Here is a 144,179-nt window from a genome sequence, read left to right on the forward strand (position 1 = left end):
GTGGACAGTGTGGTAAGTCATTTAGCCTAAAGTATGGCCTCATTCAACATCAGTTAATCCACAGTGGAGCTAGGCCTTTTGAGTGTGACCAGTGTGGAAAATCTTTTAGCCAAAGAGCCACCCTCAATAAACACCACAAGGTGCATACTGCAGAAAAGCCTTATGAGTGTGGGGAATGTGGGAAAGCCTTTATGTTCAAATCCAAACTCATTCGGCACCAGAGGACTCACACTGGAGAAAGACCTTTTGAGTGCGGTGAATGTGGGAAGTTCTTTAGACAGAGCTACACCCTTGTTGAACACCAGAAAATTCACACCGGCTTGAGGCCCTATGAATGTGGTCAGTGTGGAAAATCCTTTATCCAGAAGTCTGGCCTCATTCAGCACCAGGTGGTTCACACTGGAGAAAGACCATATGAGTGCGGCAAATGTGGGAAATCTTTTACACAGCACTCTGGCCTCATTCTTCATCGAAAATCTCACACCATGGAGAGGCCTCACAAAAGCAACAAATGTGAGGAAGCCTTCAGCCCAAGGTTTAACATCACTTAGCTCCTGAAAGTCCACACTTGAGAAAGGCCTTATACCTGCAGGAATTGTGCTATTTCTTTGGTCAGTATTAGGCCCTATGAGGGAACTGCCTGCCTGAAGTTGAACATCATACTTCCTAACACCCACACTGGGGTGAGAGTCCCACTCATTCAGGGACAGGTAAAGCTTACAGGAGCCTTTGTCAGAGTTAAATCACTGCCAGAAGGCATCTTCTACCACCTAACACAGTGTTCACTGGTCATCTGAGCTTGTAAAAGAAGGTACATGTTTGCTTATGACCAGGAGAAATTCTTGAACAACCTGGGCCTTCAAGGACAATTCTTTCTGCTTTCTGACTGATTAAAACATATATCTGACCTATTTTTTAACCAGGAGGAGCTGATCTGCAGTCTGCTAGAGTCTTCTAGGAATGGCTTACCTTACCTTCATGGAAAAGTTTTATCGGTCTCCCATTCACCAACATGAAATTTTCTTCATACTGTTCTAGCTTATGCATTAATAAATGCTTTATTATTTAATCTACCTATAGTCTTTGTGGTTCTATTCACAGTTTCTGATGAGAGGAGACAAAATTGAGCTCTGTGTGAATGATCAGTAGTTTTACAGAGCCCCCATTTTTAATATCTTAATACAGATATTATGAGTAAAAGTAATTATTATTTCTTACTCTAATTTGCTTTGCTGCCCAGGACCTAGAAAAACCTGCAGAACTGTATATAGTCTTATGTGTAGCCTTCATGTCTCTGTTTTTGGTGAAAACAGATCACTATGAAGAGGGGTATCATGAATTTCTTCAGTTCCCATAGACTCTCACATAGTGCCCAACACTGTTGAAGGGAAGCCTTTTTTAGGTTCTACAAGGGTAATGTGCCCTTGTGTTTATAATTCCATAGTGTCAGTCAACCCTATGGGAGCCAGGTATGCACCATAACTCGTACAGAAATAGTAGGTGAAATTAATTGGAACTGGAAGATCCGACAGCAGAACAAGTGGACTGACACTTGTAAAAGTGCATACATACTCTTTCATTTCATGACATGCACACACAGTCACGTGATCTCTGTGTATTAAGCTTGACAGTGCATTCACAGTTTAGCTTGGATAGAACAACCCCACATCCTGTAGGCATAATAAAGAACTGATACCTGTCAGAGCCTGGGGCTGAGTGCACACCTTGGCACAACCTGATGACTTAATGAGGGTTCCACATGAGTGCAGAACAGGCTAGGACAGATAATCTGAAGGATCTTGGGTTGAAGAAGACTCAAATGACATTCCCCACCAGAGGCCTTTTTTCTCAGGCACAATCATCCTGAAATGCTGTCCACGTGACTTGGCCCTCAGAAGTCCTGGCTCTCTGCAACTTTCTAAGTGACAGTGACAGATTCTAATGTCCAATAGCCCAAAGCCAACTTCCTACCTCTGACTTGCCAGACATAGTACCTTTCAAGGAAGTGACCATGACCTTCACCTGGTAGAAATTTGAACCTGGCCCAGAAGATGGTGTATCAGTGTGTGAGGCTTTTGGAAATACACACACTTAATACACAATGATTAATAGTTCTAGAGGATGTGCTTTAACTTGGGAAGAAAAAGGCAGTGGGAGGAGCATTGTAAAAGCTTACGTATTTATCCGAATTCCCCAGAGAAACAGAACCAATGGCATGTGAGCCTCTGTGCATGTGTGTGGAAGTTGAATTATTTATTTATTATAAGGAATTGACTCATGCAACTATGGAGGGTGACAAATCCAAATATCTGCCATCTGCAAGCAAACCATTGGGGGTGGTTTCATAGTAATAGAAACCATAGAGCCATAGCAACCAAATGATACTGTGTATTGTATTGACATTAAAATTCACAAAGAGAATAGTACAGAATAGAAGACACAGATTCAAAACTGCACAATTCAGTCATCCAACTCTTTGACAAAGGTGCCACAAACATACATTGGAAAAAGGACAGACTTTTTAAACAAATGATTCTGGGGAAACTGGTCATTCATACATAGAAGAATGGGACTAGATGATTATCTCTCAATCTGCACAAAAGTCAACACAAAGTGGACCAAAGACCTAAGAATTTTAACAGAAACAATGAAACTGCTAGAAGAAAACATAGGGTTTACACTTCACCAAAGAGGTGCAAGAAACAACTTCCTAAATAGGACCCTAGACACAGGAAATAATTGTAAGAGTTAATAAATGCATTGGCATCAAATTTAAAAGCTTCTGCACAGCAAAGGAAGCAATTAAGAATGAGAACAGAGAGCCTACAAAATGAAAAAAAAATCTTTCCTTGCTACTCTTCTGACAGAATTAATGCCTAGAATATACAAAGAAGTCAAAAAACTTAATACCAAAAATTCAAATAACCCAATTAATAAATGGAAAAATGATTTCAACAGACATTGCTCAAAAGAAGAAATACAAATGGACAATACATATATGAAAAAATGTTCAATGTCATTAGCTACTAGAGAAATGCAAATTAAAATACACTGAGATTACGTCTAACTCCAATTAGAACGGCAGCCACGAAGAATACAAACAATAATAATTGTTGGAGAGGATGTGATGAAAAGGGAAATCTTTACACTGTTGGAAGGATTGTAAATGAGTATGATACCATGGAAATCAGCCTGGAAGTTCCTCAAAAGACTAAACATGGAAACCACCATATGACCAGCTATACCACTCTTTGGTATTTATCCTGAAAAGCTAAAGTCATTCGACTACAGTGAAACATGCATAGCCATGTTTGAAGTAGGATGATTCACAATAGCCAAACTATGGAACCAGCCTAGGTGTCCATCAATGAATGGATAAAGAAAATGTGGAATACATTTTCCAATACACAATGGAGTTCTAATTGTACAATATAAATTTTTCAGTAATAAAGAGGAATGAAATTATGTCATTTTCAGGAAATGGGGATGGAACTTGAGTGCATTATATTAAGTTAAAGTAAGCTGAAGTCAGAAAGTCAAGGGTGATGTTTTCTCTCATATGTGGAAGCTAGAGAGAATAAAGGGAAAGAAAGGTATACGTTAGGGGTGGGGAATCTAGTGAAAATTGAACAGAGGTCACAGAAAAGGGACCAAGGGGGAGAGGGGATGGGGGAAAGAGGAAATACTAGGAAATGGCATTGTCCAATTTATATGGTTATATTGTGTGTGTGTGAATGTGTAACAAATTCCATTATATATAACTATGACAATAAAAATATGTTTTAAAAAATGGGCTGGGAATATGGCTCAGTTGGTAGAGTGCTTGCTTTGCATGCATAAAGCCTTGGATTTGAATCGCAGCATGACACACACACACACACACACAAAAGTGACCAGTTTGGAGTCATAATATCCTATAAATGGAATAATTGATCATTGCTGTGTCTCCTATGGAGACATTTCTCCCTTTCAGATAAAGACCACTAGGCCAGCAGAATGTAAAGTTGCAGGAAGGGGAAGCAAAACATTTATTTGCTTACGAATCACTAAGGTTCTAGAGAGTGGTGTCACCTTCATTTGCACCTCTCAATTCCTGGGTTTGTGAGCCCCAGTTATGGGGGAAACCATGTTATGTATCAGATACTGAATCTGAGCATGTAGAGTTTTTGGAACACTTGTAAGGTGTTTCCAACTAGCCAGTGCCTTTCAAAAGGCCATTCCACCATTCTTTCAGTACAGTTACATCAGGCTGATGAGAAACATGGGAAGATAAGTGAATTCCATGCACATCAAACCACTGCCATGTATTACTTGCTGTGATGTAGTGAATAGATAGGACAGACAGAGAGTGAAACAGGCAGTTAGGGCAATGGGCACCATAAAAGCTTCTCTAAATGTAAAGGCCACTCCATGAAATTAACCTTTAGAAACTTTCCAAACACTCCAGCCAACTCCTTTGTGCTGCAGCATGGAAAAGAGGAAGCAGGGTGGACCTGAGTGAAGGCTGCAGACTCAAGGGCTAAAGGGGCGCATAACCAATCAGAAGGTCACAGGCCAAACCAATAGCCTTGGCATTTTTCCAATACCTGATTAACACAGATATTGATAAATGTCCCTATGCATTATCTCTATTAACCACTAGACTAGTACACGTCGTAGGTGGCAAACTACTGTTTCTTTTCATTGCACTTGAATAAATCCTACTCTTTACTCTTCACTGTGGATTTCATTCTTCAAATTTGCGAGACAAGAACCTGAAAATAAGTCGCTGAGTATGGCTGGGGTATTCTGCAACAATTAGATCCTGCTCACCTCTGCCAAAGAATCTGATCCCGATATTGAGACCAGCACTAAGGCTGGTAGGCACCCCTTGATGTAAAAAGCTGCCAGTGAGGTAGAAGGGTATACCTCTTCCAGTAACTGCAGCAGCAGAAGTGGAGAATCTGACCGTCTATAAATTTAGTTTCAGTGGTTTTCTTGATCAGAAGCAATGCTGTGCAGAATTCCTTGACCATCAACAAGACATTCTGTATGTTCCCAGGTGATAGTATATCATCACATGCAGAGAAGGCACGCTATATTCAAAATATGTATTACAGTAAAAACAATGCTGCTTCTTCCATGATTGAATAAGTACAGCGTAATCATGGCAATCAACCTGCCATCAGGTAGTTGGCTGATCAACCGTGGATCCAGTGTTGGTATCTGCCTTTAGTGACTGGGTACTCAGTGGGCCTTGCTGGCTGGAATCTGTGCTGCTGAAGCCATGCATGACTTCTAACTTGGCCACCTTAGCACTTTCTTCATAGTCTTATAGGGTAGTGTCAGGGTGACTGGAGCCAGAGTTTGACTCATATTCACAAAGCAGGTCACCCTCTCTTCCTCATTATTAAAGTCCTTCTATGCCATTCAGGCAGGATTCACTCCTATTCAACAACTTATCCCCAAATGCTTTTGTCACCACTTTTTTTTATCATCTGTTTTCCAAGCCCCTACTTTTGATCCAAACTATTAAGCACAATGATAAGTTCTCTCTTCCTCTCTTTCTGTGTCTCTGCAGTATTAAAGATGGAACTCAGCGCCTTCCCCATGCTAACCAAGTGCTCTATTGACTTATGATATATATCCTATTAAATTTTGAGATTTGGTGAGAGGTGTGAGCTGGCAAACGGCTTGAGATACTCACTTTGAAATTGTTTTTCAGACTGCAATTTTGAAGGGAATTTTTGGAGAAGATCATTAACTCACTTAGTTAAAACAGAAGTTTGGTACTATTGGGAATGTGAAAATTTTATTAAATACATTTTTCAAGATCTCATCTGTTGTGGTTGAATCTGGAATGCTCCCCAAATCTCAAGTGCTGAAAGTGTATTCCTCAGTGTATCACATTTCAGATGTGGAGCTTTTAGGCAATGATTTGATCATGAGGGCTCTGAACTCAACAATGGATTAATCCATTTTTTAAATGGATGGATTGGTGCATCTTAGCTGGATGGACTCCTAAGAGGTGAAACCTAGTTGGATGAAGTAGGTCACTGACCACATATTCTAGAAGGGTTTGTATTTTCTCTGGTCCTTTTTTGCTATCCAACTGCATTAGCTGAGGAAATTTCCTACATCACTCTTTTCTGCCATAAATTTCTGTTTCACCTTAGGCCAGAGCAATGAGGTAGCTAAACATGGCTCATGGATAAACCAGGAGCCCAAATAAATGATTTCTCCTCTAAGTTGTTCTTGATAGTTTTTTTTTTTATCACAGTGATGACAAGATAACTAACATCAGCATTGTGCATATCGAAAGGGAATTGTGTGTCTTGATTCTTACATCATTGAATCCAAAGCTAATGAGCACTGTCCTGAAAGGGCTTTGTTTTCTGGCTCTATTATACGTGGGGGTGTATAGGATATGGGCGTCTGTGGGAGGCCCATGTCAGGAGCCCAGCGTTTTTCCTCTCCTGATTGGATGAGGCACTGTGGGTCATCCTGCCAATGATCTGGCTACTCTTAAGTTGCTAAAGACGGTAGTCTTGATATTAAGGGAAGAAATAAGGCAACCAAATGTGTCTTCATGTGTAGGCTTGCCTTCCTGCAGCCCCATGGGTCCAGCTACGCTCACCTGTTTCTTTGTGATATTAACCCCTTGCCCTACTGGGGATAGAATGTTCCATGGAAACTCCCTTCTCTTACTCTGCCTTTGGGTGTGGCCTTCCTAGATGTCAGTCAACCTGCTGACAGCAGACATCATGAAGCTAGACTCAGCCCCTTGAAACCTGACACCTTACCTCATTTGAATGGCTTCTCCTCAATAAAAGCGGTCAGCATGTTCTCTCTCTCTCTCTCTCTCTCTCTCTCTCTCTCTCTCTCTCTCTGGGTGTCTGTGAGGCAGGAGATGTCCAAAGTCCTTCAACTAGAGGAGGAAACCTTTAATGCAGGGGCCTAATCTTTTATAGTACATGCAAAGATGGAAGCATTTGTAGTCAAGGCATTCAGTGTTAACATGTTAACAGTGTTCTCCAGTCTGGCTGTGATACCACTTGGCACCCGGGCTCATAACCAGATTGAGAATGTGCTCTACTGCAGTTTTCATCCACTATTAATCTGTTACTCTGACTTACCCCCCCATTTGTTTATGATTGCCTGCAGATGGATTTTGTCCTTCTCAGGGATATTCTGACCAAGGGATAGAAAGCTACAACATTTCAGAGAGCTCCATCATGTTTGTAGATAATCTGTATAATCCATGAGCCTGCAGTGCTATTCATCAGTGAATCCCAGGGTTTCATCTGGGACCTGTGGGGTACAAAGGAGGGGTGACCCTCACTACCATGGCATCTCACAAGGGACTCAAGTGAGGCCACACTTTCCTACAGTTAGATTATTATGACAGAGCTCTTGTTTGTCTTCATCTTGTTTGAGAAGCTGCTATAAAGAGTCATAGGCTAAAGTTCCATGAGAACGTATATCTTCAAGAGATTCCAATAGGCAGTCAGTCATTTTTTTTTTTTTTTGTGTGTGTGTGTGTGTGTGTTACTAGGGATTGAATGCAGGGTCACTCTAGAACTGGGCTACATTGCCAGTGAAGAATTATTATTACTATTATTATTATTATTATTTTGGCACTGAAGAGTGAACATAGGGGACAAGGTAACTCAGCCACACCCTCAAGTCCTTTTATATATATATATATATATATATATATATATATATATATATATATATGTGTGTGTGTGTGTGTGTGTGTGTGTGTGTGTGTGTGTGTGTATTCTGGTTCCATAGATATATGATTTTAAGATGGGGTCTCACTAACTTACTTAGGGCCTACCTAAATTGCTGAGGCTGGCCTTGAACTTCCAATCCTCCTGCCTCAGCCTCACAAGTCACTGGGATTAAAGGAGTGTACCACCACACTCAGCTCCATGGTTTATTTATTATTTTTCATTCTTGAGATAGCATGTTTATAAGTTGCCCAGGCTGGCCTTGAACGTGCAGTCCTTCTGCCTCACACTCTCAAGTAGCTAGGATCACAGGAAGGCTTCAGTGCCCCAGCCCATTTGTTGTTTTAATGAATAACACAGCAGTGAGAAGGGCAGCTTCCTGCCTCTGAGCCGTTGGATGTCTTGTCACCTAGGTGGTCCAGAGATTCAGGAGGCATGAGAAGAGACTCCCAAACTTCTATGCTGAAGGAGTTTCCAAGATTATTAATGGAAGTGCATATTGATTAATTTTGGTGATGAATTTGGTAAATGAACTGGCAAATGGGAAATACACTGCCTCATGAACACTGTGAGACTTAACTGGGTATTGGGTATTGGACCTATTGATCTTCACGTACTCACAGCTTGTTCATTTTCCTTAACACACACACTGCTGTCAGAACCATTTATCTCTGGCAATGGCATTGCTTGTGCTTTGCAGAGATGGCATTTGTGAACCTGGTTTCATCAGATTCTGAGAGACCTTGAAGACATGATGCACCAACAGAATCAAACCCATCTAAGGACTGAACCAAAGCTCCTCAATACCATCCTGCAATAAGAGGTAGCAAAATTCTGTGGGGAACAAAGGGCTGATTCCTGATCAGAGTAAGGACCTTACAAGATGCCTCTGTAAGGTCTATATTTTGTTTGTTTTGCTCCAGAGGAAGTGCTAAGGAAAATGGTGACATGATCAAACACAAAGAAACCAACTGGGAGAAAATCACTGACTTATCTGGAGAAACGTGATCATCAGAGTAAATAAGAGAAATGCAATTACACCAAATTGGACATTTAAAAGTTCACAAATCCACATCAATAGAATGATGAAATGTATAAGGCCCCAAATGGAAACTGATAGGATGGAAAAGTCTACCTCATGGTACACTGTCCACTCATGAATGTGGGCTGAGGTCAGAAATCATCGTGGTGGCTAAAAGTGTGGGAGTAACACTGGTATGGACCAGGATCTTTACACAGTTCAAAATATCACCAACTATTCCCTAAATACAAAGGAAAACTAGTAAGCATCAAGTCCAGACATGAAAGGTTAACCTGAGCAGAAATCACATAACCACTATTCTCATACACAGGTGTCCCATTGCTCCTGCTAGAGTGCCACAAGAGGTCACATCACTTTAAAAAACAATTGTGTCTGTAGGGAATGTGTACACAGGTTTTTCTTGGCATGTTTCCCTAAGCAGTAAGTACAGCAAGTATTGCATAGCATTTATTGCATTGGGTATTATGAATAATATAGGGGTGATTCCAAATATACATCATGTTGCATTTAGGATATATGTAAGTGTTACACCATTTTGTATTTGGGACTTGGAGCATCTGTCCATTTTGGTATCCACAGTGGTCTAGGAACTGAAGCCCTAACAGTACTGAGGGATGACTCTGTACACGGATAAATAGCAAAAATACTTTCCTATTAAGTTCAGTTGTTCAGATAATATATTCATATATAATTGTATATGATAATTACATATTATAGTCACATAATACATGTTCTATAGTAATATAATATCACCTTTATAATGGATATAAACAAACTAAGAGTAGAAAATACCTCCCTTAAATTGCTAATAAGTCTCACTAAAGGGATTACGTGTTCTTAAGAAGGGCTTGCTTGTGAGGGGAGTGTTAGTCCTTTTGTCCTTCTTCCGTCTGCCATGTAAGGGTACAGCGATCTTCCCCTCCAGAAGACACAGCATCCAAGGAACCAACTTGGAAGCAGAGTGCAGCCCTCACCAGAAAACAGAACTTCTGACCACCTGACCTTAAACTTTAGTGTTTCAGAATTGTGAGAAGCAAATTTCTGTTCTTTAAAAATCACCTCGTCAGTAGCATTCTATTAAAGCATCACAAAATGGACTAAGACACGCGTGAAATATGCATTTATGTATATATCTGTGTACATATATTTCACAATAAATTAGAATACAGTAGAATGAAAAAAGTCTCACTAAAAGAAATAAAGAAAACCTATAATACATTGTTAAATTAGTTCATCTAAGTCAGGAATAAAGGAGGAATCATCATTTTCCATATTGTCCTTGAACATTAGACTGTAAGTGTGATCGTAGGAGCAAAGGTGACTCCATTTTTTTTTTATGACTCCATCCTGTAAAACAACCATGCCAAGTAGAAGAGTCATGACTGGAGCAAGATGTTCTTTTCCTTTTGCTATAGAAACCTTAAAGAACACGGAACTACCTAATGGGGCATTGTTTCTGTAACTAGGGTAACAGGGCTCTGTTTCTGTAACTGGGGTGACTGAGCTAACTGGGATTGGTTAGGCTTCCCTCCGCCTGACTGCACTGTCCCGCTTCTGTAACCTGGCTGGCTTGCATTGGCTGGACCCCCTGAACATCCCTATTGCGGTTTTCAGGCTTATAAGGAGGGCCCTTGCAATTGTTCGGGGCTGATCAGGGGAACAGCTTTATGTTCTGGTCAGCTGCCACTGGTGTGCTTCAATAAAGGCTTGATTTGATTATATGTGAGTGGTCTGGAAGTCAGTTTATGAAACCCTGGGACAAAGCTTTAACTATAACATTTGGGGGCTCGTCCAGGATCCATTTCTTCCCTACCCTCATTTCAAATTTGCCTCCAATGACGGGCCTTTGGACCTCGGCCCCGGAGTAGAGGGGAGCTCCTGAGAGACGTTCCTCAACCTCACTCTGAGGACGACTCCAATCCATCCTAGGACGCTCTGAAAAGCCTCCTGCCAGCTGTCAGTTCTGGTGAGTGGACTCTTCTGGGGGAAAAGGTCAGATTGGACTCAGTCGCTTACACCTTCCCCGGGACAGGACGAGACGTTGTCACTGTCTCCCTGGAGGTCTCCCTGTGTGACCTCATCTGTCTGTTTCTGGGGCCCACTGGAGGCCTCCCTGTGGGGCCTCATCTGTCTGGGGGCAAGAGGAGATGTGATCTCTGCCCCATTAGAGGTCTCCCTGTGTGATCGATTGTTGCTTGTCCTGTGTCTGTTCTGCTGTTTGTCGTTTCTCTAGCATCTTCTTACTGTTTGTCATCTGTCCTGTGTCTGCTGGCTGGCTGTTTGTCTTGTGTTTGTCTATCCGAGTGTTGTGCTGGGCCCTTTTCTTGTTCCCATAACCGCTATTCTTTCATCAGGACTCCTTTGCTCCACCAACATCAGAGACAAGGAAGTTCCACTGACCCCTTTAATTTGTTTTCTTAACACTTTTCAGGACTTTGTCTGTTGGTTTGTTTTTGTTTGTTCCCTTTGTGTTCTGTGTTAATTTCTACCTCAGTTTGTTTCTAATGGGAAAAAATGGTTAAAACGGTTTTAACTGTGCTCACTACAGCTTGCATTAAAATGTAAAGTGCTGCCAACAGGAATAAAAATTGTCAAAAGTAAAGGCTAAAGGTAAAAAGAAAAAGGCATTCTAGAGATTGTCTTCATTTAGAAACTGGGCCAGATGGCCAACTGGGTAAATCATGTCACTTCCTATAGAGGACACATTAAAACTAAAGTGTTTTATAAAATTATTATTCCTAAATTGTATAACAAAAAGCATAATTTTGTCTAGAAATTTGGCTTTTGTCTCTCAGTATTTGCAAGCATAAATAACTCCCAACTACTAAAAAATGGTCTAAAGATTTTTCAATGTCAGGCTAAAAGTTGGTGGCCCTTATCCAAGAAATGAGAAAAACCAGTTTAAAATGGGACCCCACCCTGGGGGACTCTCCCAAGGAGACCGATGAAGCTGCATCTCTGGGAAGTTCCTCCAGGGAAAAGTAAGCCCCCTTCGTTTGTCTATGTTCCCCCAACTCTTTTCAGCGTTCATGAACAGGACCACCTCAGGAAAAAGGTCAGAAAACTTTTAAAATTCTATATTTGTTAAACTCATAATTTTGATCCAACATGCCTAGGTTAATATGTTTTTCTGATGACACTCTGCTTTATTCTAAGGCCAATTTACAAGGGTTGACTCACAATCTAATAGGTTTTAAAAAATAAGCTACAAGGCTTTTGTGTGTCTGTTTGCTTTGTGTGGGTGCACCAGTGTACTGTCTGTCTACATGTATTGCCATGTCTACATATATTTGGTACAAAAACTTGACATATGAGCTCATAAATTAAAATTTTTAAAAAATAGATCCAAATACTTTTGGTTAATATAATTTAAAAGGTTCAATTTAAATTGGAAAAATAAATAAAAGTACAAATGTCTTTAAAGTTACTAATGCACAGTTTTGTTTCTAGATGGTTAAACAGCTGTTAAAATGTTAATGTCTATAAAGTGTCTGATATCCATTGTCTCTAGGATTTTTATTCAAAAAAAAAAGATTACTAATACTATTCAATGCACTTGTCTGATACCTTGTTTTTTTTTTTTAAAAAAAAAGATACATAAATTTTATCTAAACGTATATAAAATTAATCATGGATGTGTTTGTTAGAGACATCTAATTGGTACAAAGTTAAAAATGCTGACTGTTAAATATAATATCAAGTACTTTTAACTCCTTAAATTCCATAAGGTAAAATGCTTAAACAATGTTGGTTTTTTCACAAATTGGTAAACTAAAAAAGAAATTTGAAATTATTTTGTGTTATTATAAAAACAAGGTTACTCTAAATTACAAAGTCCCAACAGGTATAATTCTATATACAAGGAGTCAAGAGGTTTCAACTGTATTTCAATTAAAGTACTGTAAATAACAAATATTTCATCTTATTAAAATGGATTAATTTATCTAAACTCAAAAGTTTATAAGGGTTATTTCAAGGTACAAACAAAAAAAATCAATGGGTTAAAAAAATTATTAAAAAGTTCTAAATATAAAAATATATTTAATGAAAAACGTTTCCAGGTAAAAAGTCTTTATGTGATAAAGTATAATTATAATGCATTTAAGTAAACAACAAAAGGGTCTAATTAAGTAATATAAAGGTCTATAAATAAAAGACAAATATTAAAAGGTTTATATGTAACTAAGTTGGTTATATATGTAACACAAATATTTAAAACTATTCAAGGTTGTTCCCTAAGGACAAATAATAATGTATTGATATATTTATATGTTAAAATGACAAAAACTTCTAAAAATATTAATTACATTATGTCTGTTAAGGTTTATCCCCTGGAACAAGTAATCTTGGAGAAATTAAGGTTTATACATCTGTGGCTAAACAGCAAGTGTTATTTTAAAATACTGTCCTACATTACAAAGTCTAGATTTTCCTTTAAAAGCTAACCTTGGTTAATATAAAAACATCAATAAAAGTGTGGTACATTACTCTTCTTTACAGATTAAATATGTTCATATCTTTCAGGTATACAAGTCTTTAAGGAAAAAGGTTTAAAGAACATTTTATCAAGCGGGTATTCTCCAAACTAAACTTGTCTGTAATGGTAATTTAAACTTATAAAGATAATAGATTTTATTGGGGATTTATATTATTTGATGTTTAGTAATCAAATCTTATGTTACCTTTTATACTAAAATACAAAAAATTAAAGATATTTTAAAAAGTAATGAAAGCCTAATTTTTTAAAGGTTAAATAATATAAAACATTTTGCCACTTTTCCACATAAAAAAATGTTAAGGGCTCTCAGCCTTTCCTTAATTAATGTTTCAGATGTATGTCATATTGTACTACTAACATTCATGCAGAGTCAGAAAACAATATATGTAAACTTTATAAAATGATACTAAAAAAAGACAAAGATCAACTTTAGAACTAAAACACTTTACCTAAGATTGTGAAGAGCCCTGCCTTACCTGAGATAAGGTTCTGCCTCTCACCTTACAACTTGTCAGAATAACTTCAAAGTAGGCCAGATTTCAGTTAATTTAAAGTTATATTCAAAGATTAATTTTATTGGAAAGATTACTGTGATCTCAAATAAAAAATATAATGTATAACTCAGGCAAAGTTCAAAATTATATACAAGCAAAATATGTTTTTCTATTGTTAATTTCACTTGGTATTTTCATTATAACTAAAAAAAATGTGACCACTACACTTAGAGCAACCAAGAAAGAGACCTTTACTGTGACAATGTTGATTAACATGAGAGAGAGAGAGAGAGAGAGAGAGAGAGAGAGATGCAAAAGAAAGAGAGAGAATGGAAAATAGAGAGAGAAAGGAAAGTGCAAGAGAGGGGGGGAGAGAAGGAAAAAGAGAGGAAAAAAGTGAAAGGGAAATGAGAGACAGGGAAAGTGAGAGAAAAAGGAGAGAAAGAGGGGAGGACCTGGCAAGAGAGAGTTTTTATAGCCAAAAATCTAATGGGGTCTCTGGGTCTGCAAGCTGCCTTGTTGGCATACAATGATTGGATCACAGTAGATGCTAAGGTGTCATCTTCTGCCTTCAGGCAGGTCTTCAGCATTACATAAATTAATACATAAAATAAGGATATTGTGTTATGTAAAAATCAACTGTAAAGTTATAAACATTAAAGTTAAAGCCCAGCATTCTTACTTTAAACTCGTAAAACTGACTTGCTGGATGTTTAAGGCCAAATTTAAATATTAAGGTTAAAATAAAGGGGCCAAAGAAACCAATATTTGGCTCTTGCCCTCTGAGTCAGCCTGAACCCAGGACAGGGGGAAAGCTTTGCAACTCCAGGCCACATAACCTCCCGATAAGGGAGATTAATGAGACCCCTGGAGAACAGAAAGCCAATGAGTGTCCATGCTGCAAAAGAGGAGGGTCATTAAAAAGGGGAGACATGCCTGATGCTTCCATGGGAAGCCATATGGTCAGCAAGACCTTGACCCATTCTAATGCAGATGACACTAACAGAACTAAAATGCTGCTCACAAGTTCCCCAAGAATGTCCTCTGAGGAAACTCAGCTGACTCTTATCAATAGATAGGAATAAGTTCAGTTTTACCAGTTTGGTCTTAAACACTTAGCAAAAAACAGTTGAAACCAAAGCACAACCATTCCCGGACATTTAAAAAGAAACAACAGTTATTTTAATGTAACTTAAAATGTACACTAGTGTGAGCATCCTCAAAAATAAGTAAAACTGGAGGCAACAAAGAAAAATTCTAGACAAAAATGCCTGATAACTATCAATAAAAAACTGCCAGAAGGTTTTAGTCAGTTTAAAGCCTACAGATCTTCCTAACTTCCTACACAAGTAGATGTAATCAATGTTTATTAATATAATTATATAGCCCTAAGTAACAAAAGGATCTTTACTGAACACAGAGGTCATGCCAAAAAGGTATTTGTTTCAAAAATCAGATGACATTAACTAATTTAACTAAATGTTGTGTCTACATTCCTGATAATTCTTACAATGTTAAAAATTTACATTCCCTAAAAAGTGCCTTATTAGGCTTTGTTAGGCCTTGTTATGGGGACATTTTCTCAGGTCTTCCACCTCCTGGTAAACAAATATTAATTTCTGTCATTTTCATGATATTCATGGACAGGTTCCAGATGCTACAACTGCTATTTGTATTAATCTTACTTCAGCACTCATGTCTTTTTGTTTCTCTCATAGAAGTGCCCACCCCAGGTGAATTTATATCCTGTTCTTCCTGAACCAGATGTTTTACCATGGACTCCTTGACCCACTCAGTTTCTAAAAAAGGACTCCAAACTGCTTGCCCACTGCACATCGCTCCCTTTAAGCTGGAAGTAGCAAGAACGGTCATTGCCCTTTTCCCTTACGGCAGTTGGAAGTCCCTAATATTAGAGGAAAAATTAAGGTCAACATAGATGTTCACCAATATGTCTAGCTCAGGAAGATGTATCTGGGAAACTGCTCCCAAGATTACACTGGGCGATCTCCCATAAAGAGACACTTGCTTCCACAACCCAACTTATAAGTGGGACAACTCCCCGTTCACCAAAAATTGTGCTTCCTTGGTCCCACTTCAAACTCCTTGCCTATATCTCCAAACTGTCAATAACTCTGAACTATGTAACCTACTATTTTGATGGAATAAAAGGGAAAGAACACCTGGACTTATTAAAAGGCCAGAGCCCACTGATTTATCAACAGAGACTGGCTGCCCCCATTTTAGTTCCCCTCCTGGCTGGTTTGGGAAGTCCCTCAGCCATCAAATAGATATAGATTTAGAAAAAACTAGAAAGGTCAATCTCCAAACTAGAGGTTTCACTAGACTCTCTAACAGAAATAGTCTTACAAAACAGATGAGGACTAGATGGTCTCTTTCTGAAACAAGGAGGACTTTGTATGGCTCCAGGAGAAACCTGTTTCTCTGAAAACCATTCTGGGGTAATAAAGAACAGTTTGGCACTTGTGAGAAACAGGTTAAAGGAAAGAGATGAAGCACTAGAAACTTCAGGCAATTGGTTCCAAAACCTATTCTCATGGTCCCCTTGGTTGACTACCATCATTTCAGCCATAGTTGGGCCCCTAGTACTTCTCCTGATTGGGATTACTGTAGGACCCTCCCCCTTAAAAACCCTCCTAAACCATATACACAAGAATGTAGGTGAGGTCAGACTTATGGTCTTGCAAGCCCAGTATAGTCCCTTAGACACAGAAGGATGGAACAAAACCTGAGGCCTAATGATGTGCAAGATTGACATCAAACTACTAAAACCAGTGGGGAATGTGATAGTAGGAGCAAATGTGACTCCATTTTGTTTTATGACTTCATCCTGTAAAACAACCATGCCAGGTAGAAGAGTTGTGACTGGAGCAAGATGTTCTTTTCCTTTTGCTATAGAAACCTTAAAGAACACGGAACTACCTAATGGGGCATTGTTTCTGTAACTAGGGTAACAGGGCTCTGTTTCTGTAACTGGGGTGACTGAGCTAACTGGGATTGGTTAGGCTTCCCTCCACTTGACTGCACTGTCCCGCTTCTGTAACCTGGCTGGCTTGCATTGGCTGGACCCCCGAACATCCCTTTTGTGGTTTTCAGGCTTATAAGGAGTGCCCTTGCAGTTGTTCGGGGCTGATCAGGGGAACAGCTTTATGTTCTGGTCAGCTGCCACCGGTGTGTTTCAATAAAGGCTTGATTCGATTTTATGTGAGTGGTCTGGAAGTCAGTTTATGAAACCCTGGGATGAAGCTTTAACTATAATATAAGAAGTACTTTTTCAGTTATGACAAAAAAAAGGACCAAGAATGGGAATGGGAATGGAATCTTCCCTCTTCTCCTGAACTCACTAAGGCAACTCCTGTGACAGCACCATCACAATGGATCCCCCTGTGAGCATCCTGATCAGTGTGGGACCCACCCTCGAGCCCACCTACACAGCATGTAGTTTCTACCCTTCTCTCTCCGGTGGAACCACTGGATTCTGACAAGAGACTGTGCAACTTAATTACTGGGGTGCATGTGAGTAAGGAAAGCAGACAGAATGTGGGGACAAAGCTGTTGCAATGTCACCTGTGCTGATATATCCCAGTGCCCATAAAAGTGCCTGACCTACGTGGGTTAGGAAATAAATACTCTTGAAGCAGCAAATGAATAAGACCTTGAGGTACTCCCACCTATTTGAACCACTGTGGTTGCTTCTCCAAACTCACCACATGCTGCTTGATGTGAGTTTGGGTGTCCTAGGAGTTCTCAGGCATTAAGACAATCATACGATTGAAACTCACAGGGCTGCGTGCTCCACTCCTCACTTAGCAGGTCTCTGTGTTTTCTGCTCAGGCTCCCAGGGGGTCACTGCTTGTCCCAGGGTGAGGCCTGTCCCACTTGTTTCCGCCTCTCCTGAAGGGCTTCTCACCGGGACAGGCTTGCAGAGAAATGCACAGCCCCCAGGTGTGGGCCCAGGTGATCTCCAGTCCCCATGCTGGCACTGTCACTGCACTTGCAGGTGAAAGGACAAACACTTCCCAGCAAGGCGGTGAGGTCATGGAGTCCCTAAACTTTATCACCTGCCATGCCCAACCTGCAGGATGCTGCCTCAGAACCACTGCAGACAGCACACACAGTCAGGTAAGCAGGAATTTTTTCCTTCTTTGGACAGTTGTAAATTTTATGTGTATCTTGATGCTTCTAATCAGCCATAAAACTAATCCATGGCAATCTATCAGATTAGTCTTTTATTATTTTTTTCATCCTGAGGTTTTACATTGGTTAGAACTCTGGGTTCTCCATGTTGGAAGTTAGGGAACCCACTCAAGTCTGCTTTCCACACATCTTTTCCGTGCCAGCGCCTACTATTGCTCTGGGCCACCCTCAGCAGGTCCTCCATGCCTGTTGGGTAGGTCTGTGTTCTCTCATCTTGTCCACAGGAGTCTCTGAGCAGGAATATGTTCCTTGATAAGTGTCCCTTCTGTGGCACCAGTGTCCCCCACAAATGGACTCTCTGCTAAAGGGATGTCAGAGGAGACCCTGCAGAGCCTCTGAGGGGTCTTTTCCACTATGTCACTGGCACTCAGTCCCCGGGTCCCAGGTCCATGCTGCGGCCACCGTGCTTTCTCAGGTCAGCATGTGGAGCCCAAGGGAGTCTGCAGGAGTCCATTTAGAATTCTGTTCTGTTAGAGTCACATTAACATCCCTTAGGGAAAAGGCCTGATTGTGTTTTCCAGTTGGGGATAAAAAGGCTACTCAGCAAAAATGTGTGGCTCACCCTGATGAGGAAGAGAAACTGGAGGAAGGGAAAGAGAGCAAAAGGAAATGTGGGTGTCAGCTTCTCCAGTCTGGCTGTATCCCCCTTGGCACCCCGGCTTGTAAGCAGGTTGTGAATGTGCTGAACTGCTGTTCTCACCCACTATTAATCTGTTCTCTGACCTACCCACCCCCATTTGTTCATGAAGCAGAAGATGATATTTCTATTCTTGCCAGGGATACTGCAGATGGGCAGCACACGCCCTTCATGAGGGCTCAGGGCATCTATTTAGATCCCCTGTGTCTGCACACATCCTAGGGTTGTGGGAGACCCTTAGTCTCCTGGCTGTGAATGTCTGCAGTCGTGTCTCAGAACAGCCTCAATGTCCACAGGCTCTGGTTAGTGGGGCTGTGCTGATACACACCATGGAGATTCTCAGGGCGGGGAGGACTCACAGTCTCCCACAGTCCTAGGAAGGTGTGGAGCACAGGGTGAGCTAGGCAGACCTGGAGACTCCACTGCAGCCTGAGCCTGTCCTCTGGCTCATGTCAGGCTTGGTCTTCTGAAACATCCCTGTTCTCTCTGTCCCCTCTGTGTGGTCTACCTCACAGCTGTAGACCTATTGTCATCTTTAGTACGCCAGTGAGTTTCAAACTCCCTTTCCTATCTTGTAGATGCTTTCAAGTGGCCAATTGTGAAAATTCTGCAGGTACCACAGTGCCCAGGTGGACAGGGATATGTGCTCTGACCACACCTCCCTCTCAGCTGCCATCCCTATACTTACGTTTCTATGCATTTTTATAGAAAGAAATCATCTGCACATGTCTGTGTCTTGCCATTGCCCTGTAAAATGTATTTTTGAAACAACCTGAGTCAGGGCACAGGGCTCTTCCTCACGCTCACTTTCCCCTTGGAGGGGGCCACTGCAGCTTTGTGCAGCACAGGTCTCACGGTGAGTCTTTGAGTTTCTGGGCATGAAGTCTTGGTCTATTTTTCTGAGAGGGTTTAGTTTATGGTCAGTATTACATTGGGGGATGTATTGATGCCGACACACTTAATCTGATGGGTATATCTCTTCATCCCCTGCCCTAGGTACAAGCCGACCCTGCGAGTGCTGACGTGATCTGCTCAGCATGGATATGGGGATGGTTTTCCTCACTCAGACAGGAGTGGGATTCGTGGGAAACTTCTCCCTCCTTGGTCTCTATAATTTCACCTTGCTCACTGGACGTCACTTTAGACCCACAGACTTGATTCTCAATCAAGTGGTACTGGCCAATTCCATTGTTCTTTTTGCTAAAGGAGTCCCCCAGACTCTGGCAGCTCTGGGATGGAAACGCTTCCTGGATGACACGAGATGTAAACTTGTCTTCTATTTTTATAGAGTGAGCACTGGTGTCTCCTTCAGCACTTGGTGCCTGTTCAATGGCTTCCAGGCCCTAAAGCTAAACCCCAGAATTTGCAGGTGGATCACGCTCAAGATGAGATCACTACGATTTATCGGCTTCTGCTGTCTCCTCTGCTGGGCCCTGCATCTCTTGATAAATTCATTTCTGCCTTTAATAGTGAAAGGCCCATTGAATAAGAAAAATCTCAGTGTGGATGGGAATCATGGGTACTGTTTCTGGGTAGTGCCCCAGAGACACAGCACCTTAAACACTGTCCTGTACTTCTCGCCCGACTTGTTGAGTCTGGTCCTCATGGCCTGGGCCAGCGGCTCCATGGTCCTTGTCCTGCACAGACACAGGCAGCAGGTTCAGCACATCCACAGCCGCGTCCTCTACCCGCCACCTTCTCACGAGGCCAGAGCCACACGCACCATCCTGATCCTGGTGAGCTCCTTCATGGCCTTTTATTCCGTCTACACTGTTTTGACCATTTGGATGACTCTTGCCCCCAGGAGAGGCCAGTGGGTCATGAACAGCTCTGTGCTGGTGTCCTCATGTTTCCCAGCACTCAGCCCCTTTGTGCTCATCGTCAGTGACACCCGCATCTCTCAGGTCCTCTCTTACTGCAGAGCAAGGACACGTTGTGTCTCCTAATCCACCTGCCTGGCTAGTGGTCTGTTGTCTTGGATGTACTTGAATGTCCATGTCATCATCTGCTCATGTTTGAAGAGCCCTTATGTCATTACTGTCTGATACTATGGCAAATGAGGTGGCCATATCTTCTGTAGTGTCATTCTACACCAGACTGACCATGAACACTGTGCACATACTTCAACAAGAATTTATCATTCTAACCTTAGGTTTCTCAGTAAAGAATGTTCAGGATGTTTTATTTATTTTTTTCATTTATATGTTTTGTTTGTTCAGGATATTTTAAAAGAATGTAGTGGAGGAAATTTCTGAGTTTAATGTCCAGGAAAGTTTTTTATTTTCATTTTTTTTAGAAACTCACTGAAGGCTTTTTTCATGTTTCTCTCTGTTTTTTAATTAATTCATTTTAATTGACCAATATTTATTATGTGTATTTATGGGACTCAGTGGGATGTTCTGATCTATTTACACATTGTATAAAGATTAAATCACCTAGTTAACATGTCCAACATCTCACAAACTTATTTCTGGTGAGGATCTTTAAAAAATCTGTTATATTAGAAATTTTGAAATGCAAAGTACATTATTAACAACAGTGATCATAAATCATTTTCCCAATAATTTTTGAGCTCACTTTTTTGGCAGGGGAATGAACTGCATGAGCAGTGTGAGGAAGGCACTTCCAGCCTCAGGGGAGTGGGCTGAGACTCAGGTGCTTGGAGTGCAGACAGGTGGGGAGGTCAGCAGGAGAGGAGGGACAGGGAGGTCTCTGGGCAATCACTTAGGACAGCTGAGGAAATCTGAGTGGCTGTTTAAGATGATGGGCAGTGAAGGGATTCAGTTGAGAGACTGAAAATATCAGAAGTCCTCACTGCGTGGTACTGCTGTGCTGTGTGTGGAGGCACAGCCTGAAATCCCAGCTACTCTGGAGTCTGAGGCAGGAGTGTGGGTTCCAGGTCTACCTGGAGAACTTTGAGACCCTGTTTCAAAATGGAAAAAAAAGGTGGAGTGTCTTGGGAAGTAACTCAGTGATAAAGCACCCCTGCATTCAATCCCTAGTACCAAAATGTAAAGTATTCGATATTTAAGTAGTTTTATTTCTAAAAATAGCACTGTAAGTCTTTGATATTGTGGTTTCCGTCAAATGTATAGTATACTACTTAGCCCTCGATGAAGACACACCTTCAATTGCTAGTGGATAACATTAAGCATCTAAATTGCTTATAAAATGTGTCCCTTGCCTATTTTTACTAAAGTGAAAATTCTCAATGCACAAAATTTTATAGAATAAAATGTGACGTTTTAAACTCTATCTCCAGAAAATTGAGCATGCTTTTCTCTGCTTTAAAAATGTATTTAATTTTTTATTGTCTGAAATTCTAGCATCTTACTTGTGTTTTTTTGTTCATGAGCAAACATTTGCAATTATATAGTGAAATGCCAACCCTGATTTTATATCAAATTTATGAGTTTTTGTGTGTTGTAAAATTATCACAATCAATTTTATTTATCTCTTGTTTTTAAAATTAAAAACTCATATTTTGAAATTATTTTCTGTTTATTTTGAAGGAACATTGAATTAAATTTACCAGTCATGGTAGCTTTAATTTCACCAGATTAAACTCAGGAAATGCTTTATGGCTTTCTATCTCACTTTTATAAAGTATAAACCATGTATGGAAAGGTAATCTAATGGGAAACTCATATTGCCTGGGCTTTTTCTGTTGATCTTTCTTTTTTTTTTTCCAAATTCAACTTTCCTGAGCACTGTGTTGATATTTCAAAAGGGGTTCTATCTCTTGACTTACAAATAAAACACTTATCAATTTAAATTTTGTACATAATTTTTGAAAAGTATTTTTAAAGCTACATTAAAAAATTCTGTAACTTCAGTGATACTGCCTTTTTCAGTTGGTTTATGTTATTGTTAGAAAGCTTCAGGATTTATACCCGTGCTTACACAGTTGCAATTACTAACAGTGGGGTAGCGATGTCTTAAAGAGCTCCATTCACTCTTGTGCAGTTGGTTTTTCCTGTTCCTGCAATATTTTGTTGGTAAGTTGCAAGGTGAGCATTACAGCCTCACTTTAGCCTCTGACGTTGCACACCTCCATGTCTGAAAACCAGGGGGTCAGAGGAGATGCAGAAGAGGGAAGGGAAAGGTATGGTATGAGTAGACATGGAGGAGTGTTTTCCTCTCCCTGGGGGAGTAAGGGATTGACTGACCTAAGGGAGCTGCCTCCTGGGTAAAACAACGACCTATTCGTATTTTGTGGTGCTGGGGATGAATCCCAGATCTCCACATGCTCGGCATGTCTTCTACCACTAAGCTATATCTCCAGAACTTTACTTTTATTTTGATACAAGGGCTTAGGCTGGGCTCAAATCACAACCTTTCTGCTTCAGCCTCCCAAGTAGCTGGAATTACAGGTGTGTCACAGCACCTGGCTATGTTACATTTTTAATGACACAGATAGTATTAGCCTGCATCCTATTTTACTTTAGGACATGGGCAGAAAACACAGAAGATAAATTATATGCTAAGTACACAGCAAGCTCATAAACACCATAGAATTCCTCGCATCAGAGGGAGGCTAGCCCAGCTTCCCTTGATATCCAGGAAATCGTGCTAGTTCTTTCATATGGGACAGACATGATAGATGTATGGGGAGCTATTTGTGTAATCTGAGCTGTCAGTTTGAGGGGACAGGGAGCAAGGAGCAAATAAGGCACCATGAACGGTGTGTGGGGGGGTGAGGTTTTAAGAGTACCATGGAGAGAGACTGCATCTCAGAGCAGAGGGCAGGGAGGCATAGGAACAAAACATCTGGAGTTTGAGAGTGGAGTCTCTACACGCTGTCTCTAGCAGGGTCCCAGTCGTCAAGTCCCCACCGCTAGTGCAGAGGGGAGCCTCGCTTCCTTCTCCTGGGGATGTTGTGCTGCCTTAAGCTACAGAAGTGTAGGCCATGACTTGCTGCCCGCTGCCCGGTCTTGGGGCAGCACAGGTGGCTGGGATGGTGCCTGGCCATGGGCCAGGAGGCAGTGCTGTGGGTGGTGACGGAAAAAACAGAGCACCTCCAGGATAGGCCCAGGACTCTTCTGCCCTGTGGACAGCTCCTGCCTTCCCTTACAGACCACGGGATGGGTGTACACGGGAACTGGCTCCACCCTCTGACTTTTATCCTGATTGGCTCCTGCACATTATATTAGCTGTGTGTACTTCCTCAATAAAGGAGATCCTGCTTTGACTGGTCTCCCTGGCTTGCCTGATCGTCCTCTGGAGAGGGAGGGCTGGGTGCGGGCCAGGGAGGCCAGTGACCTCACGAGTTCTGGTAGACCTGACAGAGGTGTTCTCGGCCCTTGGGGGAAGTGACCATGACCATTTGCCTCTATGCTGGTGTTCTTTTTGTGTATTTTCCTCTCTTTTGAGGTTCTGGGGATATAACCCTGGGGTGCCCTACCACTGAACCATGTCCAGCTCACTTTATTTTTATTTTGAGACAGGAATCTTCCAGCCTCTACCACCCAAGTAGCTAGGATTACAGGCATGTTTCACGGCACCTGTGATTGTGCTCCTTCCAGTCCTTGAACCTGATCACGTTTAAAAAGTGTCCGAGCCAGGCTCCGTGGTGCTCGCCTGTAATCCCAGCAGCTTGGGAGGCAGAGGCAGGAGGATCACGGAATTCCAAGCCAGCCTCAGCGATTTAAGGAGGCACTGAGCAATTCAGTGAGACCCTGTCTCTAAAAATACAAAATAGGGCTGGGTATGGGGCCCAGTGGTCGTCTGCCCCTGAGTTCAATCCCCAGTACCCCTCATCCCCCCAAAAGTGACAAACCCAAGGTCAACCGTCAAGGATTAGGTTTACGTGAAGTGTTTGTTTGCAGCCTGTGAATAAGTTATGAAAGGTTGTCCCAGACATTGATATTACAGCATGCAAGTGTGTGGAAATGAGTTTGAAGCTATTTTAGAGAACCATAGTTTTCCTTTCTTATGAGAACTAAGAGCAGAGGTTCAGGAATCAGAAGTGGAATGACTCTCTTGGATTATAAGATGGCTATTTTGAAGGTGATTGAAATAGTGGGGTGTTTGGATGACAGGAGGAGGTGATGTGTCCCAGTTTTTATGAAGTTCTATGTGACTATAGCATGAAAAGCAGATTGTGTGGGGAAGATCAAGGAAGAAGCTTCTGCAACAGTACAGGTGCATGTTGATGGTAGCCACACCATGGTAGTGGCTGTAGAAGTGGGAAATGTGGGATTCTGGATCTGTTATCTTTTTTTTTAAGTAGAGCTGCCTGGATTTAAGATTTTTAAGGGCAAGAGAGGAAAAGTAGAGTTACATGTGTCCCCAAGAATTTTGGCCTTAGTGGAAGGATGGAAGTTCTATTAACTGAGATAGTAAAGTTCACAGTAGGGCTAACTGCTGGAGATGTCAGTTTTGTCTTTGGCCCTTGGGGGAAGTGACCATAACCATTTTAACAGTTTCAGGTGTTTCCAAGAATAATTAGAAACATCAAGTAGGCAGCTGGGCATACAAGATTTAAGATGCAGATATCCAAAAGTTGTGGCCAGTGTCTGCACCGTGGGCTCTGAGTCATAGGAGTAAGATTCCTAGTCATGAAAGTAGTGCCCAGAAAAGGGAAAACAACTTGGTCTTATGCTTGGGCACCTATGTGGGATAGGGAGCATCAGAAGCACAGGTGTGCACTTGTGACCATGAGAAGCATGTTGGGGAGAGGATGATTTGGTTGGTGGTCAAGGATGACAGTGGATAGGGCATGTGATATAGATGCTGATGTGTAAGTATAGTTGGGGCAAGATAACCCTTGTCCCAAGACTTGTGCTTATGCCCTGCCCTTTGGGCTGGTCAATTTTCTTGCAACCCTTTGTGTATCCAGGGCTTTCAATACGGTGGGTGGATTATGTTTAGGGCACAAGTGGTCATGGGGAGTGTCACTGGCCTGAGAAAGAGGACCACTGATGCTGTTATTTGAGTAAGAATTAGTGAGCAGAGAAAGTGACTAGCAAGAAGACATCAAGTGCAGCATAAGTGGAAAAGGAACAAGGGTGTCTGAGAGCCACAGGTGATTCTTGGTGACTGGGGTTGAAGCAAGGAACAGAGTCAGGCAGAGAGGTCTCCAAAGCAGGATGGGGGCTTCCTGTGGCACTGAAACTGGAAATGATCTGGAATAGTATTGCAGCATATTTGAGTTTTCCACATACTGTCCTCCGGCTTCTTTGCTGAGTAACATGTTTGGAAATCAGGGAGATTTCCATAGAGTGGACAAAGGATGGAAGTGGCTATGAATGTGTGTGGGCTATGTGAGAGAGGATTGGTAGGCCTGATAGAAGTTATGTGACATGATGTCCCCAGCCCCCTGCCATTGACGACATGAAGGTAAATGACAACCTTACATTTGGCTGTTTGTGAGAGGTATGATCTGGTGTCCTATGGAACAGCTTTGTGAGATGGGATGGGACCCTACCTGCCAGGCTCTGGGTTTGGATGGTGTATTCCCACCCATCTGCCTTTTGATTTGGAAGAATGTAGTGTTCAGTGAGTGCCAGTGATACTTGAGCTTGTTATGTCCTGTAAGATAAGGAGATGGAGGTGAGGGAGAGAGGGGGATGTGGTGATGAATGAGAGATGGACTCGAGGTACTGGGAGAGGAGTTGACCATAGATTGAACTTTCCCCATCTTGGCAGGACTATGTGATCCTTTAGGATGTGACCATTTGCTTCTCCCAGGAAGAGTGGGAGCTCCTTGATGGGGCTCAGAAGCTGCTCTACCTTGGTGTGAAGTTGGAGAATTTTTCACTTGTAACCTCAATGGGTAAGACCCTCACCCCCACCCCATTATTTTGAGCTGGACTCTATTTATCTACTTTGCCCCTAGAGGCAGCTCTGCCTTTTGCATCGCCTCTTTTGAGCTGTGCCATCCTCCCCACTGTCTTGGCACATGTGTAGGGAGGAGCTCTGTGCAATGCTACAAGAAGCCCGAAGTCCTTCTGTCCTGAAGTGTGTGGGGGCTTGAGGGGTCTGGGAGTCAGGTGTCTTTGAGTCAGCCCAACAGATCTCAATTTACTTTCTTCTCCCTCTTCGGGTCACTGTTCCCCAAGTTTTGCACCTTCTTTGGTGACATTTCCTGTGGCTGCCTATGTCAGGAATTGGGGCATTTTCCTGATCAATATTTACATGGACCATGGGATGTTACCAGAACCTCCTTCAAGGATCTTTGTAATCCTAACTTTCTTTCCTATGGTCTATAGCATGCTGTGTCTCTGGGCCAGTGCTATGAGATCACCTGTCCCCTTTCCCTTAGGACTTACTTCACACAGGTCCCATTTAGTGGTACAACTCAAGGTGCAGGGAGAACCCTGTTTGTCTCAGAGAACTCCTGGCCTTGATGTTTTCAAATTATATTAGGAACCTGTCCTGTGTCCTTTGTGTTTTGATGCAGATGTCACTGGACACACCTATTTTAATTTTTCCTGACTTGTCATCTTGTCTGTAATTTCTAGCCCCTAGACGACTCAATGTTTTTGATCTACATGTATCACTTTTTATCATCCAAGCTCCCACCCTTCCACACAGTTGTACAACACTGACCCACACCTAATGTGCTATTAGGTATGTAAATATCCTTAAATATTCCTGGATGCAAACAACCTTCTACATAGCAGGCACGATGTCTTAGTGAAGGCTGTGTAATGAGTTAGATTCAGTGCTGCTCCTTAGTGTCATGTCAATAGTTTTGGATCATGAGGTAGCAATATCTGAAGGCAGGTTGCAGAGGGATGAATTGGAGACTCTTGTCTTTTCTTCTTACACTGAAGTCTATCCTTGTGTCCTGCAGTTGGTGAGATATTCTGAACTCTGATATTTACAAATCAACCTGCCCCTACCTCCCATATCCTCAGAACAATCCTGTGGACTCTTGATATGTTTATCTACATGCATTTCATCATAATGTTTCTGATCTGAGGTTGTAGGTATGGAGAAAGGATTGAAGAGGCAACTACTGTGCAGAGAGTTTTTGTAGGAGTGTCACACTCCAGGACTCCAAAGTCAGTCCCATCCACCCAGAAGACTCACTCCTGTGACATCTGCACCTCAGGCTTGAAAGATATTCTGCTCCTGGCTGATTTACCTGTACAGAAGTTGTACTTGGTGAGGGCATATGCAAACCTTCATCAGCACCCGCAGCATTTCAGTGGACAGAAACCCTTGAAGAGTGATGTGGACAGAACCTCATTTGTGAAGAGCCACAGGTTCTGTATGTCAGGGAAGTCTTTCACTTTTAAGGAGGTTTGGAAGGATTTTCTTATCATATTGGGCCTTCTCCAGCCCTAAGGCCATTCTTCAAAATGAGAAGCCAAACAAACTCTCAGACTGTGCAGAAGTATTTCCTGTTGGAAAAAGGCATTACAAGTTAAGTGAATGTGGAAGAGACACAAGTCACAAACACACTGTTGTTGACCACCCAAGTGTCTTCACTGGAGAGAGCCTTTGTGAATGTGGCAAATGTGGGAAAACAATCCATGGTAAGTCCTCTCTTGTTCAGCACCAGAGAATTCTCCCTGGAGAAAAGCCTTATCACTGTGGCCAGTGTGATAGATCCTTTAGCCAAATATCTCACCTCATTATGCATAAGCGAGTTCACACTGGAGAGAGGCCTTACAAGTGTAATGAATGTGGAAAATGCTTTAAGCAAAAATGCGCCCTAATTGAACACCCAGTTATCTCACACTGGAGAAAGGCCTTACGAGTGTAAGGAATGTGAGAAAACCTTTAGGTGCAAATAAAATATTATTCATCACCAGAGAACTCACGCTGGAGAAAGACCATATCATTGTGAACAGTGTGGGAGATCCTTTAGCCAAAGAGCTCACGTCATTGCATGTGGGAGAGTTCGCATGGGAGAAAGACTTTTTCAGTGTGGAGAATGTGGGAAATCCTCTGGACAAAAGTGCAGCCTCATTGAACACAGCTAGTTCACACTGGAGAAAGGCCTTATAAGTGTGGAGAGTGTGGGAAGTCCTTTAGTCAAATGTAACCTCATGGAACACCAAGTGGTTCCTAGTGGAGAAAGACCTCATGAGTGTGAGGAATGTGGAAAGGTCTTTAGGTACAAATCTAATTTTATTCTGCATCAGAGAACTCACAATGGGGAAAAACCTTATCAGTTTGGCTAGTGCTATAGTTTAAAAATTTTTTCCAAAAATGGTGTTGAATTTAATTTCCATGTTACAGTATTGAAAGTTGGGGCCTGTTAGATATATTTAAGTCATGAAGGTTCTGCTCATGAATGGACTAATGCTTATCTTGTGGGAGTGAGGTTGTTTTTTTGTCAGAGTAGGTTGTTATAAAATTCCATTCTCCCTCGCCCCATCTTACAAGGTGCTCTTGATGCCTACTGCCATGTTACAGGGTAGTATAAAGTCCTTGGAGTTTTCACCTCTAGAAATATAAGGAATAAATGCCTTTTCCTTATAAGTTACCCAGTTTGTGGTACTCTGTTAAAGCAGTAGAAAATAAGCCAGTCACTGTGAGAAGTTCCTTAAGCTCAGATATACCTTCATGACATACCAAAGAATTTACCTTGGAAAAAAGGCCTTATAGGAGTGAAAAATATAATAAATTCTTTAGTCAGCACTTGAGCCTTATTGATCTCTGCAGAATTCATAATGGAAAAATGCCTATGAGTATGTCCAATGTGGAAAATCCTTTGGTGGAAAGTTGTAATCATAAAACAAGTTCATACTGTGTAAAGGCCCAATGAATGTAATATTTGAGAACTCCTGCAGCCAATGCTGTAGCATCCTTCAATACCAAAACTGGCACACCATGGAGAGGTCCTATAAAGGCAGAAAATGTGGGAAACCCTTCAGCCCTAGGTCTAAAGCTGTTTAGTGCCAGAAAGCTTCACTTAGACCTGAAGACATGTTCTGTTTCTTCAGTTTATTGGTACCAGAGTGACTTTGTGATGACTCCATCTACCTCAATTTGAACTTCATACTTTACTTCAAACATCCAGTTGGGTAAAAACCTGTATGAGTTCCAGGCATGTGTGTGGCTTAAAGGAGCTGCTATGCACATTCTAAACTACCTGGAACCTTGTCAAAATTGCATTACTGCCAATTTCTCTGGTGGATGCCATCTTCCTATACTACACTGCATGCAAAAAAGCATTTTTACTTAGATGTGCAATGACAAAGCAGTACATCTGTGTTTTTCACCCAAATGTTCAGTTTTATGTTCTCCCATTACCTAGAGGAAATCTTTATCAGTCTGAGCCTTTAGGGGGAATTTATTCCTTTTTTCTGACTGATAAAAATATGGTTTTAACCAAGTTTGGGCCAGGAGGACCTAGCCTAGATTTTCTAGAGGGACTCTGAGGTAGCCTGAGCCCTCAAGGCAACCTAATTCTCTTTTCTAGCTGATTATTCCATGGATATCATTCCAATGCTATTTTGGCCAAGAGGAATCAATCTGGGTTCAGTTAGAAGCTTGAGGGAAGACTAGAAATTGTTGGTCTCAAACAATACTTGGTGTTGATGCTCCTATCTTCCACATCACCATCTGGTAACTGCCTCAAGTTGCTCTGGAGTGCATTGAAAAAGTCCTTACTGTGGAATATGCCTTTAATTGTGGACATTCTGACCCTTTTGGGTGAGGTGAACATACAGTTTTGCTCTGCTTGTAAGAAGTGATAGATAACTTGTATCAGGCTCCCACTTTGGTGTGCCCCAATAGGGATGCTATTATAGCAAAGAATAGTTCTTATTTCAGTTTTTACCTACGTGCATCACTGCCAAAGATCTCTAGTGAAATAGTCTAGGGCTTTATGCTTCTACTTTGTAGCCTGGATGCTTCTCTATTTTGTGAGATGAGAGGTTACTCTGTGGACACATCAGGAATCTGTAGTGTGACAGTATTTCCCTAGCACATTAGCACAGCCTAGAAAAATTTCAGTCATTATGTGTCAAATAGAGTGGGAATGCCATTCTGTGTGAGGTGGTTTCTGTGGAGCACAGCCTGGTGAAAAATGCAGAAGATCCTGTGTGACAGAAATGTGAAACTGATGCAGCTCAACCAGCCTGGACATATACACCACGTCCACAACAGAAAACTAACATGGAGGACATGAGGCATAAAACTAGCATGGTGGACATGAGGCAGAAATCTAGCATGGTGGATGTTGGGAGTCGCCCCGGCTCCAAAGACTAACTTCCCCATCACCCAAGAAGAGCCGTCCAATGGTGAGCCCTGCTGGCTCACATGATCCTTACCCACCAATTAGAATAGCCCTGCTGGCTCACATGATCCTTATCCAACAATCAGAAAGCACCCCATGCCAACTGTCAAACCGTTCAACCATTAAACTGTCATAACTGTCAAACCACCCCCGGTTTTATAAATATGCAGAGCTGTTCCTCAATAAACTGGCATTTTCTCCAACGGCAAGCCTTGATCAGTCTTTCAAAATGAACATGTGTGCAAAGCACACAGGGCCTGTGAGACCTGAAGGGAAAGGCTAACACCACAGCACTGACACAGATTTATGTGCCAGGCATAACAAGGCAGAACCCCCAGACCTGACATGTAGGTCCCACATGTATGTACCAGGAGAGACTGAATATACAGAATATGGCCAGCCAAATATGAAAGTAGATCTATTTTTTAAGAATTTAAATATATATATATATATATTTAGTTTTTGGCGGACACAACATCTTTGTGTGTGGTGCTGAGGATCGAACCCGGACCGCACGCATGCCAGGCAAGCGCACTACCGCTTGAGCCATATCCCTAGCCCATGAAAATAGATCTTGACTCAGCTGTCAGCCATGAGAGCAGGACTTGGTAAGTAACTGCCAACTTCTTTAAAAATTGTCCCTGCTTTCAACTTAAGACCAACTGGAGGAAGCCCATAGGCTTCCTAAACCAATCACACTGGACACCCAGCTTCTACTTATCTCCCACTTTGCCATGCCAACTGCCTCCCACCTGGGCACACATGAAGCATTTCTACTCTCTTACTGCCTTGGAGTCTGCTGAATACAAGTAACAGTGCCTGAGTCCCTTGATATAGTATGCTCAGAATGCATAGCCTTTGCTTGTCTCATTTATTTGATCTTCATTCATTTCTACAACACAAATGCACAAAATGGTGGTTTTCCATGGACTGAGTGTGATAATACAGGCACAGCCTAATTTAAAGAACATGCAACTATTCTTTTCAGGGTTTATGACGTGCTGATGGTTAGAATTGGGAGGTGTGTTCATACCTTGAAACAACCTGAATCTCACAGTTTGATTGTGAGTTCAGGAGATGATAAGCAGCTGGAGTCTGGTAGTAAAAGCCTTGACTCAGAAATGGCTTCCCATATGGGAGACTTTTCTTTCAGCCTCAATTAAGTTACGTACAGAGGCTCATTCTGCCTTCTCTCTCTTTTCACAGTATTAGTGTTTGCACCCAGTTCCTAACCCATGGTAGGTAAGGGCTGTATCACTGAGTGGTTAATTTTTTATTTTAAGACAAAGTCTGAGTTTCCCAGGTTGGCCTTGAATTAGTGATCCTCCTTCCTCAGCCTCACGAATAGCTGTCACGGCAGGCATGCATCACCATACCCAGCCTTCTTGCCTCTCTCTTGAAGCAGACAATTCTTGGATATAGAGTGGTTCTCAGGTGTTCAATATGTAACCTTTGGGTGATTTAGGACAAGAGGAATCTTAGCTTCCTGTGTGACAGATTGATCAAGGAGCTGGTTATGGGTGTAGGTTCTGCATTGCTTATTTGGTATATGAAATGTTATTGTTAGATGTCCCCCCAAACCTCCTGTGTTAATGTAGGAATGTTAATGGGTAACTGATTAGATTATCAGAGCTGTGACATGATCATTAATTTATTTGATGGATTAATAATTTGATGGATTAATAATTTGAATAGATTGAGTGGTAAATACAGACATGTAGTATGTGGCTGATGGAAGTAGGTCACTGGTGGGATAACATGCGGGTTTATATGTTGTCCTAGGTATATTTGATTGCTCTCTGTGCTTGGTGGCATGCCTCTGCCATGCCCTTCTGGCATGATGTTCTGCTCTACCTTTAGCCCAGAGCCATTTGGGTGCTCGGCACAGAGATCCCACCCAGGAATCCCATCACAGCCCCACTAAGAACCAACCCCTCACTCTTGACCACCATGTCAAAAGCCCAGGATCCTGATGTGGTTTGATCCATGCCTCCTCCACACCCAGAATGCTCCACCTCTCTGGGAGGCTGCTAGACCAGTGGACATTCAGAAGGAGGGCTTCTGTTCAAATTATGTGCCCCGCGCAGGGCTTCCAGCCTCGTGTTTGTGGCACCATATCGGCAGTTACCTGTGGGTCCACAAGATGGATCTTTTGTCCAGCCAGAGGCGAAGAAAGGAAGAGGCCCTACCACAGTGGTCACTGCAGCTGCCTTTCCACGCCAAGTACTTGAGTCTAAAAGGGAGTAGTGTCATCCTCTTTCAGGTCCCTGTGTTCAAAACAGGGAGGACCTCGTGTTCCAGGTCTCCTTTGAACCCAAGTCTAATGTGTGGCAGAGTGTGACAGAGGCCAGTGTGTGTGATGTCTTGGTGACTGGATTTGGAGTATGCACACCAGGTGAGGCATTTTACCTTATTCTCAGGGCACCATAAACTGTGGTGTGTTGTGGACAGATTAGGCCCATGATGTAAGTTAGGCTTTTACAAGGTTTCCAAAAGTTGCTCACACAACAGCCTGAAACACAGATTAGGCACCAGGAAGTTGAATTCTTGTGCAGTGTCACACGCAGTAACAGCACTGAGGATTGAGGCTCAGCTAATTCTGTCATCGGAGCCTTCTGGCTTGAGGGTGGACTGTGCCCATGGGCAGAATGGCAGTATTCTCAGGGCAGGCTGAACAAGAGATTCCCGGAAGAGCTAGTGGGACTAGGAATATGGGTCTGTTGTGGCTGAAGACTTTTGCTTTCTACTGTTGACCCACATTGCACTGTGCCTCAGAGCCCATCTTGTTTTGTACTGTTCTGTTTGGTTTTTCTACAAACAGGGGATATCAGACAGCAATCAGTTTATTAAGTTTCCAAATGTGTGGTAGAGAAGTGGACCAGGGAACCCACTTTATTGATAGTAAACCTTTAAATTAGTAAGTCTACATAAGTGTATTTAATGCCTTCTCTCACTGAAGACAGGGATCTTCTGAGAGTCAGATTGTACCTGAAGTGTACCATGCAATTTTTGAAGGCACTGAGGGCCTGACTCATGGTGCCTGAGCCACTCGGACAGACTTGCTGCATTGAGCAGACTAAGACACCACAGGCATGGCTAGGGACTGCTCGAACTTGTCTGTCTTTCTCCTTGAACACTGCAGCCCCTGGTGCCTTTTCTTGAGTATATAGTGCAATATCCAGAGCCCCTTCTCAGATCTGGTCTAATTCTCTCTGCTTCCTTCTCAATGAAGATCCTAAAAACTCTACCTTTCTTTATTCTCTGCTTTTCATTACCATCAACTTCTCCATCTGTTGAGTGGTGTTTCTTTCCCCAAAATGGCCAATGGCATGGGAAGGAATGAGACTAAAAAACAAAATATATATTACCTGTTAACTAAGACCATTAAATAAAGAACAGTAATGAGATATAATAAAAAAGTTTTTTTAACCTGCCAAATTATCAAAATAACAATGATCTTTGGCCACAGAAATTAAAAACAAAAGTTGCCTCAGTCTAAGGTTGAACAGTTACCATACAGATGTCCTTACAGAAATCCTTTGCATTTGAAGTTATGGTGGCTTCTTTGCAAATTTGTGGTCTGGCACAGTCCTTTTTGATAGTCATCATCAGGCAATCATGTATAAGGACCCTTTCTTTGGACAGTTTCTTTATAAATCTCACTTCAAAGGGTCACTGTCTCTTCCTTAATTGTCTATGCATGACTGTTAATTTTTTCTTGTTTCTATCCTTATTTTAGTACATATGTTTTTGGTTGTGCTTCCCTGCTACTGTGAAGGTCATTCAAGACTTCTCATTCTTTTTCTGTGTTAGTTATGCCAGTTGTGGGAATGGATCCAGATATTCCTGACCACACGGCTTCCCTTGGAGGGACTGGGGACATTTCTGTTTCTGAAGATCCTCACCTCTGAAAACTGTTCATTGTTTGGCTACTGTTTCTAGGGTCCTCCTTATCCTCCTGGCTGGAGATGCAGTGATTCACTAGAGTTGCAGGGCCTTTTAGTTCCTGTCGTCTCCTAGGTCCTGGTTGACTATCCTCTCAGCCATTTAATGTTCCTTGGCTTTTGCCTCCATGTCTTAGATGTCGAACACCAGAAGGCCAGTTTCATCAATCTTGAAGTGAAAGTTGTGGGTCTCAATTCTAACATCTGTAATTTTCTTTAGCTTTTGGCAGTACCTTGGATATAAATTGAGACTGGAGGACGTAGCTCCTTCTTTTGAGTTTATTACTTTAAAAAAAACCTCTTATTCTGCTACATGTGGATTTCCAGTTTTGCCAGCACTATTTGTTTAATCGGCTATCTTTTCTCCAGTGAATGTTTTTGGCGCTCTTGTCTAGTGACAGATTCACTCCACAGCTGACTCTCAACCTCTGGTAACAATCGCAAAAATGTATAAGATTTCTCCTTTATAAACCTTCTATGACTTACTAAGACAACTTGTTTAAATCCTTAGTTTTTTCCTATCTTTATTTTTCCCAACTTGGAATAATCTAGTCATTTTTTATGGGAAAAAAACCTCATTTTTCCACAAAAAATTCTTTCTGATCCAAAAACATTCCCTTTTCCTTTTAACTTTCTTCACCAAAATATACCATCATGCTTATAACTTTTTTACATCTCTTTTTATTCACTAATTTCTATTTGTCTTAACATTTTAAAAATTTGCATTTTGATGCAATCCTTACAACATTTATGAATTCAAAAAATTACTTTTTTGTGGTTCTGGGGATTGAACCCAGGGTCTTGCACATGCGAGATAAGGGCTTTACTACTGAGATACATCCCAGCCCTAAATTACTCTTTTTCTAAATAGGATAAAAATACTTCAGACTTTTTACTTTTCTCATCAAAACACAGCTTAAATTCTTTGCATTATTGCTTAAGATTTAGCCTATAGTGTTAACAGTCCTCACACCCCAAATCTGCACTTCCAAAAGTGACTTTGTTGAAGCAAAGTAGAAAACTTATGTCTCAAAGACACAGAAGTTATCTAGAAACATCACCGAGAAGGGAGTAAGCAAAGGCCCAGTGAAAGCAGTAGGTTTAAAGATGATATGTGTTATGTAGTTTTAATATCGTTCCCTATTTTTCTAGTCAGCAGGAGTGTGGCCTGCTGTGAGTTACTCCATAATGTATAAAACATAAGCTAAATCTGAGTTACTCCATTTATAGAGCAGTTTTCCACAAGCCACCCCATTTTATGTGCTGAGGTGGAATGACTACACCTTGTTGGTACCAGTAAACAACCACCATCTGCCTGCCACCACCAAAGGCACAAACTGATAAATTAACTGTGACAGTAAAAATGACCACCCATGAACTTATCAAACTAATCAGAAGCACATAGGTGCATGGTATATCAAACCACACCAGAAAGACAAGTCCACAAGCTTATCAAGCATACCAGACCTCTGAATGAAGCCGCCCCTCACTTGGGGTCCATAAAAGGAGGAGTCCCTCGAGACTGGACATGACAGCACCCTAACCCTGTCACCTGGTCATTTTTCACAAGCCTCACTCAGGAAAATCACATTGAAGAACCTCTGAATCTCGTCCTTGGGCTTTAGCAGAGTGCAACGTCTCCTGCTCGTATTGACCGCACACAGTCCACTCCAAGCTGACACTGTGAATCTACCATCTGTCCAGACCTGGACCTAGAATAAGTTCCTGTTCTTTGACAGCCCTGAGCTCAGAGCACAAGTTCTTTGGTTTGTTCATAATCTTATCTGACTGAAACTGAATTCTTCACCTCTGCTGCTGTCGGCGCCAGTGGGCTGTAGCCCTCTGTGCCATGGCAGCTACTCACAGCAGGGGTTGCCCACTGGCATTAGTGACTGGTCTTAGCTGGCAGGACACAATTTGTTGGTGCTGCAGGAACAAGAAGGGTCTAACTTTGTTGTAACCCTCCAGAGCAGACAATTGCCTGTTTAGCGTTTCAGCAGACCCCAGCCACTTGCCAGTGACTTCTTTCTGGGTTCTTGCCTCACAGTTTAGAAGAATAAAATCCATGGACAATGGAGAGTGGAAATGAAAGAGTAGAAATTACTCAAAAAAAGAAACAGCGGTTTTCCACCCACTTGTACTATCTAGGGGATAATGCAGCTACTCTGTGGGGACACTGCTCACTAACTATGCTGATCAAGTATTGGGAAGTGCCAAGGCTATTGGTTTGGCCTGTGACCTTCTGATTGGCTGTTGTGCCTTTAGCCCTTGAGTCTGTAGCCTTCACTCAGAAAAGGAATTGGCTGGAATGTTTGGAATGTTTCTACAGGTTAATTTCGTGGATTGGCCTTTACATTTACAGAAGTCTTTAGGGTGCCCATTGGCCTAACGGCCTGTTTCACCATCTGTCTGTCCTATCTATTCATGACCACGACAGTGACTTTTTGCATTGGTATCTGCTAAGGCCTTTGCTCTCAGTTTAGCTTTCTGGACTCATGTGACTGCCTTAACCCTTCATTAGAAATTAAGATTGTGATTTCCTGGCTTATGACCACTCAGTGACACACAATTATTCTGTGAACTAACCAATGAAAATGGCGTCGTTTGTGACTTAATTGTCATTCAATAAATTATGACATTGTGGAAAGACACAAACATGCTCCTTCTACATTAATAGCTCACTCATGACAGGGAAATGGTCTTATAAATGAAAATTCTTGGCGTAGTAGATCAAGATGTTATACTTTGGAGAACTATCTGATTGATAAGTCCTTTTAATCGAATTTGGTTTTTTAATCAGATGTAGCATTCAGTTCAAGCGAAGTAAGGCAAACCGTATTTTTAATGTCCACAAAACCTGGAAGAGCTTCCCTTGACTTATGGTGTGTGTGTGTGTGTGTGTGTGAGAGAGAGAGAGAGAGAGAGAGAGAGAGAGAGAGAATATAAGTGGGAGATAAACTTGCAAACACACTTCTCACCCCGTGGGGAGTCAGGAGGAAACGAAGGAGGGACAGGCTAATAAAGGGCGGAATATTACGAGGCAGCTTCTTATCTCCAGCAGGTTTCAACAAGCCCACTAAAGAGGGACTTCTGACCTGCAAGGAGACTGTCCTCAACTCCAGCAGGACCAGGCGGGGTGGGAGGTCGGCCAGGGACCCGCTCTGCACACGACCAGAGCCGGGTAACATTTTGGGCTCGGCGGGGCTCAGGAGGGGACTCGCGCTGTGACCGCTCCGACCCCACGTGGCCTCACGGGGGGGAGGGGGGCTGGCGGCGCCCCGGTGCACATCGAGGACCCGGCCGGCCGGTGGGGACAACACGGGGACCCAGGGAGGCAGGACTAATGGACCCCAGTCCCGGTGCAAGGATCCCTCAGCACGGCTGCGGGGCCATGGAAACTACGTTACCCACAATGCCCGGGGCCGAGTGGCGGAGAGCTGAGCCAATGAGCGGCCGCTTCCTGTTTCGGGCAGGTCTCTGTCCGGGACTTCCGGCGTCGCTGCCTGGTGCGTCGTAGGCGCTCCTGGGAACCGTTTTCGCCGTTGGAAGTTGTGGGGCGTGGAGTCGGGGTCGAGGTGAGGGGATGGCGAAGGCGCGGGCAGGGTGACCCCGCAGCTGCCCCCGGCAGGCTCGAGTCGCGGCGGCCCGGCCCCGCGGGACCGGCCCGGGAGGGGCTGCGCCCATCTGCGCGTCACGCCGCCCTTCGGGTCCTGCCGCGGGACCGCGCGCGTCTGGGCCCGGGCGGCCGACGGCAGGTGCGGCGAGGCGGAGAGCGAGGCTAGAGGAGGACACGGTCTGAGTCCGGCTCGTCGGTGGTCCAGGAGCTGCTCAGAGTTGAAGGGCCTGAGAAGGGGCCCGCACTGCAGCCAGGAAGGTGGAGTCCTGTGCGGGGTCCCCAGCTGGGAAGAGCGAGCCCGAGGACCGGGCCAGGGATAATGCGGACTCCGCAATTCCTGGCTGGGCGGGAACGGGGGTCCTGCGCCCAGGAAGTCCTGCCACCATCTCCTGCCCCTCACAACCTTCTTCCCACAGATTCCCTTGACCACGGAAGCGCTTATGGACTGGATGCAGGTAAGTGGAGTCGGTTCCAGGGCCCCGTTGGTGCCCCGCTCTCAGTCCATGGAATTGTGTCCTGGGTCTCTGCCTGCCACGCGGACACTGCTGGACCTGGGAACTCGGAAGAAACAGCAAAACAAGGTCATAACCTAGGCTGAGGCCGTATGGGATGGTTTCTGTTGTAACTAGTAGTAACCAATGGGATGAGTGATGAAGGGGTACCCCGGGAATAGGTCCAAGAATGTGGAAATGTTTGGGTATGAGACTGAGCTTGTTCGGGACCATAGATTTCCTTTCATTCTTATGGAACATCAGAGCAGGGGTGCAGAAGTCAGGTCGGGAAGGTTAGGAGTCTATTCTGGAAGTGATGGGAGCAGTGGGAGGTTTGGAGCATAGGAGGAAGGTTGTCCGGCCAGATCTTATTAGGCTTAATGTGACTGCAGCAAAAACAGACTATGGTTGTGCTCAAGTAAGAATTGATGTGGCTGGACCACTGGAGTGGCCAGAGTGGCCAGAATCCAGGTGTGGCTGGATTCTGTATTGGTTTTTCATTAGGGTGTTTCATTTTATGTTTTGTGGTGCTGGGTCTTGAACCATGGGCTTCACACATGCTAGGCAAATGCTTTACCACTAAGCTGCACACCCCTTGGGTTTCATATTTAAGAGTGAGAAAAAAGTAGAAAAAGATGGGTGATTCCATTGTTTTTGGTTTTAGCATCTGGAAGGGTAGAATCTCCACTAACCAGAATGTTAAAGCTGATAGTTGGTTTGATTTTCATTGTGTAGTATCAGGAGTTTTGTTTTGGCTATCTTAAAAGAGTGAGATGTTTAAAAGCAATAGTGGAAATGTCTAGTTAGTAGCTGACTGCATAAATGTGGAACTCTGCAGCAAATTGAAAAATGGAAATATACAGGGCTAGGTATTTGGCTCTGAGGTAGAGCACTTGCTTAGCCTGTGTGAGGTCCTGAGTTCAATCTGTAGTACTGCAAAAAAGAAAAAAAAATAAATCTAAAAAGTGGCGACAGATGTTTGTCATGAGATATATACCTTGAATTACAATTAGGAGGCACATCCTAGACTTAAATGGTAATGCCAGAAGCAGCCCTGGAAAGGGAGGGTGGGGTCCATGATTGGTTCCCATGCCTGAGCATCTGAATACAGTTGGTGGTCATCACAGACACAGCTGAGGACATGAAGTGGCTGTGGGAATTGTGTGAGGAGGTGGCTGGTCTGGCAGATGTCTAGGCTCCCATGGGAAGAGTGGACATGAGTCATACAGAAACTCAAAATAACTGAGGCAACATGATGGGGTGGCCAATACTTGTGTTTGTTCTTCAGACTTTGGGCTCGCTGGGATTTAGGAGTGACCCTCGATATGCTTGGGGGTTTTAGTAAGGCTAGTGGGTTAGCTTAGGGACACAAGAGGTCATCTGGGAGGTCACCAGGCCTGGAGTGGAGGGCCTCTGGAGCAAGGTCTTGAATTATGGTTTGAGGAGAGAGAAAGGCTGTGACTGATGAGGGGGCATCAAGTGCAGCACAAGTGGGAGAAGGCCATCAGTGTCTGGTGATTATCCAGGTGGTTCCCGGTGACAGAGGCTGGAGCAAGCAGCAGGCAGGCCAGGAAGTACAGAGCAGGATGGGGCTGCCTATGTCAGTGGTCATGGATCCTGTCTCAGTTTGCCACGCTCTCTGGATGCCTTGTTCTAAGCAATGTGGGGAGACCAGGGAGAGGCCTGTGGTGTGATGCTGGGGTGGAGGCACCTGGGGACTGAGACTGTCTGCGTGAGAAGGGATGAGCACATGGTGCGGGAGAGAGACCCGTTGGCACTGGCATGGAAGACACAAGGGTGAAGGTATGCTCATATGTGTCTGTGTGGGGGAAGTATGATCTGGGGAATCCTGGGATAGCAGCCTGGCAAACGTGGGTGCCACCCCAAGTTACCAGATCCAGAGTTACATGACTTCTCCTGGCCCACCTGCCTGTTGGTTTTGTGGGAAGAAACAGTGATAGAGGGACCATGATGTGAGAGTGAGTGACACTTGGTGTGGCATCTCCATGGAGGCACAAGACAGGGAGGAGAGTGGGTAGGGAAGGTGTGTGGGTGGATGAGCTTGGACTCCTAGGAGAGAAGTTGATTATTGCATGATCTGTCCTGTCATGACAGAGCTGTGTCACCTTTGAGGACGTGGCTGTTTACTTCTCCCAGGAGGAGTGGGGGCTCCTTGATGAGGCTCAAAGGCTGCTGTACCTTCACGTGATGCTGGAAAACTTTGCACTTGTAACCTCTCTGGGTAAGATCCTTATACTACCATTGTCCAGGTTTCTGTCTGTCCTCTCTCCCCCCACAGGCAGCTCTGCCAGACCATGGGCTCTGCTAATTTCTCACTGTGTTGACATGTGTGCTGTGGGTGCCAGTGCCAAGCCATGTGTGCTGCCTGAGCAGCCTAACACCTGCTGCCCCAGAGCATTCATGGAGGTCTGGATGGCAGGCACTGTGCCATCAGCTTCATGGATCTCACTTGCCTCGACCTTCCCTTGGCCAGTGTTCATATCCATGAGACCTTTTGCTCTAGCTCTGCCTCCTACTAGCCAGGATTTTCTCATCCTGTCTCTATCAGGAATTGTAGGCATTGTCATGATCAGTGCTTATGTGGACCATGAACTGTGTCCTCAGGTCCTCCTTCCAGACTTTTTGTAATACTGATTTTTTTTTTCTTATGATCTTTTGTATGTTGAGTGCTCTGGGCCACTTCTGATTACTTACCTGTCCCTCTTTCATTGACACTTAGATCATGCACTTTCCATGTAATTGTACAGACAGGGGATGGGGAGACTCCTAGCTGTTTGACAAGGTGGACATGGTAACATGGTCTCAGAGAGGTCTTTGTCCTGCTGGTGGCAGTAGGGTTCAGGTCAGGCCAGAACCTGCAGTGTGTCTAGCAGTGTTCTGGTATGCAGGCTTGTGGCCAGCGCCTCATTTCTCTTTTCTTCTCATGCTCAACACTTTTTTCACCTGCCCTTTCACTTGTGATTGCTGGCTCCTGGCCACCCCAACCTTCCTGGTCTCTGTGTATTACTTGTGCCTCTACAAGGCCCCTCAGCCATGTTTCCAGAACTGGCCCACACCTAATGTATATTATGCACATTACAATTAGTCCTCTGATATTTTGACATTAAGGAAGCCTGGGGGTAATGGTAGTAGAGAAGTCTTGGAGGCAGGGCATAAGTTGCCCTGAACAGAATAGAAATACTTAATTATGAGAGTAAGAAAGGAGGAGTACAATGGATTACATGGTTAGGAAATCACAGATATTACCATAAATATGGAACTTTATTTACTGTGGAATAGACCTAAATTTGCTGGTAGGACTGGGTGTCAAAAAAGTTGTAGCTTATGTATTCCTGTGAAATGGTGGAAGGGAAGTTACCTTAAATTGGGTGGGTAAGGGTGGGTCTTGTTCATAACATAGGTGGTTAACTGATGTAGTTGGTAGATGTTTAGATATATGGCTGTGTGCTTTTCGTATATTACCACATGACTCATTTCAGGTGGGTGCAGCTTTCTGCATTCATCTTGTGTTTTGCACAGATAAAAATTGTGCATAAGAAAACACAAAATTCAAATTGTGTCAATTGTGTTATAATGAATTCACATTTCCAAACAAAAACAAAAAAAAGAAAAGAAAGGAGGAGTACAGATAGAAGGATACAGAGTCTTGAGGGGCAGTGCTTCACTAATTGTTTTATGTATATGGCATTAGCCAAAAATATGAATTTTTTGTGGGGCTCTCCAATAGTATCTTTCAGGAGGTATACAGTGTGTTGAAAATGTGCTCTGGTGCAGTTGGCAGGTCCAATAGATGTGTGGTAGAGGACATGAGCTGACCTATTTATAGAGACTGGTGGCATTGTGTCTAACCAAGAAGGGAGAATGGTTTTGGAGTCTGGGGTATTTTTACTAAACTTGCAACCAGCATTCCAACTCTCCAGGCACCAACTGGGGATCTGCATTTCAATTCAGTTCTGACTTTTATAGTGGGAGTTAATAACAGTTAAAGGTACAGTCCCAAAAGACTGCCCCACTTCATATGCCAGCCACAAATGGGGTGCCCAAACTACTTTATTTCTGCCTAGGCAATTATAAATTCAAGGGTCCCACATACACCCTCAGATTTGATTTTCCTACAATAACTCACACAACTTAGAAAAATACTTTTGGAAGAATACAACTCAGGAATAGCTAAATGGAAGAGATGCACAGGAAAAGGTATGGGCAGAGGGAACATTCATGCCCTTTCTAGCATGCCACTATCCGTTCTGCTCAGAGATTCTCTGAATCCTCACTGTAGGGTGTTTATGGCATTCTCACTACCTAGCCTGGTTGATCGAATTATTGCCAATTGATGATTAGCTTAATCTGCAGCCCCTCTCCCTAATCTAGTGAATGAGGATGAGGCTGGAAGTTCCAACCCTCAGGTCAGGTCTTGGTCTTTTGGGACACCCACAATCTGAAGCCGGCAGGGACCCCAGCAAGTTGTCATCTCATAAGCATACAAAAGACACTCATCATTTGGAAGCCTTAAGTTTAGGAACAGACACAATTGGACTGTCAAATAGAGAAGCAGTATGGATAATTAGATTTTATATAGTAAATTTTTAATCCTTGAAAACCCTGTTTTAACTTACTCTGGGCTTTGGGCTATTTGGAGGTAGGGGAGGTTGATGCTGAGGATTAAACCTAGGGCCTTGCACAAGTTAAGCAATCACACTACCATTGAGAAACATCCCCAGTCTATATTAACTGTTTTACACGGAGGGCCTTTTGAACACCATTTTGCTAAGCTAGTTTGTGTCAAAGATTTACTTTAAACTTATTTATATGTTAGAGCATCTACGTCCAATATGGAATATTTTCAGGTAGTGGATACTAAATCAGGAAGTTTTATACAATACTAAAATTGAAATAAGATATACCTGTCTTCCTATTTTATATTTGGTTACTTTTATTAAGATTGTAGAAAGTACAGAGTTTAAATTGAGGGCAATTTCCAAGTATAATTTGAGCCCCAATAATGATTGATTTGTGAAATTTGTCAAATTGATACCTTTTAATAAATACTAAAGTTAATTTAGAATCATTTGTAGAAGCACAAATACCCATCAACACCCTTCTAATCTTTACCATCCCCCTAGCCCAGTGCTGGGGATTAAACTACACCAGGAGCCCATTACATTCTTACCATAAAGATGCCCATTGCTGCCATCAGTCATGGTGACCTGCTATCTGCTGTCTGCTCAGTGGATCAGACTCATCTAGTCATTTTTGGTGATCTTTAGGGAAGCCTTTCCCTGTTTCCAGTGGAGGGTCATATTCATGCTAGACAAACACTCTATCACTGAGGGTATACCTTCAATCCTCTCATCTTTTTGTTTACATTCTTTCATATGCAAGTTTTGGCTTTAAAATTGTGTTAAAATTATGGAATTTGGTTTTAATTTTGTGACAAATGCAATTTTTCTGCTGTCTATTTATATTGAAAATATAAACTTGCACATTATCATAATTTATCAAGATTTTTGTTTCTGTATGATTTTTTTGACATTTTATAAATTCTTGCAGACTGACCCCACATTTTAGCACGGGGGGGGGGGGATTGTGACAAATGCAATTTTTTAAATTTTGTTAATTTTTTAAATTGAAAATATAAACTTACACATTAATAATTTATTTAATTATTATCTTCTCCCTATCCCTAGCAGGTTGGGTTTTTCTTGTTTTCATGGACTTTTTCCTTTCTCTCTTATATTTTGTTCATTTTCTTCTTTAGGCTTTTAGCTCCCTGAAGCTTTGGGTTTATAGTTTCCATTTCTGACAAATAGGAGGTGGGAAGGAGCCTGGGTTCTGCAGGCAATAGCCTCTCCCTGGATGGCCTCTGCCTGCAGCATAGTCAACTGTGCCACCCCGCTGTGGTCAGGTGGGATACTTATCTGAAAAGCTTCTGTTGGCAGGAATGGCACCTTGAAAATGGAGGTCTCCCCTCTTAGGGTGTTCTAATCCACCTTGCAGTACCTTGAGTTGACATCCTGGAGAGCAATAGAAGCTTAGCTTATTTTTCAAATTCTTTGTTTTTTGACTGTTTAGTTTGAAGGGAAATTCTTACCACGTTAATAAGTAGCAGCACTTAAATGTGCCCAAGCCCACTAACCAGAAGATTTACAATCTAATGAGCTGAGAAATTTTCTCAAGTGTCTTAGGAGGAGGTGAAATAAATATTCCTTGCCCTTTTCCATGTTTTCATTAGACACTGAGCTGCAGGTTTCCAAACATGGAACTACCCTTCCTTCCATGAGGCATAATAGCACCAGGTTAAAGCAACCCCAGGATTTGCCTTTGGAGCATCTGCACTTCCTGGATCATGTGGTAGGAAGGGGTCCCTGCACCTGCACCCAGTGGGTGGTATGTAGGGATGGGCCTGGGCAATCAACAGATTTCCCGCTCAGCATGCAGTGTCCCAGGCCATAGACATTCAGTCATGGTTCTAGTGGGGTGTCAACTAGGAATTTTTTTGCCCAGACTGACCTTTTACTAAGGTAAAGAATAGGATGTACAATAAATGAGGAACACCCCTTGGGCTCATTGCTGCTATCAGTCATGGTGACCTGCTATCTGCTGTCTGCTCAGTGAATCAGGCTCATCTAGTCATTTTTGGTGATCTTTAGGGAAGCCTTTCCTTGTTTCCATTGGAGGCTTCTCACCCTGTAGGCTAGTCAGTGGCCTTTGACTTCCTGGAACTACACCAGGAGCCCATTACCTTCTTACCATAAGACGCCCAGAAACACACTGGCCTAGAGACACCCATTGCATTAAAGCATTTAGGCCCAGGTACACTGGGAACACAAAAACCTCCCCTGTGCTGAAATGTGGGGTCAGTCTGCAACAATTTAGGTTGAAAAAACTGAAGCAAGAAAAGGAAGACCCCTCCCACGCAGGTTCCAGTCAAAGTATAAGCACAGCAGTGGTCAGCAGTGCTCACTCAGACAGCACATGGTCATGGCCTAAGCATGCAGTAATCACAGCAGAACCTCTGCTGTAGGGCCCAGCCACCCTGCTTGCTGCATCCATTTTCTTAACATGTACCTGTGGATTTTAATTATAAGAGGTGACTGAGGGCCAATAGGGAGAAGTAAATGCCATTGAAAGGGGAATTTATGACAGTTCTGAGAGAAAGAGGTGCATTGCACTTTGCAGGGTGGTGTGTGTAAGCAACAGGTGGTCAGGAGGCAGAAGCAAGAGGGGAATATTAGGGCACATAGCCTTTATTGGGTTTGTAGCAAAGTCAGTAAAGGATATAAATAGCTCATATGGGTGGGTTGGAATGATTTCAGTGGGCTCTGGGAAAGGGAACTGGCCTTAATTATCCAGTACCTGGTCCCAGGATAGTTAGGGCTGAGGATTGTTCTCCTGGGGTGTATAAGCCAGGGAAACATGGTCTGCAGGATGGGCTCTGGATTGAATAACTAGTGTATTAACTGCATTAACTCTCAGTTGAGCACTTTGCTGTCTGTTAAGAACTGGATAGCCCTATAGGGAGGGGGCAGTGTCCCTGACCAGCAGCACTTTATAAAAATGTCAAAAAAAAATCATACAGAAAAAAAAAAAAATCTTAAATCATGGTTAATATACTGTCACCACAGTCCACATGCATTTCATCAGTATGTCTCTTTTCAGTTTATTGGCATGAAGCAGAGGATGAAAGGATACCTCCTGGGCCAAGGGTTTCTGCAGAAGAAGCATCACACATCAGGACTCCAAAACAAAGTCCATCTTTCCAAAAGACTCACCCCTGTGACATTTGTATACTAATCCTGAAGAATATTTTGCATCTGGATGATCTACCTGGACAGCAACTGTACTTTTCTGGGGCCTGTGAAAACCTTCACCAGGAACAGAAACATCAAAGTGCAGAGAACACATTAAAAAGAGAAGTGAACAGTGCCTCCTTTGTGAAGAGCTGCATATTCCATGTGTCAGGGAATCCTTTCCTCTGTAGGAAGACTGGAAAGGACTTCCCTGATAAGTGGGGCATTCTTCAGCCCCAGGCCATTCCCAAAGGTGAGAAGCCAAACACAGTCAGAGAGTGTGGGAAGGTCTTTCACTGTGGGAAAAATCATTGTAAGTCAGGAGCATGCAGAGACACTTCCAGCCACAAACACACACTTATTCGTCATCTAAGAGTCTGCACTGGAAAAGGGGGTTTTGATGCTAGCAAATGTGGAACAGCCTTCCAAGAGAAATACTCACTTGTTCCGTTCCAGAGAGTCCATGCTGGAAAAAGGCCTTATGAATGCAGTGAATGTGGGAAATCTTTTAGCCAAAAAGCCACCCTTATTACACACCAGAGAGTTCATACTGGAGAAAAACCATACAAGTGTGGTGAATGTGGAAAATCGTTTAGTCAAAGCTCAAACCTCATTGAACACTGCAGAGTTCACACTGGAGAAAGGCCTTATGAGTGTGATGAATGTGGAAAAGCCTTTGGGTGCAAATCTAACCTTGTTCGACATCAGAGAACTCATACAGGAGAAAAGCCATATGAATGTGGCCAATGTGGGAAATTCTTTAGACAGAGCTTTAGCCTCGTTGAACATCAGAGCATTCACACTGCAGCACGGCCTTATGAGTGTAGCCAGTGTGAAAAATCCTTTAGTCAGAAAGCTACTCTCATTATACATCAGAGAGTTCACACTGGAGAAAGGCCATATAAGTGTGGGGAGTGTGGGAAATCCTTTAGTCAAAGCTCCAACCTTATTGAACACTGCAGAATCCACACTGGAGAGAGGCCTTATGAGTGTGGCGAATGTGGAAAATCTTTTAGTCAAAGAGCCACCCTCATTAGACACCAGAGAATTCACACTGGAGAAAGGCCTTATGAATGTAGGGAATGTGGCAAATTCTTTAGACAGAACTTTAGCCTCATTGAACATCGTAGAATTCACACTACAACAAAGATTTATGAGTGTGGCCAGTGTAGGAAATCTTTTAGCCAAAGGGCTACACTCATTAGACATCAAAGAGTTCACACTGGAGAAAGGCCTTATGAATGTGGGGAATGTGGCAAGTCCTTTGGGTACAAATCCAAACTTGACCGACACCAGAGAACTCACACTGGAGAAAGACCTTACGAGTGTGCTGAATGTGGGAAGTTCTTTAGGCAAAGCTACAGCCTCGTTGAACACCAGAGAGTTCACACTAGAGCAAGACCTTATGAGTGTGGCCAGTGTGCAAAATCTTTTAGTCGAAGAGCTGCCCTGGTTAAACATCAGAGAGTTCACACTGGGGAAAGGCCTTATAAGTGTGGTGAATGTGGAAAAACCTTTAGTCGGAGCACTAGCCTTATTCAACACTGCAGAATCCACACTGGAGAAAGACCATATGAGTGTGACCAGTGTGGGAAATCTTTTAGGCAAAAGTCTGTTTTAATTCAACATCAGGTAGTTCACACTGGAGAAAGGCCTTATGAATGCAGCAAATGTGGGAAATCTTTTAGCCAACGCTCAAGCTTCTTTCAACACCAAAAATGTCACGCCATGTGAGTGCCTCACAGAGGCAGCAGATGTGGGGAATCCCTCAGCCCAAGGTCTCCTGTTGCTTAGTTTCTGAAAGCCCATGCAAGAAAGGCCTTAAACCTACAAAGGAATATGCTGTCTTTGTAACAGCACTAGAGAGCTTTTATAAAGAGGTCACCACATGCATTTGCACGCATCCAGAGGGCTAAGGACCCTATGAGTCGTGGCACATGTGAGGAGGATGGGAGCTGCTCTGAACATTTTAGACTGCTGCCCTCACCAAAGTCGAATCACAGCCACATTCTCACAGGAGTTGTCTCCCATCTAGCCCCAAGCACCTCAGCACACACAGCCTCGGTGCCTGTGTTCTCCCCATTCTCTAGAGGAAATCTCCCATAACCTGATCCATGAGAGTGATCCATTTTTTTTTTTACTATTGTGTATCTGTGTTCTGGCTAAGGGGACCCAGCCCGGGCTCAGCTGGAGGCTTGGGAAGTCCTCTTCATTGAATTCTGGCCTCGTGTGACACTTGTAGTCGATGATTACAGATTTCAAGTTACTAACCAGTATCTTCCTGTTGAGCACTGCTCTGATTTGTGGACTGATAAAGGCCTTTTGTTTGAGCTACTTTTAATCAGGGGGTTCTGTTCACAGCCTTGGGTGGGTAGAATATGGATGGGTCCTGTTTGTTTTAAAAGATGGACAGCTTTTATAGGACCTCTTCATTTTGGGTCTCAGTAAAGAACTTAGTGGCAGAGAGTGGTTCTCATTCTGTTTTGTTTAACATGAATTACTACCCAAGACCCCCATTGGACAGTGCAGGGTTTTGTGGTCCTAGTTTGGAGCCTCAATGCCTCTGAATTTGTTTTGTGTTTTATATCAGAGATCACCTTGAAGAGGGGTCAGTTGTTATGGCCACGTTCAGTACTTTCAGAAATACTCTGAATTTATTTCATTATTCCCACATAACTTCCCATAAAACTCAATATTGTTGAGGGAAACTTCATCGGGATCTATAGTCATGCAGTCTGACATCCATGATCCCATAGGTCAGCATCACTGATACAAGAATGCAGGAACCAGATACCAACACCACTTGGAACAGAAGTACGTGGCGTGATCAGTGGAGTGGAGGGCTGGCAGACAGAACGTGCTACTTGTAAAAGTGCACCCCAGATCCTAGGACTAACAGATCATGCTACTTCCAAATCTATGTTCCACTGTGGTCAGGATCATCATCGGTAGATACTCATGCTCTTGTCAAGTTCCCATCATTTTTCTGGGCTGTTCTCCTAAGTCTAAATGGAAAAAAAAAGGAGGAGGCCAAAAAAGCAAGGGATTGGGGAAAGTTCCTACATGCGGTGGAGTCGGGGAGATGGGAAGTTCCTGTCTGAGAGGTAAAGGCTGTTCCCCCCACCCTCTTTTTTTGGCCAGGCAACTGCAGCTGCTCATGTCTCAGTATAGCTTTCATTGCTCACCATTTTTTCCTGCCTAGTATAAGGCTGCCCTTCTCTGGGCACAAGGAAGGAGGTACTGGAGTGAACAGGTGGTTGCCATGCCTGGTTTCCAAAACCTCGGGTGACTTTTACTCTCTTTATCTATACACCACACACACACACACACACACACACACACACACACACACACACTGAGGCACAGTTGACCTTCAATAACCAGTATACATCTAAGACACATAATCTGAGCCAGGTTATCACACACACACACAAGCCCATGAAGTATCCCTGATCTGAATAGTGAACATTTCCAGAATTGTCTCATATAATCTCCCTGCCTTCCTCAGGCCTTCAGGTGTCCAGTGATTTACTTTCTTTCACTATGAATCAGTTTGCATTTTTTTTTTTTACAGTTTTACATGAGAGGAATCAAAGTATTTGCTTTTTTAAAATATTTTTTCATGCTGTATAATTACTTTTAGCTTTATTGATGTTGACACCCTTTGTATTGCTACATAGTATTCTGTTCTATGGACATGCCACTATTTGTTTATTGATCTGTTAAGGGGTAGGTGATTTTTTTCCAATTTGGGGTATTCACAAAGTTGCAAAGAACATAGGTATAAATTTTTAATAAGGAAATACATTTCTCTTTTGCTAATAACTTCAAGTGAATGTTTCACTTAACAAACACAAACCAAAAAACATGGCAAACTGTAACCTAAACGGGTTGTGTCCATTGTGATCCCAACAGCAGTGTGTGAGCATTCTTCATCCCTGACAAGCTTCTGCTTGGTAGGGCTGGTGTTTTAAATTTTAGCCATGCAAATAAGTCTGTAATATCATTTCTCTGTGGTTGTAATTGCACTTCTGTAATGTTTTGTAATGTTGAGCAGCTTTTTTCACCTATTATTTGCCACCTTTATATCCTTTTTTCTTAAAAATCTTTGTTAATACCCTTAGTCTACTTTTAATAGATTGATTCATATTCTTCTTTTCATTAAAAATAAATATGTATAGAAAAGACGTGTTATAACTTCATTTGGTCTTTAGTCAGTCCCACTAGTGACTTTTTTGCTGAATGAAGATTATCTTTAAATCTTAGAACAATATTTTTTGCACCAAAGTGGCCCCAGTAAACTTCCATCTGATTGGCTCCTCTGTGGTGAGCCAATCAGCTGGAAGTTTGCTGGGGCCGCTTGGGCTGCGGCTCTCAACTCTTCTGCACCATTTATCTTGTGACAGTCCAAACTATTTTCAAGCCTAATCTGCATTATTAACATATCTGTCCCGACCGGCAGGACACATCAACGTGGGCCTTGAACTTAGGTGGGGAGGAATGAAGGGACAAGAGACACAGAAGGATGACAGCAAGACAGGAGTTCTGATCAAGCTGCAAACTTTTATTGTTCACACAGGGGTATTTATGGGCTGGGAATGGGGGAGCTCTCTTATCAGCAGTTGCTGGATGTCTTCACAAGGTGAGATAAAGCAGGATGTTTCAGGAAGACAGATGGCCGCAGGATGTCTCGGGGAGATAGATGGCTGCAGGGTGTCTCCCAGGCAGGATGTCTCCCAGGGGGCTGTTTCTTGTAACTGTCAGGCTATTCTTTGAAGGAGAACTCCCTTCTAGTCCCTGGCATCTCCCCCTTACTTATATAAAATATTTGACCATACCTTACCGGCCTGTGTCTAATAGAGAAATCTTTAATTCTGTTACTTAGGGCTGGATAACCATACTAGCAAACATTAAGCCTACCTGTGTAGGTTAGAAATAAAGGCCTTAAACTAAAAACTATTCTGGCAGTCCCTTTTGATGGTTATCAGGCATTCCTGTCTGAGAATCTCTTTTGCAGCCTCCAGTTTACTTATTCTTGGAAGTTTCTATCTATTGTTAACAGTCAGCTGAGGTTCCCTGGGAGTCCTCGGGGAGCTTACAGCAGCTTTTCAGTTCTGCGAGTGCCATTTGCGCTAGGATGGGTCCAGGCCTTGCTTGACCATATGGCTTCCCTCGGAAGCATCAGGGATGTCTCCCTTTTCTAATGACCCTCCTCTTTACAGCAAATGCACCGATTGGCTTTCTGTCCTCTACTGGTCTCATTAATCTCCCTGCTCAGGAGGTTATGTGGCCTAGAGTTGCAGAGCTCTTTGGAGAAGTCCCTTATTCCCTGACTCAGACTGCCTCTGAGGGCAAGAGCCAAATATTGGTTTTCTTGGCCCTTTTAATTTAACTTTAATTTTAGAACTTAATCTTAAACATCCAGCAAATAAGTTTTAACAGCCTTATATAAAAAGTACTGGGCTTTAATGTCTATCTCTCTATCCTGTAGATGATAACTCCTTATCTTAAATTAACCCAGGTTGTGTGTTCTTAAATCAGTACCTCTGCAAAACATTAACAGGGCAATCCTTAGACCACCTATAAGCAAACTACAAACTAAAATTAACTAGGGTAAAAACATATTTAGTTTATATAATAGCTACCTCGAATTTTGGCAGGGTTATACATTATAATCCCCTGTTTGAGATCCTAGTAATCTTGGCAAAAACCAAATTTTGGACACAACTTTAAATGTACTGAAATCTGGCCTACTTCTTTCATAGTCTCGGGCTCTTCATAAATCTTAAATACTATAGTTCTGAAGCTGATCTTTGCTTTTTAGACATCATTTTACAAAGCTTACATAAATTGTTGTTCAAGTTTACATGAATATTAGCTAACACAACATAATATCACATCTAAAACATGAATTAAAGAAAAGCTGAAAGCTTTTAACCTTTTATAGAAAAGTAGCAAAGTACTTTTGTGTTTTACAATAAAACCTTCACACAGATTAGGCTCTCATTAACTTAAAAATACATTTAAATTGTATCTCAGTGTAAAAGTAACATGGAACTTTACATATCTTATTGATAACAAGTCCAGTTATAGAACACAAATGATATAAATAAATCTCCAACATGTTTTTCTTTTAAGCCTAAAATTACCATACAACTTCAGAACACCAGCTTGATATAATGCTCTTTTGAAGCTTCTACCTTACAGACTTGTATACCTGGAAGATATGAATTAATAGCACCATAATTACATTGATGATTTTATATTAACCAAATTTAACTCTTAAAGAAATAACATTATAATATTGAAAAATAACAGTTGTTGTTTAACCATAGTTGTATAATTTTTAATTTCTTTAAGATTACTTGTTCAAAAACTTACACATATAACCAATTTACACAGACCTTTTTTATCACTTACTTAAACCCTTTTGTTAACTTGATCATACAGACTTTTTTATCCAGAAACCATTTTCCTTCTATTAAATCCATATCTAGAACCTTTTAGTTTTTCTTTTCCATCTGTTAACCTTCTTTTTTGTTCACATTTTGAAACAATACTTGTAAATTTCTGAATTTAAGCAATTATTTCATAGACATCAACATTTTATTAGGTTTTATTTTTGAACACCTAGAAAAACTTATAAGCTTAATTTTAAAGACATCTTTACTTTTATCTGTTTACCCAATTTAAATTGAACCATTTGAATCACGTGAATCAAAGATATTTGGATCCGTTTTTTTTTTTATGAGTGCTCCTCGTATATCTGCCAATTGTCATATAACTGCATGATATATGGACATATACACATACAGACATACTGACATACAACACATAACACAAATGTAACACATACACAAGGCCTTGTAGCTGTTTTTTTTTTTCAGGTGAAATCTCCATTGCAATGTTTAAAAACTCCACAGTTGATCAAAAATAGAACTGATCAGAAAACATTAACTTGCCTATAGGATCAAAAAAATACAGAATCTAAGAAAAGCAAGAATCCTAAAAAGATGACTGGCCAGTAATTAGTAAATACCATACAGTTTACTTTTTCGTTTGGTCGTTTGAGTTCAGGTAAAAAGACACTTTTAAGAAAGGGGGATCTGTGGGGATGTAAACTTAAGAAATAAGCCTTTGAGAAGGGTAGAACATCCTTTCAAATGTTGGCAGCGCGGTCTTCCATCTCCAGACGATGATAGTGAACCTGTATGGGCTTAGAGGCCAAAATATTAATCTGTTCTTTAATAAATTGTACCAGCCTGTTTATAATGCAGGGTCCTATGGACACCATTAAAAGTAAACCCAACAAAGGGCCTAATAGTGGAAGAAGGTAGGGTAGAAATCCATTAAGCCCAGTCCAGAGGGGATTTTCAAATAGTTCCCTTCATCTCTTTTCTAAATCTTCTTGAAGCTGCTTAATTTTAGTCCATACTATGCCTGATTTATTGGCATAAAAGCAGCATCGTTCCCCTAAGGCCAAGCAAATACCTCCCTGGTTAGCTGTCAGCAAATCTAAGCCTCATCTGTTTTGAAGGACCACTTCTGCCAGGGAGTCTATTTGGTCCTGTAAATCTTTAATGGTTCCTGATAGAGTTTGTACATCATCTATAAGTTGTTGAGATAGGCGACGGTAAGAGTGTATAGCCGTGCCTAAGCCAGCGATACCTGTGCCCACAGCAGCTGTTATTCCAAGGCTGGCAAGGAGTGGTAAGGCCTGTATTGCCCGCTTGTGTCTTTTGACTAAGGTGTCTAGGCTAGGAATGGGTAGAGGTTCATCTCCTGGGACAATAGTTATATCAGGGAGTAATAAGGCAAGAACACAGCCACCAGTCCAATTCGCTGGAAGCCTGGGGAAGGCTGAGTTTCCTCCACACATAAAAACTGTGCCATTGGGGGGACAAAGAGATGGGGTGGGTGAGGAATAATTTTTTACTGTTGAGCAATTTCCAAAGGAAGTAACTCCAACATCAATATCATAGGTATTATTCTGCATCGCGCCTAAAAGACATGATGTAAAAGTGCCTATAGGCTGTACTTTAAAAGGAAATCTGGGTTGGCATGTATTATCATTGTCTATGATAGAATTAATAGGAACTGCCATAGGCATGATTGCCCCTGTTGTCATGCAGAGCCAGCAATCACCAGCAAGGGTGGGGTTGGAATTATTAAGCAAGGAGAAGGTAGTTTCCAAAATATCTAATGTATTGGTATCTAAATCTGGGAGCTGGGATTTAGGCATCATTAAGGGATGATATGTGAGCTCAGGGATTTGGGGTTTCAAAAGTTTGATTATCTGAAGATGCTTGACAGCATCAGTGGGTCCTCCACCATCAGAGACCCCTGTAGGGGCCTTAATGGGCCAGCAGGAGGGTTTACCGACAGTGCCTTGGCATCCAGCTGACTGTAACTTGGTGTATATGCCTTCTCCTCCCCGGTCAAAGAGAACGGGAGTATAGTGAATAGTGGTCCCCTCTGCTGCATGAGTTTTAGTTAGGGTGGCTTCAAAAAATTGTTCTCCCTGCTTGTTAACACAAATTGAGGCTGACGCATAACAAGAGACATGCATCGCCTGGGTATGCGTACAAGTTGCAGAACAATTTTGGAGAGCTTTACTTGTACTGGGGGGAATAATCTTTGGCTTGTTAACACATACCTATTTAGGCTGATGAACTCCTCCGAGTTTATGGTCAACCTCGGCATGGAGGTAAGCCACCTTAGTCACGCAGTCAGCAATCTGGGTCCAACTAGTGGGAGCCTGAGTCCAAGATCCTCCCCTGCATTCGCAGGGGGGGCCAAAAAGGTACTCCCTGATGTTGGAAGGTGGAGGACTAAGGCCTCCGTATACAAACCTGTTCAGCAGAAGTGCCTTAAGCAGGATCCTCACACAGATTGTTGGCTGCATCTGCAAAAGAGGAAACTTTGTCCTCGGGGGAGGGCCTCCGTCCCTGGGTTGAGGTAAGTCATTAACCTGTTTAACCAGGTGTTCTGGTAACCATCTTGGGGCTGCTTGCTCTTGGTCCAAAACACAAGCTGAGCCTCGTCCCCAGATGAGGACAGGATCTGGGCCTTTCCATTTATTTGTAAGGGGATCGCGCCACATAACAGGTGGGCAAACAGAATTGGACGAGGGATGCCAGTGTCTGTCTGCGGCCGAATGGCCTTCACTGTCTAGGGTAAGAAAATTAAGGGCAAATAATGCATGGTTAAGGAGATCCCAAAATCTCTATATTTTAGAATATTATCCTTTAAATAGGTATCTCTTAATTGCCTTTAAAAAATATGATTAAGGTTATTTCCTGTGTAGGGAACAGTATATAAATCTTACTGTATTTTTTATGGACAATAGATCTAGTCAGAGAACTTATATAATATCAATGAATTTTTTTAAGTTTGTAACCTTTATTGTTTAAAATTAATATATAACTTTAATTTGGAGAACCTTAGTCTTAATAAAATGTTGTGTTTTTTTTAATTTTATGATTATCTAACAAACAAAATATGTAAAAATTAGTATCTCAGTGTCTTAGAATCAATTAATTTTAGTCTCTAAGGACAATTGTTAAAATCGGATTTAAGTTAGTTCAATATACTTAAATGTTTAATCAACAATGTGAATTTATTTACCAAAATTAATCTTTGTCTTAAACAGTAAGAATTATTAGGCAATAAGGATCTTTCTTTAAAGAAATAAACTTACATTTTAATAGGTGCTTATCATGTCAAAATATGGACAAAATCTTAGCTCACATTAGTATAGTTAAACTAGGAAAAATAGCCTGAAATACCCTTAAATTAATTATAGTCAGTTTAGTATATATAAATCTCTTTTTTTAATCGTTCTAACTTTTTACATCATTTGTTTAGATAACAATATAAAAAAAACCCTAAGTAAAACTTAGGAAAATACTTTTATCATTGAAATATGAATATAAAGACCTTGTTTTACCCAAAGATTATTTCTTTCTTCTTTTTAGGATCCATGTGTGCTTTTTATTTGTTGAAGCATCCTTTTCTTTTAGAAAATTTTTTTTGTTATACTTGGAACAATTTCTGAAAACCTTAGAATCTATAAACAAATTATTGTACTTTGATAAGAAATATCAATGAAAATATAGTTAAAATCCTTAGATATTTTGTAGACATAATTATAATTATTTATCATCTTATGAGTTTGAACAGTAACTTTGAGAATTAGAAACTACTTGAAGATTGTATTTTCACTTAAAAGCACATTTATCTCAAATATCTGTAACTGAAAAGGCAGAGTATCTGATAAATGTAAATATAAAACATAAATTATGGGTTTTCTGTTGAAGAAAAACAATTAGGCAAATATATATTAACTAATTAATTAGGCATGTGCTAATTATTTTATAGATTAACAAATATAGGTTATCTAAATATCTTAAAAATACATATATTAAGAATAAGAACATAACTTATAATTGTATTAATTTTATGTAACCACGTGGTCTTAAAATATTTGGATCCATTTTAATTTATTTTTAACTAGGAGTGCACTCTTCTATGTGACATCACTTGATGTAACTGAAATAAAATCCTTGTTGAGTATACATATTTATTTTTTATAGTTAGGAATGAGAATAAGGATTTTTTGGTCATCACAGGAACATTGCCGGCTTTGTTCCTGTGGCGAGCAAATGCATCCTCATAACCTCCAAAATTAAAAGTAAAATATAAAGAAGCATGTTTGATATCTCTCATCAATAGTACATTATTTAGTAACACAACTATAGAGAAAAGTCAGGTTATTTAACTCAGAACTAACTTAAATTTAGGGCTGCAACATAGAAACCTGTGGAATTAAATTTTGTCTGAAAAAGATATCTCTCGTTAGCATTTACAGGTAGGCATTCTTAAAAATACAGGATCTGAACAGCTCCTGTAGAAATCTGAAACACAGTAGTACAGGTTAGTGGCTGGAAGGCGGGACTAGAAGTCCTGTCTGAGTGACTGTGGAAGAACCAATCGGAAGCCTGCGAAAGTGTGGGAGGTGGGACCAGGAAGCCTGCTCTTCCGGCCAGTCACCCCATGGTTACCATGGTGATGCAAACAACATGGAGTCCGCTGCCCATTTTCGGGGCAAAAGTTCCCCCACGTTTTCCTAGCCGATTGCATTTTGTTTGATTTTGTCTGCATTTTCCCCTGCCTGGCCAAGATCTTACTGCGGTAGCAGCTTGTTCTGTCTCTGCGACCTGCGGTTGCAGCTCGTGTACATCCTACACTTTTTTCTGTGGCACGTGGGTGCTCCAAAGGTTTTTTAGCAGCAAACGCTAGCATTACTATCAGATCTTAAGTTAGTCTGTGTTTGGCATTTAGGTCAAGTAATTCAAGGATTAAAAGCACTGTTGGCCGCAGGGGCTAGTGAAAGACCCACCGATTCCCTGTCCAAGAAAGACGCACGAGGCACTGGCTGCAAAAGCAAGAGGCGATTTATTGATACACAGGCGCCTGCGGGTGCCCAGCGAAACCTCAGCCGGAGCTTCAGTGAACTGGCACACCGGGCTTTGGGGTACAGATCTTTTATAGGGTACAGTGGTCAGTTTCCCTCCTAGCACAGTAACAGGTATCTCATTGGCTCTTTTGAATCCAGCATATAGGTCACTTAAAGGGTAAACTTGTTTTTTCACTATAGGTTCCTGGAAAAACCATATAAAAACCATTTGTTATTCATTGTATGGTTTTTCATTGTATGATCCCGTTTGCCCAACCGTGCCGGTTCCTTTCCCAACCATCCTGTCCTTTCTTAATCGGTTACACTTAACCGATTTTCTGAAAAATACATCTGACGTCTGTGCAGGTGCGGAAGCAAGCCCTGGTGATTTATTATTGGGCCTAAAGTTATTGGGCTGGGGTCTTTCACTAGGACCCCATAGCAAGCAGCAGCGGCTAAAGTCTCTTGTCCCCAGCGGCTGAGTTATAGCCATTCTGATTCATAGGACAATCATGTAGTAAAAAGGTCCGTACATACTTTCTGAGTATTGACAAAAACAATGGAAAATTGAAACTTATTTCTCTCCAGGTAAACATCACATTTTCTCTCCCTTTTTCTCACTCTCCTAGCGCAAACTTCTAGAACATAAAGGCCAAAAAATATCTCTTTTTTTTTTAAGCTTTTTTTTTTTTTTTTTTTTAATGAATTAGGTTCCAGTAAGAAAAGGTGGGAACAGGCACCTTTTCTGGGCCAAAGGATTCATAATAATCTTTTAAACAGTCTCCTACTCTAAGCCATCTTTACCATCAATGGTCCCTTCAAGGGGAAACCACGGACACAATTCTCCTATGTATGAAAAGAATAATCTTAAGTCCTTTTTCTTAACACGTGCCCCCCGTGTCTTGAGGGCCTCCCTGAGGCCTGACAAAAACAACTCATGTGACGAAACTGCTTGTCCCATGGTGGGTCACTCACCTTGCGTCGTCCTCACTCTCCTCCTGGATCTGTCTCTCGGTCGTGTCTGCCGAGGCGATCTCGAGCTCCCGCTTGGCCAAGTCTTCCTGGAGGACGGCGTTCCCCCTCAGTCAAAGGCTAGAGCCCCACACTGGGCGCCAAATGTCCCGACCAGCAGGACACATCAACGTGGGCCTTGAACTTAGGTGGGGAGGAATGAAGGGACAAGAGACACAGAAGGATGACAGCAAGACAGGAGTTCTGATCAAGCTGCGAACTTTTATTGTTCACACAGGGGTATTTATGGGCTGGGAATGGGGGAGCTCTCTTATCAGCAGTTGCTGGATGTCTTCACAAGGTGAGATAAAGCAGGATGTTTCAGGAAGACAGATGGCCGCAGGATGTCTCGGGGAGATAGATGGCTGCAGGGTGTCTCCCAGGCAGGATGTCTCCCAGGGGGCTGTTTCTTGTAACTGTCAGGCTATTCTTTGAAGGAGAACTCCCTTTTAGTCCCTGGCACATATCCTTCAAAATGTTCTTAAGTCTACCCATTCAATGAAACAGATAAACTTCTGTTTTAGTGTTTGTCAGTTTCCCTGCTGTGAATATTCCCACCATTCCCAAGTTGCCGAGATGAGGTCGCTTTACATGGGACGGGGAAGAGACGTGCAGTAGCACATCACTGTGTTATATTTATACTACTGAGAGGATTCTCAAAAATAGTGTCAAGAGCATATGACAGACCAACTATGAAGTCAGAGTTTTTGGTACATATACCTTTTGTTTTTTAAAATAGCCTTATTGTCAGGCATGTTGGTACATGTCTGTATTTCCAACATGTGGAAGGTTTAAGCAGGAGGATCACTTGAGCCCAGGAGTTTGAGGCAGCTGTGACAATAGTGATATCCCATGTCAAACATAAGTAAACAATAAAATAGCTTTATTGAAGTTTAATTTTTTCACAGTAAAATCTGTGTATTTATTTTTAATTTTTTTTGGTTGTAGCAGGACATGATACCTTTATTTTATTCATTTTTATGTGGTTCTGAGGATCAAACTCAGTGCCTCACACATGCCAGGTAAGTGCTGTACCACTGAGCCACAACCACAGCCCCAAATTCTGCATATTTAATGTATACAATTTGTGTTTGATACACACTTAAAACCAAAAGTTTCTTCCCTATTTATTTATTGGGAAAAGGATTGAACCCAGTGGCACTTAGCAAATGAGCCACATCTCCAGCCCTTTTTATTTTTTACTTGGTGGCATGGTAACATTAAGTTACTGAGGTTGGCTTTGAACCATGATCCTCCTGCCTCAACCTCCAAGACATTGGGATTATAGGCATGTACCACCAAGCTGAGCCTGCCCTGTTCTTTTCAATACATTCCCTCTTTGCACAAAATTGATTCAGTGACACTCTATGCTTTAAAATGGATATTTCCAAGTATGTACACATGGAAAGGAATGTGTCATGCAGTTTATATACCCTTCTCCCAAATCCCATCAGTATTGATCATTTCATGCCTATTATTATTTTACTATTCACCATGCACATCACTGCATTATTATACTCCCAACGTGTTATGATCCAATGCCTAACCCATTCAGAGAGCATTTCTAAAATATAATGCTCCTTTTTCCTTATAACTTTTTCAACAAATATCTGAGGTATCATAAATTATGTACCACTGCTCAATTATCTCAATTTTATTAAAAAAAATGTGTTCTTGTTGGGCATGGTGGCATAAGCCTGTAATCCCAGTAGTTTAGGAGGCTGAGGCAGGAGGATCACAAGTTCAAAGGCAGCCTCAGCAACTTAGCAAGGCCCCGGTCTCAAAATAAAAAAATAAATAGTGCTTGGGATGTGGTTTAGTGGTTAAGTGCCACTAGTTCAATTCGTGGTACCAAAACAAAAAGGTTATTCTTAAGGCATGTAGATCCAAACTATACCTGTGCAACTTAGTAGTAGTCATGTCAGCTCAATTTCTACTAATCCACTTTCTGGGTTGGTTTGGTACATCTGTGAAGCTTTTCAACACCTTAGCCCTTCTCCCATATTTCTTGTGTAAGTATTAATAAAGTAGGCAATTGCGGTCTGGTCCTAGGGGTAGGTGTATGACAGTGACACAGCAACAAACCACTCAGGGTAAACGAGTTTTGCTAGCACACAATATCACATCTGGAAACACAGAAATGTTTCAGGTACTCCATGTTCCAAGTGTCCAAAATAGCGTTGGAGTATGTATTCTGCATGTGACAGTTTCACCACAGCACCGCCTACAGATATAGTGAAAGAGACCCTGTGTGACAGTGGGTGAAACCAGCATACCTCAGCACTGCCTGCACTTTCACAAGCATTCACAGTAGGAAACTAATGTGACAGAGATGAGGCTCACACCTGCTGTGTGCAGTGCACACTAGGGACCAGTGAAACACAGTAGAGGTGCTGACACACTGTAGCAATTTTGATCACACAAACACACCAATACAGAATAGAGGTCAGTGTGACAGATGGGATGCTGCAGAGCCTGGTTTGTCACACACACACACACACACACACACACACACACACACACTATATTGCTGTAGCAGATTCACTGTACCACATGCTCCCTTCCGAAAGCAGTGGGGCTGATCAATCATGGACTGAAATCTCCAAAACTATGAGCCAAAATAAACATTTCCTCTTTGTAAGTTGATGATCTCAGGAATTTTTGTGTAGTAACAGAGAGTTGACTACCTAAGGGGAACTCACCAGAAACCAAAATGGTTGGTGTTTATTCTTGGACTTCCAGCCTCTAGACCATGGTAAGTAAGTTCTTGTTTTTTAAGCCATCTGGCCTATTACATTTTGTTTTAGCAACTTGAACTAAGACAAAGCAAAATCCTGTGAGAGCAGGAGTCATTGTCTGTCTTGTTTTCTGGTGTGTCCCAGGCACCTGCAATAGTGCTTGAAGTCTGGTGAGTACTTAATAAACATGTTGGAGCAGTGAATGGACATGAAGGCCCTAATTCCTTGTTCCTTTTTGTCCTGTTGGAAACTGTTTCTCAATGTCTTCTTTCTCCTAGAAATTCATTCAGTATTTCAAAAATTTTTTAAAAATTGAGTTTTGAGAACAAAATCTTCCTTGGCCAAGGTCTCAGCCTAAATACATGCTCTCAGGCTATTTCATTCTCTTATTTTTTAGTATTTTTAGTAATTTCCACCTTTCATGAACGTTTTCTCCCCAATGGTGATCCCAATTCCCCTTGAAGCTGCTATTACTGCACCTACAGTTGAAATGATTGTCATTTGTCAGCAAGGAAGAAACCACATGGCATCCAAATACTTATCCCAAAGGAATAAGATGCCCCTTTGCACATATGCTCAGACTGGTCAGGGCACCTACTGTCGACAGGAAAAATCACTTTGTTATGTATTCCTCTTCAGAGAAGTCTAATATTTTAACATGAATAATACTTCTATCAAGGAATTGTTAGAAATATTACATGGAAAAATAGTTGGGCTTACTGTGTTTGGAACACAAACATGAGATTATCTACACAGGGAAGAATTTGTGGGGTGGGGACAGAGGTAGAATGTCACATCATCTACCTGCTACCTCCTGACAGCCCTCATCTGTCTCCCCTGTCTTGGTTCTGGGTGAACTCTTTCCTTCCTTGTATCCTGACTGCATGGTCCATAGCCCAGTAAATGGACTCCAAGATTTTGATCCATGTGTGATTGGAGAATAAAAAAATAATATTTATTTGTTACCAGATACAGGAAGCATACACTTTGTGACTGAGTGACACTTCAGTGGGAATTCAGGGCTGGTTGCTCCTGCTCTGCTGAATTGAGACTACAATACATTGTCACCAAACATTTCAGTGGTGGGGTGCAAATTCTAAACCTCAGCACAACTACCAGTCCTAGTTTGTGATGTTTAGTTTGTTATAGTATTGGGAGTCGAACCCAGGGGCACTCTGCAGGTCGATGTTCAGCTACATCCTTATTGATTTTTTTTTAGCGTGTGACAGGATCTCTCTAAGTTGATGATGATCTCATGATGGCCGCGAACTTGCAATCCTTCTTCTTCAGCCTCCAAAGTTGCTGGTATTACAGACCTGCAGCATTGTTCCCTGCTCTTTTTTTTTTTTTTTTTTTTTTTTGAGTTTTAAGGTGGGGATTGCTTGCATCTTTACATTCACGGTGAGAACCTCCTTAATTAATCTACTATATCATGGTTAAGAAAGCAATAGTTAGGGCTGGGGATGTGGCTCAAGCGATAGCGTGCTTGCCTGGCATGCGTGCGGCCCGGGTTCGATCCTCAGCACCACATACAAAGATGTTGTGTCTGCCGAAAACTAAAAAATAAATATCAAAAAATTCTCTCTAAAAGAAAGAAAGAAAGCAATAGTTGTAAGAGATATCCATGATAGTGAAAAAAATATCAAGTAGTATGCTTAGGAACTGACAATGAAAATGCAAAAGCCCTTTATAAAAAAATAAAAAGGGAAGAATAAACATGAAGATATTCGGATAATTATATTACCTTAAAATTATAAATTTATGTGAATCCCTCTTATTCATGTAAATTAGATCCAATCCTTACATTCTGTGCAGAATTTTGAGGAATCTCATAAATTTACTCAGAAATTTATGGGTTTTCTCTTTCCCACCTGTTTCAGGAACACCCAGCACCTCTCCCCAGCATCCTGGTATTGACCCTATGTGCATTCTATCTTGACTCTGACTCAACGTACTGAAGCTCACAAGACTGATGGCAAAGCTGCGGACCAGTATTTTGAAGAGCAACAAAGGCTGGTGCTGGTGGAGCACATCTGTAATCCCATTGACTTGAGAGGTTCAGGCAGGAGAATCACAGATTGGAGGCTAGCCTAGCAATTTAGCAAGATCCTGTTTCAAAATAAAAAATGGCTGGGGAAGTAGCTCAGCAAATAGCTTAGCAGTAAAGTGCCCCTAGGTTCAAAAATTTTTAAAGGAGCAACAAAATATTAATTCACAGCTCTGAGCACAAGAATTTTGTATCAAAGTGAAGTAATGATATTCTGTGGGGGCAGAGAGGGGGTCCTTATTGGGTCTTCTAGGACCACTTATTCTGCAATTAACATTCAGATAGACAAGAATGGAAAGGTTTATGATACTCACAGGTCCTATGACAGGGGTCATAGCACACCAGAGGGACAACATGGGAGAGGACTGGGGGAGGGGAGGTGTTGGTGGTTGACACTAAGCAAAGCAAGGTAAGGATCTGAGAAAGGGTGGGTCCGTGGAAAATGCATTTGTGGAGCTAGTGGTAGTGGGGTAGCAGGGTGTATTGCAAGTAAAAAGACGGAAGAGGTTTTCCTGGTGGGTTTGAATGTCACAGGAGAGGTGGACAGGGGAGATTGTGGCAGGGGCCAGCCTTATCACATGGATACACTCTATGACTTGGGATGGGGTGCTCACAGCCTGATGGGAGATGTTGAGGTATCAAAATAATATGAATTTTTAAAGTTTTACAATACGATTTACCCACTTGTTCCATCAACAGCATCTGATGCCTGGTTTGGCACATGCTTGTAATCCCAATGACTCTGGAGTCTGTGGCAGAGGAATAGCAAGGTCGATCCCAGCCTCAGCACTAAGCAACTGAGACCCTGTCTCAAAATTAAAAGAAAAAAGGGATGGGGATGTGGCTCAGTGGTAAAATGCCCTGGAGTATAATCCCCAATACCACAAAAGAAAAAGAAAAAACAACACAGAACACACAACCAGGAAATCTGGTGTGATCACCCTTTTTAATGTATTACTTTACGTTTGATCTCACCTGCATTCAGAATAAAAATCTTTGTCCCATGCAGCTATAATATTTACTTCTTGAATTGTTTAATTTCTATCTATTTTAACTATGTCTTTTTACACATACATTTTTAAACTCTATTTTGTTGCATCAGTCACCCCGAGGCCACTAGGACTGAAGTCCTAAACACGTGGGACGCTGGAGCTCTCTGCCATCACACCTGCTCCCCTGAGCCGGTTCAGTCTCTTGCGATGGCGATTTCACATATATATGTATATAGTTGGGGATGGACAGCATGCCTTTATTTTATTGATTTACTTATTGGTGCTGAGGATCGAAGCCCAGCCCAGCGACGTGATTCTTTTAAGCCACTTATGCTAAGAATCTTGGGGTCTTCATTGACTTCTTTTACTCATACCCCATATTCAATCAACAAACGTTGGTTGTTCAAACTTTCTAGAAATTTTCCGATATAAACAGAATTTTTCTTAATCTCAACCGTCATCTTGTTTTAGCCTTTCTGTCGCTGTGACCACCAGCCCTCAGAGCTAGACAGTCTACGTGGGACTCCCTGCGCCATCTGCGAGCACAAATGTCGGCGCTTCCGGGGAGAAGAGGGCGAGCGGAAGGGGTGGAGCGGAACTCGGCGCGTCCCTTTCAGAATACCCGAGGCCGCGCCGCCGCACCTGGGAACCGCGGGTCAGCGGAACCGGAAGGGAGTCCCCGCCAGGCCGGAAGCGGGGCAATTACCGCACTACCCAGAAGGCAGCAGGCGCGACGCGGGTGGGGCGGGGCTTCCGGGTCTGGCGCTGCGGTCCTCTCAGGGGGACGGAGGCGGGCGGCAGCCAAAGCTGGCGAGTCGGAGCTGCAGGCTCCGCGCCCTGCGGGCGGATGGCGGCGCGGGTGAGTGGCGGCAGCCCTGGAGACCCTGGCGACCCTGGCCGTGTCGCCTGCCCTTTCCGCCGGAGGTGGGTGGCACCGGCCGGGCTGGCAGGCTGTCCTGCTGGGCACCGCGGCTCCGTGGGGCGCAGGCGGCCTCGGGGTTCCTCGGCGCCCCTTCCCGGGGACGTGTCCTGGAGCAGGCCTCCCCGGGGTTCCCGTTCCCTCGGGCGGAAAGTGGGAGTGTGGACGTTTTCCGTCGGCTGAGCACTAGAGGGGTGCACCCGAGCGTCCAGCACGGCCAGGGCCCGCACGCCGCCCCGACGGGGGTGCGCTCGGGACCAGTTATCAACGACCCAACTGCTTCCTCAAGTGTTGATGTGTGAACATCGGAGAGAGCGTTGAGGCGAGCATAGAAAGCAGGTTTTATTTTAAAAACAGTAACACAGACTTCTCCAGGGAGGGAGAAGGGGGCCATGGCTGGTGTCCTGGTGTCCCCCAAAGTGAGAGCATCCTGCCCCTTTTATACATTTTAGACTTTCTTTGTTCTCCTGCTCTCTTCGGGATCCCTTATCTCTCTCCTTCCTGCATACATGACTAGGCCCAGAAGATTCAGTGGGGTGGCCAAAAATGAGAAGCAGATGGGCTGGAGGGGCCAAGCCGAGTGATCCAGCAGGTGGCAGCTCAGGAGGCATTAATTAACAACTTTTACAGCTCCCTGTATGGAGGGACAGTTCTGGGACAGGTTACCTTGGTAAGGATGGGGGAGGCGTCTTCTGCTTCCCAGACCCAAACTGGCCTCCATCTTCACCATCTGACCCAACTGCCTATCTACACTGACTGCCTATCTTTGATTCTTCCTTCACTTTCCTGGTCTGCTTTGCAGTCCTGGGGTCGCCCCAGAAGGAGTGTGACACTTGAGCCACCCTGGCATCTTGACTCTACAAAGCTAAGGCCCCGAGGTCTGGGAGGACCTGTTAGCATTTTTGGAATCACTGCTGTGGGAGGGCAGAAAAGTTAGCAAGGTAGGCTGTCAAACTTCCCTTTCAGTTTAGGACAGATGGCACTGAGTGGCAATAGTGCATTGAGACAATAGTGAATCTACCTTCCTGCTTGAGGCATTTATCAGAGGTAGAAAGTAAGTCCATTAAAAAGTTCACTGATGATGGTGTTCCAGAGCATCATGTCCTTGACTGAGCACTGGGTCATTCCCGATCACCTCTGTGACTGTGTAGACCTGATCATTGTTGGGACTTGTCTTTTCTTTTTTTTAACTTTCTCATCCCTCTCTTCATGTTAGACTCCCTCCAGTGTCCCTCCCTTGAAGAGGCCATCACTGTTGGTCCCATTTATTATTAACCATAATCTCTTTATTTTCTTTCATTTGATCCTTGTCTTCTGAATCTTTAGATTATCTGAAATTATCTTGCTCATTTATTTAGTTGCTTATTTATTCTACCCTTGCACGTGAGTGCCAGTTACTACTCTATCCTGACTGGACAGGTACATTGATGATTCTCTGGGAATTATTGATGAATGAACAGGTCTCCTTGTCCAGGGCTCCCCACCCAAGCAGAGCCTGTAGGGATCTTCTTAATCTATCGATCTTTCAACCACTTCTGTTTCCTCTTCTGTTCTCCCCTGGCTCACTGCATCCAACCAAGGAGTCATGAACTTGCCATACTCTTTCCCATCATGTGACCTTTGATCTTGCACTTCTCAAGGTCTGGGACACTGTCCAGGATTGCTGAGAGTCTGCTGCTCCACACCCTTTCTGAGCATCAGACCTAGGATCTTTCCCTGGACATTTCACTATTGTCAGTCAGACCTGGGAACTTGCTTGGATCCCAGATACCTGAGTTCAGTTGCTTGCCTACATAAGAAATAAGCAAACAATGAAAAAAGGAAAAAAGTTTACACAGTTTGGTCAGACCAGGGAGAAGAATCTAGGTTGCTTTCCTCCTGGTCCCATAGAAGTGGTAACTGTAAGATATGGAAAATGACAAACCCCAAAATAGTGGACCTTGGGAAGAGGGTATGAATAGAGGATGGCATGTTGATGGCATTGATCCTTTCTCAGTGACAGAACAAGCCCTAGAAAGGAAGCCAAAGCATTGATCCTTCCCCCAAACAAATTCTTTCCCAGTGATAGTACAATAGGACCATGAAGAGAAAGAGACTTTCCATTTTTCTGTAAGTAAAAATATTGCCCAGTAAAAACAAATTTCAAATTCTCACAAACCTGTTTCCTGAGTGCCCAAACTGACATGCTCTGCTAATAATTAAGTCATGTCTCAGTGTAAACTATATAAAACATACTCTCCCTTTGGCCAGGGACTCATTTTCCACCCGGAAAGTGGGTCCATCAGAGGTGTGACTCCATTGCTGAATAAAGGTTTGATAATCCATGAAGTCTGCACCTGGCTTGGTCCTTTTGTGCTAACAATTACAGCTTAGAGAAACCAGGTGATAAACACTTATAGACTTAGCTAGGCTGGGCTAAGCAGAGAACATGTCAGCTATGCCAGGATGGGGCAGAGGGTGGTTTTTAGTCTCAGCACCAGGAGGTTCAGGAGTTCTGTTTCAGTTCTAGTCCTAGCTGAAGTACCCTACCACACTACTACTTGCCCATCTTCTGGCAACTTTGTGAAGTCTTTTGCAAGGTGTTGAAATCCTGCCTCTGCTTCAATGTGGATCTGCAGGTGAGCCCAAAGCTGTATTAGCCCCACCAAGCTGGCAGTGACATGGAAGTGATAAGATTAATAAAAGTTGCACAACACATCAAGTACTTATATATGGTGTGTCCTCCACCAATCACCTTGTGAACATTCTTCTTCATATCAGAACTGCGTGGTAGTACAGAAGTGATTATTGTATTGATTTGGAAATTGAGGCTTGGAGAAATAATGAGACATCCTCATTGGTTACACAGCTAGAAAATGTCAAAGTTGAGAGCACTTCAGTCCACAGCAGTGCCCTTGGTTTTCAGGTCTCAAAGCAACTTTCTGCTTTTCTTGTTTCACTCTGGTCTCGTCCCTGTCGTGAAGTCCCAGGCAGTTGGAAAGTTTATTTTTCTCATCAAATCACAATGTCTGGTCTGGGGTTGTGGCTCAGCAGTAGAACGCTTGCCTAGCATGTGCGAGGTCCTGGGTTCTATCCTCAGCACCATATAAAAATAAATAAAATGAAGACGTTATGTCCAACTACAACTAAAACATAAATATTTTTAAAAAATCACCATGTCCCACTTCTTTTTTGCCACAAACAGGGCATCAGGTTCCGGAGCTGGTTTATGTGCTGGAGCATGGGCAGGAGCTATGGGCAGTGAAGAGAGGCCTCTCCCATAGCCCCTGTGCAGGTAGGCAGCCAAGAGCTGGCCAGTGGGGTTGCAGGGACCGCTGCCTATGAGCTGCTGGGTAGAATGCCTTGTTATGGCCTCCTGGGTTCTTGTGCATTATAAGGTGAGCTCTGTACCACACAGTCATTCAGAGATGCAGGTGTCTTCCGGTGTGACTGGGCAGCTGTAGATTGCTCTGACATTACCCAGCTGGGAGGGGAAGTGTGAGAGGGAAGGGAGAAATAATGGCTAGAGTACACATGCTTCATTCTTGAAGCACATGTACATTCTTGACTATACATTTGGCCTCACCAGGGTTCTCTGGCCACAAAATATGGCTTTACTTCGTGCCCTAGGAGAGCAGTGAATGAATTGGTTTGCATAACTTTCAGGCTGTACTCAAACAACCAGAGAGGGTGACTGCTGGTGTTGTAGCTCAGTGGTAGTGTGCTCACCATTATGAGCCTCTGAGCTCTATACCCTGCACCATGCACAAAATTTTTTTAAAAATCAGAGTAAAAGTGATTTCTGTGTCGCTGAGCGGCTCAAGGATATAATTGGATAATGTGTGATACTGTTGAGTTTAGAGCGCCTGTCCGACAGTAGCAACAAAACTGAGCAGTGCCTATTCTCTGTGCAGTGGTGTAGTCATGATGAATAACCAGCATCATGCATTTCCTTCTGGACTTGGAGAGAAAAGGACCTTCACCTCCCTTGTTAGCACTGTCCACACCATACAGCATCCCACTCTTTCCCCCTTCCCCCCATCCATCCATCTTCCTCTTTGTCCAAAGACACAAAAGCAGCCCACAGTCCTTGGTACCATATCTTCCTGCCTCTCTTGCCCTAAAAAGTACCAGGATGGCATTTGACCTTTTTTGCCCACATCTGTGCTGAAGAAAGTAGCTGAAGCCATCTGTCTGGTGAATTGGCATCACTACCAAGTCATGATCTCCCTGGTTGTGGTTCACAGGGCTTCTTCACACCTATCTCCTCAATCTCATGTTTCCACTTAAGTGTCTCGAAGGTGCCTTAAACTCATCATGACCTTCAACATCATACCAACCCCTTTCTCCCCAGACATACCCCTCCTCCTCACTTCAGATCCAACACCATCCTGTCCATATTGTGTCATCTGCATCAGATCCAACACCATCCTGTCCATATTGTGTCATCTGCATCAGATCCAACACCATCCTGTCCATATTGTGTCATCTGCACTCCTGACTTGTCACCTCTGGCTCCTTTGTCTGCTACATGGTCTACACCCAGCCCATGTCTCATGGTCTTTTGCCTCGTGGTGGAGAAGCTCCTAATGGTCACCCGTCTGCTCTGTGCCTTGGTCAGCTCTTTCTTGCTCTGGTTCCTACGGCCACTCAGGTCCACATCTTCAGCCCTTCCCCAGCAGGTGGTGTCTTAGCACATTCCCCTTCATGTTAGAAATAAAGTGTGTGCTTATGTTACCCGCTCTTGACCTTATGAGGGTGTGTCTGTGCCTCTCTCGGACCTCATTCCCTCCTGTCCTCCATGCTACATCAGAATTCTGTGTTCTCAGGAACTTGATTCTCACCTCACCTTCTACTAGGTTTGTGTCTGCCTCCTCCTCCATGTCCTCTATAGGGACTTGCCTACTTCCTGCCTTCTACTGTGTCCGAGTCTTCCTCCTCTGTATTTATGGGGGAAATGAGCACAAGACACTTCTTCATCCTTTAAATGTGTTGTCCAGCACCAGGCAGGGGGGTGGTGTGATTCTATATACAAACCAAGATCCTTGAAAGAGTTGGCTCATTTTTGGAAGATACGTGTACACTTGGCTTCCATATTTTTTATTTGAAATCTCTTTTAGTTTTTAAAAATCTGCTGTAGTCAGTGATGAGCACAAGTCTTAAGGTTCAGGTTTAGTTTTTCTGTGAATGTAGACTGGCATGCTCCCTCCTTGGTGGAGGTCTAGATCATTTGCTGCACCTTATGGGCTCCTGTTTCTCTTCCCCAACAGCAGCTCCCCCTGTGGTGGCAGATGTGGCCTTGACTCACTATAGATTAGTTCTGACTGGCTGCGAATGGAAATAAAAATGTTATTCTCATCATCACCTTTGTGTTCAGGGTTGGTCATCCTGTGTGCTATGATTCTGAAAGCCTAAGAGGGAGTTTTGCCGACCTTTGTGGTGCTTACATTGTTAGGACATTGTGGAGAATGGGCCATGAATATTCTTTTTCATAACATGCAGTGGACGTAACGCTCACTTCGCCCACGTACATACCCAGGAGTGGCTGTGCCACGAGGTCTGTGCTGACTTAAGTTGAACTACCAGGTGTCTCCCCAGAGCAGCTTCCCTCTTTGTGTTCTTGTGGGCAGTTATGAGGGGGCCATTGCACGGGGTCTTCCTGAATATGGTACCAGCCGCTTCTCTCCTCGGGGCACAGTGCTTGGGTTCCTCAGACCTCAGTATGGGTGCTACTCATCCTGCCAGTGCACCGAGAGCCCACAGTTCAGGACCCAGAGGGCACTGAGCACTCTGTCATCTTTCTTCTTTAGCCCTCAGGGCCGTGTGAGGCATGGCGCCTCTGCTCCCTACGTGAGGGTGTCCAGTCTGGATGGGCACCCCCCTTAGATCGCTGGAGTGCGGCAGGATCTGAACGCAGCAGTGTCCCCCATGCTGATTGTGTCTGGCTACGGAGTTTCCCTGTCACTGTGTCATCTTGGTCATTTTTTCTCATGTGTCTTCTGTCCTGTGCTGGGATCAATGTTCATTCCTTCTAAACTGGCCTCTCCTTCAGTGTCAGCTTCCTGAGATGTCTGCTGCCCATTTCTTCTGAGTCTTCAGCACTCTCTAAGGGAAAATCTGCCCTTGCTTACCCCCAAACTTGAGCCCAGTGGCACTTCTCTTTCTGGCAACCACCCTGGTTTCTTCATTTGTCCCTTGCTCCTGGGACAGCCCTTCTGGGAAGTCTCCCATGTTTTTTCTTCCCAGTCTCGTTAGGAGCCACTCTCCTGTACAGTCACGACACCAAGACATCACGTCTTGAGCCACATGTGCCCCAGACTGTGTCAAGACCCTGCCTTCCCTTCCGTGTCCTGGATAGGTAAGAGGGGTCTGCATCCAGATCCTCTGTTGCTGGCCCTCCAGGCTTCCCTTTAAATGGTCTCATGGGTACAAAGACCCATGGAAAACAACTGGAAACCCGAGTCCTGGAGCTGTGAAGCAGCGGGAGTTGGAAATGCCCATGGGGCCCTCACTTTCCCACTCATACTCATCTTTTTCTCCTATTTGCTTCACTAAGCATCTCCTCTTCGTGTATCCAGTTCCTTTCAGGTGACAGAGCACAGCTTCAGACCACAGTGTCAACTGCTCATACATCGGTTTTCTCAGAGGAAACCTTGCTGCAGGGAGGCCGGATTTGGGGATATCCAAGGGACTCCAGATTGGGGCACCCTTGGGGTCCGGAAGGGCAGAAAGGTCGAGTGAAGCCAGGGAAGGGCTTTCCTGGGGAGAAACCCTTCAAGTGTAGAGAGTGTGAGCGAGCCTTTAGCAGCTAGGCACACCTGGTTCAGCACTTCATCGGGCACACGGGGGAGAAACCCTATGTATGTGCACAGTGCGGCAAGGCCTTCCTGTGCAGCTCAGAGCTCTCCCAGCACCGACGGGTCCACACTGGGGAGAGGCCCTACAAGTGCACGCAGTGTGGCAAGGCCTTCCACCGAAGCGTGTACCTGGCGCAACACTCGGTCATCCACTCCGGGGAGTTGCCCCACAGGTGCCTCGAGTGCGGGAAGGCCTTCAAGCACAGGTCACACCTCCTGCAGCACCAGTGTGTCCACTCCTGAAAGACACAGGTGTGTAGTGGCGGAGTCCTGCCTCTCACAGTGGACCCACAACGTGTTGAAACCGCTTCTGTGCAAACAAGGTGAGGACGCTCCTCCCTCTTCTTTTGGCCAGCACTTGCTTAACTAAGCATGTGAGCCGTGGCCCTAGAGAGAAGCCCCTCCAGTCAGAGGTGCAACCAGAGAGGAGTGGGGAATTCTCACCAGAGGCTCAACTCTGAGAGCTCATGCTGAGGATGGCCCAAGCTAGAAGGAAAATACTTGCTGTCCTAGAATTCTTAGTGAGGAACAGCCACATGGCTATGTAATTGTCACTGTGCAGACTCATGTAGAGCACCACTTGCTCATGCTGGGAAGTCATGCTGGAGTCTGACTGGCTTTGGTGTTTGCTCTGTGAACCTATAAAGGCCTCCATGGTTAACACCAGGAAGATGACTTAGTATGATTAAAAAATGACTCTGGTCCCAGCTACTCCAGAGGCCAGCCCTAGCAACCTAGACCCTGTCTCAAAGTAAGTAGATAAATAGGGCCAGAGTGGAGTATTTGCCTAGCACACACAAAGCCCTGGGTTCCATCCCTAACACTGAAAAAAGGAAAAAAGAATAAATAGGAGGAGGAGGGGGACAGGGTATGAGAGAAAACATAATGCCTTCATACCCTCCTTCAGATTCCTTGCCGGGCCTCCTGGAGTTTGTCTTGAGTTTTCCTCTCAGTGGGGGAATGTTTAGGAGGTACACTCTGCACTTTCCCACTCTGTCCTGTGGCAGGGGAGCTGTGCAGTGAGAGAAGCTCTTCATTCTCCGGAAACCCCTGTTCCAAATCCCTACCGTGAGGTGTCAGTTCCTTGTGATGGGAAGGCTCCAGTCGTGGATGCCACAGTGTGATGTGCACCACTGGAGACTGCAGAAGGCCTCCCAATCATGTGGTCTGAACTCCCAGTACTCATGCCTCCTGATCCCATGCACTTGTTGGTTTTCTGTATTTTCTGGGTGGCAGCATGGGCAGGCACCTTGTCCCTGTTCAGCTGAGCCCCTCCATTCCCATGTTTCTGGGGCTTTTTAGTCCTGTGATGGGTACTTTGCAGACCCCCCCCAGTAGTTGTCTAGGGGTTGAACTGTAGCTAAGGCACTGCACAGTGCACCCAGGAGAGGGCACATGGGGAGGGAGCTTGTTGTCCGGTTGTGTGGGGGTCAGAGAGGTTTGTGCAGGGTAACATACCTGGTGTCTTAGCAGGTGAAGCAGGACATCCATTACAGGTTTGTGTGGGTTCCATGGTTAACCACTGAACATGGCAACTTGAAATTACTCCTGTGGGAGTTTGTTTTCAAACTATATCAGATAATCAGCGTTAGGTTAATAAGTACGTTTTATGAAAAGCACAAGGTCTTCACTCCCTCCCTTGAGCGTCCTGCAGCCTTTTCAGAGGCCAGTGCTTCACATTTCCATGATGGGCACGTTCTTTCCTGTGGTGTTGTATGTACATGTTCTGTGAGTCAAAAGCTCTCTTGTTTGGGGGGACAGTCGCATCATTTTCTGTTCTTTGGGGAAGAGACTTGACTTGTGAAGACCCCAGCTGCCCCTTCTCTCTAGGAGACTGTAGGTGTTGTGCCATGGCTCTGCATACACTGAGCTCCAGGGTCCAAGCAAGTTGTGAAAAGCTCTCTAAAAACATCTTGGCTCTCAAGGAGGGGTCTTCTTTGCAGGCCTGGGGACCTGGTCCCCAGTGTATTCCCAGAGCAGGAGTGATGTTTCCCCGGGTGAAGGACACCCTGGGGTTTGTTCTCTCACCTTCCACGTCTTTCCACAGTCTTCCTCTGTGTTCAGCACAGGGACTTCCCATGAGCTTGCTCTGGTGAGGGAAGGAGGCTCAGGAGACACTGCCTTGGATCACGGCAACTCACCACTGGGTCCCCAGAGAAGGGCCCCCACATGACTGCGTCATGGGTCCTGCCCCTGAGCAGAGAAGGCGCTGACTGACTAGTATAGGAAACACATGAAAACAGTTCCTCAGAGTTAGCCTGACCCTGTTTTATTAGCCATTTTTAACTCAGTGAAAATTTTAAGGGCTGCTTTCCAGAGCATTCAGTTCAGCATTAATTGAGCTAAAATGCATTTTCACATCACAGTTAAGTCTTTTTTATTGTGTTGCATTTAATGGATGAAGCAGTCAGTAGAAAGGGGGGGAGTGGACCAGCACTGACTGTCCTCTGGGCAGCCTTCCTGATTGCTCTCCACAAAGAGAAGGTAGAAAAGGAACCAGCCAAGCAAGCCTGCAGAGACGCTAGAAATGGTAGTGTTGGTGGGTAAAGGTGAAAATGCTAGGAAGGTTCCTCCCACAGCTAGCTTCTCACCCTTGGGTGTGAGGTGCAAAGAGGGCAGGGTGTCTCAGCATTCCTCCCTGGAGACTCTGGTCACATGAACTTCATGTTCAAAAATCAAGAAATCACTGAGTGAACAAAACGTGTCCCAGAGCTTGCCCCGTGAAGGAAGGCTCTGGAGCAGTGGACATGGTGGGAGGAGCGGCCCGGAGCAGTGGGGCTGCCCTTGGTGCCAGCTGTCTGGCTTCATCGCACTCCCCATGCTCTTCTCTCTGTTCTGTGCATTCTGCATGTTTTCCATAACATAGCAACCCCCAAAACCTCTCCATCATTTTGTGATTTTTGTTCTCTTGATCTGATATTTTTTGTTTCAATTTAAAACAATATCTGTTGAACTCAATTTGTAATTCATTTAAAAAATCTTTTATTCCAAAAAATACTACTTACAATTTCTTGCCAACATCAGGAACCTCAGATTAATTCTGTCTCCAGAAAAAACAGGAAAAGGCAAAAACTGCCTGATATATAGGTTCTTCCAGTCTCAACCAGGACTTATTTGTGTTTTATTTGTGTTTTTTTTTAAACCACCAAAGACTCAAGACTGTTGTAAGATACCAGCAACAGACTGCTAGTCTCTAAATATGTCCACATCTGGCCCCCAGAATCTGTGAATGTGTTTATACCTGCAAAAGGGACGTTCAGAAATGAACATGTAGGATCTGGGACTGGGTGGGTGGGTGTGGGAGGATTCCATCTGTGCTCACAGGGGTGTGATGGGAGATGGTGGCATGAAGATGGAGGAGGAGCCAGGCATGGGGTGCTCACCTGTAATCCCAGCAGCTCAGATGGCTGAGGCAAGAGGATTACAAGTTCGAGCCCAACCTCAGAAACTTAGTGAGGCCGTAAGCAATTTGGCAAGACCCTGTATCAAAATAAAAAAATTAAAAAAGCTTGGGGTGTGAGTGGGTGGTTAAGCACCCCTGGGTTCAATCCCCAATACCAAAAAAAAAAAAAAAAAGAAGGAAAAATATGGAAGAGGGGGTGCCAGCCAAGGCATTCAGGAAGTTCCAGGAGCTGAGAAAAGTGACAGGACGGTTTCTCTCCAGAGCCGTTCTTTCTTAGAAGAGGAGAAGAATGAAAAACCTGGTGCAGAGCATGGTTCTTCTGTTCAGGCCTCATATGAGATGGGAGCTGGGAGGCTGGGCCTCCTGTAGACCTCCTCCAGTGGGTTCCTTGGCTTTAAACAGATACACATGGCATTTCCTTCCTTTTTCAGTGTTAAGTTTGATATAGAGTGATGCCCAAATCCACTAGAAAAACATGGCTGCAGAGTTGCCTTCTGAAGTGGGCCTCTCACTCTGGAGAGTCCAACCAAAGGGAAGAGTTGGGGTGAGGTGCATCTGTCCCCCACCTGTGGGGAGAGTGGCCACAAGCAGGGCTTCTGGGTGTATGTTGGCTTTGGTCCTGTGGGTGCAGCTGTGGTTCAGCTCAGGCCAGTTCCTTGAGTAGCATTTAGAAGGGTCAAGCAAGTGTGGGTGTTGGCCACCTGGGGCACAGGTCCACATGCTGTCAGTTGGTTTCAGCAGCGCTGCAGGCCAAGAACCAGCTCGGCCCTGTTAGTGCCTCTCTCCTTTCTGTGGAGCCAGGGAGACCTGACCACAGCACGGTACAGTGATCATCTAGTGGTGTTTTAAGCCACCAAAGTTTTGGCAATTTGTACAGCAGCAACGGAAATGTATTATACCTCCCAATATTTAAATGTGGAAAATGTATAATAAATTCATTCAAACAACACAGAATTGGTGTGTATATGAGAACTGGGGATATCCAAGTGTGTTACAGTATTTATAAGCATTTTCAATCATGGATACAGATGCAGAAATCCAAACTAAAATAACTGGAAACAAAATTAAATCCAATAGCTTTATGATGTTTTCAGGCTCAAAAGCCAACATCAGTGGGCTGGGGTTGTGGCTCAGTGGTAGAGCGCTCATCTTGCATGTGTGAGGCACTGGTTAGATCCTCAGCACCACATAAAAATAAATAAGTAAAAGATATTTTGTCCATCTACAACTAAAACAAATTTTTTTAAAAAAGCCCATATGGTGGTTTACTTGAGAAGTGTTACATAACCACATACACATTATACTTGATGTCAGGATACAGAGATGTGCTAGTCGGATCATGAATCATCAGGTTTCCTAGGTAGGACAAAGGTCTAGCAGGGCCAGCTGCTGTTGATCTTTGTCTGACAGATGAGCCCTGATTCTCACAGCTATCAGCTACTCAGCTTCAGCTGATCACGTGAGTTTTGTGAAGAAATTGGGGGGATATAAAGTGCTTCCTGCTCCCAGAAAGGGAAAAGTGAACTTTCCCTTCTCTGAGGCCCTCAGGAGAGGTTTCTGAATCAAATAAAACCAGTGTGGCCAGAGGAGGAGGGAGAGGGATGAGAGATTCAGCACTCGGCAGACAGAGAATGAGAACAAGGCATTAAAAAAATCCACTGTAGCTCAGTAGTAGAGCACTTTGCCCATTACAAACTATCTTGAGAAATTTAAAGCCATTATTTAATTCATCTCTCTTTTTTAGTTGTTGTTGTTGTTATTATCATCATCATTAGGTTCTGGTGATTGAACTCGGTCACTTGACCACTCAGCCACATCCACAGCCCTATTTTCAATTTTATTTAGAGAGAGGGTCTCACTGAGCTGCTTAGGGCCTCACTAAGTTGCTGAGGCTGACTTTGAACTTGGATCCTCCTGCCTCGGCCTTCTGAGTTGCTGGGATTACAGGCGTGCTCCACTGCACCTGGCTTCTTACAGTCTTTTAACGGTATTTAGTTTTACATCATATTTGAGAGTGTCTGCATGGGATAAGAAATGACTTGTTTTTCTGTGGCAGGAAGTGCTATTCTCTCATAACAAATGCAGAGATTACAGATCCCCTTTCATAAAGTATGTTCCCCCCAGGAGAGATGCAGGATCACACACTGGGCACCTAGTTCCCCCCTCAGGGCCTTACCATTCCAACACATCTCAGCCTGAAGCCTCAGAGTGAATGCTGTGGGCTCAGGCAAATGGGGGAGGGATGGTAGGGAGGCAAATAGCCACTGCTGCTCACAGGAAAAGGTGAACGGGAGGTGTGGGCGGTCCCACGCAGGTGGATGGGGGTGGCAACCTGCCTATGTTTCCCCAGCAAATGACTTCCCCTGTCTATAAAGATACCTTTGTGTCCAAGCCCAGAGAGCATTAATGTGTTACAGAGGACACACATGCTAAGATTCCTGGGATAACATGAAACTTTCCTGCAGTAACTACACACTTACCCAGCTGTCATTTGCTGCTGGAACAATGGGTGCAGATACCCCTCTTTGGTGTGGAATGGGTGCCTAGACCTGAGGTGCACGTTTGGGACTCCATGCCTCTATTTCCCTTCTGGGGTCGTAGTTGCAGGGACAGGACAGGACTCCTCAGGGAGTTAAGAAGAATACTTGCGGAGCGTGGACATTGCTGAAAGCTGTTAGTAAGGGCACAGTGCTATTAAAAGCTGGCTCTGGAAGCATTTGTGACATGGGGTAAAACTGTTTGCACTGAAGACTGAGCAGTGAGAATGAAGCTGACACATGGCTCTGAGGAACTTGGTGACCTTCTGAGTCTCATCTCCAAAATAAGATTCGAGTTCATACTGAACCACCAAGGAATATCCACCATAAGTAATAGTCAAGGGGAATTAGAAGAGCCAAACAAATTAAGCATTGGAGTGGATGCAGGAAGGGGAGGAAACAAGATCAGTATGAGGTTCCCAAATGTCTTTGAAACTCTGAGGAGCAGCAGCAGACCACGGTGGAATAGCCACTGGTCCCAATACGGTCACAGGAATGGAAGGTTTTTTTCCTTCAGTATTCTCCCTGTTCCTTGGGCTTGCACAGAAGAGTGTGCTGGACTGTATTTGGTTTCCTTTCTCCTCCCCAGACCCCTGAAGCCCAGAAACCACCACAAGGCAGCTGTTCAGGAAACATCAAGGGGTGCTCAGCCACCCTGAGGATGCTTCTGCAGGGATGAGCTGCTGTTGGCAAAGGTAGCCCTGCACTCACAGTTTGGGCAGAGCAAACTGGCCTTCCCCTGGTTATGCCCCCTTCCTTCATTCCTGGGGCCAGTAGTTCCAGAGACTCACAAATGGCTCTTAGAAGAGCAAAGCCACCGTAACAAGGAAGCAGTCTGGCAGTGTAGATAACAGAGGCCGCTCGCTCCCAGCTTTCAAGGTGGAAGTCAGATCAGTTGTGGGCAGGTTGGAGACCTCTCCTCTTGGTTTGTAGATGGCACCTTCCTGTGTCTTCTCTGTGTCTTAGTCTTTTCTTATAAAGACACCAATTTGTGCTGACTTTGGCAACACATATACTAAAATTACAACAATACAGAAAAGATCAGCACAGCTCCTGCACAAGGGTGACATACAGATTCCAGTTAGATTGGATTAGGGCCTGACCATCTCACCTAGATTTTACATTACCTTTTTAAAGGCCTATTTCTAAATATACCCACATTCTGAGATCCTTCAGGTTAGAAGTTCCACATATGTGTTTTGGAGGACAAAATTCCACTATTTGTGACATACAGAACAGAGTGGAAGAGTGGGGGATCCTCTTCCCAGCTTCAGGTGAGCTAGGAGCTCTGGGGGCAGAAACCCCTGGGAGGTGCTTGGTGAGCAGCCAAAAGGTGGAAACAATCTTGGAAACTCTTGACTTCTGGCCATGGCAGGAAATTATTTTTGCTTCCCGCTGTTAAGAGAGGATTCAGGGCTGGCGATACAGCTCAGTTGGTAAAGTGCTTGTCTTGCATGCACAAAACCCTGAGCTCAATCCCAGCACTGCACACACCCCCCCCCCCGCCATAAAAAAGAAGAAGAGAGGATTCAGGGCAGAGTTGGGGATGCCTCAGGGGTGACACAACTTCTCAGATGAGGAAGCAGTCTCCTGAGCTAGACCTCAGTGAGTTGGGCAGCCAAGAAAGCCTTATGGTGGCCACCTGCACTGTAATATGCAGATGGCCAGGGTAATCAATTTCAGGGTCTGAACTGAGATCCATGGTCAGGCTAAAATTTATTCATAAAAGGTACAGGGAGTTCAAGGGCCAAATAAACAGAGATATTCCAGACCATGGAACTGCTCCAGGTGCTGCTAAGACACTAGAGATAGTAGGAACATGACTCAACATTGTAAAAGTCCAACATCATTCTAAATAGAGAAAAACTGAAAGCATTTCCTCTAAAAACTGGAACAAGACAGGGATGCCCCCTCGTTTACCACTCCTATTCAACATAGTCCTGAAACTCCAGCCAGAGTAATTAGGCAAAAGAAAAAAAGGGATAAAGATATGAAAAGAAGAGCTCAAACTATCCCTATTTGCTGATGACAAGACCACCCCAAAACACTCCACCGGGAAACTTCTAGACCTAGTAAATGAATTCAGCAAATTAAAAGGATATGAAATTAACACCCATAAATCTGTTGCATTCCTATACACCAATGATGAATAGCTGAAAGAATCAGGAAAACTGTCCTATTCACAGTAGCCTCAAAAAATAAAATATTTGGGAATCTAACAGAAGGGGTGAAACACATTCACAATGAAAACAAAAGAACACTAAAGAAATTGAAAAAGACCTTAGAAGATGGAAAGATCTCCCATGTTCTTAGATAGAATTAATGTTGTTAAAATGGCCATACTAACAAAAGTGCCATACAGATTTCATGCAATTCCTATTAAAATTCCAATGATATTCATAGAAATAGAAAAATCAGTCATGAAATTTATTTGGAAAAATAGAAAAGTGACACTGGAGGCATCACAACACCAGACCTTAAATTATAGTACAGAGCTATAGCAATAAAAATGACATGATATTGGCACAAAAACAAACATGAAGACGATTGGAACAGAATAGAAGACAGAGTCCTATCCACATAGATACAGGTATCTCATACTAGACAAAGGTGTCATAAACATATATTGGAGAAAAGATTGGGAAAACTGGAAATCCATATGTAGTAGAGTGAAATTGAACCTCTATCTCTCACCCGGCACAAAACTCAACTCAAAGTGGATCAAAGACCTAGACATTTAGACCAGAGACTCTGCACATAGTAGAAGAAAAAGCAGGCCCCAATCTTTACCCCGTTGGCTTAGGAACTGACTTCCTTAACGAGTCTCCTAAAGCAAAAGAAGTAAAATCAAGAATCAATCAATGGGATGCTATCAAACTAAGACACTTCTTCCCAGCAAAGGAAACAAGAACATGAAGAGAGACCCTACAGAATGGGAGAAAATCTTTACCACTAGCACCTCAGATAGAGCATTAATGTCCAGAATATATACAAAGAACTCAAATTAACACCCAAAATCCCCCAAATTAAAAAAAAATGAATAAATGGGCTAAGGAGTTAAACAGAAATTTCACTGAAGAAGAAAAATGAATGGTCAAAAATATATAAAAATAGGTTCAACTCTCTATCAATTAGAGAAATGCAAATCAAAACTACATTGAGATTCCACCTGACTACAGTTAGAATGGCAATTATCAAAAATAAATATAACAATAAGTGTCGGTGAGGATGTGGGGTAAAGGTTCTTGATACATTGCTACCTGAGTGGGGAGAGCTAGTCCAGCTGCAATGGTCATGCTGCCGTAGACATCCAGCAGGACCTCGGGCAGCAGCTGTACCACAAGGTCACTCACAATGGGTCCCTAAGAGTGAGACTCAGAGATCACAAACAGTTTACACACAGAAGAAAATTGGCCTGGGAGAACTCTTCAGAGCTGTGAGCAGTGTCCCTTCCCCGAGGTGGTGGCTTGCTAAGGGAGAAGAGGAGTACTTTACCAGTGTGATCATTCAACTTTGTACACCTGAGAGTCTTTCAGAACACCCATATCATGATTATGATTTCACAACACCATTTAGGGATAAAGTGAGAAAATAGGAAGTCACTAGTGTAATGAAAATAGTTACAGAACTATAAGTAAAATAGGCGACAGGATTCAAGAAAGGATGAGGTGGCATAATCAAGAGGGCTTACAAAGTGAAGTAAGAGAAATGCAGGTCTGCAGACTTGCTGTGGGAACTTTGTGTCTGTATGAGCCTCGAAACTGAAATCTTGGCATTGCTAAGGATTGCTGTGGACCCTGAGACCTACACTGAGTCACAGGACATAGGAACTCATCAAGTCTCTGATTTGGGGTTCTATGGAGACACAGGAGGAGCCACAGAGTAGAGGCTTGACCTGGTGCTCATAAGGGTATCTTATCTCATAAGGGTATTTCTATTATACAGATTTTGGTTTCTGTATAAAAGAAGAGCCATCTTCTAAGTGGGATGTGTCATTGAGGTGAAACCACTGGACAGCTAAGAGATACTTGTCAGATAATAGACACGGGAATGGATCCATTATGTGGCAGTGGAGGCCCTTGCAGGGTAGAGAGTATGGATTAGTGTGAGAGCGAGAATAGTCTGGCCCCTTTAAAATCTTGCTAAATGTCAGGATAAGGTTCTCATCATTCTTGATTCCTTAACTCACAATATTTTTCCATACTTGTCTTTACATAAAGTTTTCACTTTAAAACCAAGAGACAAATGAGCCTTTCACTTGTGTAAACAGGGGATGTGGACAACAGCATTCCATGGATGCTAGAAAATTAGATGCACGTTATTAAAGACTCCATTGGGCACAGCATACCCTGCACAGAACAATCACAAAACAAGCAGAAAACAGCAACAGGCACATCCACACACCTGCAGCCGCTCCCACACAGGCACTCCATGTCTGCTCAAAGTGGGAGCTCACCCCCTATCTCCTTCCTTGAAGCGTGCCTGCATCCCCAGGGCTTCAGCCAGAGCCCTGTTAGAGGCCATGTGTTGAGTGAGAAGAGGGAGCAGTTTCTGAAAGAATCTGAGAGGAGAGAAGGGAGATGCCAGGCAGCCCTAAGAGCTCACTGGAGTGGCCACATGCCTCTCCTCCCTTAGCATTTGCTTCTTGAATGTGTTCAGGCATTCATCAATCCTTTATCTATCATCTATGCATCATTTACACCTATCACCTATCATCATCTATGCATCATCCATCATTTATGTAACACCTATCATCTATGCATCATTCACCGTCCATGTATCATCTATCACTAATCTGTCATCTGACTTCTATCATCTACCTAAGGTTTTTGTTTCCAATCTCAGAAAGGCAAAACATTTTTAAGACGAGTTAATCTTGGATTTCCTGAGAAAAATGCTTCCTAAGATTCTGATCCTTCCCCAAAGGGAAAAGCTGCTTACCATATTAGATTTCCTTCCAGTACCGGGATGCGGAGGCAGCATGTGGCAAGTGTGTGGGTGAGACACTGAACCTCAGATTAAGGTCTAGGACTGCAAGATCTCACCTTTTTGCTGGCAGCGATTACCATGTCACCTGGGAGTGGTGACAGTGTCCTCAAGGGGACTGCAGAGGACACTGTGAATCTGGGATTGTGCAGAGCACTGACAGCTATTGGAAGTGCTTAGTATCCACTGGGAGTAACAGAAACGGATGGGGAGACTTGTATTTCAAGTAAACAATAAAAATTCCAGGGCATGTGAGAAGAGGACCCTGAAATCTAAAGACTAGATAGGATGCCATCAGTTTCCTAAAGGGTCTTCTTAGCTGACGTGAAGCCTTCCCACAAAGTGCCTGAGGAAACGGTAGTGGCGTCCACTGAGGCAGCTGCCTTGTAAGAGACAACCAATTCTTCTCAGTCTCAGTCACAACATCCCTTTGTACCTCTAGATCTACAACGAGATGCAACTCCCAGTCAGCCTTTGAAGGACAAGTGTGCCAGTGGAGAGTTGAACTGCACTGAAAAATGGTTTTCCTAAATTATACAGAAATCCTGAAAACATGTAGGGGAATGGATACTAAAGGTGGGATAGTGATGGGTAGAACATGAATCAGGCTGAAGTCATTGATCTTTTCCCACTAAGCAAAGATGATGCATTATCATCTTTGATTTCTGCCAACTTACTGTAGGCCACCTACACTCCATGTTCCTGCCAACTAACTAAATGAATTGTGAGACTGGTTCTCACAATTCGTTTAGTTAGTTGGCAGAAATATGGAGTGTAGGTGGCCTACAGTAAGTAAGGTCTGCTTTGGGTGTACGTGGAAAACAGGGTCCAATGGCTGTAGGAAAATTAGAGTGGACTGACCATTTCAGATCTTCCTCTCACTCTTGGAGGTCAGAGAACATTTCTCACCATGTCTATGAGAAATAAACTTGTGAGAGGGAGTGGTAGCATCCTTGAAGAGCTTTGAGCTTGTCCTTGATAATTCAAAATGCGTCGCAGCAATGGCTGCCTCTGAACTGGGAAACCACATGCAATGTAGGAAACTAGGTTGCAGGGTGGCAAGGACCAGCTGGTGGCACTTAACTGCCAAAGGCAAGGTGCAGATGGTAACTCTGGTGGATGGAAGAGTCAGAGGCGACCAGAACGGTCTGATTCCTGGAGACTGATTGGCTATTAATCATGGTATTCGTAGACATGAAAAAGGTTAAAGTCTACTAAATTGTTACCAGATCTGTGTACGCAGACAACAGTCAAACCTGGATCATAGATACAGCTCCTGTCGATTCCCCAATTCAGTTAGTCTATAGAACTGGAATCCCTCGTATGAGGCAGAGTCCCTTAATAAAGGAACCTCTTCACTGCCAAAAATTTATACTGTCAACATGTCCGCCACTCTCTTGGTCTTCACCAGAGTAACTCTTGCGGACTACCAGAAGGAGGTCCTGAACCACTTCCCAGTCAGAGTAGGGGCTTTTGCAGATCAGAGGACCCCTGGGGTGGACAGGCAGCACTTGGCAGGTGATGATGCTGGACTACCTCTGTCATGGAAGCGGTGATTTTTTGGTCCTATTGAAATACACACTTGGATATAGATTTGCTTTCCCTGAACACAACACACCTCCCAAAGCTACCAGAAGTGGATGTCTGTGACGCCTAACTCCCCATCACAGCATTCCACACACTGCTTCCAAGGAAATCAGATCACAGCAAATAAAGGGTGGCAGCAGGCCATGCTCACGGAATTCACAGGTCTTCCCACGGGGAACACGGGAAGGAACACAGCCCAGACCGGTGGGCTCCACAGGTCGAGTGGATTTCGAACCCAGTTACAGCACCAGCCAGGGGGCAATGCCTTGCAGGGCTGAGGTAAGGTTCCCCAAGAGGCTGTACACGCTATGAATTGATTCTGAGAAATGGTAATGTCCCAAAGCCAGAACTCAGTGGTCTAGGAATCGAGGGGTGGAAATGTGAATGCCATCACTCACCATGAAAATGAAAGTGAAATGTTTGCTTCCTGTCCCTGTGGCCTGAGTTCAAAGAGAGGTGCTTCCATGAAGAGACATGATAATGACTTACTGTACTGGGAGTGACGACTGCCACCCAGCCATGGGCTGGGGTGTGGCTCAACCACAGAGTTCTACCTTAGCATTTGCCACACTGGGATTGGATCTCCAGAACGGAAAATAAAAATGGCAGATTCTGCTGTAAGAAACTCATAAAAATTAGACAAATTAAAGCCAGGTAAAAGAAGACTTTCATTAAACATTGTACTGAAAGTTTTGAAGAGACATTAGACTTCTATTCAGTAATGAACAGAAAGTTTTAGCCACTATTATTAGGCAATAAAAATTGCCAGAATTGATAAGAATGAAGCAAAAGTATTTTATGGAGAAAATTCTCTGATGTCTATAAAAATGACAGAAATCCCTAATAAACCTAAAAAATACCTACTAGAATCAGTTCCTGAAGTTTGAAGGACATAAGATCCATTTAAAATAAATGATTGTTTCTATGTATTTAACAATTGAGAAATCATTGCCTTCAAAAATTAGTATCTTGAGGGCTGGGGATGTGGCTCAAGCGGTAGCGTGCTCTCCTGGCATGTGTGTGGCCTGGGTTTGATCCTCAGCACCACATACAAACAAAGATGTTGCGTCCGCTGAAAAAACTAAAAAAATAAATATTAAAATTCTCTCTCTCTCCTCTCTCTTTAAAAAAAAAAAAAAAAAAAATAGTACCTCAAAAGAAAACCTGGAATTTGTTTTACTCGGATATGGTAAACCAACAGTCACCAACAGAAATGGCTGTCGTGAAGAAAATGTTCACTCAAAAATGCCCAAAAGAGAAAAAAAATCCATGCCAAGAGAAAGGACAAGGGTCAGCCACGAACAAAAGGGAGGAGAGCTCAGCCCAGGGTCATGAGGAGACTTCTGCAAAAAGGAAGGGGCAGGGCGGGATAGGTGTGCCACGCTGAGACTGAAGAGTTTGATAATTCTGGGCCCCAGGGGTGACTCCTAGATGTCTGGACCCTGGGTCCTGGGGTGAGGCAGGGCAGCAGAAATACTGGCTTGCCATGACTTTAGTAAGATTGTTTGGAGGTGGCCTCTGAATTGGTTTGTATGTAAAAGTCACGATCCTGAGGGAGTCATTTATTATCTCTAGGAATTAGGTAGTCCTGGAAGGGGCAGTCCCCCTAGGACTGAAAACAGAGAAAACAAAATAAAACCAATACCATGCTATTGACAATAGCATCAGGATAGGGAATACTTGAGAGACATGTAAGATTTGGAAGACAATGCAGATAACTGAGCACTGCAGACAGTGAGAAGAGATACTTCATTACGGACTGAACACTTATTATGTCCTAAGTTGATCCAAAGATCAGATGTGTCCTTCTATACTTTAGGTTTTCTACTTATGTCCAGAATTGTAATCTAATTTTTAAAAATTATGAATACTAACCTGGTACAGAAACACTGACTTAGGATTATTCTTTCCACTGAGTTGCCTTTGTGCCTTCATTGAACATCAGCTGATTTATGTACATTCCACCTGTACTTTACAACTGCTACATTTATATTTCTGTGTTTATGCTAGCATCTTCATGTCCTGATTGATGTGTTCATAGCAAGTCTTGAGTTCAGGTCATATACTCCAACTTCCTTCTTTCCCAAAAGTGTTTGGACAGTCCTCGGTCCTCTGCATTTCCTTACCAATTCAGATCCAGTTGTTAATTTCTACATGAAGAGACCACTATGATTTTGACTGGTATTACATTCGACCTATGACCAATTTAGGACACAATGAGTGTTCAATCCCATGTATTTCAGTGTGTGTTCAAATACATGTATTTCTCCTCTCATTTAGGTCTGAATTTTTGTTTGGGGTATTTTAGTTTTTTGTGTATGTTTTGCAAATCTCGTTAATTAGGAATTTTCGATATCTTTCTGTATTGACTACATTTTCTTATTTTCTATATTGTCAGTACTTATTTTCTATATTATGCTCTGGTATTTGGGGCTTTGACCCAAGGGGTGGGGGGCAGGGACTGCCCTTCCAGGGCTGCCTAATATCTTTAAATCAGGTATATGTCTCTTCACCAAAACAAAAATTAGTAAAGGAAGAAATGGACCAATTAGATTTCATAATAAAGAACTTTTTTTTGGAAAACCAAGTGAAATAAAATGAATAGAAAGACAGACTGGGAGAAGACACAGGCTTATGTTTATAACAACACTTTTATCAAGATTACAGGAATAGCCGGGCACAGTGGCACGTGTCTGTAATCCCAGCAGCTTGGAAGGCTGAGGCAGGAAGATCACAAGTTCAAAGCCAGCTTCAGCAATTTAGGAAGGCCCCAAGCAACTCAGCAAGACCTGTCTCTAAAATATAAAAAGGGGCAGGGTCTGGGGTTGTGGCTCAGTGGTTAAGCATCCCTGGGTTCAATCCCCAGTAGTTTTTATACCCCAAAATTTGCATCTATGCCTTTCTGGTAAACCAGACTATGTGGTGACATAGATGTATGTATATGGTTAGGGATTCATCTCTTAAGTACAGGAGATTCCCACCAGTGGCAGCAGATGGAAAGCAATGAAGATAATTCTCATCTGTGACACCTGGATACCTAGATGAGCCACAAAGCCAACACTTTGACCCAGGTCTATTTTCCTTCAAGCCTTGCTTTCCTGCCTGTGCAGGAGTCAACTCAAAATTAGTCCAGCAGTGATTGAGGTCCATTAAACCTAGGTCATATATCCTGATAAAAGATTGGCCACAGCAGAAGGAAAGGTCCAGAGAACCTAAGAATTCCTATGCATCCCCAAACAATGCCATGGTAGTAACATGGACATGTTTGGATGACCTACGGTGAGACACATTCTTTGTACTTGCTGTGATCTTCTCCAACCCCTACTTATTGCACTAGATCTCTGGACCAATTATTCTTACCTGGCTCATCCAGCCAATAACACCTACCTGATTCTGCCCTTCAGGGGACATAGCTACACTGAAAGAGTGTTAGAAAATATGGAGCATCACTAAGAACACAGGAACAACCCATAAGTATCACAGCACTGGAGTCTGTCATAAATGCCTCTTCTTAGTAAGACTGTTAGACCTACAAACACAACTGACACCCAAACCATATAACTAGGACCACACAGCTCTGCATTATTTTCTAGAAGACCTTGGGAAGCAATGACAATGAAGACTACTTCTACAATCATACTGTGCCCTTGGAGCACTGAAAGCTGAGGCCCACAGACTGTTCACCATTCATGGCAAAAGGACACAATTCTGTTCCAGACCCACACCACACAATACGCACAACCTCCCAGATTAAAGATGGCTTAGGTAATACCAATAAGGTGTTTATCAGTGCATATATCAGCACATGGTGATACAGGCCACTTCCCTCTTGGGTGATGTGGAGCAGGAAAAATTCCACAATGGCAACCACACAGAAAAAACAATATGCATACAAAAGGTAAACCTCTGCAGACCACCAGAACCCAGACTGCTCTGCAGGGTCTTGTCTATGCCCTGAACAGTTCAGCAGAATGGAAGAGGACCCTGTCAGGCTCACATTCACCAAGGCTCCCTTCAGGGTTTGGTGAGCACACACATCTGTATCCGCCCCCAGCCCCCACAAGTGCATCAGAGTGACTGATGGGGCACTGGGATATACCACAATGTAGTGTCTGCTTCAGTACTAGGTGGGTTACAAAGTGCAAGTTAGGGCACTAAGCTTCCCAAGCACTTGGGTCCTGTAGCGAATCTTCCAATTGTTGATCTTCAGAGGTATGAGGTTCAACTTTTGTGTGGCAGATCAGATGAAAGGTCTGTTCCATGAAAGGCTAGAGCCTTCCTCTTGCATGAATGTTTTGGTGCCTGACAAGGGAATATCTCTTGTTGAAGGCTTTCCCACATTCACTGCACTCATAGGGTTTTTCTCCTGTGTGGATCCTCTGGTGCTCAATGAGTTTGTTTTTGTAAAGGAAGGACTTCCCACAAGCAGTACAGATGAAAGGCCTCTCTCCGCTGTGTGCTTTCTGATGCTGAATGAGGCTGGTGCGATGTCGAAAGCATTTCCCACATTCACTGCACTCACATGGCTTTTCTCCAGTGTGGGTCCTCTGGTGCTCAAGAAGTCTTTTTTTGTGGCTGAAGCCTTTCCCACACTCACTGCAGTTGTATGTTTGTTCTCTGATGTGAATTCTCTGGTGCTGAAGAAGTTTATCCTCAGTGTAGAAGCCTTTCCCACATTCTCTGCATTGGTAAGGCTTTTCTCTAGTGTGGATTCTATGATGCTTTAGAAGTGTTTGTTTACAGATGAAGGCTTTCCCACACTCACTGCACTCATAAGCCCGTTCTCCTGTGTGAATTCTCTGATGCCGAATGTAGTCAGAAGACCGAATAAAGGACTTCCCACATTTAATGCACACATAAGGCTTTTCTCCAGTGTGGACTCTCTGATGCTCAAGAAGTCTTTTCTTGTGGATGAAGGCCTTTCCACATTCATTGCATTCATAGGGCCTTTCTCCAGTGTGCATTCTCTGATGATCAAGAAGTGATTGTTTGTAGATGAAGGATTTCCCACATTCACTACATGCATAAGCCCTTTCTCCACTATGAATTCTCTGATGTCGAATGTGGTCAGAAGACTGAATAAAAGATTTCCCACACTCAATGCACACATAAGGTCTTTTTCCAGCATGGATTCTCTGCTGGTGCCCAACAAATGTTTGTTTGTGACGGAATGATTTCCCACATGTATTGCACACATAAGGCTTTTCTCCATTATGGGTTCTCTGATGCTCAACAAGAGAGTATTTGGAGCTCAGGGATTTCCCACATTCAACACACACATAAGACCTTTCTCCAGTGTGGATTCTCTGCTGATGCCCAATGAGGGTTTGTTTGTGGCGAAATGATTTCCCACATGTGTTGCACACATGAGGCTTTTCTCCATTATGTGTTCTCTGTTGCTCTACAAGTAAGTATTTGGAGCTCAGAGATTTCCCACATTCACTATGTTCATTAGCTTTTTCTCCAGTGTGAACTCTGTGATGTTCAATGGTGTGAACCCTCTCATTGAAAATTTGCTTGAATCTGCTATGTTTGTACTGTCTTGGCTGAATATGAAAGGTCTCTTGGCTTCTCAGTGAACATTCTCTGCCAAGGACAGTCTGATGCTGCAGAAGGTCGAGACTGGCTGGGAAGTCCTTCTCTACATCTCTGCATATAAAAAAGCTATCTGACACAGGGACTCTGCAGATGAGCAAGGCTCCGTTCTCTCCCCTTATGATGTGTTTCTCTCCACTGTGTTGCTTCTGGTTCTGTTTTAGTTTCAAACTTAATGAGAACTGTTTTCCACATGTCACACATATGTATGGTTTCTGCCCCAGAAGTATTCCCTGGTGTCCAGTCAGGTGCAAAGAGTCTTTTGTGAACTGGATACACATCTCACAGGGATGAGCATTTGAAATAGAAGGACTTGGTGCTGGAGTTCTGGCCTGTGATATTCCTATGGAAAGAATCTGCTCAGAATGGCCCATTTTCTCTACTCCATGCCAACAACCTGAAAGCACAAGAATGCAGGTGAAGGGTGACTCTGGTGGGAGGAGACGGCCCAGCAGGAGAATCCCTAGGTTTGTTTCTAGGACAAAAGAGCTAGGGTAGGTCAAAAAACATAAGGTTGTTTGGTAGTGAGCCTCCAGGGTTCAGAATGTAGGAGAGGCCCTACAACCATCAAGAAAACATGGAACGGGTGTCGTTGTGGGAAGACGGGCAGGGTCTACACCTCCTTCCCATGTCAGTGGTTCTCAGTGTGACCTGTCTTCTGGAGACAGGTGAGAACTGCATAGAAGGTGTGTCCTACCCCAAGAAAGCACAGCTGCACCAAGGCAGCTGGTGCTTTCAAGGCTACTTAAATACTTAAACATGTCTCACAGCTCATGAGGTGTGGGCTAATGTTGGAGCAACTACAGAAGCAGAGGAACCGGAGAGATGCAGTGGATGTAGAGGTAGGGAACAGCCAGGGATCAGAAGTCACAGCTGAAGTGACAAGTAGGCAAAATGACAAGTAGGTGGAAGAAATATAGGAATAAGGTATGACCATGAGCCTTGGCATCAAAACAGTGGGGAGCACAAAACATCTGCCTGATATGATTTGAGCTCAGCCCTGAATGTGTACCCTCCCACAGTTTCAGCTCACAATTCCAGAACCCATATACCCTTCTTGTTAAGACTGGAAACTTGGGTTGATAACGTGTTGGGAAACCATGTAGTTCAGCACGTACTCCCCTCGTGGCCTAAACCAATCATTTCAAATGAATCCCCCTCTTGTAGTAACCAATCACCCCTACCCAACTTGTTCCCGCCAGTGACTGTGCTAATCGAGTTGTTTTATGATTTTCCCGCCATGTGTGATAATTTGCTAAGAGATGCTATGATGTATATGAAGTCCTTCCCTTCCCCAAAGAGTGTATAAAACTGCTGTAAACCCTGGGCTCGGAGCCTCTCAGCGTCACCAGTTGCTGTGTGTGTGGAGGACTGAGTTAGCTCGCAATAAACGCCTCTTTGCTGTTTAAAAAAAAAAAAGACTGGAAACTTCTGCACCCTGCCAGGGAACACTGTTCTCCCCTACCTCCACTCAAGTTGGGAGAACATTTGGGACCTGAAGGTAAAGTCCTAAGGGAAAACAGGTAACTGAGTGACTAACACGAGCTCAGATCATCCTAACCCATGAAAGATGACAGAAGAGAAATTTACTACAGAAAAATCTTGAAGGGGGTGGGGGGCAGGTCCTACTGTCACACCCTAGTGTTCCCAACACATGTAGCATGTAAATACCTGTGATTCCTAGGTAGGCAGGTGCCAAGAAAAGCCCACTAAAGTCCAGGGAACCCTCAGCAGTCACTTTAGCAGAGTGGCAAAACCAAGTGGCAGTGGTTGGACAGACTGCAAGATTCTGAACACCAACACTAACTACAAGCTTCAGAACAGCAGAGGCTAGGGCTGCTAGGGCTAGGGCTAGCCCAGGCCTGACAATCAGCAGTGTCAGGAGGCCAGGGAGTGGGCAGAGGTCATGGTCCTGCTCTGGGAAGGACAGGGGAACGAAAGGAAAGCACAGAGCCCAGCAGTGTGGTTGTGAGGGACCTTACCCATTGAGGCCACGAGTGTAAAGGTCTCCAGCATCACATCATGATACAGATGTTTCTGAGCGTCATCAAGGAGCCCCCACTCCTCCTGGGAGAAGTACACAGCGATTTCCTCAAAGGTCACATGGCCCTGTCACAATGGGGCAGATGAGTTCATGAGCAGCCTCAATACCCAGGTCCCTGGTACCTCACCCTCCACCCTACCTCCCCAATGCAGAGGAAACACAGACCCTGATGTTACTGTTCCCTGCCACCCCTCACACCCAGTGATCACATCTCCAGCTCTCATGACCACAAGGTGAAATGGAGCATCATCTGAGCTCTGGGCCTGGTATGTAGAATCTCAGCCACGCTCCTGCCCAATTCCCTGGGGCCCCAGATCATGCCACCTATACCCATCTGTGCTCAACTCCAGGGTTTAAGTCCTGAACACATCCATTAACACTCCCTCTCCATCTGCTTATTGCTCTGGAGCCTGAAGTTCCCTCGTATCTCCAGACCATGATGGCTATATCCCTAACAACACTACTTCCCTGGTCCATCTCAGATCCTGCTCTGCTTCCCCGTGTCTTGTTGCTCATGTGCTTGTCAAACACCCAGGGCACAGTACCCTCCAGTCTTCTATACAGAAAGCCAGAGGCAGTTCCAGCATCTCCAAGACCATTCCAGTGGCCTGGCTCCTCATTCTAGCACTGGAGTCCTGGGCAAAACTCAAGTAGCCAGGGTCTCTTCTTCCTTGTTACTGACCTTGCTGCCCTACTCTGACAATGGCTTTCGAACTCAGTCCCCAATTATCTCACTCCAAGCCGAAGGATTCTCCCAGGGATTTCATCTGCTTCTAGCCTGAGCTGCCATCCTGTCAGAACACCTCAGGCTCCAGAAAGAGTCATTGAAAAGACAGTCAACAGAGGGCAGAACCACTAGCCCTGGCCTCAGTGTCATTTGACCTCCATTGCTGCTTCGCCCTGAATGAATCTCTTATCCATCCCCCAGTTAAAGCCCCTTCTGCCAGTCAGATCCATTCCCCATCGTATCCTTACACACCCTCATCGTCTCCATGATGATCACTACTTTGACCCAGCGACCACACAGGAACCCAGCAACTAGACAATATTTTGCCCACCCTTCCCCACCAGCAGCACTGCCACTATGGCCTGAAGGGCCACATCTTTGATCTGCCCCAGTCCACATGCCAACCACCAGCCAGTGAAAGCCTCCACTAGAATGCCTTCCCTCAGCTCTTCCAGCTGCTGCACACCTGACGCTTGCACTCCGCTGCCCCCAAATGGGACTCCACATCTGAAAACCTACCACCACTATCTCACAACAGCAAACACACAGTTGAACAGGCTGGAAAATGAACACTCTAACACTTGTAAGACACAGGACAAATTGCTGTCCCCGTGACTAGAAAAACAGACAAAAAAAATACAAGGAGTAGAGGCTTCCGGAGTTGACTCATGAAAAGAAACCCCACAGAAGCTGGGTTAGGAAAGCTGGACTACAAACCATGATCTTCTCGAGGTTCAGTGGGAACAACTTTGAAAGCTAAAAACCCCAGGAGGACTCAGTGATAGGAGTCCATAGCACTCATTCTTCTAAACAAAGCACTCCCTCGGATACCTGAGTTGACCTGAGCCTAATCTGCAAGGTTAACAGCCTGAGGGGAAGGGAAATACCCACTAACTCACTCTGGTAGTCGTCTTGAACTGCCAACTTATAAACTTGAGAAAGGCTTGTGGATTTTAGTTCAGAAGCATAGGCTCACTAAAAACTGAGACCTAATGGCAGTAATTAGAATGCTTCCTCTCCCCCAAACACCTTACTGCATTACTAAATGCTTCCTCTCCCCCTTCTTTCCTCTCTCACTACATTACTATTTACAACAGCTTCTTTTACCAGATATCTGCATCTGGCTAACAAGAAAAAAATTATAAAGCATACCAAAAAGCCAAAAATGAATAAATAAATAAATAACCACAATCTGAAGAAAAAGAGCAAATATGAAAACCAGACCTTGATGTTAGAATCATGAACCCTGTGATTCAGATGCTGAGCGCTCTAATGGATAAAGGAAAGAGAATACACAAGAATGGACAGAAATCTTGAGAAAGAATCAGAAATACAGATCAAAAACACTGTACCAAGATGAAGACTGCCTCTGAAGGGCTAAGCAGATCAGAGAAGGCTGAGAAGAGAACCCACAAGTTTGAGGATAAATAGAAACTTCAAAAATAGAAAAGTAAAGTGCACAAACACAAAATCCCCAATAAATAAAACAGAACAAAAATAAAACCAGGATATCCAATGATTATGAGAAAATTACAAAACGTGTGACATACTAGGATACAAGGAGAAAAAGGAACAGAAGAAATATGTGAAACCATAATAACTGCAATTTTTCCAAATTCATGCCAGACACCAAACCCCAGATTCAGAAAGTTCAGTGATCACTAAGTAGGATAAATACCCCCAAAAAACTACAACTAAGCATTATTATGCTTCATTTGTACATTATCAAAGATAAAGAACCCTGAAAAAAGGCTGAAAGAATAAATACTTTATGTAAGAGCAAAGATAAGAATCATATCTGACTTCTCTTCAGAAATCATGCAAACATGAAGAAAGTAAAGAAGTATCATGAGAAAAAAAATGCACCAACCTAAAGTTATGTACCCTGTGAAAGTATCATTCAGAAGGGGGAAAAAAAACTACAGAGACTTTCTTGGACAAACCAAAATCAAAGATTGTTGTAGCTAATAAAAATGTCTTCAAAAAATATTAAAAGGATGGATAAAAAAAATGTGGCATTTATACACAATGGAGTATTACTCTGCATTAAAAAATGACAAAATCATAGAATTTACAGGGAAATGGATGGCATTAGAGCAGATTATGCTAAGTGAAGCTAGCCAATCCCTAAAAAACAAATGCCAAATGTCTTCTTTGATATAAGGAGAGTAACTAAGAACAGAGTAGGGTCGAAGAGCATGAGAAGAAGATTAACATTAAACAGGGATGAGAGGTGGGAGGGAAAGGGAGAGAGAAGGGAAAATGCATGGAAATGGAAGGAGACCCTCAGAGTTATACAAAAGTACATACAAGAGGAAGTGAGGGGAAGGGGAAAAATAATACAAGGGGGACAAACGAATGTCAGTAGAGGGGGCAGAGAGAGAAGAGGGGAGGGGAGGGGAGGGGAGGGGGGATAGTAGAGGATAGGAAAGGCAGCAGAATACAACAGACACTAGTATGGCAATATGTAAATCAATGGATGTGTAACTGATGTGATTCTGCAATCTGTATATGGGGTAAAAATGGGAGCTCATAACCCACTTGAATCAAATTGTGAAATATGATATATCAAGTACTATGTAATGTTTTGAACAGCCAACAATAAAAAATTAAAAAAAAAATATATTAAAAGGAGACGGTCATCATTATATAAAATACATGTATGAAGATGTGAATTTGGTGTCAACATACCTTATATATAATCAGAGATATGATAAACTGTGGTATAAAGGTGTATTAAGAATCGTAATGCAAAAATTAATTAATTAATTAATTTTAAAAAATATTAAAATAAATTGTGTTGCGGGGTGGGGGCAATACTGGGGATTAAACCCAAATTGAGCTCTACTGCTGAGCTACATTCCCAGCCCTTAAAAAAAAAAAAGAGAGAGAGACAAATCCACTAAATTCCCCAAGCTAGCTTCAAACTTTGAATCATCCTGCCTCAGCCTCACTGGCAGCTGGGATTATAGGTATGCACCATCACATCTAGGTTAGAACTCTCCAGAGAGCAGAAAAAATGATACAGACCAGAAACACAAATCTACATAAAAGAAGAGCATTAAAGAAGAAATAGGTAAAAGTAAAATGGAAAAACTGCATTTTTGTTATTCATAAACTAACATCATAGTTCATTCATAATTATGATCAACAAATTTGATTATGTTTGCCTGTATTTTATAAATAAAGCAATTTTATAAATAAAGTGAATGACAGAATGATATGAGAGAGCAAGGGCAAATGACAGGAATTATAAGGGGGCAGGAAGGCAGAATTATTAATTTAAGGACTATTTTAAGTGCCCACAAAAACAGGACAGTGCTATTTGGATGTGGACTTGGATTAGTTTCAAAGGTGCACTGAAAACCACAGGGTACTTAGTAACTGCAGAACACCAACTCCCACAGCCAGAAACCATACAAAGTCCACTATCAAATCACAATGGAATTAACCTACAAAGCAATAACAGAAAGAGATGGAAAACTACACAAAGATGGACATTAACAACACTTCTAAATGACTCATGGATCAAAATCGAAACATTCCAGAGAAATTTAAATGAAATGAAAACAGAACTTACCAAACCTGCATGTTACAGTGAAAGCAGTGCTTGGAAGAACGGTTATGGGGCTAAACCAAATATCAGAAAGAAGAAGAGACCTTGCATTAATCATCTAAACCTGAAAAAAAAAAACATACTAGAAAAAAAATAAGAGCAATTTAAATCTGAAGTAATTAGAAGGAAAGAAATAACTTGAACACAAGTCGATGAGAACGAAAACAGGAAATCGATGGAACTAGTAAGTGGTTGGGGGGGGGAGTCAATAAAAATTGATAAGCCCCTATTTAGCCAGACTAAGAATGTTAAGAGGGAGAACACAAATTACTAACATCAGATATGAAAGAGGGGACACCACTAAAGATCCCATGCAAATTACAAGGATAGTAATAGAAATACTACCAATAATTCTATGCCCACAATTTCATAAGCTGATGAAATGGATCGATTTCTTGAAAGACATAATCTGACAAAATTTACACAAAACCAAAATTATACCAACTCTCTACAATCTCTTTCAGAGGATAAAATTAGAAGAAATACCTACCAGTTCTACCAGTTATTTCTTTCTAGCCAGAATTATCCTATAATCAAAATAAAAAAGAGTATAAGAAAGAAAACTACAGACTAATACCCCTCATTACCACAGATGCAAAAATACTCAAGAAAATATTAGCAAATGGAATTCAACAATATATAAAAAGAATTATACACTACAATCAAGTAGGACTTATAAGGCTGACTGAATTTTCAAAAGTCAATTAATGTAACCCATGACATCAATAGATTAAATAAGAAAAAAAATATGACTATATCAATTGATAGAGAAAAAGCATTGGACAAAGTCTGACACTCATTCATTATAAAAATGAAATAAACCAGGAAGAGAAGGGTACTTTCTCAACTTGATAAAAGCTATCTATAAAAAACCTGCAGAAGATATATTTAATGATGAGAAATTCAAAGCTGTTCCACCAAAATCAGGAACAAGGCAAGAATGTCCCCTCCCACCACTGTTTTTCAATATCACACTGAAATTCCTCACTAACACAATAAGAAAATGAAATAAAAGGTATCTGGAGTGAAAGAAAGAAAACTGTATTTTTTTAATGAATGACATGACTGTCTACATAGAAAACCTGTAAGAAATGACCAAAAAAACTCCTAAAACTAAAAAAATATATAGAAAGGTTACAGGATAAAAGGTTACTATATAAGTCAGTTTATTTCCTATGTATCAACAATAATTTGAAATTACAACATGATGCCACTTACATTGGCACCAAACAATGAAATACTTAGGATAAATCTAAATGATATATAAGATCTATATGAGGAAGAGTACAGAACTCTGACAAAAGAAATTTTAAAAGAACTTAAAAATAGATATTCTATGTTCCTCAGTAGGAAGAGTCAGTGTTGTTCCATGTCAGTTCTTTACCATTTGGCCTACAAATTCAATGCAATCTAAGTCAAAACCCCAGCCAGGTGTTTTGCAGACATGGATCAACTGATTTTAAAACTTACATGGAAAGGCACAAAGTCAGAAGAGCCAGCCCAGTACTGAAGCGTAACAAAGGGCTGGAGACCCGACCCCGTCCAACTTGAAGACTGACTAATGAGGTATCTTAATAAGACAGCGAGGAACTAGTGAGAGAATGGATAAACAGTCCAGGGGAACAGAAGACAAGTACATAGAAAGACTCACATAAAAGTCAGCTGCTCTGCCAGATGTGTTCCCAGCAACTAGAAGGCTGAGGTAAGAGGATCAGAAATTTGAGGCCAGTCTCAACTTAGCAAGGCCCTAAGCAACTTAGAGAGATCTCATCTCAAAATGAAAATTTAAAAAAGGGGCTGGGGATGCGACTCAGTAGTTAAGCACCTTTGGGCCCAATCCCCAGTACCAGAAAAAAAAAAAAAAAAAAAAAAGTCAAACTATCTTTGAAAAAGCAGTAAAGACAATGGAGCTACAAGAACTTTTTCAACAGAACTGAACATCTGGATATCTGCACACCAAACAAAGTAAGAGAAATCTCACAGCCTTCACGTAAATTAACTGAACATGTACCACAGACTAAATGCCAAATGTAAAATGATAGAATTCCTAGAAGATAACACAGGAGAAAATATGGATGACTTTGGGTTTGTTTACTTTTTTTAGAGAGCATCAAAAATGAAATCCATGATAACTAGCTAAATTTACTTAAAATGCAAAATTTCTGCTCTGTGAAGGACACTGTGCTAAGAATGAAAGGCCACAGACCAAAAGATTTGCAAAAGAAACATCTGATAAAGAACTGTTATGTGTAACATCAAAAGGTGTCTTCAAGAATTCTTAAAAATCAAGAAGAAATCAACCAACATAATTTAAAAATAAGTCAAAGATGGAAACATTAAAGATATGAAGATGGAAAATAAACACATGGAAAGATGCTCTATATCATGTCATTAGGGAAATGCAAATCAGAACAAGACACTTCTACATGGAACAGATGCCACTATGTGCTGATGAAATGTGGAGTAGCAGAGGACTCTCTGCTGGTGGGAATCAACAGTGGAACAGCACCACGGAAGGCAGTCTGGCCGTTTTCTACGAAGCCAAACACCCTTGTCATATGACCCAATAGTACAGATCTTTAGTACTGACCCAAAGACATCACAAACCTGCCACACAAAACCCTGGACCTGGACGTTTACAGCAGCTACAGGTAAAACTGCGAAAGCTTGGAAGCCACCAAGAGGTCCTTAGGGAGACGAATATGTGAATAAAACACTGCTGCACACTGAATGATTCCTACTATATGGTATTTTGGAAAAACAAAATTATGGAAATGGTAGAAAGATCAGTGATCTTTAGGGGCTGGAAACGGAAAGGATGAATAGAGGACTTTAACAGCAAAGGAAATACTCTGCACGATGCCCTCATGATGAATACATGTTTCTCTGCATTTGTCCAGTCTGTTATGTGTCACACCAAGAGTAAACACAAGATGAACTTGGTGACTATGGGCGATTATGATGTGCAGGCATAAATTTAATGGCAACAATCGTACCACTCTGGTGAGAAATACTGATAATAAGTGAGAGCCTGCATTATGGTTTAGCTGTTAGGTGTCCACCAAAAGTTCATGTGTGAGACAATGCAAAAAAGTTCAGACATGAAGTGAGTGGGTCATAAGTTTTAACCAAATCATAATCCCCTGACAGGGATTCATTGGGTGATAACTGTAGGCAGGTAGGGTATGGCCGGAGGTAGTTCACTGGGGCATGCCTTTGAGGTTTGTATTTTGACCCTGGTGAGTGAGCACTCTGTCTGCTTCCTGGCATGTCCTGGGCCACTTTCCTCCTCCACTCCTCTGCCACAATGTTCTGCCTTACCCTGGGCCCAACGCAATGGAGCCAGCTATCTACGGACTGAGACCTTTGAAACTGTGATGCTTAAATAAACTTTTCCTCCTCTAAAACTGTTACTGTCAGCAATGAAAAGCTGACTAAAACAGTATTCGTGTGCAACAACAGGAGTATTTGGGAAATCTCTGTACTTTGCTGTCAATTCTACTATGAGCTTAAAAGTGCTCTAAAAACAAAAACCGACTTTAATAAAAATATTTAAGTAAAAAGATAAATCTCCTCATGATAGTATTTCTTTTACATAATCCTACCATTTATGTTCCACCTCAGCAACTGGCACTTCCACACTTTCATTCATTAATGCCAAAAATGTTGAGGTCATTCCTGATTGCTCTCTTACCATATCCAGCAGAAAATCATCCCTGTTGACAAGAGACTGAGAAACTCCACTCCGCCCCCCACTTCAGATTCACAGGTATGTAGGCTCCTATTGGCACTCACCAGGAGTGTTAAAAAAGCCTTAAATCTGTGTTATAAAATTCCCTGCTTTGCTTCAAACCCTCCACGTTTCCTGCACCCCTGGTAGAGGCCTTTGCTCCTCAACCTGCCACTCCGGGATAACTCCTATCCCTCCTTCTCTGTTCCCAGAAGGCACGACAGAGACTTGCAACTTCTTCAACCCCCCCAAGCCATTCTCATCTCCTAGCACTTGGACATGCAATTTGTTCCTTTGCCCAGGAAACGTTCCAGCACCTCATCCTATTAGCTGACTTAGAAATATAATTTCTGACCATAATTAAGGATCCTGGGCCTCAGGTGACCCCAGGGTTCCAAGGATTCAGGACACATCAAGTCCCAGGACACCACTATCACCTGAATTTGTGTACTAGGATCATGGGTGTGAGGAGCAAGGTCAGTGAGGGTCTGGGACTTCTTTACCTACCTGTGATGGTTCCTCAAACCCTTCTGCTGCCATGGAACTCTGTGGAAAGAGGGTGTCTATGAGATAAGGATTAGAGTGGAACCTGTGGAGGCTTAGTTATTCCCTCCTGCCTTGCTCTGAAGAGCTTTCTCAGGCTGGCATTTAACCTCAGATCCTCAGCCCACTGAACAAAGACCTAACCTCTCTGAGGCTGTCTTCACTCATAAAATGGAAACAATCATGGTGGCTACCTCCTGGTAGTGTTATGCATGTCCAACGCTAAGTTTAGCTGTTAGTGACCACAGATCAAATTTCTATAATGTTTTTGAAAATTTGGGTGTTTTTAATCTGCCATTTAAGATTTCATACAAATGTGATATTGTATCAAATAATTAAGAGTTTCTGTGATTTTCCTTATGGCACCAAATATATGGTTATTTTCCAATATCAGTTCTCTAATTGGTACCAATTGGGCACTCTACCCTTCAATTTTATTCTGCAACTACCTACCTGTAATCAGCATCTGCACCCATATGTTTAAGAACTCAGGCATACAAAACTACCCTTACTTCAGATGCCAGTAACTTTAATGCTCAGGCCACCTATAATGCTATCCAATTTGGACACAAATCTGGGAGTTACATTACCCCTTCTTTAAGTTTCACAATTAGCTAGATTCACTCACAGAATTCAGAAAAACTCAACTTACATTTACTGGTTTATTATTAAGAGTGTAACACAGAAACAACAAAATGTATAGGTTTCATATGTCAAGATATTGGAGGAAGAGAAGATGTGCATCCAGGCCCCTTCCGGACGTGTGACACTCCCAACACTTCCAAGTGTTCCCAACTTGAAAGCTTTCTAAATCTCTTTGTCCAAGATTTTATATGACCTAATTCCCAGCTCACCTTTCCTCCCCGAAAGCCTAAGGAGGGACTGAAAGTTCAAATCCTATGATCACTAGGTCTATCTGGGTGATCAGCCCTACTTTGAGGCTCTTTAGGGACCTCACTGTAAGTATTGTCACCCTTAGTCATTTAATAAAACTCAGGTATTTTGAGAAGGGGCTTGTAAGGAAAACCAGACACTTCACTGAGGAAATTACAAGGGTCCTAGTTCTTTCTTACCAATGCCTGGCAAAGACCAAATGTTTGTATGAGGGCACAGGGACATGTTGTCATTTCAATTTCAAGTTGCTTGAAAGAATTTGTTAAGTCTGGAGCTAAAGTTTGCATTTCCAAGGAGAAGCAGAGGCACCTGTGCACTTGCTGGGCCTGGCCTGCTTCGCTAGCCAGGCTTTTCTCAGGCTCCACAAGAATGAGCTGTCTGCTGTGTCTTCAGAACGGTGAACTACACAGATTTCTTAAGTCCATCGTCCTAGGCGGGCTCCTTAGTCCTCTGACACAACCCTTGGAACCAGGGGCCCTCCCATCTGGAGGCAGCCAGCCAAGGCCCACCCACTCCTCCCCACCCTCCGGCCCCAAGCTCTCTTCATTCTAGGCTCACCTCAGAGTAAACCCATTGGGTTTCCCCTCTAAATCTGAACCTCGGGTTTGAGACTGTCACCACTTGGACATCACAAAGCCGTCCCCTCTTCTGACCTCCCTACAACTACACTCCAGGGCATTTCAGAGCCACCACAAAATCCAAACCCTCATCTCTCCCTGAAACCTGCGCCCCCTCGGCTCGTTCAGTCGTGCAGATAAGAAGAGAACTCGGCGGGGTCCTTCACCAGGAGCACCAGAGTCCCGCCGCGCCACCGTCAAGATCTAGCAAGACTCATCACTCCTGTCCCTCGGTCCTCTCCGCCAGCTCTACCGCAGGCTGCTGGACACTGAGCAGCCTCTGAAGTGCTTCAAAACCCTCACTCGGGGCGCTCTCCCAGCTCCCGCAGACCCGGGGAGCCGGGCTGCAGGCCGGTGCTGGCGGCCCGACTCGGGGTCCGGGACGCGGGCGGCGGCGTCGCAGCACTCACCGCGGGGCGCGTCCGCTCGGCCGCCGCCATGGGTCCGCGGGACGGCGAGGTGCGCGGCGGGGCGCCGCAGAGTCCCATCCGCGCCTGCACGCACGCGAAGCCTCCGGCCGCACCGCCCAGGCGACCAGGAGAGGCTGCCAGGGCCGGCCAAGGCCGCGAGAGCACTGCCGCAGCGCAAGAAGTCCCGCCGGACGCACGGCGCGCTCGCGGAAGCGCCGCCTCGGCTAATTAGCCCAGGCGCGCGCGGTGTTCTGGGTAGTCAGTGCCCGCCCGAGCTGGCGGAGCGCAGGGGCAAACCCCGGAGGAAGCCGGCCGGGCGGGACGGAGATCGGGACGGAACCCGGAGGAAGTCGGCAGAGAAGGACGGAGATCCGCACGGAACCCGGAGGAAGCCGGCCGGGCGGGACGGAGATCGGGACGGAACCCGGAGGAAGCCGGCAAGGCCGGACGGAGATCGGGGCGGAGCCCGGAGGAAGTCGGCCGAGAAGGACGGAGATCCGCACGGAGCCCGGAGGAAGCCGGCAAGGCCGGACGGAGATCGGGGCGGAGCCCGAGGACCGGGCCAGGGCGGGCTGTGGCGGGGCGCTGGCTTACCCCTGGGTCGGGGGCGTGAGGCGTAGACGCCACACAGGTCGCGAGGGAGTCCGAGTGCTTATCATTTGTTCCCCTTGGTTTTCTTGTATGTGCTGAGGGCACCAGGAAGAAAACTTGGAAGGCGATTCTCAAGTGATTTTGCCTCGATACGATTCCAGGATAAAAACGAGATGTGAGGGCGACATCCCCTGTGGCTTGGGGTTAGAGTCCCGCGGCCAAACGACGGATTGCTGCGGGCGGCGTGCTGACGGCGACAGCGGACCCGACTGAGCGCCCTTGGTTCCTGTCCGCGGCTGCGGCGGGACGGTAGCTCTGAAGAACAATGGGAATGGCCACTTTGAAAAAAAAAGTTCTAGGTCAATAGATATCCAAGGGGCTGGGGTGGTGGCTCAGCGGTAGAGCGCTCTCCTAGCACGCATGAGGCACTGGGTTCGATCCTCAGCACCATATTAAGGAAATAAATAAAAATAAAAACAAAGTTATATTTAAAAAAAATAGATACCCAACTAGTAAGTTTGATTTGCACCTCTGCTCTTAAACATGCAGAAAAAATGATTTCAGGCGTAAAAAGCTTATATGGGAAGAAGACTACACTTCTTTACAGGGTGGTCATGGAGACAATGTGTTAGTGATAGGATAGAGCAAGATTTCCCCAGCAAAAACACAGGCATCACCACACGTTCACCAGCAACATCAGAGCAGTGGGCTTCTGTGACCACGCATGCCATAGAAGATTCTGTGACAAGTCACACAGATAGGACGATATTGAGGTTTCTGTAAGTGAATATGTATACACTATATTTAATGGCTTCTACGAATTAAGGAAAGGTTTCATATAAAAAACTAATAAAACTCGTAATAGTCATTTTACATTTGAATTACAAAAGATAGATGACAAATATGAAAAGAAAAATGCATTTAAACTGGGCAGTAAGAAAACTGCATTAAAGTAAACTAGAACTTTTGATGAAAGTCACATTTTCAGTGTGGTTAACACTAAAAAGGTCAGTAAATAGTAAAAACTAACAGTGGGTGTGAAGACTGGAAAAAGTGTCCTGGAGAAGTGTGGCATTTGTTATGTCTCCACAAGATTCATATGTTGAAGTCATCACCCACAATGTGACCTGTTGGGTTGTAGGGAATTTAAGGAAGAACTGAAGGTTAAATGAGGCCATGGGCATGAGCCCCAATTCAGTGGCCGCTGCCCTTAATAGAAGAGATCCTAGGAATGTACCCACACAGAGGGAAGACTGTGGGAGGACCCAGCAAGAAGGGAGTCTCCTACTACACAAGGAGAGAGGCCTCAGGAGAAACCATGTCTGTTGGCAGCTTGATCTTAGACGTCCTACCTCTGCAGCTGAGAAAATAAAATTTTGTTATTTAAGGCTTCCTGTCTCTGGTTTTTTAATGGCAGCCCATACAAACTAAATGGCATTATATAGTAATCTAAAAATTTTCAGCCTTGTGCAAAACAAATTCTTTTCAACATTACATAGTCCAGGTAGACGAGTGCATTTAAACTCACAGGCAGGTGTCTGTATAGTAGCAAAACCTAACTGCCCAAAACTGGAAAGCAGATAGACAAAAACCTCTGAAAGGAGAATGCAGAACAGTATTCTATTCAGGTATTTATGTCAGAATAATATACAAAACTGAAAAATAAAGAACTTAATAAACATGCATGTTGGGCAAGTGATTTAAGGCATGTAGTAATCATTATTATTTGGTTCCATTTATATGAGGTTTCCAACCAGACAAAACTGAACTACATAGATGCATATTTAAAACATTGACGTTAAAACTATCAATAAAAACAAGGAAATGCTTACTTGGGATATAAGAAAATAAATTTTGGTTTGGTAAGTGAACTGACAAAGTACATGGGGCTCCTAGGATGCTATGACTTATGCACCTGAACAAGAGTTAAGCAGATGCTAACTTTAGAAATAGTTATTAAGCTGGCCAGGTAATTTTGTTTTCTGTATACAAGTTATTTATCAAAATTAAAGGGTAAATAAATAGGATTTATAAGAAAAGTTGGTCTGTTATCAAAATAAGAAAAAGATTTATAATAATTTAATAACTAAAAATATTATTTAAAAATCTACTGCCAATTTGAGCAAAGCTTTACAAAAATAATTCTGGAAAAATATAGCTATACAATTTTTAATGTTAAATATCTCATATTGCTAATTTAGAAAGTTGAGATGATATCAATATTTCACAGAATATTAGAGGTATATTATGAAATGGAGTCATAGAGGAAGAAGTATTAATTGTAACAAAGTGTTAATTTAAAAATACATATTATAAAATTAGTCAAAGAAAGACCAAAGAATTGTAATAGAAGTAAACAAATCATTAAAATTTAGTTTTAGCACTGTGTTATTCAGCTTTTGGTCACCGTGACCAAAATTCCTGACAAAAGGAGGAAAAGTTTATTTTGGCTCATGGTTTTAAAGGTTTACTCTAGGGTGGGTCAGCTCCCTTTCTCCACTGCCCAGGGTGAGGCCAGCTGTCATGGTGGAAAGGCATGCCAGGCGGAGCAAAGGAAAGGGGAGGAGCCTGAGGGACTACACTTCTGGGGCATAGTCACAGGGACCCAACTTCTCCTACCACGCCCCACCTGCCTACAGCTATCTCCCAGTCTGTTCAAATTAGATGAGCTGATTAGGTTACAGCCCTCGGGATCATATAATTTTACCTCTTAATATTTCTGCACTAACTTAAGGAGCTTTGGGGGGATACCACATATCCAAACCAAAACAAGTGCATTTTCTCAAAAACTGGTAAATCACTTGGTTACCACCACATTCTGGAACACGTGGTGTAACTACTCAACTCACTCTTTGCACAGTGTTGAGGGCCACTCAGTCACAGCCAGACCACATGGGACTCACAGTTGGTGGCCGTAAATCTCCAGTTAGAACCCTCCATGGGAGATCTGCTCTGATTACACCCTAGACCAAAATAAAGGCCTCAGTCCCCAGGTCCACCTCTCTCTCTGGCTGTCCACATGCTGGTCAGTCCCTTCTGTACTGTCTTGCCAAACAAATGTAAAAATAAAGGAATGAAGGGAAGATAACTGCTTCCAATAACTGGAGAATAGACTCAAATGAGAAAGTAATAAAATCCCCAATCCTGTGTTTGGTTCTGGAATAAAAAAAAAAAAAAAAAAACTATAAAAGACACTGATAGAAAAGTTTTAAAATATGAGCATAGTGTGTAAATTAAATAATTCTATCGAATGAATGCTGACTTTTCTAAATTTGAAGATTGTACTCAGGTCATGGAGAATAATACCCATTTATTTTTAAAAAGCACAACAAATTATTCATTGCCAAAGGGTACAATGTTCCCATCTTACCATAATGGTGTTCAAAAGATAATATATATTATCAAAAATAAGATAGGTTATGCATACATAATAGACAAAGAAAAGTTGTTCTGTTATGAAAATAAGAAAAAAGAAGATATATCATCATGTTGTATATGAAATTAAGAATAAAACTTAGGAAGACAAAAAATATATGCACAAAACTATATGCATCTAAGGATACAAGAGAAGGTCTATTCTGTAGTTTTATAAATAACATCTACAAAGGTGTTTTGGCAGGTTTCATAACCCATGGTCCATTGTTAACATATTCCCATAAGATTAAAACAAAAGTACAGTGGCCATGCATGGAACTTGTACTCAGTGTTAAACTGGATATCAGACTTCAGACATTAAGGAAAGAAAATAAGCATACAATATTTGGAAAAGAAGAAGTAGGTATGTCCTCCTACACCAAATAAAATATTTCCTTAAAACTATTTTTATTTTGAGTCCAAACATGAACAGTCAATTTTCAACTTCAGCCTACCTGAAGCCCTTGTACCTCCTCTTATTGCCTTAGGACAGATTACTTTCTAGTCTACAATGGTATTTATTTCAACAATGCAATGTTTATTGCCTTTTTCATAAGTATACAGTGACTTCCAGAAGGGCAAACTTATATTTTGTTCACCAATATAATCCATGTGCCTAGAAACATACCGGAAACCCATAAACTACCCAATAAATATTAGTCAAAATACTGAACAAATATGATAACATGAGAGCTCAGGAGAAATGTTCTAATTATAATCACATTTTTTTCCTGCTTTTGAGGAAGAATTGCTTTGGAAACATAGCCTCTAGATCAGCTAAGAATCTGGGATAAACATTTGATTGGCATCCATCTCACTTGTTAGATTTCGGGTTTCTCTTCTCATCTTTCATGTGGATTTTGTTGATTTCAAAAGTTCACTTTTATTGCTGGGCATGGATTTCTCCTGTAATCCCAGCGACTCAGGAGACTGAAGCAGGAGGATCAAGAGTTCAAAGCCAGCCCTAAGCAACTCAGAGAGACACTGTATCTAATAAAATATATTTTAAAAGGGCTGGGGGATGTTTCTCAGTGGATAAGTACTCCTGGGTTTAATCCTTGGTACCAAAAAAGAAAAAAAAAGTACACTTTCCTTAATTGTCTCTTAAATTCCTGTTGGATATATTTTTAAATTGTTTTAATAGCTGTCAGTGTTCTCCACAATCCCAAGTGCTCCTCAGAGATCTTCTGCAGTCCCCTAGAAGATGCTCTCACTGCACTCCCAGGTGACATGATAATAACTCCCAGCAAGGAGGAGAGGTCTTGCAGTCCCAGACCTTTATCTGAGGTTCATGTGTCTCACCCACACACTTGACACATGCTGCCTCCGCATCCCTGTCTTGAGAGGAAATCCACATGTGGTAAGTAGCTTTTCTCTTTTCTCTTTGGGGAAGTATCAGATTCTCAGAAAGTATTTTTCTCAGGAAATCTAAGATTAACTAGTGTTTTTTTTTTTTTAACTTTTTTTTTTACTGGGGATTGAACTCAGGACACTTGAACATTGAGCCACATTTCCAGCCCAATTTTGTATTTTATTTAGCAACAAGATCTCACTGAGTTGCATAGCACTTTGCTTTTGCTGAGGCTGGCTTTGAATTGCCATCCTCCTGCCTCAGCCTCCCAAGGTGCTGGAATTACAGGTGTGTGCCACCATGCCCAACTGATAGATTAACTCGTCTTAAAAATGCTTTGCCTTGGGCTGGGATTGTGGCTCAGTGGTAGAGCCCTCGCCTAGCACGGGCGGGACCCGGGTTCCATCCTCAGCACCACATAAAAATAAAGGCATCGTGTTAAAAAAAATGTTTTGCCTTTCTGAGATTGGAAACAAAAACCTTAGGTAGATAATGGAAGTCAGATGACAGATTAGTGATAGATGATACATGGACGGTGAATGATGCATAGATGATAGGTGTTACATAAATGATGGATGATGCATAGATGATGATAGGTGATAGGTGTAAATGATGCATAGATGATAGATAAAGGATTGATGAATGCCTGAACACATTCAAGAAGCAAATGCTAAGGGAGGAGAGGCATGTGGCCACTCCAGTGAGCTCTTAGGGCTGCCTGGCATCTCCCTTCTCTCCTCTCAGATTCTTTCAGAAACTGCTCCCTCTTCTCACTCAACACATGGCCTCTAACAGGGCTCTGGCTGAAGCCCTGGGGATGCAGGCACGCTTCAAGGAAGGAGATAGGGGGTGACCTCCCACTTTGAGCAGACATGGAGTGCCTGTGTGGGAGCGGCTGCAGGTGTGTGGGTAGATCACACTCAAGATTCAGTCCCCAGAGTTCATCGGCTTCTGCTGTTTCCTCTGCTGGACCCTGAATCTCTTGATAAATTCATTTCTGCCTTTATTAGTGAATGGCCCAATGAATTAAGAAAAAATTCAGTGTAGATGAGAACAGTGGGTACTGTTCCTGGTCAATGCAAGGAAGTCATAGCCCATGGTATGCTATCTTAGACTTTTCCCCTGACTTGACGAGTCTGGTCCTCATGGCCCGGGCCAGTGGCTCCATGGTCCTTGTCCTGCACAAACACCGGCAGCCAGTCCAGACCTTCACAGCCATGTCCTCTGCCCTCAACCTTTCCACAAGGCCAGAGCCACATGCACCCTCCTGGTCCTGGTGAGCTCCTTTGTATTCAGTCTACACTATTTTGACAGGTGGGTGATTCTAGCTGCAAATGAAGGGCAATGGGTCGTGAACAGCTCTGTGCTGGTGGCCTCATGTTTCCCAACACTGAGCCCTTTGTGTCATCGTCAGTGACACCTGCATGTCTCAGTTTTTGTATTCTTGTTAGAGAAGTATGAATCTGTTTTCTTGGTAAATCATTCATTTCAATATTTGTTAAGATTAGGAAAGTGCTAGAATTTGTGATACCAGGAAAAATCAGGACAATATTGTCCTTGCCCAAACAAACCTGTCACATAGTGAATTTTACAAAGAAAAGTCTGAATATCCTCTGTGAGGAAATTTGGAGGAAAAGTTCATGGAATTCTTAAATACTGTGAATAGAAGGAGGTTTCTATATTTAGAGAATTTTAGGAAATCTCTTACTTTATGTGTTAAGATACATGGAAGGTGTTTTTTAAAAATATTTTTTGAATCATATGATTAGAATATTTTTTTTCATTTTTTGTGGTACTATGGATTGATCCCAGGGCCTCTCTACTAGGAGCTACACTCCTTCTTTATTTTTTATTTTGAGACAGGAGCACACTAAGTTACTGAGGCCAGCCTTGAACTAGTGATCCTCCTGTCTCTACCTCCCTGCTCTCCCAGTGCCCAGCTTGGGTCCAGTTCTCTCTGCTCGCGGGGAAATCACTTTTAATTATTTGAAGTTGGCTCAAATGGTTGGGTGAAATCCTTTATGCTCAGAGTTTATAGAAATAGGGTGAGAATCAGATTTAAGAATGGAACAAGGAAGCTGATAGAAGTTCTGGGTGACCCCTAGGACAGCACCCACCTTTCTTTCACTTTTTCCTCTTCAGCTTCCACATATGACAGAAAACATACGACCCTTGACCTTCTGAGTTTGACTTAATTTGCTTAACATGATGGTCTCTAGTTCTATTAATTTCCAGCAATGGTTTCTTTGCATATTCCACCTAAAAATATAAACAAATATCCACATTAAATAGTAAATATTAGTCTCGTGAGCTATTGATATTGACTTTTCTTTTTTTTAAGAGAGAGAGAGAATTTTTTAATATTTATTTTTTAGTTTTCGGTGGACACAACATCTTTATTTTATTTGTGTGTGGGCTGAGGATGGAACCCAGTGCCCTGCGCATGCCAGGCGAGGGCGTTACCGCTTGAGCCACGTCCCCAGCCCATTGACTTATTTTTTCAAATTAACCTTTCTCTTATTTTTAAAAGACTTTCTTGGAGTCTTAGTTGATATTCCAGAAGGGATTACATCTCTTTTTGTCACTTAGTTTGCCCTGTTTTCTTTTGAATAGTAAATGGCACCCCATAATCCCATAGCACTCACATTACTGCGACCTTCTCCTGTGTTTATGTGGTCATCAAAGAGTTAGAATCCATGTTAGCTGCCTGGCATGGTAGCACATGCCTGTAATCCCAGTGACTTGGGAGCCTGAGGCAGGAGGATTGTGAATTCAAAGCCAGCCTCTGCAACTTAATGAGGCACTTAGCAACTCAGCACGACACTGTTTCTAAATAAAATATTTTAAAAAGGGCTGGTGATGTGGCTCAGTGGTAGAGCATGCCTGGGTTTAATCTTCATTAACAAGAAAAAAATCATGTTAGCTTTGACACATGTAATTGCACCTATTAGCACCTGAAATGATGTAATAGTATCAATCATTATTTTTTATTGTTCTGGTAACATTTGATTGGAACATTCTAGCCTGACCATAACTGCCGGATGACCAGCACCCAGGTAGAGCATATTCCTGCTTGGAGGTGTGAAACCGACGGGGAAAATAAAAAGTCAGAAAATAATAAGAAATCAAAGACAATAGGCAGAGTATAGTTTTAAAAGCAGGGTGCCTGGTGGGTTTTCCAACCCTGACAGGAACTGTAACTGAACAGCAAAAAAGGCCCCAATCCTTTATTTAAAGGGAAATACATCAAAAGGTTTCAGTGTGGCAGGCTTCTTGAAGAAAACAGGATATGGATGAGAAAACAAGTTGTTTGGGGCTTTAAATGTTACACCCATCTCTGGGAGGCTGCGTTGAACCTAGGACTGTGAGCTAAGGCAGAGCACCAGCATGATCTGGGCTTCCTTAAACTGGGGAATTTCAACCAGGAGTTCCCAGAAAAATAGCCTCTCTGCTTTATAATGGCTCAAACAAACCCACAATTTATACAAAGCTTCTGATCCATAACTAACTCCCTTCAAATTGTGAAATTAGTTCCCCTCAGATATCTGCACATTCTGGTGTTGCAGCCTCTATGGGATCATGAGTTTGGGAATTATTGTGCTTCTTGAACACAGTGCTATGCCATCCAGAAGCGGAAGCAGCAGATGGAGAACTATGAGGGAAGAAGGAAGAAGGATATCAGACAGAACTGAAATTCATTTCTATTTATTCACAGCTGATGGCTGCAATTGGGTATTCATTCAGAAAAGAGATATTGGCAATGAATACCTGGTTCAGCTGACTGAAACCACTTTATTCTGGTCCTAGAGGTCCTTGTCAACTCTGGGAAATCTAATTCTTTCCCATTTGGCACTTTCCTTAATCATAAGAACTCAAATATTAAATGAAGTTAATCTAAAGAGTTGATTGACAGATGTAGGTTCATCCTGCTTGTCTGGAACTTTGCCATAGACAAGAATTTCCTCATTTACATGAAGCATCTGTCTAGATTCAAGTCCTGCTGCTTGAAAATGAGATTTTTTCCCCCTCTGTAAACCTGAGTTGGAGGTTTTGTTCTCCCTGTCGTGCTTTCCCTTGGGATTTCAAGGATCCTTCCAGGAAGCAGGCAGCACATTACTAATCTGCAGAATGTTCTTCTACTTCTAACCAGAAGCATGGCCTCACGCTATTTCACTAACAACAACTGACAAGGCTAAAGCCTTCCCTATGATCCAGGTTCTACTTAAGAAATACCAATTCTTATTTTCACCTATTTCTTACTCTTTCTTTGTGATCTCTGACACCAATGAACTCAGAATCACCCAAGAATATAGGCACAGTGGTGCACACCTGAAATCCCACAACTCCGGAGGCTGAGGCAAAAGGATTGGAAGTTCAAGGCCAGTGTGGGCAACTTAGTGAGAACTTGTCTCAAAACAAAAAGATCTATGGAAGTAGCTCAGTGGGGGAGAGCCCCTGGGTTTGATTCCCAGTGCCACACACATGAAACTTTCCAGGGAAATCAGTATCAATACAAATGCTTGGGTCTTGTCCCCCTGAAGCAAGGTAAGTCCCCAGTGTTCCTATTTCTCCAGTGATTCTGATGCACCTCCAAAGTCTGAGAACATCCTGATGCAATAGAAAGAAGTGCCAAGATTAAGGGAGTACCCAGTGTCAGGCACAGCAACTTGAGATCTGGCAATTCTGCAAAGAAGAAAATTATACCAAGAGAAGAGTAAGCCACCGCTGAGCAGCAACCTGTCCATCCAGCTTACTGGACAGCATTGAAACCCAATGACCTAATGATTTGTCAAATTAAAAACACACAGACACATTTCAAATCTATATGGCTTAATTGTTTTCTTGTGTGCAGTTGTAGGATAATGAAATAATCTAAATAAAATAGTGAAATAAAGACATTTCAGTGTTTATATTACCATAAAAGAATTTGCACCTTTTTACATACTGCCTAAATATTGTAAATAACTTGAGATGTAGTCTCATTTACATGACAGGAAATACTTACAGGTTTAAAAAAATAACAAATATTATGGTCCTAAAACCAAAGGTGAAAACTTTAAATACAAAATATGTTTTAAGTCATGTTAAACTCTGTTAATTACTACTAGTGAGAGGAAACCAAGATCTGATTTCATGAAACGAGGCAAAAAAGAGCCCTTGCTGCTTTGGTGTGATTTTAGTTGAATTTTTTCTTTTAAAAATGACTTAATTTTAATTATGTGGATATTAGAATAATAAGATGGTCTGTTATATTGAAGTATCATTTGAGAGAGTATTAACTTTGCAGTTTGTATTCTATCTATTCAGATTTGAGAAACTATGGAGTATTTTTTTCTCACCTAATTCTTTTGCTATCACAAAAGAAAAAGCTTTGATTTCGCTCAGGATTTGATATCCTGCCCAGACATATAGTCACAAAACTTGAGAACATGGTGTTCCCATGCTGACAAAGAACCAGTAAGAGAGCCAGGTGCACCACCACTCAGAAAATGAGGCTGTCACAGTAGTGCACGCCTGTATCCCAGTGACTGGGGAGGCTGAGGCAGGAGGATGGCAAGTTTAAACCCAGCCTCAGCAATTTAGTGAGGCCCCAAGCAATTCAGAAAGACCCTGTCTCTAATAAAATATATAGAGAGAGGGGCTGGAAATGTTGCTCAGTGGTTAGCACCCTGGCTCAATCCCTGATAGATAGATAGATATATGCTGATACTTTGCCCCTCCCCAAATCCATCCTATTGTAATAGGGTCCACTTTATACTTCAAGTGTAAACTTTGCTGCTTGACCCCCCAAATTGCTTACTTTAAAACTGACATGGTTTTCTTTTCCCTTCACCCTTTCTTCTTCTCCTTGTCCCCCTCCTTCACAACAGGGGAAAACCAGACTAACATTTTTCCTGTTCCAGGGTAGATTATCATGTCCTTCACTACCCAGCAGAGTGTCACTGTCCACAAGAATAAAGAAACCCCAAATCTGGGAACTAGAGAGTGATCCTCTCAAGGACATTGGTGTGCACTTAGTAATCACATCTATTTGGATCCCATCCCTTGTATTCCTCTTTTAAAAGCCCTGTGCTAGCTGCTGCCATATGGAGTTTTCTCAGGCCCGCAGAGGAGCCTGACAGCACCCAGCTGATGTGACTGCGCCTTCAGGAGGTTCAGGGGTCACGTTCAGCATGAACAGCCAGGCCAGGACACCCACAGCAAGGAAGAGCATGGGAGAGCTGCCAAGGCCCCGGTGGAAGCCCAGGACCTGGCTGTCTATGACTCTGAATGCCCAGCAAGCAGTTCAGGGATTGATGACAGTGGAGAGGGCAGCTCCTTTGCAGGATGACATGAGCAAGATATGGGCAGGATGTACAGAAGGTGTTACAGGCAGTTGGAGCTGATGTCACACAAGCTCTTCTTGCAAGAATATTGTTTGAAATAAATACAGATGCTTCTCTCAAAGCCGTTAAAGAAAAATTAAGCATATTTGCAAAATACAAATGAAAAGGCACAATCTTCATTGCAAATATTCTCAGCAATTTCTGCCTTTGTTTCAACAGTGGGACATAGATGTACAGGAAACTGAGGGAAAAGAAGAGAAACTAGCTAATATATTTCAAGATGAAAAAAAAAAAGCTTTTTTTTCCTTTTTTCCCCTCCAAGCTAGAATTGTTCAGTGCAAGAAAATTAAAGAAATTGAAAATTTATATGCGTATCAAGGACCTGGGGGAGTATCTTGAAAGTCTTGTTGTCAGTGAACAAAATAAAGTTTAAAACAATGGCTGAGTTGCAGGGAAAAATTATGACAGAAACTCAACAAGAGGTGGCAGTTGCTGAAAACTCACTTCAATCCATTATACTGATGGCTCTGAAGAAAAAGCTCAAACCTAAGTTATATGATACAAATATAACATTATCTACACTAATAAAAATTCTAGTATTATTCAGTTCATGTTGTTTGCCATTTTGTTAAACACAGGAATTCCTCTGTTAACCACCAAATGAACCCTAAACCATTTTATAAGTATCAGCAGTTACAAAGTCACACACATCAAACTTGCAGCCCTTTAGCAGTGATGGTGATTTCTTTACCCTAATACTTCCAATCACATTTTAATAAAGATGATTCACTTAAAGATAAATAAAAACCCTGTGTTCCTCCTGCAGAGAACAGTCCATCACTACAGCTTAGGGAACAAAAGTAACCGTGTTTCACCTTTACTAGCAAAGCAATAAAAGCTTTCCTTTTGCTCAAAACCTTGTGCTCATTATTGACAATGGCCACAAGGTCCAAGCCTTCTGTATCTCTGTATTGAAATACCAAGATCTGCCACAGTTGGATATTTAATAGATTCTAAAACTATGTTCAAAAGTGAAATCCTAATGTTCCCTTCTAAGCTCCTCCATTTGTTCCACCTCGGGATCAACTTTCCACCTGCAGTCCCCCTGTAACTGAAGAGAAGCCAGACAATATTCATTAGATCTGGATTCTGAGCGAACTCATTTTGTATCTGAGTGATAATTTGGCGCCTCTTCTGGGGCAGGTGGAGAGTAGAAATCCTATCACCCAGTTGGCCAATAAAGGTGCAAGGTGGGCGGCTCCTGGCACTACCTCCTAGGCCTCTCGGCTGGGAATCCCGGCCTGGCTGTGGCTTTCTGTGGGGATTCCTGTGGTCAGAAGGCCCGTGAAGCGGCCCGGCCCAGGTAAGCAGGCGCAGGAACGTGGTTTAGGCACCCAGAGATCGACTCAGGCTTCCTGCAGGCTAAGCAGGCTTAACGGAACCCAGGGCTTCCCACCAGCTGCACCCCGAGTCCTGAAGGAGGTCTTAAAACTCCTCAGCCAGAGGGAGGAGGGGATGGCAGTGAGGCGCTCCGAGCCGCCCTAAGCAGCACTTGGCATCCCCTGGTTCACAGGGACGCTCGATGCTGTTCAAAGGTGCGCCTTACTATTTCCAGGGCCTGCTTCCTGGGCTCACCTTCCGGCTTTGCCTCTGCCCGGCACTGAGACAGTCTTCTGAATCCAGCCCTCTTGGTCTTTGGTTTCCTTCTCTGTAAAATGGTCTGATCACTGCGCTTTCTCTAGGGGTCCTGTCAAGAGAAGGGAGAGGTGAGACTTGGATGAGAACATTGAATGCGTTGCAGCAGGGAGTGCTCGGTTTCTCGTGTCCAAGAAGGACTTTGCCCTGGTCATGTCTGGTGAGCAGGTTGAGTGCAAGGGGAATGGGACTTCTGAGAATCCTCACATCCACACCGTTCGAATGGGCCGATCCTTGGGAAGAGTTGTGCACCTGCGCAAGACTGCAGTGTCCTTTCTGGCGTGCCCCTCTCCGTGCTGCGACCTGAAGCGAGTCCATCACTACAGGCTCCTTCATCTTTTGGGGTTTAGGACCAGAATGTTAATCCTTCCCTCCCTGGCTTGAGGGTATCCGAGAGGGCACTTGTGTGATGTGAGCGATTCTGAATCTCTGCCGTGGTTGGCGCTTCACTACCGACGCCCTGCACTTAGACCCTCAGTCCCTGATGTAAGTGGAGGCCATCCAGGGACCTATAGGAAAACAGAGCTGGTGCAGAGGCCCCAGACAGCATGCACGGTGATGGCCACAATTTGTACAAAGATGGATCCTATCCTCCCACCTCCATCTATCCCTAACAGCCGCCCCAAAAGCGGACTCCGCCCAAGGTCTGGTCTCCCCTGGGAGAGCATATGCCTTCCGCAGTCACACCCCCAACTCCGAATAACCCGGAGACGCCGCCAGCCTCCTGGGCCAGCGTGGGTCCAGCACCGCCGCTGCACAGGCACGGCCTTTGGATCAGGTATTGTGCGTCCTACAGGCCTGAGCTGACCGGAAGGTTCTCACACGCTGGGCATGGCGCTAAGGAAATGATGTCCTGAGGATCAAGACAGGACAGACTCCATCCACAGAAGTCCTTGTGCTAAGGGAGCCTCCTGGGGAGGAATGACGCTGGCACCTGTCCCCGACCTGACCTGCCACTGTCCCTTTCTCCAGCCCCTGCGGGGGGGGGGGGGGGGCCTCCCTCCCTGATCCGGACTCCCAGAAGGGGGCCCCCTCCCTCCCTGGTCTGGACTCCCAGAAGGGGGCCCCCTCCCTCCCTGATGGGGACTCCCAGAAGGGGCCCCTCCCTCCCTGATCCGGACTCCCAGAAGGGGGCCCCTTCCCTCCCTGGTCTGGACTCCCAGAAGGGGGCCCCCTCCCTCCCTGATCGGGACTCCCAGAAGGGGGCCCCCTCCCTCCCTGATCTGGACTCCCAGAAGGGGCCCCCTCCCTCCCTGATCGGGACTCCCAGAAGGGGGCCCCCTCCCTCCCTGATCGGGACTCCCAGAAGGGGGCCCCCTCCCTCCCTGATCCGGACTCCCAGAAGGGGGCCGTCTGGACGAGGGTCCTTAATCCAGGCAGGGAGGATGGGACCCTGTAGAGCCAGGTGAGTGAGGTCAGGGCCAAGCCCAAGATCAGCGTTCCTAGCGGGCATGGTGGTCAGTGTTGTCCTGTGAGCAGAGAGCAGGGCAGGAGCCACCGAGTAGCAACAGGAGGCGAGCCTGAGGCAGGTGGGAAGCACAGGTTTAAGGCGAGGAGGGAGGTGCTCAGGCTTCTTCTAACAGGCTCCGGCTGCAGGAGGAAAGTAAAAGGGGGTGAAGACTGACTCTTCAGCGGTCAAATAGCCACATTTTCATGATAAAAATCTAATGGTCCATATTTTTTGTTTTATTTTTTGATTGAATTTCATTTGCAATATGTTTAGTTAAGGGTGTTTCGATTCTCACCCTATGAATCAGCAGAGTAGTTCTGTGATAACTCCTCAGGTGTACTCACTGGAGGGGGATGAGCCCAGCTCACCCTGCGACCTGCCCTCCTCTGCCTTTGTGGTAGTCTGGACACTTATGTTGACCTCTTAAAATGAGTTGGAAGTCTTCCTTCTGTTCTCTCAAATAATGTATTATTATGCTGTTATTTTTGTTTACATTTTTTTTTTGAGAGAGAATTTTTATTTTTTTATTTTTATTTTTTTTTAAAGAGAGAGAGAGGAGAGAGAGAAAATTTTAATATTTATTTTTTAGTTATCGGCGGATACAACATCTTTGTTTTTTGTATGTGGTGCTGAGGATCGAACCCGAGCCGCACGCATGCCAGGCAAGCACGCTACCACTTGAGCCACATCCCCAGCCCCAGAGAGAGAATTTTTAAAATCTATTTTTTTTTCTAGTTCTCGGTGGACACAACATCTTTGTTTGTATGTGGTGCTGAGGATCGAACCCAGGCCGCACGCCTGCCAGGCGAGCACGCTACCGCTTGAGCCACATCCCCAGTCCATGCTGTTATTTTTTAAAAAAAAAAATGTTTAGTAGAATTCACCAGTGAAAAGTACTTAGGCCTTTAATTATTTCTGGGCGAAAATGTTTTCAATTAGTTTCTTAAACATATATAGGCTATTCAAGTTTTTTGTTGTTGTTGTTTTCTTAAGTTATTTTTGAAGAAATATGTACATTTCACATAAATTGGTAAAACTCTTGACACACAAAATTTAATGTTTTTAATAATCGATTGTCTCAATCTTTCCTTCATCATTAATTGTGTTTTATTCATCTCTGTCAGTCCTACTAGGTTATCACTTTAAAAATCTTTATAAAACTGATTTAAGCACTTATAATTAATAACCTACTACACATTTGACATTTTTTATTTTAAGCCTCATGAGGTGGCAAATGCCTAGTATTCCCAGCTAGTCTGGAGGCCACGGCAGAAAGATCCTGAGTTTGAATTAAAAAAAAAAAAAAAAGTTCAAGGTACAATAAACATTGTTCACTCTAGTAAATGTGGAAAATACAGGTTAATATAAAGGTTTTAAAAATCAACCAAAATCATATAACCAGTTGAAAATGCCATTAAATATTAAAAGCATAGATTTATGCTCATTACAATTACATTTATTGGTTGTATAACATGATTTTTAAACCCATTTTTACATTAACATTTCTTGGTGTGGTGTGGGACTTAAACCCAGGGGCACACACATGCTAGGAAGTGTTCTGCCACTGAACCACACCTTCAGCCCCTAGATTATGAACATTTTACCATTATTAAAGTGTAATACTCCATTTTTATAGGTCTTTATTTTCCACTCACATTTTGAATATAAACGTGAAACTATATTAAAGTAGACAGATGGTGAAGTTGGAGTCACATAAAGTGATGGTGTTATACTTCTGTAATCCCAGTGGCTCAGGAGGCTAAAGCAGGAAGATTACAAGTTTAAAACCAATCTCAGCAACTAAACAAGGCCCTAAACAACTAGTGAGACCCTATCTCAAAATGAAAAATAAAAAGGGCTGGGGATGTAACTCAGTGGTAAAGCACCTATGGGTTTAACACATGCTACCAAAAACAAAACAAAATTCCCTCTGATGGCTTTAAGGAGACTCATCTATTCATGGGTTGTAAATGTGGACACATTATTCCATAGTCAAGATGTTATTGTCTTTAAAGAAGGCCAGAGAAGCACTGGCACATCTAAGTTTATGTTTATGTTTAATCTAGGTTATAGCTCCCCATTCTTCATCAGTCATGAGAAAGTCCAGATCTCATTTTATAACCATGAAGAACTGAAATATGCCAATAATTAAAATGAGCAAGAAACAAATTTTAGAGACTTCAGAAAGGAATACAATTCTTTAATACTTTGATTTTATCCCAGTGAAATCTGTGTTGTGTTGTACTTATGACCCTCAGAACTGTTAAATAATGAGTTTGTGTTGCTTAAGTCATACTTTATAAGGACAGCAATAGAAAATTAATACATAAATATTATTCTGTTTACATTACTTTCTAATATGCAAAAATATGTCTAAGCTCCTGTTGTACATTTCCTGCCACATCCTGAAAATAACCTCTTCCCTAAGGGACCCAGTTTCCTTTAATTTAAAAATTATATTTTGGAGCTGGGGTTGTGGCTCAGTGGTAGAGTGCTTGCCTAGCATGTGTGAGGCCCTGGGTTCGATCCTCAGCACCACATAAAAATAAATAAATAAAATAAAGGTATTGTGTCATTCTACAACTAAAAAATACTCAAAAATAAATAATTAAATAAAAATTATATTTCAAGCTGGGCAAAATGGTGCATTCCTGTAATCCCAGCAGCTTGGATGGCTGGGACAGGAGGATGAGAGTTAAAAGCCAGCCTCTGCAAATGCGAGGCACTAAGCAACTCAGTGAAACCCTGTCTCTAAATAGAATACAAAATAGGGCTGGGAATGTGGATCAGTGGGCAAGTGCCCCTGAGTTCAATCCCCAGTGTGTGTGTGTGTGTGTGTGTGTATGTATATATATATATATATTTTTTTTTTTTTTTCAAACTAATAACTGGATATTAAATATGCCTATAACTACTGGAATGTAATTGCTTGCTAGGTTGTTTTAGAATAGAGGATATGTGCACATGTAAACATTTCTACATAAATTCTTCATCTGGACTTAAATGTACAAATATTTTACAAGAATGAATATTTAAAGGCAAAGATACAGTATAGTAAAAGAAAGAGAATGAAGTACCAGTACACAATAATGGAATAAATAGATAAATTTGACTTCATGAAAATTAAGCAATTCTGCCCTAGGAAAGATACTGTTAAGTAAACACAAAAGCCAAAGATTGTGAGAAAATATAGGCAATACTTGCATCCAAAAATATTAATAAAATTTCAAAACAATCATAAAAAAAACAAGTAATTTTTTTAAACAGACAAAAAAAATGAACAGACATTTCACTCAAGGTATACAGATGACACACATGAAAAAATGCAACAATGACCCATTAGGGGAAAAGAAATTAAAACCACAACAAAATACTACTGCATACCTACTGGAATGACTAAAATGAATAGTCCATGAATTAGAAAGTGTCAGGAAGGATATGAAGAACTGATAATGTGATATATTCTTGGAGGAGATGTGAAAACAAATAACCACTTGACAGGCTCTTAAAAACTTAATATTTGGACTAACTTCTAACATGAGAGTGTGAAGAGTTTTACAGACATGTTCCCAGGAAAACTGATGAAATATAAAAAATACAATTGAGAGTCTTCTGAAAATGGTCCTCAAGGTATACACGAAATATTTATTTAGGAAAATCTAACATTCAGTATGAAGAGCAAGAGTCAGTCTTACTTGAACCAAGACATTCTGTTCCTCCCTGCCTCCTTGCTTAGTTAGATGGAAACTCCACCTTGTGTAGCCAAGGGTACAAGTTCCTCTTCTCCCTAGAGCCTACAGGCAGAGGACCATATTCTTGGGAGAAGCATGGTGGCAGCAATTCTCATCCTTCTCTCAGTGTGCATGTCTGGAATGAGTGATATTCAGTCCCTGGTACTTCTCTGTTAAGTCACTACTAAGGCCTTTCTCCAGTTTGAACTTCCTGGTGTGGAACAAGTCTACACCACTGGCTTAAGACTTCCTCCACATTCACGGTGTTGATAAGATTTATTTGGGCTGTGACGTTTATGCCACTGAGTCAGAACAGACCTTTGATTGAAGTCTTTTCCACACTAACTGCATTCATAATGCCTTTTAGTTTTGTGTCCTCTCCAGGGTTGTGGAAAGGTTGGAGGTGTGGATAAAGGTTTACCCACATTTGAAGCATCAAGACTTTTCTCTAATGTGAACTTTCTGGTGCTGAATGAGGTTGAAACGCTGGCTAAACGATTTCCCACAATCATTGCACTCATAAGGCATTTCTCCAGTGTGAATCCGCCGATGTTTAACAAGGCTGGAGCTGTGGCGAAAAAATTTCCCACATTCTCTACACTCATAAGGCTTTGCTCCAGTGTGAACTCTCTGATGTTTAACTAGGCTGGAATTTTCACTAAAGAATTTTCCACATTCATTGCACTTAAAAGGCTTTTCTCCAGTATGAACTTTTTGATGTTGCATGAGACTTGAGCTTTGGCTAAAAAACTTCCCACATTTACTGCACTCATAAGGTCTTTCCCCAGTATGAACTCGCCAATGATTAATTAGACTGGACTTGTGGCTATAGAATTTCCCACATTCACTGCACTTATAAGGTCTTTCTCCAGTGTGAACTCTCTGATGCTTCATGAGGCTGGAGTTGAAACTAAAGAACTTCCCACATTCACCACATTCATAAGGCCTTACTCCAGTGTGGATTCTGTGATGCTGAACAAGTGTGGAATTATGCCTGAAAGCCTTTCCACATTCACTACACGTAAAAGGTTTTTCACCAGTGTGAACTCTGCGGTGTTGAATGAGGTCAGCATTTCGGCTAAAGGATTTTCCACATTCACTGCACCCATAAGGTCTTTCTCCGGTGTGAACTATTTGGTGTATAAAAAGGTTGGATTTATGGCTGAATAGCTTTCCACATTCACTACATTCATAAGGCTTTTCTCCAGTGTGTAGTCTCTGGTGCTGAACAAGCAAATATTTCTGACCAAAAGCTTTCCCGCACTCACTGCATTGGTAGTGCCTTTTCCCAAAATTAACGGCCTCTGCAGTCCCAGTGCTCCTGGGAGGCTCCGCTTTACGGTGAGTCATCTGGAGACTTGAGCTGAGTGTAAAATCTTTCCCATCCTTCCTGCTTTGCAAAGGCTTCTCTGACAGGTGGATTCTACAGCCCCTCAAAACGGGGACCCTGTCCTCTTCTCTTATTAAGGGTTTCTCTCCACAGCACAGCTTCTGATGTTGGTGACGGTTTTCACTTTGCACTCCTTCTGTGGAAACTCTCTGCTCAGAAGAAGCCTCCACAGTCTCTGCTCTATGCCAACAACCTGAAGGCAGAAAGATGCTGATGAAGAGCATGACTCTAGTGGGAGCAGCAGCACACTCACAAATGTGTGTCAGGTATCCCAGTAAAGAGTCCCTGGTATTTCTGTGAGAATGAGGGGGCTAGGTCAGGCAGGAAGGAGTTCACTGTGAACTGCTGAACCTGACAAACTCACATGTTAGGGAGGCCTCATGGGTATCAATGACATAGAATGGGGTACAGCACAGGTAGGATGAGCAAGGTTCTCAACATACTTGCCTGCAAACAGCTTTCTGTGAGGCCTCAACTGCTGTAGACATGGAACACAGTCCATAGGGTATGTCCAAATCCCCCCAGACTGACTGCATTTGGAGAGTCTGTGTCCAAGGACTACTCAGATAAATGCTCACCTCACAACACATTCAGCAAAAGCCTTTGCTGGCAAATGCTACAGAAGAATGGGTAAAACATGAAAGACAGAGGTGGGGGATAGCCCCGGGTCAAATAACTGAAATGTTAAGCAGGAAAATGTAGAAGATAAGATGGAAGTTACCCATGCCTTAGCCACCAAAATATCAGAAGCACTAAAAGAGTCTTGATATGACCCCATCCCTGAGTTCACATCTTCCTTAGCTCTACCCTCCAAATACCCCTCAGCATGGCTGGAGTCATAACTCCCTGTGCAGGAATGGAGGGATCTCCCCATGACTTCAGCTGAGTGATTTCACATGTCCTAGAAAATTCAAGTCCTAAGGAAAAGACAGGACAGGTAAGTGACCAACGCTGGACCAGAGAACCCATTTCACAACTAACCACAGGAAAGAAAACTAATACAAAAAGAATCTTGGAGGAATGTCTTGCAAACAACCCAGGAGAGTTGTGACCACATCATGGCCTCAGTTCCTGGCACAGGCAGACCTCAGGTCAGTCAGCTAGAGGAAGAGGACAGAATCTGGGACACAGAACTGCCATGGATTTACCCAGCATCACCAGGCCATTGAGAGGTCAACAGGGTGAGAGCCATTAGGCTGACTACAAGACTCCCGATCCTCAAATCCTTCCCTGCATGGCTTTGGGATAGTTTGTGGAGAGAACGTGGTAATGTACCAGCCCAGGCCTACTACCTACAATACCTACTCCAGATCACTGGAGAAAGCAGCAGTGCCCATGACCTAGGATACATCTGCCTTGAGGAAAACCCTGCGCAGGATGCTGTGATGGTGAGAAAGACCTTACCCAGAGAGGTCACAAGTGTAAAGTTTTCCATCATCACTTCACGGTACAGGAGTCTCTGAGCATTATCAAGCAGTCTCCATTCCTCCCGTGAGAAGTAGACAGCCACATCCTCAAAGGTCACATAACCCTGTCACATGGGGAAAATTGAGTTTATATGTAGCCTCCTTTCCTGGAACTCTCAGTATTCTCCACCAAATCCACTTCTACTTACTCTCTTCCTTACCCCCTACCTCAAGGGAGATATCAGGCTCTGGAGCCATGGATGCCCAGTCTCTCAAGTTTCCACTGACCACAGTATTTGGCACAGGGCAATAAGAGGCATGTGGATAGAGTCCATCTGATCTCTGGGGTAGATGTGCAGAGTCCTGTCCTTGTCCTGCCAGACAATTTACTGCAATCCTTCAGATTATGCTTCTCAAATATGGCCAGATTTGGGTCACTTGTCCCTTATGCCCTCGGTACAAGGACCTTAGGGCCATCCATATACACTCTCCAGACATGCATATCACTCTTTGCACTATACCTCCTTTACATCTCAGAATAGATGCCCAGCTCCTGTCTCCGAACATTCCACCCAACATAATGAAAAACTAGCTTTGCCTGAGCACTCCTGGAAAAATCTCAGCTCAAAGCATTTTCTAATATTGATCACTATAGTCTTAATAACTTCTGACTCTCATGCCAATGGTTTCCAGGAATGGGAACCTCTCCATATAATCCCTGATCTGGACTCAGGCCCTGATACCACATGACCACCTTTCAGGGAATGCAGAGAGAAGGTTAGAATAGAAGAGTCCCAGGACAAGACAATCCCAGAAACCATATAGGTGGGAACTGAAGAGGGTGAGGCCTGGGGCACCTATACATACCTCTTCATCATCTGTAAGTGATTCTACAGCCATAGGAATCTATGGAAAAGCAAGGATGTGAGAAGCAGGTAATAATACTGGCATCTCAAAGGACCTTTCAAGTTCCCTCACGTATCCTGGAGCCAGGTGTGCCTAACCACCTACCATCTGGGGCCTAAGTCTTATGGTTTCTTACCGGCTATGTGCCCTTGAACAAGTATCCAACCTTCCTAAGCGTCAATGTTGTCATCTGTAACATAGGAATAATAATGGTGCCCATCCAATAGGAGTATTATTTAGTCAAACTCCTTCATATGTGTCAAGTACTCTATTGTGCACATAATGCTACTATCAATAGTTTCAGTGCAAACAAACTGGTAGGTTTTGATAACGTAGAAGGTTTTGGTAACGTAGGATGTTTTTTAAATACACCTTTGAAATAAGAATTTGATATTTAAAATATTAGGACATTAGTTGATTGTGTATTTTTATTGTTTGGGTTTTTGTTTTCAAATTGGAGATTGAATCCAGGGGTGCTCTACCACTGAACTACATCCCCAGTCTTTTTTTTTTTTTTTTTTTAATTTTTAGACAGGGTCTAAGTGATCAAGGATAGCCTTGAACTTGGGATGCTCCTGCCTCAGCCTCTGGAATAACTGAGTTCACAGATGTTTGCCACCATTCCCAGCAAGACATTTAATTTTAGTCAAATGCTGAACACCATATTAAATTTTCAACCAAGTATTAAGTGCTTACAGTCCATGCTGTTTTAACCGCCCCATGTGTAAGTATGAATTTTGATCAATTAGTGCTTAAATAAGTACCTATTTCATAAATTCAAAAAGTCAATAAATATAGGACCTGAGCCTGAGGAAACCAAGTGGGTAGGGTTGGCAACCTAGCTGCCTGTTATAAACCCTCTAGTAGGCAATTCTGCTGGAGGGGAGGTCCTTCCATTGGGGCAGGTGATCATCCCTTCTGCCCTTAAGGTAAGGGGAACTCAGGCACCAAAAGGGATACTCTATCAGCCTCACAAACTTTCCTCTTCTCCACAGGGAGTAGCCACTTAAGGCATGCTGAGCCTGGAGTGACAAATCTATACTGTCCAACACTTCGTTCTCCATTTCAGTCCTGACTCCGGATACTGTATACTTCCACTCTTACAGACGCCAACCAGAACCACTTCAGACCACAGGACTCTACCCCTAAGAAGGCAGCCCTACCCACCAGGCCTACCTCTGCCCTCCCTCATCTCAGGGACCATCTGAAATAAAAACGTAAGATTTTCTCTCCTGAATATAAGCTCCAGGCCCGGCTCTGGTTCAGGCCTCCACTGAACACCTCTTAGTTATCTTAGCCCAGTCCCTCTCCAGAACTCCAGATGTGAAGGAGCAAGCTGCCCAAGTGATGCTCCCATCCTGGTTCTGGGACATCTGGGGACCATCGTGTCCAAAGCCTAAGTCCTAACCTCCCTGAAACCTGCTCCCTGCAAAAACTCACCCATGTCCATTTGCCAGTTATTCAGGAAAAATGAGAAATATACACAAGCAAACAAAAAGCTGAGATGGCCCTCCCCCTACTTTCTTTCAGACCCCTGTGATACACGAGGGAATCCCCCCGAGGACTCTGATCACTCCTCCCCCGCCCACGGCCAGCCCTGGGCCAAGTCCCTCCAGGACCCGCCATCTGCACCCTACGGCCCGCAGCGGCCTCTTCCCCCAGGAGTCCCTGTCTGCTCACAACCCTCCGCGGGGACTCATTCCCTCGCGCTGTGGCCCGCACTCCCAGAGGCCGGCCGCCCGCCCTCCGCGCGCGGAGCCGACCCGGGCCGGGCCCAGCACGCGCAGCTCACCCGCGCCGCGGCCGCGGCCGCCGCCATCCGACTCCCTCCCGGCGGGCGCGCTCACGGCGGCGTCGCCGTGCCCCAGGGCTCTGACAGGGGACAAAGACTTCCTCCTGCACGGTCCTCCCGCCCCCGACACCTCAGCAGAGCCAGCGCTCCCGCGACTGACAGCGCGGACGCAGAGGAGCGAAAAGAGTAGCCCCACACGACGCAGGAAGTACCGCTCCGGCGCCGGAAACGCCTGGCTCGGCGCAGAGCCTTCTGGGTAACGTAGTTCCACGGCGTTAAACGGGAAGGAGGCGGGCCTGGTGGCTGAGGAAGAAAAGGAGACATCTGCATCAAGAACCAACAGACCGTCCAGACATTGTCCGTATTGCAGACGGGCTAGTTTCAGTCTCCCTGAAAAGCTGCTAGTTCAGTCTTTCTTTCTCAAGGACTTGAATAGGATCTTCAGGACCAACATAGAACACCAATCTTGTTCTCCCAAATTTTGCAAGTCAAGGAGATGCTCAATATAAAGGACGACGGTGGTGAAGCAATGCAGGATGTTTGAGATGAGAAAGGGCTCTGAACTGTGGCTACCGATGGCAAGAGGGCTGGGGATGCCAAGTCTTTATTCCTGCACTCCACACTGATCTGTGTGCTCTCTCCTATCAAGGACCAATCAGGTACTTGTTAAGTCAGGGCGACAAAACTCAAATCGGTAAGCCAACTTTTATAGATAAATGGCCATATTACAAAACTTAGCCATAACAAAATTCATACAGTACAATACTACTTATAGAAAACTCAGAATCTGGCAATTTTAAAAAAGCATATCATCTAGGGAAATCTGTGTAAAATTTAAAGACATCAACGGAATAACTATCAAACTGTCAGGTGACACAAGCTCTAGGGCATTTTCTGGGTATGTAACGGGAGCAAAGAAGAGGGGATGCCTAAGAAACTTATCAAGGGTGGTTGTTGCACAGATATGTTTTTTAAATTAAAAAAAATTCCTACACCTTTAGGAACATTCCACTGAATATGTAACAGTTTCAAAACATTTGCCACAGGAATAGAAAAATGGATTCCTTCACAGACTTAAACAGATGCATATATGTGTGGAATTGCAAATAACATGATCAGTAAGGAAAGAATATACTACGTGGTCATTTAGTTAAGGAAAAATAATTGCCTACTAGAAAATTCACCTATCTCATTTAAAACACAAAATAAATTCCATGAGGGTATTTTAAAAGGAAAACAGCAACTTTTTCTGGGTCTATAAGTTTTCTCTATAATCTCTGGGATCCACTCCTGTTTTCAGCTTTTAGAAATATTTTCATGTCTGTCAGGAATAATAATATAAAAGTTTGATTCTCAAACCCTGTCTTCAACCAGACCTCCTTCAGGGCTGGATACCACATTCCTTAGTGTTTGACAAGTCAAACTCATCCAAGAGGGCATGAAAAGCAAATTCTCCTCAAGACCCAGTCATAGGACCACCCTCAACTTGTGGACTTCTATAGGAAAAGAGGAAAAGGTAATTACTGCAACCAACCAAACAGGTTAGAATACCGCCTGGGATTCCCAAGGTTAAAGAACAACTGAATGAGCCACCACCCAGTACTTCAGGAAATTCTAGGCTTCTAACTAGATATGACCATCTTATGGTCATATGGAAGATATGTCTTCCATAGACACTGGAAGTAAGAATTCTTCAGCTAGAGACCCGAGGACCATCAGAACTATCCTTAGATGAAAAAGTGAACAGAGAGATAATACCACAGGATACAAAAATAGAATTGTATCCTCATGAAGGGAGGGGCCTGATATTTCAAAGGGCCAGTTTGAATCTATAACAGACAAGCAACCTATAAGCCAGAACAGATAAGCAACCCTATAATTCAGTATTTCCCATAATCTTTTTAAAATATATTTTAGTTGTAGTTGGACAAAATACCTTTATCTTATTTATTTTTATGTGTCGCTGAGGATCGAACCCAGTGCCTGCACATGCTAGGCAAGTGCTCTACTGCTGAGCCACAGCCACAGCCCCCCATTGTCTTGGTGACCCTGTGCTATTCTAATGCTCCAGTAGGACCAAGTAATTAAAGATTACCAACCACCAACAATGATGCTATTCCTTACTCCTCATTCCCACAGATACTCTAGCTTTAAGAATTAAGTGGATTTTCTTACTACAAAATACATTCTTTGGTATCTCACATGACATTCAGAAATTTATTTTCTTTGTAAATGTAGTTCCATTACATTTATTATTTTTGGCCTCAAATAGCCTTATACCATACTTTTATGAAAAACATTTCCTATGTATAGAAATTTGATTTGCTGATTATTTCTTCTGCACATAAATTGTTCATGTTGTCTTTTCATTATTAAATGACCATTGGTAAATTGCCCATCTTTTTATATACTTGTTAAATACTCAAAGTGATTGAATAGATTCCGATGTATGGAGTATAAAATTTATTTTAAAAAGTGTGTTACTAAGTTTGACCCATCACTGACTATACACAGGAGAAATATATTTTGTGTTTGTGGTACTGAGCTACATCCACAGTCCAGGAATTTATGTCATTCACACTTCTACAGCTGGAAAAGTATGAAAATGAGAAAACAACAGAAAGAATGAGGATCTCAGGGAAAGGGATTGAGCCCAAGGCCACCTGCATGAGGTAACCACAGAACAAGAGTTAGCTACATCTTTGGGGCCTTCAAACATTGCTATTCCATGTTTCCTGTGCCGTGTCTGGAGTCTTGTCTGTCTTGTGCCTAATCCAAAACGTTGAGGCTCTGAAAACTAGGTCTAGAGCTTTAGGTTAAATGTATTAGAAAGCACTATAACATTTATTAGCTTCCAGCTGCAGAAGTCTGAATGATATTAGCACAGATAGTGTGTTATGGTTTAGATGTGGTATCCCCCAAAGCTCACGTGTGAGACAATGCAAGCAGGTTTGGAGAAGACCTAATTGGGTTATAGCCTTAGCCTAATCAGTGAATTAATCTCCTGCTAGGGACTAACTGAAGTGGTAGGGTGTGGGAATTCAGGCGTGGCTTTCTGGCAGATATTAGTACCTGCAGGTGGAGCTGCTTCCCTCTGCCATGATTTTCCACCAGCATTTTCTTCTCACCTCCAGCCCTGAAGAATGGAGTGGGCCTTTAATGGACTAAGACCTCTGAAACTTTGAGCTCTCAAATAAACTTTTCTCCTTCTATACTTGTTCTCATCCGGTTCTTTAGTCACAGCAGTGAAAAAGCAGACTAAAACAGAGTGTGTCCATTTCTATATTTTTTAAGATGTGGATTTTCTGCATAAGGAGGCTGAAATGGTAAGTATTTCTGTGATGTGTTACAGACTACACTCATCAAAAACAGAAACAGCTCTTCAGAAAAAGCAAAGCTCAGCCTAGTACACAGACTCCAGACGCCAATTCCGGGCCCGGCTATTGGCACAGCTGGGCTCCGACTCCGAAGGTTTGGCCCTCGGCCGCGAGCTACCGCTAGAGCCATGAGAACTACACTACCCAGAAGCCTCAGCAGCTCCGAGTCAATCAAGACCCAGGAAGGGGCGTTCCCGCTGTAGCGGAAGTGGTTCGGCGGAAGTTCCTACTCCCTTCGCGGGAGACATCTTGTTGGCTTTTTGACTAGTAGATCAGTCTCAGGAACGCCGTGTCACACCCGTGGTGACAGGAACGGGAAGTCGGGAGCCGAGGCATTGTCTTCCCTGAACGGAGCGGGCCGCGGGCTCCGCGGTGGCGCCGCCTGAGGGACCCGGGCGCGGGGCGGGGCCCCGCAGGGCGGATCCCGGCCCCCGCCCTAGTCACCCGGCCAGCCCCCGGCCCGATGGCGGCGGCGGCGCCGAGGGACCCGGCGCAGGTGGGTGCATCCCCGGTTTGACCGCGACCGTGCATCTGAAGCCCCCCTGTGGGGCCGCCGCAGCCCAGGCTCGGAGGTGCGGGGCGGAGGGAGCGGAGGGAGCGGCGCGCGGGCGAGGCGCTGGGCCTGTGTTGGGGGGCTGAGGGGAGCCCGGGGAGGCTCCCACAGGGGAGGCGCCCCGAGGGTTAGAGGGGTCCATCCCAGGGAAGAGCAGAGGGCGATGGCGGAGGAAGACTAGGGGGGGAAACGGAGGGGCCGAGCGGACAGCCCCCTCGCTCTGTGGGCAGAAGGCGGGCAGGCAGAGCCTGGGGCTCTTTGGGGATTTCCTGCCTCTCACAGTTTCTGTGAACTTGGGAGAATTATGGGACCTACCCGGTGGGGATGCTGCCCTGAGCCCCCTTCCCGTGTGGTCCCCGGGACGGTGGGGTCGTACAGGACACTTGGTCCAGGCCTAACGGGAATCAGCTGACACAAGGTGGACCCTGTGTGTGAAGCCTAGAGCCCAGTTGCCTGGGCTGTGGTAGGCTCGGTGGTCAGGAGGGTCACGAGGAGGAAGACACTCGTGGCACCTGGTTCTGGTGTTTCCTGTGGTGGGAGCGTGTGGTCAGGACAGGAAGGGGCCCCTTGGAAGAGAGGCACTTCATGGACTTGGCTCTCCCCATCGTGGCAGGGGCAGGTGAACTTTGAGGATGTGTTCCTGTACTTCTCCCAGGCAGAGTGGGAACTCCTTGATGAGGCTCAGAGGCACCTGTACCGCGATGTGATGCTGGAGAACTTTGCTCTTATGGCCTCCCTGGGTAAGGCCCTTATACCCGCCCCAGTGTCCTGAACTGGACTCTTCCCTTTCCTTGTTCCCCAGGGCAGCCATGTCCTTCTTACATGGCAGCCAGGTGTACTACCTCCTTCCCAGTTCCCTGGAGCTGGTGCTCTGGATGCTGGACCTGGGTTGTGTGCATTTCTGCCTCCTGCTTTTCAGGAGTCCCAGAACCTGCCATCCCAAAGGATTGCAGAGATAAAGCCAGGAGCCACGTGTCCTACAGTCAGCCAGTGGAATATATCCATCTTGTCTTCTCCCTGACATCTCTGGGCCTCAGATTTTGCCCCCTTCCTGTAGCTGACATTTCCTGTGGCTAGTGCCTGGAACTGCAATGACCAGTATGGTTATTACTTGCTACGATCACTGGGTTGACCCCACTGTGAAATTATTTTATAATATTTACTTTTCTTCTCTGTAGGGTGGGTCACCTAGACCAGTGATGGCCATTTATCTGTCCTGTCTTACCCTTAGGACACGCATCATCCATGTTTCATAGAGTTGCTTCACTGGAGCTGGGCAGTGAGCCCTGGGGACCTGACTGGGTGGACATAATTCCAGCCATTGCCAGAGAGATTCTAGGTAAGTGTGACCCTGGGGATGGGAAGCTGGGGAACTTATCTATGATGTCAGGGCTGAGTTTAAATCATTCCATAACCTCTCTATGCCCACAGTTGTTTTAGTGCCAAGGTCACTGGCCATACTTCAGTTCTGTCTACTTTCCTATTTACACGTTTGTCTTACTCTCTGATCTTTGGTCTCTAGCCATTCCATGTCTCTGCCTCTACATCTCAGCTGTTCCTCTCCATTGCTTCCTCCTCAATACTCTTCAACATTAGCCTGATCTCAGTGAACATGCCCTGCACGGTCCTTAAACAACAGATACCCAGTAGCACTTTGATTGTCTTGAGCGTGAACGTGATCCTTCTGTACAACTCTCACCTGTCCCAAGAAGCCAAGGAAATTTGATTGTAAAAGACTTAATTAGGGACCCTACATCATCTTCCTGTGCTGTTCCTCACATTTGTGTCCTCTCCCATGAAGGCTTCCTCCATTCCATGATCTTTAGATACCAGCTACTGCACAGCAGACCTCTACTGAACCTAATTTCAGGCCTGTTGTCCTGACCTCCTGTGATTTATGATCTTAGCTGTCGTTGATGCACATTTTTAATGAGGGTACTCGTAATACTTGTCAATTTGTACTTCACCAGCATTTCTCTGCTTTTAGGCTGTTGGCATGGAGTACGGGATGAGGAGGCACCTAAGCAGAGCATTTTTACAGAGGAAGTATCGCAGACCAGGACTCCCAAGGGAGGCTTTTCTACTCAGGAGTCCCACCTCTGTGAGATGTGTGGTCAACTCTTGAAAGATATTTCACACGTGGCCAAGCACCAGGACACACACCCTGGGCAGAAACCATACATGTGCGTGGCATGTGGGAAACAGTTCTGGTTCACGGCAAACCTTCACCAGCACCACAAGCAGCCCAGTGAAGAGAAACCCACTAGAAGGGACAAGGGCAGTACCTTTCTTGTGAACCACTGTCCTGTCCAACCCTCAGAGATGCTTTCTATGACAAGGGAGAGTTGTAAAGACTCCCCAAGCAGCTCAAGCATTTTCCCACACCATTACCCTCACAGTGAGTGGGATCCACATGGTAATACCAGGTATGAGGAGACCATTCCTGCTGGACAGAGGCATTACACATGCAGTGAATGTGGGAAAGCCTTCAGCCGCAAAGACTCACTTGTTCAGCACCAGAGAGTCCACACTGGAGAAAGACCTTATGCATGTGGTGAATGTGGGAAAACCTTCAGCCGCAAACCCATACTTGCTCAGCATCAGAGAATTCACACTGGAGAAATGCCTTATGAATGTGGCATATGTGGAAAGGTTTTCAATCATAGCTCTAACCTTATTGTCCACCAGAGAGTCCACACTGGAGCGAGGCCTTACAAATGCAGTGAATGTGGGAAAGCCTATAGCCACAAATCCACACTTGTTCAGCATGAGAGCGTACACACTGGAGAAAGGCCTTATGAATGCAGTGAATGTGGAAAATACTTTGGTCACAAGTATAGGCTCATTAAACATTGGAGTGTTCACACTGGAGCAAGGCCTTATGAATGCATTGCATGTGGAAAGTTCTTCAGCCAAAGCTCCGATCTTATTGCTCACCAAAGGGTTCACAATGGTGAAAAGCCATACGTGTGCAATGAATGTGGAAAAGCCTTTAGTCACAAACATGTACTTGTTCAGCACCATAGGATTCACACTGGGGAAAGGCCATATAAGTGCAGTGAGTGTGGGAAGGCCTTCAGGCAAAGGGCTTCTCTCATCCGCCACTGGAAAGTCCACACTGGAGCAAGGCCTTAGTTTGCAGCTGCAGCCATGTCCTGTTCAGCATGACTGGTACTTGAGAACAGATTAGGAAGCAGCCCTTGTGCAGAGCCCTCAGCCAGAGGTTGAGCCTCAGACATCCATCCTGGGGAAATCCTGAATGCCAGCTGTGCTGGAAGCTTTCTGGGGCTTTGTTGCATTTTCTGACCTGCCAGAACCCTTGCCAGAATTGTATCTCTGGCATTGCCTCTGAGAGGAGGCACTGTTTTGGCACTGAGAGCCTTGTATTGTGCACTCCAGTGTGTGTGAAAGCCACACCTCTGTGTCCCTCCATGGGATCATGAGTAGCCCAAGGCTGTGGAGCACTCTCTCTCTCTCCTGCCCCTCCCCTGACTCGATTAAGCCTGGATTGGGTCAGGTTTGGGCCAGTAGGATTCTGCTGATTGCCAGCACAGGTTTCCCTTCTACATGGACATGGTTGGTCTCAGGTGGCATCTGTGATGGATTGGTCTAGCTTCTCAGACACTTAAACTGAAATTGCCTGCCTCATATTGTTCTGGCTTGGCAACAGATGTCTTAATTTCTACATCATATTTAATCTTGGGGATTCACTTGTGGATTGGTCTGGGAGCAGAATTAGATTCCACTGGCATGAAGGGATGAAGACGTTTTGTGAGAGCCCTAGCTGTTGGTGTCTCGGATGCTAGGAGGATGACAAAGAATAGCCCTCATCTAGTGTTGGCCTCACATGTATTGCTGCTTGCACTCTCCTAGGAAAGAATACTGATCTTTGTAGATCCGATCTTGGGATCTATATGCCAAGAGTATTTATGTGACCAAAGTTACCCTAAGCAGTGGGAATTTTGACAATCTCTGTTGTGTCTGGGAGCATCTTGAATTGGGTCCCTTGTTCTCAAAAGGACATTTCATATTTCTCAGCCATTTTGCAGAGAACTTGACCCTTTGGACCTGAAATAGGTCATTTGGTAAACAGATACCTCTGGTGTTTCATGGATGGAAAAGGTGTGATCACAGTTGGTACAGGGAGTTAGGAGAGGGCAGCCGACTACAGGGATGGAAACTATCCATAGTAGCAGGTGTGGTGCCATACCTGTAGTCCCAGCTACCCAGAAGGCTGAGGCAGGAGGATCACTTGAACTCAGATTTCAAGATAAGCCTGGGTTGCATGATGGGATCCCCATCTCAAAAATAAATTGATAGATAGATAGATAAATAAAAGTATCTCCACAAATGTTTCTATCGTTTTGGCTTTATGAGGGTTTGCGGAAATTCTCAAGACTCCCACACCTTTGTCTCTTGTGGCTAAGGTCACTCTCAGAGATATTCTAAATATTTTCTGCGACAAATGGGGCATAATTATAGTGTGCAGTCTCATGTTTTTTAAATTTTATTTTATTTTTTTAGTTGTTAATAGAATTTTATTTATATGTGGTGCTGAGAATTGAACCCAGTGCCTCACACATGCTAGACAAGCCCTCTACCACTGAGCTACAACCCCAGCCCCCCAGTCTCATAAGTTTTGATACATATTTGCACCTGGGCAGCCGAAAGTTTCTTGATTCCCTTTATAATTTGTCTCCCTGTCCTGTCCTCAGGCGATCATTGATCTACTGTCACTGTAGGTTTGTTTGCATTTCCTAGATTTTATATATGTGAACTAATGCAATATGTCCTCTGATGTATCTGACTTCTTTAATTCTGATTATTTGTGTTCATCCATGTTGTCTTGTGTGTTAGAGATTTATTTTTTTTCTTTTATACTGTGAGTGTATTCCAATATGGAGAAATATTTCCAAAGCAAGTCATTTGGAGAGACTCACCCAGGACCCAAATTGCAGTGTCTCATTATTAATTTATAATTTAATTCCATTTTAGAGGTGCAGGTTGTAACACTTGATTGTAACACATTCTGTAGGTGGCAATGACTAGTCCTGGTAAAGGTGGAAGGGACTGCCTGACAGAGTAAATACAAGGAGGTAGGGATTTGTGTGTGTGTGTTGGGGGGGGGGGGGATGGTATTCCTAGGATATTGGTGACTGCAATCTGTGCTTTGTTTTCATTTTACATTTTTAGTCTTTTAAATATGTTTTTTAGTTGTTGATAGACCTTTATTTATTTTATATGTGGTGCTGAGAATGAACCCAGTGCCTCACACATGCCAGACAAGTGTGCTACTGCTGAGCCCAGCCCCCTCTGCATTTTTAGTCTTTTAATGGTGAATCTAATTGAGTTTTCAGTGTGATGCCAACCTTGCATTTCTAGGAGAAGACCCTTTTGGTAGTGATGTGTTATTCTTTATACACCGGTGGATTTGTTTAGGTATCGTATCGTATTCACAGTTGTGAAGGATGTCGGTTCCTAACTTTCTTTAACGCCTGGGCTTGGCTTTGGTTCCAGCATAATGTTGGCTTTACAGAATGATTTGGGAGCCAGTTAATCATCCAAAACAGTTTGTGAAATTGATATTTCTTCCTTAAGTTTTTGGTAGAATTCACCAACGAAGCTGTCTGGGCCTGGAATTTGTTTTGTGTGGAAGTTTTTTAACTATAAGATTAATTTCATAGTAGTTTTCTTCTCCTCCTCTTCTTCCTCTTTCTTTCTCTGTCAAGAACAAGTTTTGATGGATTATGTCTTGCAAGGAGTAGTTTGTTAATTTTATTTAAGTAGTCAAAATGTTCAGAATTCCCTTATTACTAGCAGTATCTAGAATCTGTAGTCATGCTACATGTAGTCATGTCGTGATGCTGATGTTGTCTGCACAGTATGTTTTATTTCTGATCAGTTTTGATAGAGATTTATCAATTTTATGATCTTAAGGCACATGGATTCATTAATTTCTCTATTTTCTATTTCTTTTTTCTCTTTCAGTCTGACCCTTATTATTACCTTCAGCTTTTATTAGATTTCATTTCTTTTTTGCTACTTTTTAATATGAAAGGGGTCCTTCATTTGACACCCTTGGCTTTTTTTTTTTTTTTCTAATATAGATGCATAATGGTAGCATTGTCCCATAAGGACTATTTTATTTCCCTCCCATGAAACTTAATATATTGTGTTTTTATTTTAATTAAGTTTAAAATTTCTTTGTAAATTCCTACTTTGACATATGGCTCTTTTTAGAAATGTATTATTTAGTTTCCAAATATTTCATGTTTTTCTTTGTTTTTTTCTGGTAATTTATAATTTCATTCCATTTTAGAGCACATACCGTATGACTTGAATCATTTGCATTTATTGAAACTTTCTTTATTGCCCAGAATATGGCTGTCTGTAAGATTTGCAGGTTCACCTGACAAGTCTGTGTATTGTACTATTGTTAGGTGAAGGGTTCTGTACGTGTCAAAGGTCAAGAAGCTAATAAGATTGTCTAAGTTTTCTGTATCCTCACTGATTTTCTGTGTTTGGGAATTGTTTATATCAATTATTTGAAAATAATTGTTTCTATATTTGAATGTAAAAGTAGATTTACCTATTTGTACAGTTCTATCATTTTTTTCTTCATGTATTTTGATGCTGTTTTATTTGGTGAATAAATATTTCCTATTGTTATGTCCACTTAATGAGTTATCTTCTTTATCATTGCAACCCTCCTTATCTATGGCAGTATTCTTTGCCCTAAAATCTACCTTGTTTGATGTGGTACAATTAACATGGTATAATTTTGATTGAACACTCAATTTTGCCTCTTTGGGTATTGAAAACTTTTGTATTTCTCTTCTTTTTTTTTTTTTCTGTTACATTAAGTTACTTGGAAACAATATGATCTTTTAAGGCCTTGATTCCAAGCATTTTTATTCCCCATCTAATAAGGCAGAAGAATTTTATTTCCTGATGCCTCATGAATAATTTTGAACATTTCCATTCAAACTGGTTGGAACAGGAGTTCTCTGGTCTCCAAGCCTTAAGAGGATCCTTTCTGCTGATCTGATCCTTTCTGTTGGCTCTTTGGCTGTCCTCTGTGGGGTATTACATGCATATTCAGATCTGTACTTAGCTGAATATTTGGAAATGGCCTTGTGTACATCTCTGGTTTCTTGTTCTGTGTTCTCTCTACCTTGGCAAGCCCCGATGCCAGCTTCTGACCAGTATATAGTGAGTTTGGGTCTCTGCCTGGGCTTTCCATCCTAGCACTAGAACCTAGAATTGATTTTCACAGTAACCTGGGGCAGCCCGTACAGAGGTACATGCCTGTAATCCCAGTGGTTCGGGAGGCCAAGGCAGAAGAATTGCAAGTTCAAAGCCAGCCCTGCAACTTATTGAGGCCTGAACTCAGTGAGACCCTGTTTTAAAATAAAAAATAAATGGATAACATGTGTCTAAGCAATTCTTCCTCAGTAAACTGAAAATAAGAGAACAAAAATTGATCGAGGGGCTGGGGCTCAGTGGCAGAGTGCTTGCCTAGCACATGTAAGGCACTTAGTTGGATCCTTAAAACTGCATACAAAATAAACAAATAAAGGCATGCTGTTCATCTACAACTATAATTTTTTTAATTGATTGAAAAATATCAATGACCAGGTTCACTCAAACAAATAGATAATCTGAAAAAACTCCTCTGCTAGATACTTGATTGATATCTCCAGATAATAGGCAAAGCTAATCTATGTGTAAATGTAAGTCTCCCCATCAAAAACTTCAAGATGGCTTCACTAATGGATTCTACAAAACACTTCATGAAGAAATAATTTGTATTCTATTAAACTCTTCCAAGAAATAAGGATAGAATACATTCCAAATATGTTGTGAAGTAATTATTACATGGATAACAAAACCAGTTAATGATATTAAAAGAAAACTAAAGGCCACTACAAGAAAGTAAATGCCAAAAAAAAAAAGCCAACAAAATTCTTAAAAAGATTTTCAGTAAATTAAATTGATGTATGTGTGTACACATGTAAACTGTAAGGTTGGTTTAACAATTGGAAATCTTAACATATGTTAAATAGAAAGTAAAGTATGATAAGAAATATATCTGGTTCTTTTTGGCTCAAGGTTTCAAACTTTTCGGACTCTTCCAGAGGTTTGTCTTTCTTATGCTAATAAGATGATTTATGGTGGGCTCCCATAATACAAGAATGGAGGCTGGTCACCAGAAAAGCCAACCATGTGATTAGAGGGTTGAAACTGTACCAGACTGATCTTTGGGGAGGGAAGAGGGCCCAGAAGAGACTGAGGTCAGTCATGTGCTTATGGTTTAACTAATCTTGACCATAAATGAGGCCCAGTCAACTCTGGACGGGAAGGCTTGGTTGCGTGTTGTGGGTGCTGAGTGTATTGGTAAACCAGGCTGTGACACACCCTGAATCCATGGGGAGAGGCCACGGAGTCTCCTCATCTGGGACCGTCCCAGACCTTGCCCTGTGTGTCTTTTCCATTTGGCTATTTCTGCATTTTGTCCTTTAAAACAAAATTGGAATCATAAATAGAGAATAGCACTTTTAGTGAGTTCTATAAGTCATTCTATCAAAGTTATCAAATTTAAGGGGGTCATGGAAATTCCCCAAATTACAGCTGTCAACCCAGAAGTACAAGTTGGGCCCAGAGACTCACAGCTGACATCCTCAGTGAGTGCAGTTTTGTGGAGAGGGACCCATTGAACCTGTGGCCTTAGTTTGTCAGAGTGCCATTGACTCAATACCATGATTTACCATCCTCCCTGATTTTCTATTGGCTCACACAATCAGTGCAGGGGGACTGGAGACTTAAGTTTTTTTTTTTTTTTTCTTTTTCCTTTTTAAAAATAAATCAATAAACCAATTCTAAAATCCACATGGAAATTCAAAGGACCTAAAAGAATCCTTAATAAATTATGGAAAGAACAACAAATTTGAGAGATTCTGTCTGATTTTTAAGACTGCTTATAGTGCCATACCAATCAAAAGCATAGTATTGATTAGTATTGGAAGTATTGAAATAGTATTGAAAGGTTAGAGACAGCAAAGGAGAGAGTACAGAAATAGCCCCTACACATGTATTGTCAGTTTACTTTCAACAAATCTTTAGTTTCAACTCAAAGTTTTCAATAAATTACTCTGAAAAATTACAACATCTGCTGGGAGCAATGGCATACACCTGTAATCCCAGTGGCATGGGAGGCTGAGGAAGAAGGATCACAAGTTCAAAATTAGCCAGGGGTGACCTTGCAAGGCCCTAAGCAACTCAGTGAGATCCTGTTTCTAAATAAAATATAAAAAAGGGAAGGGGATGTGGTTCAGTGGTTAAGGACCTTAGGTTCAACCCCCAGCACCCACTCCCCCAAATTTCAACATCCACACAAAAAATAAAGTAACAAAAAAACCTCAACACCTGAATCTTTTACTAATTAACTTAAAATGAATTATAAATATTAAAGATTTAAAATATCCATCTCATTGAAGATGACATATGAGAAATACTCTGAATGTGGGCTAGACAAAGACTTTTCTAAATAAAGAATATAAAAATTACAATAAGCTAGGGATTATCAAAATTAAAAACTTCTTTAAAAGATATGTAAGAAAGTTAAAATACAGGGTATAGCATTTGAACTGGGGAAATATTTGCAAAATATATGGTAAATAATACCTGGATTTTAAATAACCTTTACAACAATAAGAAACAACCCAATTTAACAAGCAAAGGGTGAAATTTTCAACATATTTTATCACAGAAAGATGGAGGGTAGTGAGCATGTGAAGCTGTGCTTAACACTGGTAGTCACTGGGGCAACACACAATAAACCATGCTGAGATGGCTGCACACACTCTCCTGAATGAATAAAGTCCAAGACTGCCCTCAAAGTTGTAAGACACCTGGAACTATACAATGTCTGCAGGAATGCAAAATGTTTAAAACTGCCTCTAAAAACATCTTTTTAATAGGGGGGAAAAACTACTACAGCAAAAGACAGCTTTTTAAAATGTAAATTGGTATTTTTCTGTCTTTTTTTTTGAGGGGGGTGGGGCAGGAATTGAACTCAGGGGCACTCAACTACCGAGCCACATCTCCAGCACTATTTTGTATTTTATTAGAGGCAGGGTCTCACTGAGTTGCTTAGCACCTCGCCATTGCTGGGGCTGGCTTTAAACTCAAAATACTCCTGTCTCAGCCTCCTAAGCTGCTGGGATGACAGGCATGCACAACTGTACCTGGCATAAATTGACATTTTTTATAAAGCTAAACATGTATCTATTGTGTAACAGCTATCTCGTCATATTAGAAAAGAGATATTATTTATAAATTCCTAATCAGGTAACATCCAGTTGCACCTTGGATTAAACCATCCTAAAGGCACCAGAGCCCACCCTTTCAATAATGGCACTAAGTCTGTCTTCTTTCTCTGTGCCAGACTGTGGCTGGGTTTCTCAATGAATTCTTTAAGCTAATGCAGAATAGCCTCAAATATGAATGAAGTCTTGGAATCTGCTGTGAAACCATTTAAACTCTTGCTACTCTGGGAAGTGTAGTGCAGGAAGAGTGGGCAGGCTTATGCCACATCCTCTGTTGGGGAAGAGCTCTGGAGCTCTGGAGCAACCAGGAATCTGGCAGCCCAGGCCGCATCGACATCCTAGTGGGGACACACACTTTAGTATATGGAATTATCTTTCAAGTATGCAACTTCAGAACCCAAAGTACTATTTATATTCAGCTAGAGTATGCCAATAAAATATTCAGGGATGGCAAGGTCCAAATAAACAGAAACACTGGGGAACACACAGTGTGGCGGGTCCAGTATTAGCTATTCACAGGTCAATGTGGGCATGAATTCCCCAACTTTTTTGGTGATTGCATAAATACATGCAGAGTTGGGTAAAGTAACATGGCTGTCATGAGACATTTTATGTAGATCTTTAAAGGTTAAAAAGAAAGTGGTAAACCTAACAGAAATTGCTAGGGATTGTTACTGCAAGACACTTGACACAGAGGTAAAATCTCATTTTTACTTGCAACCAAGTCTTCTAGAAAGTTGCATTTAAAATAAGACAAACACCAAAAGATAAGTGCATTTCAATTTTCCACTAAATTAATGTTTAATATCTTTTTATTTATATTTAGAACTTTGCTATCAAATAAATCCATCATTTATATTTAATCTGGTATACATTAAGGTAATGTGAAAAATATTTCAGAGAATTTTTACTTAAAATACAATAGTTTTTTGGGGGGGAAATGGCTCCTGGGGATTGATCTCAGGGGCACTCAACCACTGAGCCACATCCCCAGTCCTTTTTCATATTTTATTTAGAAACAGGGTCTCACTGAGTTGCTTAGCACCTTGCTGTTGTTGAGGCTGGCTTTAAAGTCACAAACCTCCTACCTCAGCCTCCTGAGCTGCTGGGATTACAGGTATGCCCCACTTGCCCTTAGCTAAAATACAGTTTTGATAGTAAATTTGCACAGGATATGTGACATTTTACTAGAAAAAAAATCAAGAGATAAAAATCAATGTGAGTTTGGAAATGCAGCAAAATTTAAAGTCTATAATACCTGTATAAAATAAACATTATTGGCATTTTCAAGACAAAACTTATAATTACAGAATTTATATAGGTAAATAAAAAGTACTTTCATAATCCTTGTGATTCTCTCTAGTAAAGGATGAGGATATTCAAAGGAACAATGAATCTACTCAATTTTCTAGAGAGAAGTAGATCTTTACTCATTTTCCAGTATTTAAATTATATCCAAACTTTTAAACACTAGGTGAAATTAGCTAACAAAATATTTTGTAAATAACTTAGATACTTCATGTTGGCCATTAGTAATTTGTATTCTTTGAAGATCTATGTCATATGTTTTAATCTAATGCATCATAATCATGATCTGACATCTTAATTAAAGACATTAATCATTCTGACTAGACGTCTTATAGATGATTTTCATATGGAGCACTGCCATTTCCAACTTCACAGACTTCTGCTCTCTCCATGTCTCCTGGACGTCCCTCAGTCCCACGAGGCCATACAGGAGTTCTTACTTGAGGCCCCTCAAGGAGATCTGTCCTATGCAAGAAGCACCAGAACCAGATTCTGTGTCCAAACTATCTGTGAGATCTCCGTGATTCTTCACAATTCAGTGTGAGAAGTTCCCTACATCACTGAGCTCAAACTTTCCCCCATTAACCTACTTTAAGATTTCCTGGGCTTGATAGTGAAGGTGACACAGTTGGACTGAGTGTTCCTTGTGTCAATTACATACAGTATTTGTTTTAACTCTCTGCCAAGACCCATGTGGTCAGGCACATCACTGCCCATGCTTCTCTTAGCATCATAGACTAGTAGCACTTAACAGCTTCCGAACTTTAGCTAATGTTGAACTCCATGAATACAACAGACGTGGTAACAAGATGAAGAAAACCAGTTTTAACTCATCAGCTGTAACCCTTCTGACATCTACTTGCACAAGAAAACTTAAAGATGTTTTGAAAAAATGTGCCATATTTACTGTAGGTAGATAGTGAGTTCTTCCTCAGGCTGCAGGCAAAGCAGAATCAAAAGACATGGATATCACTGACGATACCTGAAAATATCTGTATAAAACAAACATTATCGGCATTTCAAGACAAAACTTATACTTGCAGCATTTAAGACACATCTGGGGCTGAACTGTGGGAAACATGAGGATACAATCACAGAGCAGTTCACTATCCACTGGCCTAAATTTGCAAACAGAGGTATCCAAATATCCAAGATAGTGTAGAATGAACAGAAAACAAAAAGTGAGCTCACCAAGATTATGATGGT

At 43.0% G+C, this 144,179-nt stretch overlaps 6 protein-coding genes, 1 long non-coding RNA gene and 1 other non-coding gene across 10 annotated transcripts in view; 5 read left to right on the plus strand and 3 right to left on the minus strand.

The window, feature by feature from the left end:
* The window catches only part of LOC114079748 (zinc finger protein 416-like), a 7,478-nt gene extending 6,405 nt beyond the window's left edge, over positions 1-1,073 (plus strand). Inside the window, exon 4 of the mRNA XM_027921130.2 lies at positions 1-1,073. This exon is cut by the window's left edge and continues 1,026 nt beyond it. Within this exon, the coding sequence (XP_027776931.2) occupies positions 1-551 (551 nt within the window). The 3' untranslated portion in view covers positions 552-1,073.
* An 18,577-nt stretch (positions 1,074-19,650) lies between these two features.
* On the plus strand, positions 19,651-20,547 carry LOC139702759 (vomeronasal type-1 receptor 1-like). The gene has a single exon (XM_071604888.1). It carries the CDS (start codon positions 19,651-19,653, stop codon positions 20,545-20,547), a length of 897 nt encoding a protein of 298 aa, XP_071460989.1.
* An 18,277-nt stretch (positions 20,548-38,824) lies between these two features.
* On the plus strand, positions 38,825-49,647 carry LOC114079742 (zinc finger protein 418-like). The gene is made up of 3 exons (XM_027921110.3): positions 38,825-38,944; positions 40,970-41,096; positions 46,535-49,647. The coding sequence occupies exons 1-3, from the start codon at positions 38,867-38,869 to the stop codon at positions 48,397-48,399; spliced, it is 2,070 nt and encodes a 689-aa protein (XP_027776911.2). The 5' UTR covers positions 38,825-38,866; the 3' UTR covers positions 48,400-49,647.
* A 4,199-nt stretch (positions 49,648-53,846) lies between these two features.
* LOC139702749 (uncharacterized) lies at positions 53,847-59,155 on the minus strand. The gene is made up of 3 exons (XR_011705361.1): positions 59,099-59,155; positions 55,518-55,570; positions 53,847-53,881 (listed from the first exon to the last, which is right to left on the minus strand). It is a non-coding gene; the product is annotated as an uncharacterized lncRNA (long non-coding RNA).
* Positions 59,156-79,597: 20,442 nt separating this feature from the next.
* Positions 79,598-79,700, plus strand: LOC114079848 (U6 spliceosomal RNA). The gene has a single exon (XR_003580538.2). It is a non-coding gene; the product is annotated as a U6 spliceosomal RNA (small nuclear RNA).
* An 8,027-nt stretch (positions 79,701-87,727) lies between these two features.
* Znf549 (zinc finger protein 549) lies at positions 87,728-103,512 on the minus strand. 2 transcript variants are annotated; one of them, XM_071604564.1, is made up of 4 exons: positions 103,356-103,512; positions 101,399-101,437; positions 92,757-92,883; positions 87,728-91,171 (listed from the first exon to the last, which is right to left on the minus strand). In XM_071604564.1, exons 1-4 carry the CDS (start codon positions 103,431-103,433, stop codon positions 89,448-89,450), a joined length of 1,968 nt encoding a protein of 655 aa, XP_071460665.1. In that variant the 5' UTR covers positions 103,434-103,512; the 3' UTR covers positions 87,728-89,447. The 2 variants fall into 2 exon arrangements, with proteins under 2 accessions (XP_071460665.1, XP_071460666.1); XM_071604565.1 differs by lacking the exon at positions 101,399-101,437.
* Positions 103,513-118,297: 14,785 nt separating this feature from the next.
* Positions 118,298-125,610, minus strand: LOC114079758 (zinc finger protein 773). Its single transcript, XM_071604889.1, is given in 6 exon segments — positions 118,298-118,322; positions 122,232-122,302; positions 122,304-123,496; positions 124,122-124,220; positions 124,708-124,834; positions 125,577-125,610. Coding segments are annotated over 6 exon segments (1,548 nt in total). The 5' UTR covers position 125,610.
* Positions 125,611-131,055: 5,445 nt separating this feature from the next.
* On the plus strand, positions 131,056-138,012 carry LOC114079791 (zinc finger protein 772). 2 transcript variants are annotated; one of them, XM_027921216.2, is made up of 4 exons: positions 131,056-131,280; positions 131,951-132,077; positions 132,569-132,676; positions 133,325-138,012. In XM_027921216.2, exons 1-4 carry the CDS (start codon positions 131,248-131,250, stop codon positions 134,470-134,472), a joined length of 1,416 nt encoding a protein of 471 aa, XP_027777017.2. In that variant the 5' UTR covers positions 131,056-131,247; the 3' UTR covers positions 134,473-138,012. The 2 variants fall into 2 exon arrangements, with proteins under 2 accessions (XP_027777017.2, XP_071461257.1); XM_071605156.1 differs by having other exon boundaries at positions 131,957-132,077.
* The last annotated feature ends 6,167 nt before the right edge of the window (positions 138,013-144,179 follow it).

The sequence above is a fragment of the Marmota flaviventris genome, chromosome 18 (genome assembly GCF_047511675.1).
Source record: "Marmota flaviventris isolate mMarFla1 chromosome 18, mMarFla1.hap1, whole genome shotgun sequence".
Taxonomy (NCBI): Eukaryota; Metazoa; Chordata; class Mammalia; order Rodentia; family Sciuridae; genus Marmota; species Marmota flaviventris.

Bases quoted from the DNA above. Each gene is read 5' to 3' on its own strand.
- LOC139702759 (XM_071604888.1), top strand. From the start codon at position 19,651: ATGGTTTTCCTCACTCAGACAGGAGTGGGATTCGTGGGAAACTTCTCC.
- Znf549 (XM_071604564.1), bottom strand. From the start codon at position 103,433: ATGGGACTCTGCGGCGCCCCGCCGCGCACCTCGCCGTCCCGCGGACCC. The intron at 101,438-103,355 runs GTGAGTGCTGCG...CTCTTTCCACAG, and splicing joins CCGAGCGGACGCGCCCCGCG to AGTTCCATGGCAGCAGAAGG. The intron at 91,172-92,756 runs GTAAGGTCCCTC...TTGTGCTTTCAG, and splicing joins TACACTCGTGGCCTCAATGG to GTTGTTGGCATGGAGTAGAG.
- LOC114079791 (XM_027921216.2), top strand. From the start codon at position 131,248: ATGGCGGCGGCGGCGCCGAGGGACCCGGCGCAG. The intron at 131,281-131,950 runs GTGGGTGCATCC...CCATCGTGGCAG, and splicing joins CGCCGAGGGACCCGGCGCAG to GGGCAGGTGAACTTTGAGGA. The intron at 132,078-132,568 runs GTAAGGCCCTTA...TCTTACCCTTAG, and splicing joins TGCTCTTATGGCCTCCCTGG to GACACGCATCATCCATGTTT.
- LOC114079742 (XM_027921110.3), top strand. From the start codon at position 38,867: ATGGAATTGTGTCCTGGGTCTCTGCCTGCCACGCGGACACTGCTGGAC. The intron at 38,945-40,969 runs GTCATAACCTAG...CTGTCATGACAG, and splicing joins GGAAGAAACAGCAAAACAAG to AGCTGTGTCACCTTTGAGGA. The intron at 41,097-46,534 runs GTAAGATCCTTA...GTCTCTTTTCAG, and splicing joins TGCACTTGTAACCTCTCTGG to TTTATTGGCATGAAGCAGAG.